The 143853-nt window shown below is 39.6% G+C and overlaps 6 protein-coding genes, 2 long non-coding RNA genes, 1 other non-coding gene and 2 pseudogenes across 15 annotated transcripts; 6 read left to right on the top strand and 5 right to left on the bottom strand.

Annotated features, from left to right (window-relative positions):
* Window positions 1–6699: 6699 nt before the first annotated feature.
* Window positions 6700–9009, bottom strand: LOC143884136 (uncharacterized). Of its 5 annotated transcripts, none has more exons than XR_013252750.1 (3): window positions 8619–8993; window positions 7687–8360; window positions 6700–7287 (listed from the first exon to the last, which is right to left on the bottom strand). It is a non-coding gene; the product is annotated as an uncharacterized LOC143884136 (long non-coding RNA). The 5 variants fall into 5 exon arrangements; XR_013252755.1 differs by having other exon boundaries at window positions 8667–8993; XR_013252749.1 differs by having other exon boundaries at window positions 7687–7841; window positions 8035–8982.
* Window positions 9010–17654: 8645 nt separating this feature from the next.
* LOC143869772 (uncharacterized) lies at window positions 17655–25520 on the top strand. Of its 2 annotated transcripts, none has more exons than XM_077376331.1 (2): window positions 17655–17793; window positions 21666–25520. In XM_077376331.1, exon 2 carries the CDS (start codon window positions 21875–21877, stop codon window positions 24938–24940), a length of 3066 nt encoding a protein of 1021 aa, XP_077232446.1. In that variant the 5' UTR covers window positions 17655–17793; window positions 21666–21874; the 3' UTR covers window positions 24941–25520. The 2 variants fall into 2 exon arrangements, with proteins under 2 accessions (XP_077232446.1, XP_077232451.1); XM_077376336.1 differs by having other exon boundaries at window positions 17680–17793; window positions 21669–25520.
* Window positions 25521–38308: 12788 nt separating this feature from the next.
* LOC143869764 (uncharacterized) lies at window positions 38309–43550 on the top strand. Its single transcript, XM_077376324.1, has 2 exons — window positions 38309–41321; window positions 43278–43550. The coding sequence occupies exons 1-2, from the start codon at window positions 38525–38527 to the stop codon at window positions 43283–43285; spliced, it is 2805 nt and encodes a 934-aa protein (XP_077232439.1). The 5' UTR covers window positions 38309–38524; the 3' UTR covers window positions 43286–43550.
* A 1141-nt stretch (window positions 43551–44691) lies between these two features.
* On the bottom strand, window positions 44692–44763 carry TRNAP-AGG (transfer RNA proline (anticodon AGG)). Its single transcript has one exon. It is a non-coding gene; the product is annotated as a tRNA-Pro (tRNA).
* A 15935-nt stretch (window positions 44764–60698) lies between these two features.
* On the top strand, window positions 60699–62837 carry LOC143869760 (pentatricopeptide repeat-containing protein At2g29760, chloroplastic pseudogene; annotated as a pseudogene).
* A 942-nt stretch (window positions 62838–63779) lies between these two features.
* LOC143890582 (putative 1-deoxy-D-xylulose-5-phosphate synthase, chloroplastic) lies at window positions 63780–66864 on the bottom strand. Its single transcript, XM_077395301.1, has 6 exons — window positions 66595–66864; window positions 66188–66461; window positions 65756–66063; window positions 64834–65115; window positions 64060–64341; window positions 63780–63938 (listed from the first exon to the last, which is right to left on the bottom strand). The coding sequence occupies exons 1-6, from the start codon at window positions 66862–66864 to the stop codon at window positions 63780–63782; spliced, it is 1575 nt and encodes a 524-aa protein (XP_077251416.1).
* An 8270-nt stretch (window positions 66865–75134) lies between these two features.
* LOC143884128 (putative 1-deoxy-D-xylulose-5-phosphate synthase, chloroplastic) lies at window positions 75135–90556 on the bottom strand (annotated as a pseudogene).
* A 6692-nt stretch (window positions 90557–97248) lies between these two features.
* On the bottom strand, window positions 97249–108196 carry LOC143869751 (putative 1-deoxy-D-xylulose-5-phosphate synthase, chloroplastic). 2 transcript variants are annotated; one of them, XM_077376312.1, is made up of 10 exons: window positions 107922–108191; window positions 104223–104348; window positions 103938–104102; window positions 103576–103726; window positions 102048–102319; window positions 101612–101885; window positions 101225–101532; window positions 99023–99304; window positions 98012–98296; window positions 97249–97570 (listed from the first exon to the last, which is right to left on the bottom strand). In XM_077376312.1, the coding sequence occupies exons 1-10, from the start codon at window positions 108057–108059 to the stop codon at window positions 97421–97423; spliced, it is 2151 nt and encodes a 716-aa protein (XP_077232427.1). In that variant the 5' UTR covers window positions 108060–108191; the 3' UTR covers window positions 97249–97420. The 2 variants fall into 2 exon arrangements, with proteins under 2 accessions (XP_077232427.1, XP_077232432.1); XM_077376317.1 differs by lacking the exon at window positions 98012–98296 and having other exon boundaries at window positions 107922–108196.
* A 2572-nt stretch (window positions 108197–110768) lies between these two features.
* On the top strand, window positions 110769–127101 carry SCC3 (sister-chromatid cohesion protein 3). The gene is made up of 23 exons (XM_077376308.1): window positions 110769–110875; window positions 111106–111152; window positions 111911–112142; window positions 114252–114364; window positions 114505–114597; window positions 115028–115191; window positions 115294–115530; window positions 115652–115796; window positions 115901–116079; window positions 116207–116352; window positions 116441–116568; window positions 116735–116908; window positions 119159–119320; window positions 119403–119603; window positions 119680–119817; window positions 119911–120108; window positions 120259–120403; window positions 120567–120673; window positions 122332–122472; window positions 123146–123411; window positions 123507–123631; window positions 125391–125693; window positions 126802–127101. The coding sequence occupies exons 2-22, from the start codon at window positions 111108–111110 to the stop codon at window positions 125684–125686; spliced, it is 3435 nt and encodes a 1144-aa protein (XP_077232423.1). The 5' UTR covers window positions 110769–110875; window positions 111106–111107; the 3' UTR covers window positions 125687–125693; window positions 126802–127101.
* A 4563-nt stretch (window positions 127102–131664) lies between these two features.
* LOC143884122 (uncharacterized) lies at window positions 131665–132529 on the top strand. Its single transcript, XR_013252745.1, has 3 exons — window positions 131665–131748; window positions 131975–132125; window positions 132212–132529. It is a non-coding gene; the product is annotated as an uncharacterized LOC143884122 (long non-coding RNA).
* A 234-nt stretch (window positions 132530–132763) lies between these two features.
* LOC143890571 (uncharacterized) lies at window positions 132764–134871 on the top strand. Its single transcript, XM_077395293.1, has 7 exons — window positions 132764–132850; window positions 132930–133067; window positions 133145–133201; window positions 133297–134153; window positions 134240–134327; window positions 134409–134507; window positions 134590–134871. The coding sequence occupies exons 1-7, from the start codon at window positions 132764–132766 to the stop codon at window positions 134869–134871; spliced, it is 1608 nt and encodes a 535-aa protein (XP_077251408.1).
* The last annotated feature ends 8982 nt before the right edge of the window (window positions 134872–143853 follow it).

The following is a 143853-nucleotide window of genomic DNA, read 5'->3' as shown; positions in this document are numbered from 1 at the left end:
ATACACATTTGCTAGATTCATGTATCTTAAAATCATTTGACACTAGAACCTTGTCAAATCTCTCGTGCCACTGTTTAGGGGCTTGTTTAAGCCCATATGAAGACTTAACTAACTTACATACTTTACACTCTTGACTAGGTATACCAAAACCTTCAGGTTGATCTATTTATATTTCTTCATCAAGTTCACCATTCAAGAATGCTGTTTTAATATCTATTTGATGAATGTGAATGTTGTATATGGATGCAAGAGCAATTATGACTCTAATGGTTGAGATCCTAGCAACTGGGGCATATGGATCAAAGTAATCTATTCCGGCTTTTTGAGTAAAGCCTTTGGCAACCAACCTTGCCTTCAATTTTTCTATGGTTCCATCTACTTTCATCTTCTTCTTGAAGATCCACTTACAACCTATGGGTTTAGACCCAGGTGGTAAGTCAACTAATTTTTTAAGTATTATTACCAATGATTGAATCAATTTCATCATTGATGGCCTCTTTCTAAAAGGCAGCATCTTGAGATTTAATGGCTTCTTCATAGGTCTTTGGATCATGTTCTACTTTTAGATCTATCACAGTAGAAGTAGAGACCTTATCTCTTGATCCTTCTACAAGAAAGACTACAAAATTAGGACCATATGATTTTTCCTTTCTATCTCTTTTACTTCTCCTGATTTCATTAGGTACCTCATTTGTTTCCTCTTGAGGTTTTAATGAAGACTCTATAGGTGAGTTTGAATCCATTAATGTGGAATGGATGAGAACATGTTTTCACAGAAGGTGGCATCCCTAGACTCAATAATGGTATTCATTTCTAAAAAGTCATTAGGTTCTATAACTAAAAACCTATAGGCTTTACTATGATTTGCATATCCAAGGAATATGCATTCAATGATATGCATTCAATGCCTCTTTCACCTAACTTTCTTTTCTTAGGTTTGGGTACTTGAACAATGGCTCTACAACCCCAAACTTTAAGGTAGCTTAAGTTGGATTTTCTCTTTTTCCAAAGTTCATAGGGGGTTACATGGGTTTTCTTATTAGGAATTCTATTTAGGATGTGACAAGCCGTTAATAAGGCTTCACCCCAAAAACCCTTATTTAAACCAGAATTGACTAGCATGGAATTAACTATTTCCATAATAGTCCTATTCTTTCTTTTCACAACACCATTCTATTGTGGTGTATAAGAGGCGGAAAACTCATTTATTATTCCCTCATTTTCACAAAATTCAGGGAATTGGTATTCCCCTCCTCTGTTAGATCTAATACACTTGATCTTAATTTCACATTGGTTTTCTATTTCTGTCTTATGAGTCTTAAACTTATCTAAGACTTCATCTTTATGTCCTAACAGATATACATAGCAATATTTTGAAAAATCATCAATGAATATTACAAAATACTTTTTGCCTCCTCTTGTTGGAGTGCCATGTAAATCACATACATCACTATGTATCAACTGTAATAAAGTAGTAGATCTTTCTACATTAGGAAATAGTTTAGTAGTTATCTTAGTTTGAATGCTTATCTTACATTTATCTACCAGATTTTCATCATATTTAGGAATTAGTTCTAACTTTATCATATCATGCATTTTCCTAAGATTTACATGTCCTAATCTATTATGCCACAAGAAAATAGAGTCAAGCATGTAAATAGAAACATTAACTTTATTAATATTCATATTGAACATGCCCTCATACATATAACCCTTCCCTACAAATGTCCCACCCTTGGATAGTACAAACTTGTTAGATTTGAATACAAGTTTAAAGCCATTCTTATTAAGAAGGCTACCAGAAACTAGATTCTTCCTAACATCTAGACATGGTATACATCAGTAAGAGTTAGGATCTTTCCAGAAGTGAATTCAAGTTCCACTTTGCCTTTTCCCTTGACTTCTGCAGTTGAGGAATTTCCCATGTAGAGAACATTTCCGTCTTCGACTGGAGCATAAGTCAAGAATGAGCTTCTGTCTTTGCAAACATGTTTGATAGCGCCCGAATCGATCCACCAAGCATCTTCTCCTTCGAGAAAATAAACCTCGGACATCATGGCAACAAACTTTTCCTTGTTTCCATCTTTGTTTCCTTGAGTGTTCGACTTTTTAGATCGACACTCCCTCTTGTAGTGGCTAATTTTGCCACACTGGAAACAAGCGCCTTTGCGCTTCTTGTTCTTATCAGAACCCTTGCCATTTTGATGCTTTCTCTTCCAATTACCTTTCCAAGGTTTAGTAGGGGGTTCAAATCTGTTACATTGGCAACTTCCACCATATGGACTTTAGATGATTGATTTGTAACATCATCTTTATTATCTCGAAGCCTTGATTCTTCCTCAATTTGGAGGGTTTGAATCAAATCTTCGAGTGCCATTTTCTCTTTTTTATGTTTAAGATCTTTTCTAAAGTCTTTCCAAGATGGTGGTAATTTGTCAATAATTGAGGGTATGATGACAATGTCATCAAGGTTCACCCCTTGTTGATGAATTTGACTAATGATATGTTGCATCTCATGGACTTGATCAACCACTAACTTATCATTATTCATTTTGTAATTTAAAAAGTGACTTACAACAAACTTTTTAGCGCCGGCATTTTCTGATAAGTACTTTGCCTCCAAAGCTGTCCAAAGTTCTCCCGCCGAACCCATGCTATGGTGGATATCAAACAGTTCATCCGTCATAACATTGAGGATGTGTCATTTGCACAGATAATCGTCTTGTTCCCACTTCCTCCTTCTACGAGCTTAGGCAAGCATCTCGTTTTCAACTTCTGCAGGTTTGGGTGAAGTCAGTACATATACCACTTTGAGAGTGGTGAGAATGAAATGTACTTTCTTCTGCCATCTTTTGAAGTTCCCCTTGTTAAATCGTTCCAACTTGACAAAATCTTGCGTCATTTGCTTCATTGACTGCGCCATGAAGATCTCCAACAGAAGGAATATCGTCCTAAGATTGTTGGAAATAATCCGTGTAGTGGTTGAGAAGAAGATAAGAAGATGCTTCAAGGCGCGTAAATACTCTCCTTAAGACAGTATTCGCCCCCACCAGTAGTGTGCAAAGGGGATCACGAACTCGCCTCTAAGATACAATGAAGCCCGGTTCCAAATCGATTGCTTGACGACGTTCTGCATTTAACGAAATTAAGCCTGAAACACCTTTGAATTTTTCAAGTAATTGAGACCCAAGTGTTCTGTTTCTGCAGAAAACAGAATACTTGAAGAGAACTTCTAAAACAGTAAAAACAGAAACTTTGAAGGGGTTTAGAGAGAGAGAATTGTGTTGGAAATAGCAATTTTGGGTATGACAAAGTAGAAATCCGAATTCTGTATAATATGAGTATTTTCTACTATTTTTATAGAGCTTCTGGTGGCTTTTCCCGTTGGAAAACACCCTTTCTGGACATCCTTTCAGCGGGTTTGAATTCTGACCATTAGATCGTGTCTAATAGCGACTCTACGGATCAGATCAATCCTGGAATGACCGTTGGCTTGTGTAAAAATCCTTCCAACTCCAAACCGCTAGATTGCCCATCCATGGTGCAGATTGCACCCTTTGGGCCTTTGACCATTGAGTAGATGGGACACCATCCAACGGTCATCTTCCACTAGCCGTTACACTACGATCCCACACTTCGGATCGCAACCGCTCACGCACTATCCATTGGAGCCCTTAGGCCTACTGGGCCAACCGTTGGGCCCGAACTCAGGCCCAACCCGACCAAACCATTCTGTCTACCCACTTGACCGATCCAAGTCGATCTTCATCCAACGGTTCGGATCAAATTGGGAAAAATGAAAGGCTCCAATCGCTCCTCGCTATGATGCGGAGTGCGAAGTCCAAAGTGCGCCTAAAAAGCGCCAATAAAGCACCATTATGCGCCCTAGAGCCCATTGCCCACGCCGCGCGCGCGTGCACGTGCGCGTGTGCGAATGGTGCGTTGCACCGTCCCTCGGTTCAACCCAAGGCTAAGACCCATTGTGCATCATAATAAAGTAGAGAAAAGAGTAAAGCTTTATAAGCCAAACTTTTTCTTATTTATGAGTCGGTACGGGACTATCTGTTTCACACTACTTTTGCACTCTTCTCTTTCTCTTGCAAAAAGCAACTTTTTCCAAAGAAAAGTTTTTTCTTTTCCAAAACACACTTAGAAAACATTTTCCAAACACTATCTTTTGACCAAAAATAAGATTTTGAAAATCAAAATCTAACACTATCTCCCTCTATCTGTTTTGGGCGTGGTTTCAACCCAACTCAAACTTGTTTTTTGCCGTGGGTAATTCAGCCACCTTGAGGAGAATCATGTACAAGCTTCACTCGTGCACAAGATTCAATCGTGCAAAGCTTCAACCGAGCACCTCTTTTTGCCTCAATCCTTTTGATCTTTGTGGCCGTATTCTTTTTGGGTCAAGATATTTGTGGTTTGGATCTTAAGGGTTGAATGCTCTTCTTGTAGGCTAAACCAAAATTGGATTTGGCTTTGTTTCGAGTTCTTGGAGCACTCTCAACTTTGGTGCTAAAAGTTGCTGAATTTCACGTTTGGATCTCTTGCCTGATATTTTGGTGGGCGAAATCTTTGGTCTATAAGAATTCTTTGTGGAAGCAAATTCCATTGCCATATTCTATTTTTGGGCACAAAACCCATATCGTATTCTTGGAGTTCGTTTTGGATTCAATTCTTGGAGTTGTCTTGGATTTGTTTCTTGGCGTTCATCTTGGATTCGGTTCTCGCGATTCGCCAACCAGGTGTACTCTTTCTAGTTTTCTTTTCATCTGAAATATTCTACTATAGACAAGAATTCTATTCTGTTTGAGATGGTCAAACTTCAATCCTTTGGAGGATATGAGTTTAATTCTTGGAAGCGAAAGACTCAATTCGGTCTAAAATATCTGAATTATTTTTACACCGTTTTGAGTACCTTTGCTGAGACGAATGGAGAAGTTGATGAATCTCAATGGCTTAAAGATGAGGATTTCTGCAAAGACTATTTGTTAAATTGTCTTTTAGACCATCTTGCAGAAACCTATAGTAAATATAACACTGCTAAACTTAGATGCTCAATCCAAGAAGGAGGAGGAATATTAGGCTGAAACATGCCACGCTGAATTATCTTATAGAACAAGGTTTATCACTTTGGTTGATATGAGATCGAAGGATAATATGGCCGATGCTCTTACGAAGTGACTGAACAAAGATCGAATATTTAAAACTGTAGGGGAGATGGGGTTAAAGACTGTGTAGACATGTCTTAACCTACATCCATGTTATTTTGAATTTTTTCGAATCTCCCTTTCTTGACCAAGATAAGCACTTAATATGTTTCAATGATGTTTACAGTTGTCTTTATATCATTCCACATTTGATGACATGTCCTTCTTGGGAAAGTTGTTTCATTCTAAACTTGATGATACAACTTAACTCAATTTGGATATGATGGCTGTAACATTCCAAATGAAAACATGGAATGATTCTTTGCAAAAGAAACTATGAAGGTCTTGTTCTTATATTGAAACTTGACAATGATGCTTATTGATATTTGTTTTTTCAGCCAATATGAGATGGTACTAAGTTCTTCTGGTAGAACTAGATACTTTTGTATTTTACACAAATGATTGGATTCATTTTCATGAAATTCATATTTGGTAATTTACAGAGAGCTTGCCTCGATCTGGATTTTGATGATGATGACTTACTTGATGAGTGAATCCTTATAGAGCTGTAGGGAACTATTATTTTCTTTTCAGTTGAAGAAATAGTTTACTTACATGTGAAACTGCTTTTGTTTGAGTTTAGATTATTTCTAAAACTCCTGGTTATTCTTAAAAACATTCTTATTTTCAGTTAGATTACAGATTTTTTTTGATATGGTGATATGGATGATTTAATATTTTGTTTGGACATCACATTATCTATCTATTGGATTGTGCTATATGCAGAACATAGGAGGAGATTGTTGGGTATAGAGTATAACCCTATGCATGTTCTAATATAAGTCCAATAAGATAATGGACCGGTGTAGTGGGCCTAATTGGGCTAGAGCCCATTAACTGGTTATAACCCTAGTGTATATATAGGGGCTGGAGGCAACAAACTTGGTATTCCAAACTTGATACCTAGAGTGTAATGCTTCAAGCAACCTTGCTTGACTCTAACATAAATTAATAGATAAAGGGGCTATAATACTATTACAAGTAAATATAATAATACTAGTGGGACTATCTGTTTGAATGTGCGATGCACGTGGTGATAAATAAATTGTAGATAATGCAAAAAATGCATTAAAATTATTCTAAGAAAATGAATAATCCAAAAAAAAATGACATTAAAAGAAACTCTAAGTAAAATCAAACTATTCCAAATTTCAAACAATAGCCCAATGCAATGGAGGGTGGGTAGGACATGGATATATACATAATTGATTTGATAAGGTCATTCCAATCTAACTAAACAAATTCAAACCAACGAATGTTGATAATAAATAAAAATAAAATGCTCTGTTCAACTAACTGCCATAGTTGAGTTCTAGTCAAACTTTGAAATAGACATACTAAAGATAATGCAAGACAAAGATATGATACTTAACATGTACCGTCCTATGTCTACGGCGAAAGCAGTTTCAACCTCTATGTAGACTAAAAGCAGCAATTTGAGTTTATAGCTCTTAAATCTAACATCTGAATGCATGTGGATTAGATAGGCATAGAAGGAGAGAGCCCTTCAAATTTTTAAAAGAAATCGAGAAACTTGGCCCCTGTTGTACATTGAATTTTTTTTTTGTAGTATTGGAGAATAAATTTACACTCATCTTTAATCATGCTTTGAAAACTTGGAGGGTTTTATGTTGGCACTCTAAAAGTTTATTCTATGAAAAAAGTTTATTGAACCCTCTTCAGAGTGGCCTTGACTTTCCCTGTATCAAGTCCCAAAGCTTGTCGGGATATGAATGAAATGGTGCTCCATAAGGGCATCTTCGAAGTTATTTTCAAAGCAATATGAAAGTCTTTGAATGATTCTCAAGGGCTCTAGTTCATCCACCGGCTCAGTAAATCACCAACCGGCTCGACGGTTGGGCTTCAGGTGGAACTCCAAGTTGGCCAACTTTATCACATGCTCGTCTTCCACCATGAAGGTTGGTGCAATGGAAATCCAGTGGATCAGAGGTTCTGGATAGGTGCCTGTTAATGTAGAATATTGTGACATCATCGTCGTTTCCCTCTTCCTTGTGAATTGCAAGACGGAGAAGCAGGTTGTGCTAACATGCGCATCTTGTGAATGGTATGCAATCTGACCCATAAAACACTTATCCATCGAGAAATTAGTTTCCACTTACATGTGCCTATGGCATGTGAAGCTGAAGAGCATGCAAGTAGTTTTTACATGAGAAAGGGAACATAAAACAATAGAAAGCTAGCGAACAATTCCAAAATGAAGTAAACAAAAAAAGATCATGCTAGCCATTTAAAAAAATAAAAAATGGAAAAACTCATGCTAAATCAATCATAGAAAATCTAAAGCCTACGTTCGCTTTCTTCGCATGCAATAAAGAAAAATAGCTAGCTAACTTTGAACTTAGATGCGGCGTGCCCAATTTCACCGTCAAGGAAAGATATTCAATATCAAGAAATACAAAAGAATTTAGAAAAAAAAGTCACCACCATCATCATCATATACGTATATCTTTACCTTGAATAGTCTCTGCATCTAGGTCCAAAGCTTCCATTTATCCAACCCCCTCATCTCCAAATGTTGTATCCAATTAGACGCATCTCTCCACATAATAAACCCATGTGGAAAATGAGGTTTTCTTGATCGAGTCATTCAATCCATTGCCTCCTTCACTAAATGTTTCAATAGTCAAAGAAGTCTGTTAAAAGGGGAGACCGTAGTCGATAATTTTCATACTACAAATAATACTTTATGAAGTGTAAATTAGAAAAATCATTGCTGCAAATAATGAGGCATCTAACACTTATTTCAACATAGCACTTCGTGTGCGCTTTAAACATGTATAGGAAATCAAAGGAACTTTACCTTCTTTGGCATGCTGCAAGGACCATTGAATTTTGTGTAGAGAACAAGTGCAATGGATTGTCTAAAAGGATGGCAATGGGAATTTGAAAAGGTAAAAAACAATAAGGCATTTCATCGTTCACATTGTGTGCACATGAAACATCTATGGGATTCCACTTGCTACAATAAAGAAAAGAAAACAAAGGGGTATACGTGTTTGGAAAGGAGAGATTTGAGAGCGTATGCGCGTTTGGGAAGGAGAGATTTGACGTGTAGGTGCCCTTCTTCGCTGCTTTCACCTCTTCTTCATTTTTCCTTCATCTATTTCTTCTCTCTCAATCCCTACCCTGCAAACCAAAACCTACCCACATATTAGAAGGCAATGAAAAGCAAGATATAGGAGATGATATGGGCAATCTTAGCATCTTAGGAAGTCATGCATAATCGGAGCAACTTATCTTGAATGCTCCAATACAATAAAGGGTATAGCATAAGGGACATAAATATTTAATATACAAATAGGGTGAAAGGTATTGTAAGAATCATTATTTGTTTTAAGTTTGGAGTCTGGCTCTAGAATTCATGTGTATTCTCTCTTCTCTTACTTGTTTTAAGTTTTGATTTCAAGGGTTTCATGTCCTTAGTTGTTATACCCCTTTCCTTTGTCATTGTTCTAAGGATTGGGGAGTGGTATTGTTTCTCTATTGTATCATCTTTCTTTATTTAATATTCTGGTAGGGGTCCACCTAACCCAGCTTACCGATAAAAAAAAAGAATCATTAATTAGTATTTAGAAGTACAGGTAGGAGGGATTAATGTGAAATTGACGGGCAAAAGCAAAGAGGTACGTATGTTTATGTTATGAGTATAGAATGCAGTTAATTTTAAGGCCATGTTTGGCAAACATGATTTTTTTTTTTGGGAATGCTTGTTTGATAGGTGGCGAGAAAGGGGTAGAAGAGTGGGAGAGGGAAAGAATTGAGAGGGCATGTGTAAGGAGATGATGCTAAGGGGCTGAAAGATAGGAAAAACAAAACTTTATCATGAGTATAGTTTTTTTTCCCCTATTTTCAGCCACTTCTCACCCACACTTCACTCAAGCCCTCTCAATTCTCTCCATCTCCCAAAGTAATTAATCCCATATGTCCATCAAAAGTAACTTAAACAAAGGGTAAAAATTGACCAAAGTACTCCTAAAAGAGAAATCACATAATAGACATGAACTCATTTGTAAATTGTCCATTACTTCCTTAGATCATCTTCAAATCATATGATCTTGGGCTTGTTAGATAGGTAATCGAAAAACCTTTCTAATGATACTAAAATCAAGTCAAGCGAAAAAGATATGATGCCTAAAAGTAGGCTACAAACAAGATGATGAAAATAATAGTTGAAGAAGAAGGCACTTCTCCCGTGCTTTGTAGTCAACGACCAATGGCATGTTCTTTGTGGTTTACACCTTCATTATTCTCTCCTAGTTTTTCTTAAAAAAAACTTGTCATCTAGTTTTGAAGTATGGAGGAATCTTCATAAATTGAAACTCTCGAGGATGAAACCCTGCTACTTGATGTCCGCGACAGAAGATAATCTGTCTTGATCTTGAGCAGACTTCAATTTATGAATATCCATTGTAGTCTAGGATCAAATAGAAATAGAATACTATAAATTGTTGAAAAAACTGATTTAATATTTTTTCATTTGCCCATCATCACAATATCCATTGGTCCACCTAATGTGTTATCGGTCATAATTTCATAGTGCACATCAATCATCGCTTTAAGAGATCCGGTGATCACTTTTTTACCATCAAAAGTCAATGACTCATTATACGTACTTTTAGTAATGTTAAATATTCATCATATATTGATGGTGAGTCCCAATTAATAATTTCTGGCTCTAAGTAAAAATAACGTAATTTCAAATCTGGTGTTACCTCTCATTCTTGACATTCAACAACTCTCCTTTGAAGCGATCAAAGATACTCGGTAGCTATCGTGAATCCACGTTAACTTCAAACCCAAACTTATTCTTCAACCCTAGGAAAGAATCTACTATAATACCACCTGATGTAGACCAAAAAACCAAAAGGTCCCTTGTTCCCTAACAACGAAGGCCAAATGATAAAATACATAAGAAAATGAGCTCTTTAACCTCCATCGCAGGAATAGATTGCTTCGATCGCTATTGAAGGGGGTGAGATGTACTTCGATATCGTCTAAGTCGAGTTTCAGAGAGCAAAACTGGAATGCAAAACTAGAAAATACTCCTACACTGATTAATCGTAGCAAACAAAAGTTCTATGAGAACTTAAAAGCTTAATGGCCAAGTTTCATTTAGTCATTTAAAGAAATCCATTACAATTCTTTGATAACATCTATTTATAAGAAAAAGAAACCCTAAAAGCTAACTTAGGATTTAAGCAAGTAATCTCATCCATCGGTCTAAAGTAACTTTAATAAAAAGTAAAATTAACCAAAGTACTCCTACAACAAAATTCCCGCAATAGACTGACTTGTGTCGATAAATCGTCCATAACTTGACAAGTAACTGAAAAACATTTCTATTGACAAAATCAAGTCAAACTAACAGGATTTGATGCCTGAAAAGTAGGCTACAAACAAGATGATAAAAATAGAAGGGTGCTAGCAAAATGGGAATCCCGTTTGTAAAAAAGAAGAAGACGGGAGCTTATCTCATGACACATGTGGAATAAGACAAATGAGGCATGAATCCCAACAAAAGTAAAAAATACTTCGAAATTGACGAAATCACCTGTCAATTTCATCGTGGTCTTTATTTTCTAAATAGGAACCCGTTTTAGAAGTGTTTTCCATGAAAATAATACCTGAAGAAGAAGGAACTTCTTCCAGAGTTTGTAATCAAAGTTGCCTTATTTCCCACGATGGTCGTGGGAAGGCAAGGCAAAGTAGAAATTTCTATTTTCTAGGTTTTAGAAATAACCTAGGTTAAAAATCTCTCCTCATTAAGAGAGGTGCGGAAAAGGAAGAGTGAAGGGGTGTGTCGGCTGCCTCTTGGGGTGTGTATATATATATATATGAGGAAAAGGATTGTACGCTCGAGTGTACCTAACCTTAGGTACGCTCGAGTGCCAAATCACATGGGTCCCACATTTTTTTTGGTCATCTAAACCATTCATTTGCAAGGCCCCATCATAGATAGGGTGCATACCAAAAATCAGCTCCATAGGATCATCCTAACCCATCCATTTGTGGAGGTCAAAATGGACAGACACTGTGTGTCCACAAATCTGCCCATTTTGCCCTCCAGTTTTGGAGGGGTTAGGATGATTCAATGGTGCTGATTTTTGGTACACACCCTATCTATGATGGGGCCTTGCAAATGAATGGTTTAGATGACCAAAAAAATATGGGACCCATGTGATTTGGCACTTGAGCGTACCTAAGGTTAGGTACAATGGACGTGTATAAACCTTCACAAATTAGTCCATTTTTTGCCTCCATAGTTTGAATGGTTGGGATGATCCTATGGATCTGATTTTTTGTGGACACCCTATCTCTGTGAGGACCATTCAAATGAATGGTTTGGATCACCCAAACAATGTGGGCCCCCACTGTATTTTAAGCTAGTGTGTAGGTAACTTACCTACACAAGTGTGTAGGAAATGTTCTCTCTCATATATATATATATATATATATATATATATATATATATATATATAAGGAAAGGATTTTTTGAATTATTTGAAAATTCTATGAGAATTACACATCACTTTTTTTGACTTTTTTTAACAAAGGCACCCATTCAACCCACATATTTTCAATCCTACCCCGTCCTTTATACTTTTTAACAAAGGCACCCATTAAAGCCACACATTTTTAATCTTACCCCCCCTCCTTTATACTTTTTTAATAAAAAATCTATAGGGTGATCTTAACCATCCGATTTAAGAGGAACATCATATTATGGAAACCTGAATAGATTGCAGGGCTAGGATCAGCCTATGGAAATGATTTTTGGGGCACAACCTATTTATGTTGTGTTCCATAACATGGACGGTTTGGATCAACCTATGATGTGGTATGTACAGTTCTTTGTTTGCCCGTGCATCGCACGGGTTTTTTTTACTAGTGTATATATATATATATATATATATATATATATAGAGAGAGAGAGAGAGAGAGAGAGAGGAAAGTGTTTCTGCGTACGTGCGTAGAGAGCTCCCTGTGCACAAGTGGCTTAAAAAGCCAGCGGTTGGTCAGTTTTGTGGACCCCACAGAGGTGGACCCGCCATACCAACCAACCAGTGGCTTTTTAAGCCCCTTGTGCACAGGGAGCTCCCTACGCATGTGTGCGCATGTGCGCAGAAACACTTTTCTCTCTCTCTCTCTCTCACACACACACACACACACACACACATATATATATATATATATATATATATATATATATATATAGAGGAATATGTTCGTGCGCTTGAGCTCTAACATCAAATGGTGCGCTTGAGTGCACCAATCACATGGGTCCCACAATTTCTGTGAGGATCCAAACCATTCATTTGCAAGGCCCTATCATAGATAGGGTGTGTACCAAAAATCTGCTCCATTGAATCATCCTAACCCCTTCAAAAGTGGAGGGCAAAAATGGGCAGATTTGTGGTCTGTCCATTTTGACCTCCACAAATGGATGGGTTAGGATGATCCAATGGAGCTGATTTTTTGTACACACCCTATCTATGTAAGGCCCTTTCTAGTGAATGCTTTGGATCATCCTAACAATGTGGGCCTCATTGGTTTGAGAGCTCAAGCGCACCATAAGGATCCAATGCTCAAGCTCACAATCATTTTCCTCATATATATATATATATATATATATATATATATATATAGAGAGAGAGAGAGAGAGAGGCCTTCTCGGGGTTTTCATATATATATATATATATATATATATATATATATAGAGAGAGAGAGAGAGAGAGAGAGAGAGAGAACGGTTCCCACACACATGTGTAGATAAGTTATCTACACGCTACCTTAAAATACAGTGGGGGCCACATTATTTGGGTGATCCAAACCATTCATTTTTAAGGCCCTCATATAGATAGGGTGTCCACAAAAAATCAGATCCATAGGATCATCCTAACCATTCAAACTGTGGAGGCAAAAAATTGACTAATTTGTGAAGGTTTAAAGACATCCATTTTACCTCCACAAATCGTAGGGTTGGGATGATCCTATGGATCTGATTGTTTGTAGACACCCTATCTATGTGAGGGCCTTTAAAATGGATGGCTTGGATCACCCAAACAATGTGGGCCCCCACTGTATTTTAAGCTAGTGTGTAGAGAGCTCTCTACACATATGTGTAGGAACCGTTCTCTCATATATATATATATATATATAGAGAGAGAGAGAGGCCTTCTCGGGGTTTTCTCTTGGGTTTTTTCTTGGGTTTTCGCTTGTGGGTTTCTCTTAGGTTACTCTTGTATTGTCATGGGTTTGAGAAGCAAGGAAAGGGTGGGTTGTGGGTTTTGGGTTTTCGGGTAAATCCATTGTAATCCTTGTATATTGCTTTTCTCATAGTGAAAGATCGTGTTTCTCGCACGTGGAGTAGGCTTGGCCGAACCACGTAACTATTGGTGTTCATCTTGTGGCTTGATTTATTGCTTTGCTTTTCTGTCTAATTTGTTCACGATCATATTGATTTGCCCGGTGGATTTTCTCAACAAGTGATGTCAGAGCTGTGGTTGGAACGATCGTTGAGGTCGAGTGGAGTGATTGTGGGTGTTGTAGTTGGATCGCGGTTAGAACAGTCTTTGGGAGTGTAAAGATTGTCCATGAAGATTCTTGTTTGAGGTGGAGTGCTACACCGAGAAGGGCGAAGTAATCTGAGATGGCGGTAAAATCAAGTTCTACCCAGTTCAACATCAAAAGATTTGATCGAAAAGGTAGTTTCACCCTATGGAAAATGAGGGTGAAGGACATCCTAGTTCAACAGGGATTGGCTATGGCGTTGAAGGGTAAAGATGGGATGGCGGAGAAGATGACGAATGCTGAGTGAGAAGACATTGATTCGAAGGCGGTCAGCATGATTCGACTATGTCTGGCAGATAGCGTTATGTTTAACGTTATGGAAGAAGATGAAGAGCCAAATATATGGAAGAAGTTGGAAAAGCTTTACATGTCAAAAAGCTTGGCCAACCAGTTGTATCTGAAGCGATAATTGTACGGGCTGAAGATGTAGGAAGGCAAAAATCTTTTAGAACACATTACGGTGTTCAACGGGCTTGTGAATCAACTTCACAAGGTTGGCGAAAAGTTGACGGAAGAAGACAGGGTCCTTTGTCTTCTTACTTCACTTCCTGATTCGTATGACAACCCATGGTGACGACTTTATTGTGTGGGAAGGATATGATAAAGTTGGAGGAAGTCACGACATAACTCTTATCAAATGAGATGTGGAGGAAACCTGTTATTGGTGAAAGTGAAGAGCATGGGTTGGTTGTTCATGGTGGGAATCAAAGAGGAGGGTCGTGTGACAAGGGATCAGGAAAAGGCAAGTCAAGATCCAAGGTCGGCGGAAAGGGTGTGCAATGTTACCGTTGCAAGGAATATGTCCACATCAAGCGGGATTGTTCGAAGCAAGCTGACAAGGCGGACAATGGTTTTACAAGTACGGTGGTGGTTGCAACGGATGAGCAGAGTGAAGTGGTTGGAGACGTTCTCATGATCTCCTTAGGTAATCACACTTCTTATGGTGAGCGGATTCTAGATTCAGGGTGCTCTGTTCATGTATGCTTCAAGAGGGAATATTTTGAAACGTTCAAGGAGACAAGGTCGGGTGTAGTGTCCTTGGGTGATGTGTCTACTTGTGACGTCACCGGAGTTGAGACGGTGAAGATTAAGATGTTCGATAGAGTGGGTCGTACTTTGGGTGGTGTGGCATATGTCCTAGAGATACGAAAGAATCTAGTATCTCATGGCCGGTTGGACTCCAGGGGTTGCAGGCATTCTACTGTTGGTGGAGCCATGAAAATTACACGTGGGTGTATGGTTCTGATGAAAGGAAATAAGTATGGCAAATTATATCGTCTAGTAGGGGACATGGTGACTAGTGTTCATAAGATCTCGATGGCTAGATGGAAACGGAGTGGTAGCGCGTGCATACATCGGGTCTCTTTCGCAGTTGGTGGAGAGACGGGTTTCCAGGTTGCAAACGATATGAGAGGATGACAATACCTGCGTTGGGGAGGATGGATCGAGATCCCTCTCCAGAGTTGACTAGAGTCAAAAAAATGGTAGCTACACACGTGCATTGCCGTGTTGATTGAATCGAGAGGAGTCAGAATCAGGATGATTCGAGGGGTGTGTAGCTGGTACTTCAGAAGGCCAATGGTAGTTTGCGGTGATAGCAGACTGGTGATGACATCAACAGAAAATCTTCAGGTGGCTGGAAAATAAGCCAAGGTGGAGATTGTTGGAAAGTTGCCTTATTTCCCACGGTGGTCGTGGGAAGGCAAGGCAAAATAGAAATCTCTATTTTGTAGGTTTTGGAAATAACCTAGGTTTAAATTCTCTCTTCATCAAGAGAGAGGTGTGGAAGAGCAAGAATAAAGGGGTGTGTCTGTTGCCTCTTGGGGAATAGAAAAATAGAGAAGGGAAGAAAAAAGAGAGAAGGGAAGAAAAAAGAGAGAAAGAGAGAAAGAGAGAAGAAGAAAGAGGACGTGGGTTTCTTCTCGGGGTTTTCTGTTGGGGTTTTTCTTGGGTTTTCTCTTGTGGGTTTCTCTCGGGTTACTCTTGTACGGTCTTGTGTTTGAGAACCAAGGAAAGGGTTTTGGGTTTTGGGTTAAATCCATTGTAATCCTTGCATATTGCTTTTTCTCGTAGTGGAAGATTATGTTTCTCGCCTGTGGAGTAGGCTTGGCCGATCCACGTAAATCTTGGTGTTCGTCTTGCGGCTTGTTTACTTTTATCTTTTCCATTAATTTGTGCACAATTTAATCAAATTTGCCCCGTGGATTTTCTTAACAATGGTCTTTATCTTCTAAATAGGAATCCGTTTTAGAAGTGTTTTCCATAACAATAATACCTGAAGAAGAAGGAGCTTCTTCCACTGTTTGTAGTCAGTGACCTAGAACATGTTCTTCGAGGTTTTTGCTTGCATTACAAAGACCCATCATTTTACTCCCATGCGTTGAGCGGGTTGGGCCCGCCATTCCATACTTAGGTTTTGATACAATAGGGTCCACCGTCTCTACCCAAAACCCATGAGTATAGTTGGCCCACCATTTTACACCCGTTTTAGAAGTGTTTTCCATAAAAAAAATACTTGAAGAAGAAGGAGCTTCTTCCACCACTGTTTGTAGTGAGTGACCTAACATGTTCTTCGAGGTTTTTGCTTGCTAGTAAGACCCATCATTTTACTCCCATGCATTGCATGGGTTGGGCCCACCATTCCACACTCAAAGTTTTGATACGATAGGGTCCACCATCTCTACCCAAACGCATGGGTATAGTGGGCCCACTATTTTACACCCATGAGTGGGCCCACCATCTCCACCTAAATCCATACATAGGGCGGGTCCACACAATTTTGCATCATGTTTTGATAGGGTGGGTCCCATCAACTCCACTAAACCCATGCATTAGGTGGGGCCCAAAATTTTACCTCCTGATTTAGTCTGAAACCTCGTAATTACCATGTCGCGTAGCAACAAAGGCAAAATAAATGAAATAAATAAGAAGAGGGCCCTTCGATCACCATCATAAGGAATAGAATACTTCGATCTCGTTCAAGTCGAGTTTCTCATAGCAAAACTGGAAAATACTCAAAGTTCTTCAAACACTCAAAAGCCTAAAGGCTACATTTCATTAAATAAGTCAAAGAAGTTCATTACAATGTTTTCATAATATCTATTTATAAGAAAAGAAACCCTAAAAGCTAACTTAAGGTCTAAGCAATAAATCTCAACCATCCATCTATCTATCTAAATTAACTTAAATAAAAACTAAAAACTTGACATAAATAACCCTATAATAGAAATCATAATATCTATTTATAAGAAAAGAAACCCTAAAAGCTAACTTAAAGCCTAAGCAATAAATCTCAACAATCAATCTATCTATCTAAATTAACTTAAATAAAAAATAAAAACTTGACCTAAATAACCCTAGAATAGAAATCCCGTAGTAGACCTATACCATGCATGTCAATCGACCATAACTTTGTCAAATCACGTTCAAATCTAGGGCTCTTTAGATAGGTTATCGAAAAACCCTTCCAATAACACCCAAATCAAGCCAAACAAGCAAGATTTGACACCTGAAAAGAGTAAGCTACAAATAAAATGACGAAAATAGAAATTGAAGAATAAGAGGTACTCATTCCCACACCATGCGTTCTTGGTGATTTCCATCCGCATCATCTCCTTTTTTGACTGGGTGAGTCCCAAAATCGGTAAAAGGGTAAAAAGATACTTTTATAATTTCCCAAATTAAATCAAGGTTTTTACCTTGGTTAATTTTTGTCATTTCAAATATAAGGATATTTTAGTCATTTTACCAAAAAAAAAATAAAAAAAATCTACCAGGGGTATTTTGGTCAGAAAAATCAATGACAATATTGTAAATTCACTCAAGTAGGAGCCTTTTTTTTCAAAAACCCCTCTTCTTATTTTGTTCCCGCTGGGTGCAGAGTGCATCTCTCTACTTCTCTCAATTTCTGCCCTTTTCTCTCTCTCTCTCTCAAATCCAAAGAAAAGGACCCCTCAAAGTGCCCAATTTCTCCTCCAGAATCCTCAGAGTAAGTTCTCTCTTGCTTTTTGTATTTTCCTCCCTTACGTTTGCATTTCCTTTCTCCTCTCTAAACCCTTTATTTTTCCATCTAGGGATTGTTATTTTCCTCTTTGAAGTGTTATTTTGCTTTAGGGTTTCTAGGATATTGAAAAACTAAGCATGTTTTGAACATGTAAGCAGATTTTTGTATTTTGTTAGTGTTTTCTCCTTCGTTTCCTTGTTATTATTTCGCTCTTCGGCTTGGAGAGGGGTTTTTGCTTTTGGGGTGTTTTAGTGTGATTTGGGTATTCTAGGGTTTTGTTTTTTGGCGTCTGGTGTTTGATTTTTCTCTTTTTTCGATTTTGATTTTAGGTTTTGTTGTATTTGGAATCCAGGGTTTGAGTTCTAGGGTTTGTGGGTTTTCTCGGATTGGGGTTTGATTAAATAAGTTTTGGAGAACTAGGGTTTCTGGGTTTTAATAGAGTGGGGTTAGATGAAATAAATTTAGGAGAACTAGGGTTTCTAGGTTTTCTAAAAGAGGATTAAAAAAAAGGTTTTCTAAAAGAGGGGCCGTACTTCTGTGGTGCTTTGGTTGAATTTATGTGGTTCTGGGTTGTGCTTTTTTGTCCGGTGGAGTTTGCCTTTGTTTGTTTGCTTTTGATTCTACGCTTTGTTGTATTTGGAATCTAGGGTTTTGGGTCTTTTTTGTCGATGATTGGATGCAATTAATGTTGGGGAACTAGGGTTTCTGGTGTTTCTCTTAGTTTTGACTTGTTTAAATTGGGGCGTGGACAATTTTATTGGTCAAGCAAAGCTTTCCCAGTTGAAGTTCCCACTTATGTTGATTTGGGTTTTTATTTATTATATATATGAGAAAAGTGTTGGACGTTTTCCTCTCTCTCTCTCTCTCTCTCTCTCTCTATATATATATATATATATATATATATATATATATATATATATATATATAGAGAGAGAGAGAGAGAGAGAGAGAGAGAGAGAGGAAAGTGTTGGTGAGCTTAAGCTCACCAAACTTATGGTGAGCTTAAGCGCCCAATCACATTGGGGCCTACTTTGTTAGGATGATCCAAAGCATTCATTTGAAAGGCCCTTACATAGATAGGGTGTGTACCAAAAATTAGCTCCATAGGATCATCCTAACCCATCCATTTGTGGAGGTCAAAATGGACAGACATTATTTGTCCACAAATCTGCCCATTTTTGTTCTCCACAAATGGAGGGGTTAGGATGATCCTATGGAGCTGATTTTTGGTACACACCCTATCTATGATAGGGCCTTGCAAATGAATGGTTTGGATCACCACAGAAAATGTGGGACCCATGTGATTGGGGCGCTTAAGCTCACCAACACTTTCCTCATATATATATATATATATATATATATATATATATATATATATATACTAGTAAAAAACGATGCACGGGCCGACAAAGAACTGTACGGACCACATCATAGGTTGATCCAAACCATCCATGTGATGGAACACAACATCAATATGTTGTGCCCGTAAAATCATTTCCATAGGCTGACCCTAGCCCTTCAATCTATAGAGGTTCCCATAATTAAAAAAGCATAAAGGGAGGGGGGTAGGATTGAAATTATGTGGCTTTAATGGGTGCCTTTGTTAAAAAGCATAAATGAAGGGGTAGGATTGAAAATATGTGGGTTGAATGGGTGCCTTTGTTAAAAAGCATAAATGAAGGGGTAGGATTGAAAATATGTGGGTTGAATGGGTGCCTTTGTTAAAAAAAGTCAAAAAAAGTGATGTGTAATTCTCATACAATTTTGGGAGAAATTCAAATAATTCTCTCATTTTCTCTTTTGCTATATATATATACTAGCAAAAAACCGGGCCGACAAAGAATTGTACATAACACATCATAGGTTGATCTAAACCGTCCATGTGATGGAACACAACATAAATAGGTTGTGCCCGTAAAATAATTTCCATAGGCTGATCCTAGCCCTCCCATCTATAGAGGTTTCGATAATTGTTGTTCCTCTTAAGGTGCCAAGAATTCGTCAATATTTTTACAGGTGTCCTGCATTCGTAATATCAAACTTTCCGTAATTTGACCCGCATATAGTGAATTAGGAAAAGTAGTTCCTGATTTCCAACCCGACTAGGTTCAACCCAACCCAACCCGATTTGCAATTTCCTCAACCCGACCCAACTTGATTTCCAATTCGGGTTGGGTTGGGTCGGGTTGACCCGATTTGATATGGTACCAATTGTTGACCACCTCACCTCATGCCGGGTTGTTTTGGATTTTGAGAACCAATAGTGAGTCACCAATAATAAGTTTTTAACTCACAATCGGTTCTTAAAATCCAAACCAAACAGGGACTAACAATTAACAAAGGAAAATTTTATCCGCACTACTATATTTTGATGATCACACTCCTCACTTTATTAAAGTACGGTATGGCCCGCACCATAGGATTATCCAAACCGTCCATTGTGGATTGTGGAGACTATTTCAGTGTTGAAAAAGAAAAACACATATACAAAACTTCTTCAGATGGAACCCAAATTTGGGTTTCGGGTCGGGTTGGGTTGCCCAACAACCCAACCCGACCTGACCCGACTCGATTTCCAATTCGGGTTGATTTTTCCAACCCAACCCAACCCGATTTGCGAAAAAGCTTAACCCGATCCAACCCAAATTCGGGTTGAACCCGACCCGCATGGGAACATCCAAGTAATAATGATGGTTTCAAATTATATATAGTGCTAATGTCCTCACTACCATATTTTATAATGGTACTACTTACCGTATTTTGATGATTGCACTCCTCACTTTATTAAAATGTATGGTATGGCCCGTACCATAGGATGATCCAAACCGTCCATTAGATGGGCCACTGCCTACATAGGTTGTGCCCCAAAAATAATTTTCATAGGTTGATCTGAACCCTTTGATCTATAGCGGGTTATATGTTGATCCAAACCGTCCATGTGATGGAACACAACATCAATCGGTTGTGCCTGTAAAATCATTTCCATAGGTTGATCGTAGCCCTCCAATCGATATAGGTTGATCCTAGCCCTCCAATCGATAGAGGTTTCCATAATTGTTGTTCCTCTTCAAGTGCCCGGAATCTGTCAATATTTTGCAAGTGTCCTGCATGAGTTTTTTGGTAATTGTCATAGACAGGTACCCTGAGTCGGTACTTTTCGTATGTAGATTACGATTTTACCCTCAAATAATTTCTCATAGAGATAGATGTTAGATATCAGCAAAGGGGTTAATGGGAAAAGAGTAATGCTGATGTGTAAATCTCATAGAAAAAGAAAAGAAATTCCTTTTCTCTCTCTCTCTCTCTCTCTCTCTCTATATATATATATATATATATATATATATATATATATATATATATATATATATATATATATATATATGTCAACTGAATTTTGAATTCTAGATTTCTGTTAGATAGTGAAATTTGTGGGAATATATGTATTTTTTAATCGGTTTTTGCATGCCATGGATAGTGCACTTCTTAATTTATTTTTTCCCTTTCCCCTATGTTTTACCTTTTTTTCCCATATTTTTTAGAGGGTTTTAGATATGGTTGCTAGGAATGTTTTTCGGTTTCGGGTAAATTAGTATTACTTCATCATGAAGGCAATTTTTTATTATAGCTTTTATCTGTCAACATGTGAAATCACAATGCTGGTGTTGTCCTGTTTTTCTTTGTTCTCTTGCTTCTTTGTTTACTTTCATGTTATTCTTATTGTTTTTTTTTTTCTTTATCCGGTGTTGAAATCTTGAAGCCACTTTTTTTTCCCTTGGCTGAATTGGTGTTAGAATTTGATGTAAAATGCGAGAAGATGTGTGCACTGACTTTAAAATCTTGGTTTATTTGAATTGCAGCAGTTGTTATCTTTTGGCGGAGGAGAATTCTTGTGGTACGTTAAGACAGGCAATGCATTGTCTTTGACATGCATTTTGTGAACTCAAGGGAACATGCGAAGAAAAAGTAGGTTTTTTGGTGTTACATACTTCACGTGAGGGAATTTGGGGTCTTGCATACATCACGTGAGGGAATTTGAGTCGGATATTCTTTAAATATTAGATCAGCAATGGAGTGCAACAAGGAGGAGGCTATTAGAGCCAAGGGGATTGCCGAGAAAAAGATGCTAAGTAAGGATTTTTTGGGGGCTCGAAAGATTGTCCTAAAGGCCCAACAGCTCTTTCCGGATCTTGAAAACATCTCTCAGATGCTAACTGTATGTGACGTGCATTGCTCTGCGGAGCTCAAGGGCGGCATGCTTGAGATGGATTGGTACGGGATTCTTCAAGTGGAACACAATGCCGATGAAGTGTCCATAAAAAAACAATACCGAAAGCTCGCTCTACTACTCCATCCTGATAAAAACAAGTTCGCTGGCGCAGAGGCTGCCTTTAAGCTAATCGGGGAAGCACAGAGAGTGCTTTCGGACCCCACCAAACGGTCCCTACATGACATGAAGAGAAAGATTGCCACTAGAAATCCTGTTCCAAGGCAGCCTCCCCAGCCAAAGAGTAATTCTAATGTTATGAGACCACCTGTTCCGAACAATTTTACAGGTCATTTCCCGCCACAGCAGCAGCAAACACAAGCCTCATTTGCCAACGGGTCAACTTTCTGGACAATCTGTCCTTTTTGCGGTATAAAGTATCAATATTACAGGAGTATTTTGGATAGAGCCCTCCGTTGTCAAAGTTGCTTGAAGCCCTTCATTGCACATGATATGAATGTCCAAGGCGCTCCACCGGGGTCGAACTCAGCATTTCCATGGAATCAATTTCCAAATCCTCAACAGAAGGTGAATCGGAGTCAAGATGCTAATAAAGTGGGTCAGCAAAACAGCACTGGGAACTCCTCTGGCGCTCAATTTCAAGGGAATGTTACCAGAGGGGCTCCAGTGCCACCACCCTTCTCAGCTGAAAACAAAGTCAAGGTTGAAGTGGGGAATTCCGAGGGCCCCAACCGGAGATCACAGACAGTGAAACATTCGCAAAATGCTAAACCGAAGAAGAGACGGAAGGTGTCAGTAGAATCTAGTGAAAGTTGCGGTACTGATAGCAAAGAAAATGATCAGAATGCTGAAGCCACTAGTAGCCGCTATACACGAAGGTCAGTGAGGCAAAATCACAATGTTACTTATAATGAAGGTGTAAATGATGACGATGACTTTGCAAACCCTCCAAGTTCCAAAAGGTCAAGGAACTTTGGGTCATTTGGTGTTGCAGGTAAGGATGGTGCCGTTTCAGAAAATGATGCTAGTAAAACAAAAGAAACTCCAGTTTCTGAAGAAAGCTTACCGAATGGAAAAGAAGAGGCTGAGAAATATGAGAAAAATGGATCAGAGCAAGCAGGGGTGGATGAGGAAAAGGAAAGCTCGAAAGATGAAGATGATCTAGAGCCTATTGTCTATCCCGAACCAGAATTCTATGATTTTGACAAGAGTAGAAAAGAAGAGAATTTCGCAGTGGGTCAGATCTGGGCGCTCTATGATAATTCAGGAGGCATGCCAAGATTTTATGCTAGGATTAGCAAGCTGCGGTATTCACCAGAGTTCAAGCTGAAGATCACGTGGCTAGAATTCATTCCCAATTTTAAAGATGAGAACGAGGTTAACTGGGCGGATGCGGATTTGCCTATTGGTTGTGGGAACTTTAAACATGGGGGGAGTGATGATGATTTAGAATGCACTATGTTCTCCCATTTGGTTTCTTGGGAGAAAGGTACCCTTAGACGTACCTACAAGATATATCCTCGAAAGGGTGATATTTGGGCTCTCTTCAAGGGCTGGGATATCAAATGGAGCTCAACCGCAGACAAGCATAAACAATATGAATATGTAATTGTAGAAGTCCTTTCTGAGTATGCTGAGGGGACTGGCGTTAAAGTTTTATATTTGTTTAAGGTGAAAGGATTCACTAGCCTCTTTCAGCGAAGGGTAAATGAGAAAATGTACATACCACAAAATGAAATGTTCAGGTTTTCCCATAAGATACCTTCTTATAAGGTGAGCGGGGAAGAAAGAGATGACATCCCCAAAGGATCCTTTGAACTTGATCCCCTTTCTGTGCCTAATGGCCTGGAAGAGTTTCCGCCTTCCTCACTTTCTGGCAATGTCAAAGTTGATGTTGAAATTATGGATGAACAGACCAATGGTTCAAGTTATAAATATGCAAGCGTAAAGGAGACACCTGAGAAGTGCGATGAGCCAATTGAGAAGAATGTTAGGGAAGAAGAGAAGGTGGATAATGGAGTCTGTTCTCGGATTATGAACGGGGTTTATGAGAAGAAACACAGCCAGGCAAATACAAGTCAATGTCTTGCTAATGAAGGGATCAATTTGGAGAGTGTAAAGGGATGTCTTGATGGCTTTCCTGACAACAAACCTGGTGAACCAAGTGCTGCCAATTGTCGGGTAGATGACACAAAAACCAGCCCTAGTGATGCCATTGAAGGCCATAATTCCATTCCTTCAGCATACGATTGTCCCGATCCCGAGTTTCACAATTTTGAAAGAAATATACATAAGTTTCAGTTGGGTCAGATATGGGCAGTGTATAGTGACGAAGACGGGTTGCCTAAGTACTATGCACGAATAAGGTCAGTCGTATTATCAACTTCTAAAGTGCATGTAACTTGGCTCGAAGCTCGTCCCATGTCAGAAGAAGAGACCCGGTGGTCCCACGACCTACCTGCTGGCTGTGGAACTTTCCGAATTGCTTCTACAAAGAAGAACCTTGAAATTGATTCATTCTCTCACCAAGTAAAAGCAATGCCAGCTTCTGAGAAAAACACGTACGAAATATTTCCAAGGGAAGGTGAGATTTGGGCAATATACAAGAATTGGAGTCGTGGAGAGGCTCTTCCCGATCTGGACAACTGCGAATATGAAATGGTGGAAGTCCTCAAAGATACTAATTCTGGGTTCAAAGTTATTGGTTTGGTAAAGGTCGAAGGTTATAATTCTGTTTTCAAACAAGATGGCGCCACAAAGGAGATATCTCGGGATGAGTTGCTTAAATTCTCCCATCAGGTTCCCGTTTTTCGGCTAACGGAGGAAAAAGGTGGAAAGCTGAGAGGCTATTTCGAACTGGATCCTGCGTCAGTGCCCATTATTTTCTTCTGCGGGCCCACAAACTGAAAACTGGGTGCTATGTTATATCCCATCCGGCATGCCAGACACATTGATGTAATGTATTTGTTGGCTGAAGTTTGGAGAAAATCATATGAAATCAGGCCACTTCACTTGTATTTTTGAGACCCAGAACTTTGGTTCTGTAAGTTCTGGGAGGACTTTCTAATTTGCTCTTGGAAGTACGTAACCTCTTACGAATCTCAGTGAGGTGCTTCTGATGTATAGCCTCAACGATGATCGGTGTGTTTTGTTATGGAGTTTTCAAATAGATGCAGTGAAGGCAGCTGAATGTGGGATTCTAGTCGATTTTCAGCTTGCAAGTGGGTTATCTCATTGGTTGTAAGAGGTAATATGTAGCGTATTGATTTACTAATTTCACTCTTGGTTGTGATCCTTTGCATTTTAGGCGCCTGATGTAAATGTGCACCTTTGGCATTTTGAGAAATTGCTGGAGGGAAGCTTACTTTTTTGCCAACTTGAACAAGGTGAACTTGTGCCCCTTCGCATTTACCTCTCCAATGCTTGTGGTGCATTTAATCTTTTTTGTCTACTTATATTTTCTTATGTAGTGTTTCTTAGTAGTGTATCTAAAGTTCTAAACATTCTACTTTCAACAACTGCATTTTCGTCTCAGATTACTGTGTTTCTCTGATACCTTGAAAGTCTTATGTAGACCTTTTTAAAAAATAAAAAATAAATTAATGCAGTATTTTAACCTTATCTGCTATTGTAGGTTAAAAGCTAGGGTTAGCTTTATATTACATATGTACATAGGGGGAGGGAGAGATGTGTGAGATCCCAAAGGGGGTTTCCAAAAGGGTAAGGCTAAATCAGGAAGGTGGTTGGGGGACTGGTTTGCTCACTCTGCGATTATTGTAACTTCAAATGGCGGAGTAGATGCCAACGTTGTCAACAAAGGAAATCAAAATTGCTCCCTCCAATCGGTACGCCACATGGCAGTTGCCATTTAGAAACATCCGTGGTGGGGGGAGAGCCTAGAAGGAGAGGTAAGGAAGTAACAGGACAGTGGCCTAGGGATTGGAATTGCCCCTCCTGTGATTAGTTTAACTTTAAGTGGCGGGATAAATGCCAATGTTGTCAGCAGGGTAGAAAATCCCCAAATGAAGTGAGTCCCGTTAACCCAACAATTTTACCGGCGAATGATAGTATTGAGGGCGAATGATAGTATTGAGGGCGAACGATGGCCTGATTCCGGGGAGATCTCTTCCAATGTTGAGGGAGGGGTTCCAACATTATTTATCTCGGGTAGGGAGGAGGAAGTGCGAATGGACACCCTAAAGGCATGCTTGATAGGTAGGAAAGAAGATAAAAATGGGACCCTAGATGACATTTGGCTTTGGGCTAAGAGCTTCTGGGATATCCCTTCCCTTTCTTGCCCCTGCATTCTGGCGAAGAACGAAGTCCTCTTTATGTTTGAATCGGAGGAGCTGGCCTCCAAGATCCTGACCAAGGGAGTTGAGGCGTGGGGAGATCAATTGCTCTCTCTTTCTACCTGGAGTAAGGACTTCGTTCAGGTGCGAAAGCCCTTTGGGTTAACTTCTATGGTATTCTACTACACGTATGGGCCACTTCAACGGTGGAAGCTCTAAGGAGCCTTTTTGGTCTGGTTCTGGGGGTGAAGTTGGAAAGGAGTCATAGTCAATGTATGAGTTTTGTGTCGGCCAAAATTATAGCCCCACTTCAACGGTGGAAGCTCTAAGGAGCCTTTTTGGTCTGGTTCTGGAGGTGAAGTTGGAAGGGAGTCATAGACAATGTATGAGTTTTGTGTCGGCCAAAATTTTAGCCCCACGATGGAAGCTACCTGGCTCTTTTGTAAAAATCCAGATTTTGGACCAATACTGCACCATTGGAATCGAAATTCAAGATGTAGTAGGGTCTCATCCTGATTTGCCTAATTGTGAGCCCTCCCATCTGGAAAGTTCACCGGTGTGTTGAGTGCCTCCCGTCTTCTTCTTCGGGGTTTCAGGGCCGGAATTCTAGTGATCCTTTGGGGCCCACTTTTTTGAACATTTTAAATTCCACCAACCAAAAGCAAAATGTGACAACGTACAGGGTGCCCCTCCCAAGAATCCATTGCTGTCGCTTTCCCTAGTGTCTGCTGGATGCGCTTCGGGATCTGTGTGTAAGAGCTTTGGTCAAATATGCCTGCTACCTGCTGGGTCTGGTACCAAGAGGAATGATTTTTCTGCTTCTATAGAATTCCTAGAATGGTGGATCCCCCTCCCAAGCAAAGGTTCTCCGCAGGAAAAATTCCGAAATCTAGGAAAGCTCTGGAAACCTTCAAGTCCATGCCCTCTAGGTTGGGCCCCTTTGGAACAAAATTCAAGACTCGAAAGCTTAACCTTCAAGGAAAATTTCCTAAAAGGAAGCTGGAAAAATCCACAGAATCTTTTCCAGTAGGGGTGAAGGATATAATTTTTGTCTGGATCTCAGATAGTCATAATTTTCCCCTTCCTCTGCCCAGGGCATGTGATGCCTTTGGGTGAGTGATCAGTGTGGTCTCCCTCTAGCTTCTGTCTAAGTTGAAGACTGATGGCCTGGGAGAGCGGGGGTCCTATCTGATATAGTATTCTAAGTGGGGCATCGGAGGATTATTGGTTGGCACTTTTTCAAATGAAGAAGGATATCGGATAAAAGATGCGTTAAGCGTGTAGTAGAAGGATCCTTCTATATCGTTGCTTCTGGGTATTACCGAAATGGCGCTGTACTCAATAAATGTTGTCATTCGTCACTGGGTGGGGAAGAGTAGAGATCTGTCAAGACCAGGAAATGACCCCTCAAGGTTTTTGCTATTTGAGTATATAGTAATTATCATATTTCTATTACCAAGACAAGGGGGGTCGAAAAGGTTTCTTCTCGATTTGGGCTAGAGGGTATGAATATTTCGGCTACATAAATAAATATTTATTTAGAAGGGCTTTCTTCGCATGCTATAGTGGAATAGGGGATAGGTCATTTGTCATTGGCCATAATTTGGCGGTGACCTTTATATAAAGGTTTAGGGAAAACCATTTGGATCCGACAAGATATTTGGAAATAGGTCTACTCTTGAACTTTCACTCTCATCTTGAGGTAGCCAAGAATGGAGCATCGAAGCAACATCTAGAGGAAAAGGAAGTGGTCCATCAAACTTTTGGTGTTGGAAAAAACCCTTTACAGGATGAAGACGATGATTTATGATGAAGATAGGGCTTCTGTAAACGACCTGACCCACAAGGAAGTTACGAAAGACCTCCTCAAGAAGCAATGGAAACTGTTTAAGAAGGAGGCCCAAGATAATGTTGAGGATTTTCATCATCTATCTGGGTCACTTTATGTAAAGGACACTCATTTGCCTCTACACAAACACTCCTTCAATATAATCCCGGCCGACGAGAGGAGCTTGAGGAAGTCTCGATGGGAGGCTAATAAGGCGGTGGGTATTCGTCTGGTCGAAGAAAGGATTACCAATAGAAAGAGACTGGGTTTTAACGAAATGGAACCGGCGGACCCCCTCACAGACATGCTGGACTACCAGATCCAACATTTTTTAGGAGAGCTGGAGAAGTGCTCCTCGTAGGGTTGAAATCCCTTGTGGTGTGGTTTTTGATGAGGAGTTTTTTTGTGAAAGAAGGGTGGTCCTGCTTATTTTCTAAGATCTTCGGCTAAGATAGCAGAAATTTTGGTGGGTCCTTTCATGTTTTATGAATGAGTCTCGACGTAGATAGTGGAGATGGTATTTAGGTTTGCATTGGTTAGTGTAATGGGATAAGAGGAATTTTTGGGAACTCTTCTGTAGTAGGGCTGGAGTTACTTACTAGGCAATTTTATGATGTAGCTTTACGGGACTCCAGGTCCCTTATGTATACGGTATGAATATAAATCCAATTGGTCATCTTTCAGAAAAAAAACATATGTACATAGTCGTGGTTTATCACGATTGCTTGACATATGACTCCATTGTTGTGACCGAAGGATTTAAGTTGTTAGGTTTAAATCTTCGGCTTATAGATTAATTGCTCGTATCTCCATTACAGTCTGGGAACTGTTGATGGCAAAATCTTTAGGCTTATATATTAAACTGAATGCCAATGTTTTCTTTTTAGCTTCTTTTGGTGATATTTGTTTCCATTCCATGGATGGGTTCTATGTCACAAATATCCCCGATATTTTCAAAATATAGTGATTTTATCACGATATTTTAGTTAAATGACAAAATCCCAATATAATCCCGAGCATTTAAAAAGTATAGCGATATTTTCACTTATCGCGATAATATCACGATACTATTTTGATATTTTATGATATTTTTTATTTTGTCATTAATTTATATAGTTTTAAATAATTTTATTTTATCATTTTTCGACTTTATACCTTGCCGAGAAATCCCTGATAACGACATTTGTGACATAGGATGGGTGTAGCTCAAGCATTTATTGTCATTCAACTTCAGTTTAAAAATTAAAAAAAAAACTTCAGTTTAATGTCAATGGTACCGTATAGAATACTCCTCTAATTCTTAATTTGCCTTTTTTTTACCATGTGTTTGCCCTCCCACTGTGTTTGCCCTAAGGAGTATACATATTCTTACGGTGGCCTATGTTTTCTTTTTGACTTGATGCACATATGTATGCACGAATACTTAAACATCGAAAAACACATACAATGGATTTCTGGATTCTGGACTTAATTATGTCTTCATGTTGGATAATTGTACAATATTCACTGGTTGATACTTATTGGAATTTGAGCGGTGTGCTTTGACCATTTATTGAATTTTGTCGAGCAAGAGAGATGTATCAGGGGTGCATTGGCAGAAGTTCTTTATTTATTTATATTAAAATTCAAAAAGGATGATTTAGACCTTGTAAATCTGCGAAAGGGGTACACAAGTAATTGGAAAGAGATTTTTTTTTATGACATATCTTGTTCTTAGGTATTGCCTCACTATTTTCAGTAATTTGATTTATTTTTTTGCTTCACAAACCTAAGATGCTTACAGAAAACACTTGCCCATTGCCATCGTTGTGCGGTCCAAGCACATTGGCTTCAGCCCAACTACATAGGTTTTTGTACGTATGTTGGATAGTCATAGCTGTTTGATTCCCTGGTGTGAAATGCCAATATGCCAAGGTGGTGCCTTGTTTATATAGCTTATAATGGGCTTCATGGTGGGGACGCCTTGTCTCTCCAATAGATCGGTGCAACCTTTTTCTGGGGTTTAATGAATGGGATTGTTACTTTTCGAAAATAAATAAATAATGGGTTTTCATGGCAGCTGCTGTGGGTGTAATATTGTTTTGGCATCCTTCATTTTTTTTTTGAATGGCTTTTGGCATCCTTCATTGTAGCTTACCATTTTACATAGGAGGAAAGGAGATTTTAGGTGTTTTTCTATTACTGACCTTTTGATTTTGTTGGATCCATGGATCTGGATTTGATTTTACACTCAGTAAGCCTGCATTTTGATTTCTTTGTGCTCTGTCAGTATTTGAACTTTGCTCTGTAATAGCTTGTCTACTCAAGATTGATGCTACATATCGGGTTTTAGTCTCCCTGCAAATGACACCCCTTCTTTGCCTATATGTTTATAAGATTGTTTCATCAGCCTTTTGGTTATAGCTCTGTGTTATCTTAATACAATTAAAGGAGAAGGAATTAAAGCTGGGTTAAGAGTTCCAAAGTTAAACCACATTATGAGGGATCTCTTGTTGGAATGAAATAACTCTCTGATGTTCTCAGAGCTGTATTGGCTTTCAAACCCATTACATCTTAGTCGTAGATCTAGGGGTGGCAACGGGGTGGGTCGGGGCCCGATGTTGGGGTCCCCTACCCCTTCCCTCTGCGGGGAATTTCCCCCCTCCCCTTCCCCTCCCCTTCCCCTCCCCTCTACGGGGATGGTGGGGAATCCCCCTCCCCTCCCCGCGGGGAATATCTAATCCCCTTCCCCTCCCCGCATCCTTCGGGGACAAAATCCCCGCCCCGCCCCGCCCCAACATCACCCCCTCTTTAGTCATTGATACACTAATGCTGGGTGTCCTTAATCAACTTGATGCAATTTCAATACATAAAAATGTTATAAACTAACAGTCGATAGGCTAGCTGTTAATTAAATTAGCAAGAGATTGGTATAAGGAGTATGTCTTCTCTTCTTTATATATTGATTGAAATGCTGGGCAGCAACGAACGTCCAGATTTCACTTGTTTGCAGTGTTTTTTTACTTGAAGATTTAATAAGAGAGGGCAGATCCATATTCGGTATTTGTGTGTGGACGATGGATGGATGGACCCATGGACCGACAGTAGCTGTTGTTGGATGATGGGATTTTCGCACATTGCTAATTGGATTTGATCCAACTTCAATTTTAGATCAAGTGGTATCATAGCCTGCCACTTAGAGTACCCAACATCCAAATCCCATTTTGGATCATTAATTTTGGGAAATGTTATGAGTAGGGGTGTTCATTATTCGGTTAAAACCGAATAACCGAACCGAACCGAATTGGTTCGGTCGGTTCGGTTTCAGTTTTTATTTTTGGCAATTTGGTTATTCGGTTTCGGTTCGGTTATCTCCAAAAAAAATTCGGTTAACCGAAATAACCGAATTAATGATAAAAACCATTATTTTTTCAAAAAAAGATGTGATATGGGCACTCCAAAGGATGATCAAAACCGTCCATTTGATTGATCATGACTTAATTAGGCTATGCTCAAAAAATCATTTCGATTGGATCATCCTAGCCCTCCGATCGAAACAAAGATTTTGCTTTTTTTCCCTCTTTTTCTCCCACTATTCGGTTATTCGGTTTATTCGGTTATAACCGAATTTTTAATCGGTTCGGTTTCGGTTCGGTTTTTTAAAATTTCGGTTCGGTTTCGGTTACCAAAATTTGATAACCGAAATTATTTCGGTTATCAAATTTCGGTTATTTCGGTTCGGTTATAACCGAATAACCACCCCTAGTTATGAGCACTACTGTATTCTGATGATCGCACTCCTGACTTTATTAAAATTAAGGTATGGCCTGCACCATAGGATGATCCAAACCGTCCATTAGATGGTGCACACCCTAAATAGGTTGCGCCCAAAAAATCATTTCCTTTGGTTGATCCTAACCCTCCGATCTGTAGAGGTACTGAATGATCCTATTCCTCTATAGATCGGAGGGTTAGGATCAACCTATGGAAATGATTTTTGGGGCACAACCTATTTAGGGTGTGCCCCATCTAATGGATGGTTTGGGTCATCGTATGGTGCGGGCCATACCATACTTTTAATAATAAAATGCAATTTATTTTGGCTACCGATGTTGGCACTACGATTTTTTGATAATTGCATACACTCACTCACTTAGCTTGTCTTTATTATTTCAACATCTGTCAAAAGGTTATTATAGTTCCTAAAATGCTCTTAGAAGCTAATTAAAAAGAAAAGACAAGCTAAGTCTATGTTTGGGGGAATCTTTTAGCCGATCCACAGAGTTTCTAGTAGTTTTCCTAAAAAAAAAACACTTAAAAATATACAAAAAATGGCATTGATTAACGGGGCGAGGCGGGGCGGGTCGGGGAGGGGACAACTCCATCCCCTTTCCCTTCCCCTCCCCGCACCGGGGAATTTTTAAAATCCCCTTCCCCTTCCCCTCTCAAATCGGGGAATCCCCTCCCCAAACGGGGCGGGGCGGATCCCCGCTTTTTCGGGTGAAATTGCCAGTCCTACGTAGATCTTTCATAAGAATCTCAGAATGATGGATCATCTATGTTTCATTTCTCTCCACCTCATGGATATGCAACCAGGAGACGTAATCACATATGCCTGTTAGCTTTTACTACTACTTATGCAGATGTGGCTTTACAACTTCCTTACAAAGTTTGAACTTACATGAGTTAAGCTAGCCCCATACATGTAAGAGCATTTATGGGTTAATATACTAATTAGGCTCCATTACTTGTAGCACTTTAAAGAAGCCTCCTAGTAGCCCTTATTAGGTTAGGATGCTGAAAAATCCTTTAAATGCCGTACTAATAATGGCAAATAGGGGTGCAAGGGTTTTTCAACTGGCCCCGAGAGCCTTCCAACATGGATATGTAGGCTCACAGAGTAGTGGAACAAGTAGTCAACATGGAGGAGACAAGCATTGGATTTGCCTAGAATTACTTCGGAGAATAGTGGTAAGTAGTGCTCAATTGTGCGGCACATACTCGGAGGATAGTGGAATAAGACAAGCATTGGATTTGCCTGGAATTACCTCAGAGAATAGTGGTAAGTAGTGGTAAGTAGCATTTGGTTGCACGGCATGGACTCGGAGAGTAGGGGAATAAGTAAGGGTTGTCATATATATATATATATATATATATATATATATATATATATATATATATATATATATATATAGAGAGAGAGAGAGAGAGAGAGAGAGAGAGAGAGAGAGAGCAAAATTTTACCATTTCTCCAGATTTTCACTTGGATGTTATGGAGAGAGAGAGAGAGAGACTATTCCCAAGAACTTTCAAGCAAAATTTTACATTTTTTGTGGATATTCACTTGGATATCATGGGAGGGACAATAATGCCACAGGCTGAGGCATCCTAAGAGTTTCGAAGGAGTTCAATAATATATTGGCAACCAATGGGGAATTTTGCTGGTGTGACACTTGAATGCCAAGAAAAATCCCTAGGACTCCCTGGCTTTCGCTGTCTCTCTCTTCACTCCCTATATTGGTAATGACACCCCCTACCACTATGTACTAACAACCAAACACTACATATCACTATTCTATGAGGTAAGTTCTACACTACATATCACTATTCTATGATGTAAGTTCCAGGGATCACTGAGAATCATCTCCTTGTTGACTACTACTCTGCAAGGTAACTATGCAGTCAAACTGTCTTAATTAAAGTTATAGTATGTAGAGATATCAAATATTTTATGGCATCATATATAGTAGGGTTGCAACTTGGGTCGGGTTTTTAATGTTTAGCTTACTCAAGGTTTTGAATTTTGGTTTCGGGGGTAATTTTGCTCCACACCGAAACCGAAATTTTAGCTGAAATCCTGAAATTTCGGCCGAAATTCGATAGAAGCGCTCGGAATGTTGTTTTTTTGGGCCAAAATTGTGGTAATTTCGGCTGAAATTCTGTAAAGGAATAAAAATTAACAGGAATGCTAGACTCACAGGAGCCCTTGCAAAAAAACAGGGAAAGGGCGCCCTCATTGGTCAAAACTACTTTATTGCAGTTATGACCGTGATTTTCTGCACATCCTAAATTGGTTTTGACCAATGAGGGTGCCCTTTTTTTTTTTTTTTTTTTTTTTTTTTTTTTTTTTTTTTTTTTTTTTTTTTTTTTGCAAGGGCTCCTGTGAGTCTAGCATTCCTCAAAAATTGATATTTTTATTAAAAAAATTGGCTTAAATTTCCGTAATTTCTGAAAATTCAACCAAAATTTGGTAAATTTCGGCAATTTCGGTTTCGGAACATTTTGGTTTCGGTCCTGACCAAAATCCGCTGAAATTTAAAACCTTTAGCTTACTATAGTGGTTTATTTCAAAGATTGTAGAAATCAATTAGTCTTCACACCAAAACTCTCTAAATTTAAGTTGTCAAGTGCATAAATTCAAGAAGGAAACTACTTTGTCATATCTCAACAGTGAAAAAGACTCATGTTTTATCAATTTCTATAGCATTTGTGTAGCCACACTGGAATCAAGACTGGAATTGTCCAAAGCTGCCCAAGATCACTGGAGAGAGCATTGTTTCACCAAACTGGCCAAAATCGGACCGTTCCGCATTGAAACTTGCTTTGAAGTCGTAGATGAGTGAAATCGATCTCTGAATTTTGATGCCCTGGTCGGATTCTAGAGTCCTGTGAGCCCCTTGTATGTCCAAAACAACTTAAATAAAGGCAATTTTGAGAGAGAGAGGCTGGCAACGGGTCGGGTCTTGGCTGGATGTTGGGGTCCCCGACCCCTTCCCTACTGCAGGGAATTTCCCCCCTCTCCGCCCCCTCCCAACTGCGGGGATGGTGGGGAATCCCCCTCCCCTCCCCGCGGGGAATATCTAATCCCCATCCCGCACCTTCCCCGCCCCGCATCCTTCGGGGACAAAATCCCCCCGCCCCCAACAAGAGCCCCTCTTTAGTCACTGATACACTACTGCTGGGTGTCCCTAATCAAAAGGGGCGGATATATCACTTCCCTTAGACACTGCTGCTGGGTGTCCTTAATCCATGGATGTTTCTCTCCCTAATCCAACAAATGAAATTTAAGTGAAAACATAACCATGAGATGCATGAACATCAATGATACAAAAGGAAAGTTTCCAATATAGCAAAAAAAGTTTTGAAAATAATGCAATGCCGCATATTAAGCAAGTGACCAAGCTAACATTCTATAGCACAAAGTACTGACTCCCAAGAGCTAAAATGTAAAAACCCAATCCCTTGTTATTTGTTAGCTATAAAACTTAAAAGGTAAAGTTAAAAGGCCCTAAGATGATGTTCGCACTCCCATGTTTTGATATCTTCCTCTAACTCATCTTGTCTAATTGTCTGTTAAGTTTTAATTTTTAATCAGACTTTGTTTGTGCAATTATCAAAATATGGTGGTTCCAAAATCACTTACGTAAAAGAAAAAAATGAATATGTGAAAATGAAATGTTTAATATTATATTCCCAAGAAAGTTCTAACCAAAAAACAAAAAAAAAAAACACTTAAAAAATACTAAATTAAATAATATTAATTAAGGGGGCCGGGGACAACTACATCCCCTACCCGTCCCCGCACCGGAGAATTTTTTAAACCCACGTCCCCGTCCCATTCCCCGCTCAAATCGTGGAATCCCCGTCCCAAGCGGAGCGGGGCGGGGCGAATCCCTGCTTTCTCGGGTGAAATTGCCAGCCCTGAGTGAGTGAGAGAGAGAGAGAGAGACCATTTCTGTACATTACCATGTGTGCCTACCATGCGTGCCAAATAGCTTCAATAGCTTTTCCCAGAAAGGTAGTTGCAAGATACAAAGAAGCTTTATATAACCTTATAAACACTAAAATCCCACTAGTTGTGGTGGAGTCTCCTTAGTATAAAAATAAGAGGTTAGATGTTGAGAGAAACATTTCTTAAGATGAAGACCCTAAAGTAGAACGAAGGAAGCATTCAGTAATCTCCAATATAAAAAACATTTTATTAAAAAATAGGAATAAGGGAAAATGAAAATACATCAATAAGCATCGAGCAATGTAAAGAAGATATTTGTTAGATATGAAACTATAGAAATAAAAAGACTAAGAAAAGCAATACCATCAACAGCAAAATGAAGTAGAAACCAATTCAAGAAAAAGAAAGAGATGAACCTTTTCACAGAGCTATTTGCTTTGTAAATTCATTATTCTCAAAGGTTATGAAGGGTTAGCATCATTCTAGGAGGGTCGTGGGTTAAAAGGTATAGTCTCTCTTGGTTACATCTATTTGGTCCAAGCCACCAACATATTCCAACCTACGTTACCCAGACACCATTTATCTGGGTGGATTTTCACAGTGCCTTAAATGTATTGAGTACCAATACATCTAAGATAATGTGTTGAAACCTGCAGTGCAAAAAATTAAAATTTGTACCAGTACATCTAAGACGATGTATTGAGTACTAATTTGTTGCAACTTGCAGTGCGAAATTAAAATTTAAGACCCCCTGGATCACAGTAAACATGGCTTCACCTCAATATGGGGTCTTGTTATAGGAATCTCGTGTGTCCCAAGCCTCATCAATTGCACAAATCCAACTCGTGTATTTCTTTTCTCCTACTTGTTTTGAGTTTGTCTTCAAGGGTATCATGACCCTAGTTGTTCTGCCCTTTTCCTCGACATTGTTCCAAGGATTGGGTAGTAGTCTTGTTCGTGCTATTGTATCATTTTTCTTTATTTAATATACTGGTAGGGGTCCACCTAACCCATCTTGCCCGTAAAAAAAAAATGTGTTGAAACCTTAGCATACCAAGAAAGATGCCCTTTCTCTTTTCACTTATTAGCACCAGATTCTTCATTGACAATTTGACTCTTAGGCCTATATACATTCAAGTAATTCCTAATTAACTTTTTATCCTATGGCAAGCAAGCACAAAGATTGAGCCCTTGATCTCAATGTCATACACTTGCGACCATCGCACCAGGGAAAAGCCGCAACTTCAGAGCATAGGCTTTTAAAGTACCACACATGAAGTCTGGGGTTTAGGCCCTGTGCGTTTGAGATTGTAGTAACTGATTGCCACCGATTGTTATTGGACTCAAAATTAATGTAATTGTTGCAACCGATTGTTATAATTTCGAGTCCAATAATCGGATTGGGGTCACAATCAGTTGTCAGAATCTCAAACGAACAGGGCCTTATAATCAAATGTTCATAATAATCCTTTAATCAAATGTTCAAGAATAATTTTGAGTCCAACAATCGGATTGGGGATGGCAATATGTCATAATCCCAAAACAAACAGGGCATTAGAATCAAATGTTGATGATAATCCATTAATTCGTTCGAGCTTTAGGCCCTGTTTGTTTGAGATTGTGGCAACCGATTGTGGCCCTCCAATCTGATTATTGGACTCAAAATTAATGTAGTTGTTGCATAATTCTGAGTCCAATAATTGGATTAGGGTCACAATCGGTTGTCATAATCTCAAACGAACAGAGCCTTAGAATCAAATGTTCAAGAATAATTTTGAGTCCAATAATCGGATTGGGGTGGCAATCGCTTGTCATAATCCCAAACAAACAGGGCATTAGAATCAAATGTTCATGATAATCCATTAATTCGTTCGAGGTTTAGGCCCTGGTTTTTTGAGATTGTGACCCCGCAGTCCGATTATTGGACTCAAAATTATAACAATTGTTGCAACCGGTTTTCATAATTTTGAGTCACAATCGGCTGTCATAATCTCAAACGAACAGGGCCTTAGAATCAAATGTTCAAGATAATGCTGTAATCAAATGTTCAAGAAAAACCCAATAACACTAGAAGCAATAGAATACCAAAAGACATAATGCTTCTCATATAGTCACCCAACAAAGCATCCCTCGTAAGTCGTAAGACATCATCTACCTCATAAAGAGAAACTCTATTTGACTACTGGGAATGGTAACAGGCACATGGGAAGGTAAAAAGTCTTTCTACCACATTCAATATTTAGGTGGTTTATTGGCCAATGGGAAGAGATTTTCTATGTAACTTTTTTTTTTTTGGGTAGGTAAATGGGGTTAGGCAAGAAGGTAAAAGACTTTTTTTTTTTTTTTTGTTCTATGTAACTGTTTTGTAACTCTCTCATTGTATTCCTTTTGTGTTTTCTATGTAACTTTTGAAGAAGGTAAAAGACGTTTGGGAATGGTTTAAAAGGAGCGAGGGGTGTGTCAATATAAAAACAGCTGGCCCCAATAACTTTACAGTACGCTCAGTGACTAGCCATCGAGAAAACAAAAGGTGAGAACTGAGGTAATATGTACTGTCAGTGTGAGAAAAGAGAGATTTGAGGGGTGAGATAGAGCTTTGATTTTTCTTCTTCAAAGTTCAAACCCTAAGCTGGTAGAGAGAGCTTTGATTTTTCATAACAATGAAGGATCTGAGGAAGGGTGTCAATATCAAAACAGTGAAAGAGGTTTCTTCCTCCAGGCTCTCTATAACACAAGCTTTAGAAGAAAACCAACAACCAAACATTGAAATCCAAAAACCCTGTTTGGTTGATGGAGAGCTAAACATCAGATTTGACCCAGAAAGGATTCAATCTAGCCTTCACAAGTGGAAAAATTCTCTCATAGGTAAAATTTCTTCCACTCAAATCCCCTGTTTAGCATCTATTAAAGAAAAAATCTTACTTTTGTGGAATCCTAGAGGTAGTTTATCAATAAAATTTATGGGAAATGACTTTATTTTATTCATGTTTGAAAGAGAGGATGATCTTTTAGATGCCCTAAACACGGGGCCTTGTTATATTTCTCCTTTTCAAATTCTTGTTTTACAGAGATGGGATCCTGAATTCAATCCCCTTTTGGATAAAATTCGTAAAATCCCGATATGGGTTCGATTCCCTGGATTGCCAATGCACATGTGGGAAGAGTATTATGTGTTCTCTTTGGCTGCGAGTATAGGAAAACCTCTTAAAATGGGTGAGAATTTGATAGAAAATGGTGAGGCTAGGGTTTGTGTGGAAGTAGATTGTTCGAACCCGGCACCTGACGGTATTTGGATTGGCCCAAAAGAGACTGGAATATGGCAGCAATTTAAGTATGAAATGTTGCCGAAATTTTGCTCGGTTTGCGACCAATTTGGACATGATGTGGGGAATTCAGTGTGCCCTGGTATGGAGAAAAGCACACCGAAAACTAATCGCGGTCGTGAGACTAATAAGCTAAAGAACCATGGTACTTCCGTTGAACTTGGATGTGAGACTAATAAGAGAAAGAACCATGGTACTTCTGTTGAACTTGGATGTGAGACTAATAAGCGAAAGAACCATGGTACTTATGTTGAACTTGGACGCAAGACTAGTAAGCGAAAGAACCATGGTACTTACGGTGAACTTGGATGCAAGACTAGTAAGCGAAAGAACCATGGTACTCATATTGAACTTGGATGTGAGACTAACAAGCGAAAGAACCATGGTACTCATATTGAACTTGGATCTGACAACGATGATGATAATGGATTTGGTATCACTCCAAGTTGCAAAACGTCAAAGAGGGATGGATCATCACAGGGTGAAGGCAGTCATAGTAACAAAGAATTTCCAAAAGTAGATAGATATGTAAGCAATGGGGCTTTGGGTTTTGAGGATAACAAAGAAGACAAGGTGAAACAAAGCTTAAGGGATGGAAAAGAAGATGCGGGAAAGTATAAGACAAATGGAAAAGAAACACTTGTGGATTTGAAGCCACGGAATGGATTAAATCCGTTGTGCATTTCCTACCCTGAATCTGAATTCTACGACTTTAACAAGAACAGAGAAGAAAGCAATTTTGCAGTTGATCAAGTCTGGACTATATTTGATGATATAGATGGAATGCCAAGATACCATGCATATATTAATAAGGTCTTCTCACCCGGGTTCAAAGTGCGTATCACATGGTTGTATCCCAATCCCAATCCGAAAAACACTAATGAGATTGATTGGTTGGAGAAGAAATTGCCTATTTCTTGTGGGAATTTCAAACTCAACATCACTGAAGATACTGAAGAACATCTAATGTTCTCCCATTTGGCTTCTTGCAAGATGGACAAAGCTAGAAAAACTTGCAAGATATATCCAAGATCGGGTGAAATTTGGGCTCTCTTCAAGGACTGGGATTTTAAATGGAGTTCTGAACCAGAAAGGCATATGCAATATGAATATGAATATGTCGAAGTCCTTTCTAATTACATCGAGGGGACTGGCATTAAGATCGTGCCCTTGGTTAAGGTGGAAAGCTTCGTGAGCCTGTTTAAGCGCACGGTGAATGAAGAGATGGAGTCAGTTCAAATATTGCCAACTGAATTATTCAGGTTCTCCCACAGGATTCCTTCGTATAGAATGACTGGACGGGAAAGAGAAGAAATCCCAGATGGGTCTTTTGAACTTGACCCGGCTTCTCTGCCTCTTTGCATAGAAGAGAGGCATTTAGATGTTGGGAAGACTAGTTCTAATGACGTCGCTGCAAGCCATAATTCCTCCCTTAAAAAATTTTCCAAGGAAATCGAAAATTATCCCAGGCCTGAATTTTACAAATTTGAAGCAGATACAGCCAAAGATAAGTTCCAACCGGGTCAGATATGGGCTCTATATAGCAACATTGATGGCCTACCTAAGTACTATGCTCAGATAAGGAAAGTTGGTTTGGCAGATTCTAAAATGCAGGTAACATGGCTTGATCCTTGTCCTGTATCAGAAGATGAGAAACGGTGGTTCAAGGAGGATGTGCCCATTTGCTGTGGAACTTTTCAGCTTCAAAAAGGTAAAAGCAAGACTTTTTCAGTTCAGACATTCTCGCATATGGTACGAGCCGAACCCATTTCTGATAAGAGTACATGTGAAATCTACCCGAGGGAAGGTCAGGTTTGGGCAGTATACAAGAATTGGAGGCCTGGTGGGGCCCTTCCTGAACTGGATAGATGTGAATATGAAATGGTGGAAATCCTCAAAGAGACTGGTCCTGGTTTGAGAGTTCTGGTTTTGGGAAAGGTGGATGGTTATAAGTCTGTTTTCGAAGGAATTGGCTTGGAAAAGGACATTCCACGGAATGAGTTGCTTAGATTCTCCCATTGGGTTTCTGCTTTCCGGCTAACAAAGGAATGTGGGGGGAAGCTCAGAGGCTATTTGGAACTCGATCCCGCATCAGTGCCAACTGTTTTCTTTCGCAAAACCTTGAACTGCAGTGGTAATCACTAACTTTAATCTTATCTGACATGCCGAAATCACTGATGCTATGCCTTTATAAATTTAAGTTTTTTTTTTTGGAGCTTTAGACTAGAGTACTCCATGTAAAAATAGAATGCATGAGGAGAATCCAAACAAGGTGTACCTGCTTATTTTACGTGACTGAATGTCTTTTACCCTCATTTTGATGTGGATTTCATCAACTTGGCTTTTGAATTATGGCTTTAACCAAGATCTTTATGGTCTGATTTTGAGGTTTCAAATAGGAGTAGTGAAAGGCGTCCGACTGTGGGATATCAATCCTTTTGCTATTGGGTTCGCTCTCTGAATTTGTGACAGAACATTGTAGACCTTCAATAGTGAGGTTAACGTGTAGATTTCTAATGAATATTCCCTTTCTTTTGGGGTTCTGATCCCTATTGTTTGAGACTCCTGATGTAAATGTGCACTTTTTGGTATTTTTGGGCACATACTAATTGGGAGTCTGGCATATTTTCCTACTTGCCAAGATCTCCTCCTCACTAACCTCTTATGTTTTTTGTGTTGTCTGTAATCATGACTGTAGTTTTCTTATTGGAACAGAGTTCCCTGGGAGTGTATCCAAGCATTTTATTTTCGACATATATTGCTTTTCAGAATGTTTCAGGTTATAATGCTATGTGATTTTATTTTTTTCGTTAATGGATTGACCCTGAATCATTTTACAAGCTGTGATAAGGTATTGGATTCAAGTCTTATCGGATTCAGTCAGACTATTTTCATTTATCAGCTGCTTTGTGAATTTAAAAATTTCTGATGATATATGCTTGAAATAATTGCCTTAGAAGCCTCTTTGCATATTTAGTCATGGTTCTGTTTGGTGTTGAAACGTGAACTGCTTGATTCAGGCTTGTTGATCATGCAGTACTAAGAATGAAAGGTTCCATCCATCGATCATTCTTTGGTTCATTAAGGCCGTGTTTGGCAGCCATGAAAGTTTTTTCTGTTGAATATTAGTTTACCAAGTGGTGGGAGAGGGGCAATGAGGGTGGGGAGAGGTAGGGGAGAGAGAGGGCACGAGTGAGGAGGGTGAGAATTGGCTGAAAAACAGGGAAACGAAAAACTCTACTCAAAATAGAGTTTTCGTGTTCCTTATTTTTCGGCCACTTCGCATCATTTCCTCATTCATGCCCTCTCAGTTCTCCACCTCTCCCACTCTGTTGAGAAAATCCGCCGGGATGAAAAACCGATCCAATCGTGCACAAATTAAACCGAAAGATAAAATAAACAAACAAGCAAGCCACAAGATGAACACCTAGATTTTACGTGGTTCGGCCAAGCCTACTCCATGGGCGAGAAACACAATCTTCCACTATGAGAAAACAATATACAAGGATTACAATGGATTAATCTCAAACCCACAGACCCGCAACCCTTTCCTTGCTTCTCAAACCCAAGACTAACCCACAAGAGAAAACCCAAGAGAAAGCCCCGAGAAGGAACCCCAAGAAGAATCCCAAGTCCTCTTCTTCTTCGCTCTCCTTTCTCTATTTTCTTCTCTTTCTCTTTTCTCTATTCCCAAAGAGGCAGCTGACACACCTCTTTACTCACTTTTTCCGCAACCCGAGAGAACAATACTTATCTTTTTATAGTTTAGTTTTCCCCAAAAGCTAAAATAGAATTTCTATTTTTGCCGTTGCCTTCCCACCCAAGCAACCACCATGGGTGGGAAATTAGGCAAATTTCCCAACACACTCTCCCTACCCTTCTCTCAACACTTGGTAAGCTAATATTCCATGATGTTTTTTTCATGGTTGCCAAACATGACCTAGTTGTTACTTTTTTTCTTGAACACAATTATAGATTGTTTGCTCTAGCATTCCAGTGTCCCCAAGTTTTGCATCCATTTAGTTGGAATTTTTTATACAAAGTGATTATTTAGAACTGACTGATTAAATCTACTACTTGTTTGTCACAGCCATCTAAAACTAGTCAAATGTGGTGCCCAACTGATGCAGCAAAACATAAATTCCAGCAACACAATGAACTCCAATGGGCAGTAGCAATTTTCCTCACAAAATTAAAATGTCCTGCAATATTTTTTGAATATAATCAGTCTATAGGATTTGATGTATTTTGGGGTTTTACTGCAGCTAGATTTACAAGGTGAGTTTTTGCTTCCCTGCATTAACATCTCTAGTGTTTGTGAGGTGTATCTAATCATTTCAGTGTCTAAGTTTTTTCTTTGGAATTTCATGACTCCTTTATGAGAATGTTGCATGTTTTTTTTTTTTGAAATAGCGATTTGTATAAAATGAAAAGGGGGCACCCAAGATGGGGCAACCGAGAACAAAAACAAGAAAGATACAGTAAAGAAGGAGAAAAAACACCAAAAATAAAAAAATAAAAAAAATAAATTGTGTGATCTTTATTTCTGAGTAGTAGAAAGAGTAGTAGAAAATACACTAGAGGGGGTGGCCCAGGGAAGAAAAGACTAGGGCGAATATTTCACTCCCCTTGTTATTAAGAAAGTTAAAGATTACATGTGCACACCTAGAGTAAGGAAGTCCCCTCATTATAGAGAACACTATAGTCCCATATCTGGCCAAACGCTCAGCTAGATCATTGGTGCTTATAGAGAAGTGAAAGCTCTATCCGAACTCAGATCTTTAGTCTGCTTAATAAACATACAAATTAAAGTATTGATTAATGACAATGGTAACCAAAAGGGTGAAAATGTTCCCTCTTGTACTATTCCTTCTCCCCTTGAGGACATTGTACTCAATGACTCCTTAGGAGTCTGATACGTCAAATTGTAATTTTTTTATTATTATTTAATTTCTGCTTCGGGTCCTGATAAACCCCTTCTTACCCATAAAAAAAAGCCTTGTTTTTTAGTGTCAACCATGGCTTGTAATCATGGTTTAAAATTTCGGTTTCAGTAACCGTTTCGGACCCCACCGAAAACCAAAATTTCGGCAGGTCCGAAATTTGGTAATTTGGTTCAAAATTCCGGACCGAAATTCCGAAATTTTGTAACACTTTCTAATATAAATAAATAATGGCATTTAAATGAAATTTCGGAAATTTTGTAAATGGCGAAAAATGAAATTTCGTAAAATTTCGGTTTCGGTCTAAATTTAAAACCATGCTTGTAATTAGTTTTTTTGTTGTCACTCCTTTTGCCAATGTATGTACCAATTCATTTGTTGATCTTGCATCTGCCAATGAGATAACATTTGAGGAGTCTCTCATAGTTAGCAAACCTCTGTTTTAAAATGGCGTTAAGTGTGCTAAGATGCTTCATTCGAGTCTCATGTCCCATAAGGCAGGAATAGAGATTGTCCCAACCCTATTTGCTAAAAAAGGGAAAAAATTGCAAAAAATGCAGTGGGGCATTCCGAGAATTGAACTCGGGACCTCTTGCACCCTAAGCAAGAATCATACCACTAGACCAAATGCCCTTTGATGTGTTCTTGTTGGAATTAAATTTTATTAATAAAAATGATCTTGCTTTAACAACAACAATAAAAAAATAAAGGTACCATTTTTAACACCACTAACCTATTTGGGTTGCAGGAATTTCCTGGAAAAAGTTTGGAAAGGAAAAATATTTCTAAAAATTTCACCAGCTCCTGCTCATTCAACTGTAGAAAATAATTAGAAACTCACCAAAGCAACAGGGATCCTCACAATATTTTCTCTAGAAAAGTTCATGCATGAAGTTAATGTATGTTGTTTTTGTTGGGTATATAATATAACCCTATTATATTCTAATATAAGCCCAATAAGATAATGGACCGGTGTAGTGGGCCTGTTTGGGCTAGAGCCCATTAGCCTATTAAAATCCTAGAGTATCCCTATATGTAGAGGCTGGAGGCAACAAAATTGGCATTCCAAATTAGATACCTTGGGTGTAATACTTCAAGCAACCTCTTGCTTGACCTAATTCCTCTAACAGTTTTTCTGTTTAACAATGGATTAGGACTAATATAATGGTGGGCCACGTACCACCTTCATTCATGCTCCTAAGCATACTATAACTTGATGTTTGGACATGTTTTTGGATTCCGGGCTCATACATATGGGTTGTTATATGATGCATCATGCGTGTGAATACTTATCTGTGAGACCATAGAGTTCCCATTTTTAAATGACAAACAACACTAGGTCCCAGTTTGAGAGAAATGAATACAAAAATAATCAGTTTAAGAGGCTTGACGGATCAAGGGCCTAGAATCATCCAATCAAGATGTTCTAAATGTGATTTGGCAGGACTTATTGTTGCTGCTTGGATCAATGGATCTGATCACATAAATGAGTCAAAATCGGGCCCAAATAACCTTATAATATGAAGATAGGATAATCCCCTACTGTATGAAATATAAAAAATAGAACACCATTATAATAAACTCAGTTGTTTTAAAAGTAGTCTGAAAAAATGGTGGTTGATAGTTTTATTCCGAAGGGTCTTTTTTTGAGTTAAATGTGTGCCATCTGGACTTGATCCACACTGTCAATCTGACTGGTCTAAACATTAACACAAGTTCAGCTCGCTGTCATTGGCCAACTGCACACTCAATCCTAGACCCTTGATCTATTAGACCTCATTTGGGTTCCTACAAGAAAACCCATAATGTGAATCTTTGGATCAAGGGATTAAGCAAATCTATCTGCTCATAGTGGAACCGGTACCAAATGGGCTGGGCTATGTTGGGTATATAATATAACCCATGTATGTTCTAATATAAGCCCAATAAGATAATGGAGTGGGCCTACATGGGCTAAAGTCCATTAACCAGTCATTAACCCTAATGTATCTCTCGATATAGGGGCTGGAGGCAATAAACTTGGTATTCCAAACTAGATACCTTGGGAATAATGTTTCAAGCAACCTCTTGCTTGACTTAATTACCTCTAACAAGCTGTAGACCTCATAAGATGTAGTCATGCTGCTACAACAAGCTTAATGATTTCTACACTGCAAGATCTTAGAACATGGCCAACAAGGTTTGGATCTTCATAACAAAGTTGGAAGCAGATATAATCCAGGAAATAGCAAATCTAATTTAGCAGCGATATACATTTCCAAAGGACTAAGATAAAATAGTCATAGCTGGGACTATAAATATATACAGCAAGGGAGATCTCTATGGCCATGTTTGGCAACTGCATATTATGGAAACCTCTATAGATCGGAGGGTTGCAATCATCTTATGGACAATGATTTTGGGGGCACAACCTATTTACATTGTGGCCCATCAAATGAATTTTAAGGTAAAAGTTCAACCCCAATTCCAAAAAATCGACCCGAGTTGCACGGCAACCAAAGTTCAAACACATGTAGCAAAAAGTACACTGTCCCACCTAATTGGATGTCCTAAACTTTTTTATTTACTCTGGACAGCCCTCTCTAATGTATTTATGACGACTTTTACACCAAAGGGAGCTGTCCCAAGCAAAAAAGGGGCAAACATTATATCGTAGGTAGAGAGGGAGTGATATATTTGCCCCTTTTTTACTCGGGACAGCCCCCTCTAGTATATTTAGGGCGATGAATTTTTTTCACCCCATCGGATTATGCGGCCCACTTTTCACGCTTCAAAAATTCACCTGGAGGGGCGTATAATCCTCGAAAAAATCATCTTCCTATATTTATGAGTATGACTAGTCTTTTACACTAGAGGAGGCTGTCCCAAGTAAGAAAAGGTATGAATATCATTTCCCTTACCTAAAGAAGAGAGTGTAATGTCACGAATAGGCGTGTTTCTTTCATTTATTATTTTGCCAAACAATGGAGGAAAAGATTTACTCAAAATTTTATCTTAAATTTGATGACCAAAAAAAAAAAAGAAATATATTCATTAATGATGAGGGATTTTTTTTCCATACAAGCTCAAAACTCATACGCTCAAATGAGTCTATAAATATTAGACCTCTAACATGCAAAATTATCCAAAAAATCAAGAAAGAGAAGATGGGAGGACCTCGATATCCACCTTGTTCAAGCGAGTATCCCTGCGACTGTAAGTATAAATTTCATCATCTTTCTATTTTATCTTCTTGTTATGAGAATCAAGAAAATGGTTGCCGAATTCATTATGAGGCACATCTCATGCTTATGTATTACAGAGAATTTATATGATGGGTGGCCGTGAAAACACGTGAAGTCTAAAAAAAAGTAGGTACGGCCCACTTTTATTTTATGATCCAAACCGTTCATCTGTTTCGGCACAATGTAAATAGGTTGTGGCAAAAAAATAATTTCCATAGGATGATCGTAACCCTCCGATATGTAGAAGATTCCATAGATGATTTTTGGAAATCTCCATATGGAAATGATTTTTTGGGCACAACCTATTTACGTTGTGCCCAAACAGATGAACGGTTTGGATCATAAAAAAAAGTGGGCCGTGACTTCACGGCCACCTATCATATAAATTCTCTGTATTATATATATGAGAAAACGGTTCCTACACATATGTCTAGAGAGTTCTCTACACACTAGCTTAAAATACAGTGGGGGCCCACATTGTTTGGGTGATCCAAGCCATCCATTTTAAAGGCCCTCACATAGATAGGTTGTCTACAAAAAATCAGATCTATAGGATCATCCCAACCCTATGATTTGTTGAGGTAAAATGGATGTCTTTAAACCTTCACAAATTTGTTCATTTTTTGCCTCCAAAGTTCGAATGGTTAGGATGATCCTATGGATCTGATTTTTTGTGGACACCCTATCTATGTGAGGGCCTTAAAAATGAATGGTTTGGATCACCCAAATAAGGTGGCCTCCACTGTATTTTAAGCTAGTGTGTAGATAGCTTATCTACACATATGTGTAGGAACCGTTCTCTCTCTCTCTCTCTCTCTCTCTCTCTCTCTCTCTATATATATATATATATATATATATATATATATATATATATATATATATATATATGAGAAAACGGTTCCTACACATATGTGTAGAGAGTTCTCTACACACTAGCTTAAAATACAATGGGGGCCCACATTGTTTGGGTGATCCAAGCCATCCATTTTAAAGGCCCTCACATAGATAGGTTGTCTACAAAAAATCAGATCCATAGGATCATCCCAACCCTACGATTTGTGGAGGTAAAATGGATGTCTTTAATCCTTCACAAATTAGTCCATTTCTCTCTCTCTCTCTCTCTCTCTCTCTCTCTCTCTCTCTCTCCCTATATATATATATATATATATATATATATATATATATATATATATAGGATCATCCCAACCCTACGATTTGTGGAGGTAAAATAGATGTCTTTAAACCTTCACAAATTAGTCCATTTTTTGCCTCCACAGTTCGAATGGTTAGGATGATCCTATGGATCTGATTTTTTGTGGACACCCTATCTATGTGAGGGCCTTAAAAATGAATGGTTTGGATCACCCAAACAATGTGGGCCCCCACTGTATTTTAAGCTAGTGTGTAGAGAACTCTCTACACATATGTGTAGGAACCGTTTTCTCTCTCTCTCTCTCTCTCTCTCTCTATATATATATATATATATATATATATATATATATATATATATATATATATATGCTGTGTGCATGTGAAGTCCGGTGTTTCTCAAAAAGTACACAGGCTTCAAGTCATAGGATGATCTAAACCATTCATTTGTTCACCACAATGTAAATAGGTTGTACCCTGTAAATCATCTCCATTGAATGATCTTAACCCCTAAGTTCTATATAGGTTGTACCCCGTAAATCATTTCCATAGGATCATCCTATGGAGATGATTTATGGGCTACGGCCTATTTACGTTCCGACACAACAAATGAACGGTTTAGATCAATTTGAAAAACACTGGACATCACACGGATAGAATATATAAAATCTAAATGTTATTACGGGATTTGCTAGGGACCATCGCACAAGGCATTTCACGCCTGGGCTATTGCATGTGAGAGCAGCCACCTCAGATGAATTAAATGAAAGAGACAAAATCTGAGCATGTGTGGCTTCTCTCACAAGCAACAGCCCAGGCACAAAATGCCTTATGGGATGGTCCCTAGCAAATCCTTATTATTACATAAATATATGCTATTTCTTTAGAGTTACTAAATTTAATCTAAGGGCCGTTTGGATACGCGGATTTTAGAATCCAGGTTTTAGTTTCAAAACAGTATAAGAGAGGGTTCATGATCAAGCTACTGTAGGCTGTCTTGACAGCGTTTCTTGGATTTTAAGTAAGAAATCCAGATTTTAGAAGTCTCTCCCCCATCCTGAGATTTCTAAAACCTGGAAACATGTGATGATCTCCCGCTTTCTTACTGTCGGAAAGAAGGGCGAGAAATTAGAAAACGACGGATGCTCTCTTTCTTCTCTTGTATCCCATCTACAATTTTGAGGAAATCCAAGATTCTAAACTCTCAGTATCCAAATGGCCCCAAAGAGAAATGTACTGACGGGGTGTTCAATTTGCAGGGCCAAAAATGGCATGGCCTGAATTGGTAGGGAAACCAGGCGACGATAGAGAGTGAGAACGATGCAGTGGCTGCGATTCTCATGCCCCCACACCTACTCCCCCTCGGGGATTATTGCTGCAACCGTTGCTTGGTTTATGTTGATAAGCTTCCCAACGGAATTGTCATTAAAGTCCCAAAAATTGGATAAGAAAGATTTGTAGTAAACAAGCGTGCGTATTATATGATAATGATATAATCTGATATGATTTAATAAAATAAAACAAGCTTATTCACTTCATACAACATGTCCAAATCTCCCTCTCTCTCTCAATGTATGTATCTCATGGTAAAGGGAATATCATTTCCATTGTGAAGTATTTTGCTCTTCTCGGTATTATGGATGCTTCTCACCCTACTACATTTAAACACAATGGAGCAGCTCATAGAGTTGCTAGTCATTGTATGATAGTGCATCAACCTCATTACCAAAAAACTAATAAAGCAGAACAAAATAATATGTATTATTAATCATAGATTAAAATTTCGGCCGAAACATGTCGGTTTTGCTTTGGACCAAAACAAAATTCCCGTCGGTTAATTTCGTTTTCTTGAGGATTTCACTGAAATTTAAGTGAAACCGAAATATTGTCACGAATTTTACATGATTTAGGCCGAAATTTGCACCGAAACTGAAATATTTCGATTTCCATGATGGCCGAAACTGAAATTGAAACCGAAATTTAAAACCATGTTGTTAATATCTTAGAAAAAGAACGGAAATCTCATGAAGTCGTCTGTCAAGCATCACAATAGTCTCAATAGTACCTGGATTCGATATAGGGAAAAAACCTGTCAAAATTTAACGTTGGGACACATCAATTGATGAATGTTTAAGATCGCCCAATTATATTGCAGGACCAACAGCAATGAGCTTGACTTGTACACTTACCATAAAAAAATTTCAGTAAAAATTTTTGATAGAAAAAGTTTTACAATAAAATGTTTCTATGTAGGGAATTGCTAGCGTCCATCGCAAAAGGGCTTTCACGGCTGGTCTGTCGCACATCAGACCAGCCACCTCACTAACGAAGACAACAAATTTTGTCACCATTCACAAGGTGGCAGGTCTGACATGCAACAGACAGCCGCAAAAAGCCTTTTGCAATGGAGCCTAGTAAATCCCTTCTACGAAAACAAATGACAAAGGAAAGAACCACATTTATGAGTTTTTATATGGTGTTTGCCCTATAGTCCCGTATTTTTCAAAAAGTACTGTAGGCACTACACTATAAAATGATCCAAACTGTCCATGCGATGGGCCATAATGTAAATAGGTAGTGCCAAAAAAATCATTTCTACATGATGATCCCAAGCCTCCGATCTATAGAGGAACTGCATATTAGGGAATCCTATGAAAATGATTTTTGGGCCACAACCTATTTATATTGTGTTCCATCACATGGACGGTTTGGATCATCATATGAGATCATCATATGATGTACTCTTAGAAAAATACTGGACTATAAGGGCTTACACGGTTACACCATATAAAATCTCCACATTTAGTATATACTAATCAAAATGCACGTGCAACAACCTAAATATCAGCTCAAGTAGTGCAACATGAAGTGGCAATCTAATATTGGACTGGATTAAAAGGAACAACTGGCTAGGATCTATTGATATATGATAGGGAAAACAGTATTACTTTATCCAACTATTACTTCAAATAGTGTAAAATGAGGTGGTAATCTAATATTGTACTAAAATTTCAAAATGGCTTAATTGGAGCTTTGCATTTGTCATGCGTGCAATCAACTTCCCGTCAGAATAATCACAAATTAAGTTCTATAAGGCTCGTTTGGATGGCGAAAGGTTTGTTTTTTGGCATGAAATGGCCCACATAATGTGATTATTGAACTTCATAGAAGCAAATCAAGCAGAATGCAAATATAATCCAAAGGAATTCTCACATCATACATTGCATATTTCAGACTAAGAATATAACAAACAATGCTTTAAGAAATGAAAAAAAAAAAAAACAGATTTTCAATCAATCAAAATAGGAATAAAAGTAGTCAAGCATCCATCTATATAATTAGATGGACATTTACTCTGGATGGTCAGCCAAAACCTAAATCCATGAAAGCCAACAAAAAGAAAACACTATATCCAAAGATACCCAGAAAAGAGAAAAAAAAAATCATACGTTGCGGGCATATCCATGATTGCTCACCATCCTTGAATCTTGAAATGATGTCCCTCGAATAATGATCTGACATAAGATTGTTGAAAAAACTCTTCTTGTAGAGATCTGAAACATGAAAAATCATATAAAAGAAATCAGGAGAAGGAAAAAGCTAAAAAAAATCATAAGAACGTCAGCAAGATATTTGGAGGAATTACGTATAGAAAACTTAAAGTGCCCTTAAGCATGGTCAAAATATAACTTTTAGAGTAAATAAGCAATAGTTCAAAGAGAAAATGAAAGTTGATTTTAAAAAAGGAAAAAAAAGCTATAATACATGAAAAATAGAGCGAGGTGGCGGTGAAAGTAAATAGGCTAAATATATCAATAATTGCTTTCAAAAGCTCTAAACATTTGTCAATCAAACATAATATTGCATTAAAAAATAATAATTGCATTAATCCTTGAAAGACATCCTCTTAAGAAAGTAATATGGAATACACCCCATAGCCTATATACCCCATAGCCTAAAGGTAAAAGAAAAATTATTAATACATGAACATTGATAAAGAAGCGCTAAAACAACGAAGTTTTTGTAATAGCACTACTCACCATATTTTGATGATCGCACTCCTCACTTTATTAAAATGTACGGTATGGCCCGTACCATAGGATGATTTAAACCGTCCATTAGATGGGCCACTGCCTACATAGGTGGTGCCCCAAAAATAATTTTCATTTGTTGATCCGAACCCTTCGATCTATAGAGGGTTATAGGTTGATCCAAACTGTCCATGTGATAGAACACAACATCAATCGGTTGTGCCCATAAAATCATTATCATTTCCATAGGTTGATCCTAGCCCTCCAATCGATAGAGGTTTCCATAATTGTTGTTCCGCTTAAGGTGCCCGGAATCCGTCAATATTTTGCAAGTGTCCTGAATGAGTAATATCAAGTAGTTCTTAAGTAATTGTCATAGACAGGTACCCTCTGTCTGTCGGTACTTTTCGTATGTAGATTAGGATTTTACCCTCAAAAAAGAAGGTAATATCATAACGTCTTATGCAAGAGAATAAGCATAATACACTTGGGATATAGATGGATTTTTTGCCAAAGGGTGGAAGAAAATAACCCAAGATTTTGCCTTTTATATCTACATGTAGATGTGGATTACGATTTTACCCGAAAGAAAGTAGGTAATATCATAACATCTTATTGAAGAGAATAGGCCCGATAGAAATTATATATCACCCTTGATATTTAATCCAACAGCATCATCTTAAAAAATCCGCAGCTCTTGGATCAAATATCAAGGGTGGTACCGTTTTGAAGGTATTGGAGGGTCGGAGACCATATAAAAACTCCGATGGATAGATAGATAGAGAAATATGCCGGGAAATTAATGATGTCACCCCTCCCTTGTTTGGATAATGACACTCCCCACCTATTTAAATATTTTCTTAATGGCATGCTGATAGCCTTTCGAGAATGGTGACAGCCTTTAAGAGCTAAATTAGAAGTGTAAAATTATAAAATAAGTAGAGGGGTGCTACTACTAAAACAAGGGAATGAATACATAATCTCTATTTTACAAAATACAATGCAAACCCCCGAGATAGCATGCTATTTTTTAACCTTACCAGAGACAGCATTGAGCATTGAGCATTGAATGTCACGAACAGGCCTGCCTTCTTTCATTACTTATTTTTCTAATTAAAGATGAGAGTAAAAGATTTACTCAAAATTCTATTTAAGATTTGATGACAAAAAAAGAAAGAAAATAGAAGACAAATATTATTCATGAATGAAGGGATTTTTTTTCTATATATATAAGCTCAAAACTGATACTGTACGCTGAAATAGCTCTATAAATATTAGCCCTCTAACACGCAAAATTATCCAAACTATCAACAAAGAGAAAAATGGGAGAAATACCTCGATTTCCACCTTGTTTCAGCAGTGTTCCTTGTGGCTGTAAGCACAAATTCCTCATGTTTGTATTTTATATATGTTCTTGTTATGTTATATATGAATGTTTCCCAAAAGGGTTTTTTTTTTAAACAACTATTTACTATAGAAATTGGCTATTTTAAAGCTACACAAACCTTTTTTATGTTAAATTGTGGTTTTAATAAAATAAAATAAAAATGATACAGCTAGCTCAGTACCAGATAATCCATTTTTTTGTTGTAGCCAAACATCATTCTCCTCTAAAAATAGAAAAATTGATTCTTGGACGCGGGTTTGCCCAACGATCTTGTTGCCAGTAACACTATAAAAATGCATTCTAATTCTAAATTCCAGAATGAAGATCAAGAAAACGGTCACATTGCAGAAGGCATTATGCGGCTGGGCTGTTGCATGAGAGAGCAGCCACACGTACAGGCTCAGATTTTGTCTTATACATTTAGTTCATTTGAGGTGGATGCTCTCTCATGCAACAACCGTTTAGCGAAATGCCTTCTGCAATGATATATATATATATATATATATATATATATATATATAGAGAGAGAGAGAGAGAGAGAGAGGAATAGGATTGTGAGCTTGAAGCTCATATAGCTTATATGAGCTTGAGGGCCCAAACACATATGGGCCCACATTGTTAGGATGATCCAAAGCATTCATTTGAAAGGCCCTTACAAAGATAGGGTGTGTACAAAAAATCAGCTCCATAGGATCCTCCTAACCCATCCAAAAGTAGAGGGCAAAATGGACAGACACCGTTTGCCACAAATCTGCCCAGTTTTGCCCTCCGCTTTTGAAGGGGTTAGGATGATCCAATGGAGCTGATTTTTGGTACACACCCTATCTATGATGGGGCCTTGCAAATGAATGGTTTGGATCACCACAAAAATGTGGGACCGTTTGGGCCCTCAAGCTCATATAAGCTATATGAGCTTCAAGCTCACAATCCTTTTCCTCATTTATATATATATATATATAGAGAGAGAGAGAGAGAGAGAGAGAAAAGAGAAGGTACTCCCTGAGTAGATAACTTATCTGCTCCCTACTTTAAAATAACAGTTTGGGCCACATTGTTTGGGTGATCCAAAGCATTCATTTGATGCACCCTCACATAGATAGGGTGTGCCCAAAAAATCAGCTCGATAGGATCATCCTAACCCTATGAACTGTGGGGACAAAAAATGGACAGAATTGTGCAGGTTTATACACGTCCATTTTTGCCTCCACAATTCATAGGGCTAGGATGATCTTATAGAGCTGATTTTTTGGGCACACCCTATCTATGTGAGGGCCCATCAAATGAATGCTTTGGATCACCCAAACAATGTGGCCCCAACTGTTATTTTAAGGTAGGGAGTAGATAAGTTATCTACTCCAAGGAGTACCTTCTATTTTCTCATATATATATATATATATATATATATATATATATATATATATGTGTGTGTGTTGTTAAAGTTCATATAAGAGAAATGTATTGAGGAGGTATTTAATTTGCAGGGAACAAAATGGAATGGCCTGAGCTGGTAGGAAAACCAGGGGACGTGGCAAAGGCGACGATAGAGAATGAGAACCATTCAGTGGGCGTGGTTGTCATACATCCAGATGAAGTCCCCCTCGGGGATTATTGCTGCAACCGCTGCTTTGTTTTCGTGGATAATCTTCAAAACGGCATCGTCACTGAAGTCCCAAAAATTGGATGAGAAAGATTTGTGGTGAACAAATATAATTATATCATAATGATATAATATAATGTGATTTAATGAAATAAAACAAATTTATTCACTTCATACATCCTATTACTTGATAACATGTGGTGCAACTCTCTCTCTCTCTCTCTCTCTCTCTCTCTCTCTCTCTCTCTCTCTCTCTCTCTCTCTCTCTCCAAAAAGGAAAATGTATGCAACTCATGCTAAAGGGATTAGTTTACAATCTTGACAACCTCATACACATTATTGTTGGTGGATGTAAAACATCGCTTGGGCCGGGAAGATTTCGGTAACCCCGGTGTACCCTCAAGGACTGAGAAAATCCCTCAAGGAAGATCTTGTAGTTCCCACATTGGTCCCGCTTGGAGGGGTGCGATTGTCCACATTGCTTCCGCATGGAGGGGGGATTGTTGGGTTTCCAAGCAAAAGTAAAGATCCCACATCTGAAAGTGAATGGATGTGGATATATGGGCTTACAAGGACTTGGGCAACCTCCCCTTAACGGCTAGCTTTTAAGGGTGAGTTCTACCGGGCTGCCCACATTTTTTAGGTTGATTTACATGATCTTTAGCCATTAAAAAAACACAGCTATAATGGAAAATTAATCTGTTGTACCATTTAGCCACAAATTTTCTGTTTTCCTATCCTACGATACTTTTTACCTTGTTCTTTGCTTTTTATGTAGGGGTACAACTTGGGCCGGGTTGGGTTGAGCATTTGCTAAATCAACCCGTGCCTGGGCCCCATTTTATAGTAAAAGCTTAACCTGAATTCCAAAAAAAAAAAAATTTGGCCCAAGAATTATATCTGAATTCCCAAAAAATTGACCTAAGAATTGCATCCCTACTTCTATCTCCTGAGCTCTGAGTGTGCTCAACATTGCCCTTGGCCTTCTCTCCCCTTGCACCAGCTCGAACAAGTGGCTTTCCTGCTCCTTCTCCACATTGCCCTTTGCTTTTTCGGGGATTATCGTTGCAACCGCTACAACGTTTATGGGAATAACAGTGGCATCGTCACTAGAGTCCCGAAAATTGGATAAGAAAGATTTGTAGTAAACATGTATAATTATATCATTATATGATATAATATAATATGATCGAATGAAATAAAACAAGTTTATTCACTTCATACCCCTTTTTACTTGCAAAATGTGCCTAGGCAAAAAATGCAAAATATAATTCTAAACTTCATGGTAAAATAGGACAATCACTTCCCAATAAGTCTACGTGATGATGGTTGTATTATGTGCCTATAATATTTTCATCCTTATTTCTCAACTCGACTAAATGTTAGGTACCTTACCAATACGCCAAAAGCTCCAGAGCTGATGGAACGCGTTAGGCAAGGTCCTTTAAACATGTCACATACCAAGCTCGGTCGAAATTTCGGTAAAATATTAAATTAATATTAAAAAAAACAGTTTTTTTGCTCAAATTTGGGAAAAAAATTTCGGCCGAAATAAATGACCATTTCGGTTTTGGTCGATTTCGGTGTCGGTCTCCACCGAAATTTTGGATTTCAGTCGAAATTTAAACCCATGATTAGGTGTAGTGTTAAAACCAATTTTTAACAATTAGCAATTATAAGTTCAATTAGAATTTTGAAATCACAAGTTTAAATCTAACCATTGTTCAAATAATTATAAACATAAAGAAATGTTAGAAATTACCAATCACCCAAAGGAGGCAAGAAGGAGAGCAAGGAGACCACACAAAGATTTATAGTGGTTCGGTCACAAACGGACCTACTCCACTACCCAAGTACTTGGTCTTTCCTTGGGATTTTCCTTCACTATGATGGACATCTTTAAACGCCAAGTCCCAAAGGGAACAAACCATATTTGCAAACCGCTTCCAAGGAACAATCCCTCTTCGCAAAACCGCCTCCAAGGAAATCACTCATCTTGGCAAACCGCCTCCAAGGTAGTGATCTCTCTTTGCAAATACCTCAAAGGGAAAAGCTCCTATTCGCGCCGGATTCACCTTTGTTGCTGGGCCGAATCGTAGACCTCGATTACAATGAGAATGGAAGAAAATAAAGCTCACTTAATGCCTCTTGATAGGCTAATACAAACACTCAAAAGCTCACAATCTCTCCAAAAGAATAGCAAAGTAAAAGCTTATGGAGATCCTCTTGATAAATGAAAATGCACAAATCAAAGCATAAAGAGGATAAAACTAAAGAACCTTAGATTTGCAAGTTTAGGCTCAAAGGATTTGAAAATGATTTGCCAAAAGGTTGCTGGGTTGGTCTAGGATAGGGTTTAAACAACCCATGGAAAGATATGACCGTTTGGGGGATAAAATCGTAAAAACCAGGTTGAAAAATTCAACCTGCGCAAGCCCCAACGGCTCTTTTGCTAGACCAGCGCGGTCGACCGGGCTACGGCGGTTGTCCGCCCCTATCGGGCAAACCTTTTTAAATTTCAGATTTCTATCGTCGGGTCTGCCAGCCCATGGCGGTCGCCCGGCGAGGGCTACCTGGACCTTTTTATTTTTTGGCCAGGTTCCTATCCGCGGTCGCCCAGCCCTATGGCGGTCGACCGGCCCGACCATGATGGGGTGTTTCTGGATTTCCAGGACCACCTCCGCGGTCACCCAGGAAGCCTCGGTCGACCAGCCCGCTATGTTTCGATAAGTGCTGAATTTCTAGCCACCTTGCCTCGGTCGCCCGACCTTGTTTGAAAATCCTTTTTAACTTATAAAAATCAAGAGCTTTGGGCCATGGTCTTTGGGCTTTTGTCCAAGGTTTTCAAACATGTTTTGAGGAGTGTGAATGGTTTTCAAAGATGTTAAAATTAATTATGAAAATCATTTTGAAAACCAGTGAAAGTGCAAATACATAAAACAAGAGGACTCCAATACGATCTAAAAGTGTAAACCTTGAGTCTTCTTGATGTCTTGGCTCCTTTGCACTTTCTTGGACATCTTCCACTTGTGAGTGAACTCTTCAACATTCTTCGGTGCTTGTGACTTCCTCCATTCCTTGAGCATGTTGAGTGGTCTATGAGGTGTCACAAATGCTTGTTCAACTCCAAGCTTCTACTAGCACATTGCTAGGCATGCTTGTGGGATCTTCAACTTGAACTCTTTGACTTGAACATCTTCCGAGGATAATGTCTCCCATGTGTGTGCAAGCTCTTTGGTTCATTTGTGCATGTTGATCCGCAAGCCATTTGTTGAGTTGTGTTGTGTTGTGTAATGGCGATATGACCTGTCAGGTTCCTATCTAAGGCACAACACTACAAAGCAATACATTAGTCCATAAAGACTAATCAATTTAGGTTTGCTAACATCAAAATAAGAAGGTAATGGTGAATGGTTGAACCCATGGGAACCCTTGGGCTTACAGAAACTGATATTGTACTCTCAAATAGCTCTATAAATTGTAGCCCTCTAATATGCAGGATAAACCAAACGATCAACAGGGGGCGTTTGGATACGCGGATTTTAGAGTCCAGGATTTCTTCAAAATTGTAGCTAAGAGACAAGAGTGACTCGTTTTTTTACTTCTCGCCCTTCTTTCCGTCAGCAAAAGAGTAGCAGATCTTCGCATATTTCCAGATTTTAGAAATCTCATGATGCGGGAGAGATTTTTAAAACCTGAATTTCTCACTTAAAATCCAAGAAACGATGTCAAGACAGCATGATCATGAACCCTCTTTTACACTATTTTTAAACTAAAAACCCGGATTCCCGCGTATCCAAACGGCCCCTAATGTATTTATCAAACACTTTTTTTATCAAACACTATTTGCTTCAAATAATTACTTTCTTTTAATCAAACACTATTTTCTTCCTTAGACCACACCTCTAATGTATTTTCATAAAACACTTTTCTTTGTCCTTTTTAGAAAAATCAGAGGGATGAGATTAAAAAACCAAGTACATTTCTACAGAAACTTTGACAAAAATCAGCTCAAGAACCATGAGATTCCTTTAAGATATTTCTAAAAAATGACAAAAAATAAAAAGAAAAGTCAGTAGTAAAGAATCTTACTTAGATTTCAGCTGTGATTTCGTACCCAAATTGTTTTTGTAATTTTTCAATATTTCTGCCGAAATTTCATACCGGAACTGAAATCGAAATTTAAAACCTTGACGATCGACACTCAGTGAGAATTCTCCACAAATCAGGGGGGTGTGATTGTTCTACGGGCAGATGAGTGGTTTGGATCATAAAATAGGTGGGCCTCAATTTTCTCCGCAAGTAAAGTTCCAAGAAATATAAGCTCGCCACCATATAAAATCTGTGCTAACAAAGTATGTATAAAATCCACTTTTATTATGTTACTGTTGAGAAATCCGTTGATCAAAATCTGATCCATAACATCCGTTCATGCACAGATAAACAGCCAAGATTTTACGCGGTTCGGCCTAGATGCCTACATCCATAGGTGAGAATTTGATCTTCAATTATGAGAAAACAAAATACAAAGATTATATTTGGATTAATCCACAAACTAACTATAGTATTTTTCCTCACCCTCTCAACTAAGGCCGTACACGAGCAATCCGGGAAACAACCCAAGAGATTTTACACAAAAGTAACCCAAGAAGAAATTGAGCCGCAAAATGGCTTTTCGCCTAATTGCCCAGCAAAGCTCCTAGGGAATTGTGTGGAAAGGCATTTCGCAGCCAACTTTTGCATGAGAGAACAGCCACCTCAGATGAATTAAATGAATAAGACAAAATCTGCTGAAAAGTGAGCTCTTATGCAAAAGTCAGCCATAAAATTCTTTAGCTAATCCCTTATAAGGGTTTGCTAACGAGTGCCCTTATGGCACTTGTTATGTTAAGCATCATTTAATTGCCTTTGGAAACTTGAATTTACACATACTTTGGGGGGGAAATCTCAAAACATGTGTAAAAGTCTAAAATTAAGTATAAATTAGAGTTCCCAGAGGCAATTAAATGATGCTTAACAAGTGCCCTAACCTTAGCAAAAACCCTTTTTCAATAAGTACCGTACGGCCCACCCTATAGGATGATCCAAACCGTCCATTAGATGGGCCACAACCTAAATAGGTTGTGCCCCAAAAATCATTTCCATAGTTTGATCCTAACCATCCGATCTATAGAGCGTTGACGTCCCCACTTCACCTCCTACGTAAAAGTGTGCAAAAAAGTACTAACGGTCAATCAAAATTCGAATTTCCTTCCCTCCCGTTAAAGCAAAAAAAACAAAAAACAAATGTTTCCCTTTTGTTTGCAAGATTGATGTTAAATCAATGCATCATCTTCCACCCAAATACATCTCATCAATTTCATTCCAACGCCATAAACATAACATCATCAATCTCTTGCAATCTCCCTCCACATCAACCAAACAACTTAAACAAATTCATGCCCAATTCCTCCTCCAAAACCCATCACAATCATCTCTCTTTTTCTTCAATTCCATGCTCTTTGCTTATGCCAACTCATCGATGCCCACCCACGCATTCGATTTCTTTGCAATCCATATGAGCTACATAACCCCAAATAATTTCACATTCCAATTCCTCTTAAAGGCTTCTTCTAAATCAAAATCCCTGATCCAGACTACCCAAATCCATTCTACAACGTTAAAACTTGGATTTAGTTGTTATACTTTCCTACAAAATGCCACTCTTCGTTGCTATGCTCTGTGTGGCAAGTTAACGGATGCACGCCAAGTGTTTGATGAATTGTCCCAACGAGACGTGGTCTCGTTTAATTCTATGATTAGCGGGTATTCAGAGTCAGGAGATATGGATACTGCATTTAGGATTTTTATGCAAATTCCCTCTCCGAATGTTGTCAGTTGGACTGCCATGGTTGTTGGGTATTCAGTTAAGGGCGACATCTTGGCAGCTAGAGAGTTATTTGACCAGATGCCCGATAGAGATTTAGTTTCTTGGAATGCCATGATCTCGGGCTATCTGCAAAACAGGCATCCTGTCGAAGCCTTGCATTTATTTTGTCGGATGCAGACCGAGAATTTCAAACCAAATCCAGTCACTATTGTCACTGCACTATCAGCTTGTGCTAGTTTGGGGGCTTTGGATTGTGGGAAATGGATCCATGTCTTCCTTAACAAGAACCGTTTTCGATTGGACCCATTTTTGGGTTCTGCTTTGATTGATATGTACTCAAAGTGCGGGGTCGTGGAACTAGCTTTGGAAGTTTTTGGGATTTTACAAGAGAAGAATACATGCACTTGGAATGCGATGATAAATGGCCTAGCCATGAATGGCCACGCCAAACAAGCATTGGACTTGTTTAGCAAAATGAGGGCAGATAGAAGTGTTAGACCTGACGAAGTCACGTTTGTTGGGGTTCTCTTGGCTTGTAGCCATGGTGGATTTGTAGAAGAAGGAAAGAGGCATTTTTACGTCACTATGAAAGAGTACGACGTTAGCCTTCTAGTGGAGCATTATGCGTGTATGGTTGATCTTTTTGGACGGTGGGGATTATTAAAGGACGCTGAAGAGATTATAAAACGTATGAAGATTTCACCTGATGTTGTTGTTTGGAGGGCTTTGCTTGGAGGTTGTAGACTTCATAAAAATGTCGAACTGGCAGAGCGGATTGTTTTAGAAATGGAAGCTCGGGGTAGTGGGGACTATGTGCTTTTATCGAACTTATATGCCTCTGTTGGAAGATGGCATGATGTTGAGAATGTACGAAAGGTAATGAAGGAGAGTGGGATTAAGAAAAGCCCGGGATGCAGTTCAATTGTGGTCAATAACACCATCCATGAGTTTATTTCAGGAGAGAAGTCTCATCCTAGATATGCAGAGATTTATGAAAAGTTGGAGGAGTTGGGGAGAAAGATGAACAGTGATGGTTATTTGGCACAGACCGCCTCAGTGTTGTACGATATAGATGATGAAGAGAAAGAGCAGGCACTTGGGCATCATAGTGAAAAGTTAGCGATTGGGTTTGGTCTCATAAGCACGGCTCCTGGCACTACGCTTAGAATCGTGAAGAATCTTCGTGTTTGTAATGACTGCCATAATGTGACAAAGTTGATATCAAAGATCTGCAATCGGGAAATTGTGGTCCGTGATCGGATCAGGTTCCATCATTTCAAAGATGGGATTTGTTCTTGTAAGGACTACTGGTAAGAAATAACCCGGCATTACTCTCAACATAATTTTGTAGATGGTGAAAGTTATACTTGATAAATTTTTACTGTTGATTTTTCTCTGATATTTTTTCCCTTCTTCAAAGTTGATTAATAATATTTCTGTTAAGGAATTATATGATTGTGTACTTTTGGATGCCCACATACTTTTTGTAACATGGAAATACTTAGACTAAAATCATAAATCAATCGTCACTGATTAAAAAAAGGGTGATGATCCCCCCCCCCCCTCTCTCTAGGATAATGCGCCCCCTTTTAACGTGATTTGACATCAAAAAACATTAAAGTCTGCCCACTAGGGCTGTTCATTATTCGGGTTTAACCGAAATAACCGACCGAACCGAATTCGTTCGGTTATTTCGGTTCGGTTGGAAGATCAATCGGTTCGGTTTCGGTTTTCATGGATGCCAAATTTCGGTTTTCGGTTTCGGTTATCTCAAAAAACAATTCGGTTAACCGAAATAATGATAAAAAACATTATTTTTTCAAAAAAAAGTGTGATACGGGCACTCCAAAGGATGATCAAAACCGTCCATTTGATTGATCACAACTTAATTAGGTTGTGCTCCAAAAATCATTTCGATTGGATGATCCTAGCCCTCCGATCGAAACCAAGATTTTGCATTTTTCCCTCTTTTTTTCCCACTATTCGGTTATTCGGTTTATTCGGTTATAACCGAATAACCGAATTTTTAATCGGTTCGGTTTCGGTTCGGTTTTGAAAATTTTCGATTCGGTTTCGGTTATTTCAGTTCGGTTATAACCGAATAACCACCCCTACTGCCCACAATTCACATTAAAAGGGGGGCGCATTATCGAAAAAATCATCTCCCAAAAAAAAACAACTACAATTTCGCTGTGAAGCTGAACCAGACAATTCACAATCCACAACAAACAACCAATCTCAACCTTTAGGGAACTGAATATCTATTAATCAGCCAGATTTGAATGCGAAGTAGGCAAAAGGCCATTTAAGTACTTCTCTTGTGCTTAGACCAGCGTAGCACATGCCATTAAAATTGTGTTATGCAATTGTGGGAAAATCTTCTCCATCTCATTTATATTCCTACTGGCATTACCTCTAGAGCCCTTCTGGTTTGCCCGAGGATTTTGAACACTGATCCTGCAATATGAGATGGAGTAAGACCAGCCTTCGCCAACTGGTCGTCTTGTGATCCGTGGTCAATATATTGATCTGGAAAAACCATGGGCCTCCACTGCACGAGGGTTTATAGTGCACAAAGTGAGCATTTCTACAACGGAGTTCTGTTTACTGAAAATGACACACACATTTGTTCTTTACTATTATATTTTGTAAATTTTGATATAGTGTCTTACCTTAGTGTCATCAAGAAGGTCGTCGAGGGCCATGAACTGAGCGACATGAGAGCCGAACCCTCCAATGGATCCCTCTTCAACGGTGATCAGGACATCGTGTGATTTAGCGAGACTTCGAACAAGAGCTCGATCCAATGGCTTGCAGAAGCGTGCATCTGCAACTGTTATTTGTAAACCGTGCTGTTTAACTAGAGATGCTGCAGCCAGGCAGTTTTGAACTGCTGCTCCATAGCCCAATAGTGCCACTCTCTCACCCTCGATCAAAACTCGGCCTTTTCCAACCTGTTGGAAATATTTTAGGGAGATGATTGTTAACATTCTGAGTCCAGAAGTTCTTGAGATTACTTACCCAATGTGAAACAACCAATTACTCCAAAAGCTTAAGGCCCTGTTCATTTGAGATTGTGGCAACCGATTGTCACCCTCCAATCAGATTGTTGCACTCCGATAATCGGATTGGGTGTGGCAATCGGTTGTCTTAATCCCAAACGAACAGAGCATAAGCTGTTAGAGATGATCTTATTTAATCATTTATCCTTCAACACTCTCCCACAAGTGTGACCCCTCTTTTGGGTTGGCCATAGACTTGGATTTTTAATATGAAGGAGTTGATGAGTTTTGAAACCAGGACCTGCGGTGGGGCAACCGCTCTGATACCATGTGAAACAACCAATTACTCCAAAAGCTTAAGTTGTTAGAGTTGGTGTTATTTAATCATTTACACTTCAACACCCAATAAAAAAATTGAGAAGATTCGAGGAGTTTTTTGTCTACCTCGAGAGGGAGGCCCTTGTTCCCAGCAGGCAGCTTAACACCAATCCCTACGCCTCTAGGATGTCGGATGCAGGTGGGTCGGTCATCAATGGCAACAGCAGTAGCAACCATGTGAAAAAGCTCCGCCTCATCAGAAGGGGCCATGACAACCATGTTTGGCAAACATGCCATAAATGTCACGTCGAATGCACCGGAATGAGTAGGCCCATCAGGTCCAACCAGCCCTCCTCTGTCCAATGAGAACCTCACTGGCAGTTTCTGCACATCCACATCATGTATGACCTGCAACAGAAAGCGCATACCTGAGCTAGACATCATAAACTAGAAATTTTCAGATCAGTGACTGAAAATATCCCAAAATGGCATGAGCTACTCATCATAAACCAAATTAATATGCATTGCCTGAGACCCATGTTAGATGGATTCTTCTAAATGGACGAAGAATCCGTTTCGGACACATCTCGGATTCGAATACTTCAGGATTCTCTAAGACACTTCTAGATCTCTTTTAGTTTATCTGTTTTTCCTGCATACCACTAACACAACTTTACAATTACCTCATGTTTTGAGTTTTACCCATCCTACTAGTCAGTTTTGTAAATAGAAATAAATTTTATATCTACTTAACCGATTAAATTTTCAATATGTTTCTTGTTATAACCTTATTATTATGTAAGAAAACAAAATTTGAAAATTGATTAAAATATTTTGGCGAATCAGCGAATTGTTCTTTTTGAGGTTTGCTGAATCCGACACGGGTATCAAGCGTCGGATTCCGACACTCGTATCCGTACTGATGCAACATAGCCTGAGACCAACAAACATTTGGTCTGAAGTTTGTCGTTGACTCCTGTAACTATAATCTAACATTTATATTCAGCTGAGTGGAAGATGATGATGGTGAAAAAAGGCATTGGCTTGCCTGGTCGTAAGCCCGCTGCAAAAAAGTTGACTGAATTGAGCAGAAAGGCTTAAGGCCTTCACAGGCTAGGCCAGCAGCGAAGGTGACGGCGTGCTGCTCTGCAATTCCAACGTCAAAGCAACGAGTGGGGAAGTGACGGAGAAAGAGATTGAGGCCTGTTGCTCCTCCCATTGCTGCATGGATTGCAACAATGTCTTCATCCACTTTTGCTTCAGCTATCAAAGCCTCTGCATAGTATGTATGGTACGGTTTTGTCTTCATGTTATGTTTGAATTGCTGTCCTGTGGCTAGGTCGAACTTCCCGACAACTGAGGACAGAAACCCAAAAGAACCCATGTCAAAGTCTGCCAGAGTTTATCACAGCTTATCATTGAAATGCCACTAAAGTGAATTTTCATTGTCAGTTTTTTTTTTTTGGCATCCTGGTCTTACCATGATACTTGTCAGCTGCTCTCTCTGCATATGGAAATCCCCGGCCTTTCTCTGTCATGACATGGATGAGGAGAGGACCTGTTTGTTTGGTGTTCTTCGCCTCTCCGAGAATGGCAATGAGATCCTCCATGTTGTGGCCATCAATGGGGCCTACGTAATGGAGTCCGAGCTCCTCGAACAGGGTTGAACTGGATGCACTGACCATCTCATGAGCATTTTCATCAGCCTTTGCAGGTAAGTTGTGCATTGGCCCGTTGATCTTTTTTCTACCTTCCTGCAACACTTTCAAACATCATTTCAGAGCATTCCTGAGACATTTTTAGCTGAAAATAAACTGTTGAAACTTGCTAAAAAAAATAATAAGTTTATAAGTAAAACAAACTGGTTTGGGGTGCTTTATATGGTACCTTGGCAACCTCTCTCAGTTCCTTGACAGGCTTTCTAGACCGCAGCCGACAGAGAGCACTGCTCAAAGCTCCAACCGGTGGTATGGGGCCATCAAGATCTGCAGTGGGCAAAGAAACCTGCTTGTTGTCATTAAGGATAATGATCATGTCCGATTCTAGATACCCAGCATTATTCATGGCTTCATAAGCCTGCCCAGCAGTCATTGCTCCGTCACCTATGACAGCCACCACATGGTTCGTCCGCCCCTTTAGATCCCTCCCCTTAGCCATTCCTGTTAATTGGAAACATTCCAAAGATAAAAAAACTGGAAGATTGAATTGAAATTCCGACGTGGTTAGAGATTTTTGTTTGGTCTCTTTTGCTAGAGAAGGTATGGTGAACACAGACCAAACAAAATAATGTCACTCTTGGATCGAATTTGATGACTACACTAAGGACTGATGCTCCCATTTCCTGTCAAAGTTGTACCCATCACATTTAAATATTTCTATTGGCACTCAATCCATGTCAACTTGTAGTGAAGGAAGTAAAATTGTCATTGATAGAAAACAAAACAAAAAGAAAGTGATAAAAATGCAGCTAAACTGTAGAAGAATAAGGTCCTGATATCCGCACGAGTTTACAAAGACAGAAAGGCAAGAAGAGTGCAACTCTTATTCAAACTCCGTGTTCTTTCCTCATTACAGAAACTCACTTTCCTGTCATACAAAAGTAGCAAAATTATAGACAGGAACATGGACCAGAATAGAATAGTACCCAAGGCTGATGAGATACTGGTTGAACTATGACCAGCACCAAAGCAATCATATTCACTTTCAGCACGTCTAGTGAATCCAGATATGCCATTTGTTTGTCTCATTGTTGGCATCTTCTCTCTTCTCCCTGTCAGCATTTTGTGTGGATATGACTGCAAAACCCATACTATGTTAGGTACTTTTCATCATCTTCTTCTGTGTTTGCTTGTAAACAAAGATGAGAGCAGATGAGAAAAGACATGATCTACATAGGAAGCAAACCTTCTCTACGCATTCATGTTAGCGACTTAATTTATTTTTAATACAATTGTAAAGTTGAAGGGGAGTAAAAAAATGAAAGAGCGTACCTGATGGCTAACATCCCATATTATCTTGTCTTGTGGGGCATCAAAGACATAATGGAGAGCGACTGTTAGCTCGATTACACCGAGGTTTCCACCTAAATGACCTCCAGTTTTAGAAATATTGAATATGAGGTCAGAACGAAGCTCGCCCGCAAGCTGTTTTAGCTCCTGCATGGAAGGGAAGAATCTGATTATATTGATGGAATATATTGCTTTGTTTTTGCTGAATGTAGCTTCTAATTGTTCAAATAACCAAGAGAACAGATTATCTATGTATATTTACTTACATTAATGGAGAGATGTTTCATGTGAAGGGGATACTTTATGGTGTCCAGAAGAGGAGTTGGCTGTCTTTCTGAATGATATTCCCCCTTCTCTGAGAGTGATGCACAAACAAATGACATTTCCCTGTCCTGAAGATTAGAAACAAAACAACCCATTTAATATTTAGGTTTGAAAGTAGTTGAAATCTTAAAATCCTTGACAGGTAGTCCCCCTTCTCTGGGATGATCCTATGGAGCTGATTTTTTGGGCACACCCTATCTACATGAGGGCCTATCAAATGAATGCTTTGGATCATCCAAACAATGTGGGCCCCCTTATGTTTGTGAGCTCTAGCTCATATAAGCTTATATGAGCTCTAGCTCACAAACACTCTTCCCTCTCTCTCTCTCTCTCTCTCTCTCTCTCTCTCTCTCTCTATATATATATATATATATATATATATATATATATATATATATATATATATATACTGTAAATGAGCGAGTAGAGCTCATTTACGCTAAATGAGGTAGAGTGCCAAAACACATGGGTCCCACATTTTTTGTGGTGATCCAAGCCATTCATTTGCAAGGCCAAATCATAGATAGGGCGGTTACCAAAAATGGGCACATTCGTCCCCTATAGTGTCTGTCCATTTTCCCCTCCATTTTTTGATGGGTTAGGATTATCCTATGGACCTTATTTTTGGTACACACCCTATCTATGTAAAGTCCTTCCAAATGAATGCTTTGGATCACCTCAAAAAATGTGGAACCCATCTTTTTGTGTGACTTTACCTCATTTAGCGTAAATGAGCTCTACCTCATTTACCGTTTTCCCTTATATATATATATATATATATATATATATATTCAGCCTGTATATCCCGAATTAGTTCCAATATCATTAGCTTACAACTAAAAAGCTTTTTGTTCTTACTCTTTTTTAAACTATAGACTAGTTTAAAATGTTAATTAGTGTCCACCCATTATATTTTGTCCTGTATGATGGTAATATTATTGGTTCCAAGTAGAATAATCTATACTCTATATACGGCCCCTCTCCTACTTTTTATGGATTAATTAAGGGAAATGATATCACCACTACCGTATTTTGATGATCCTCTCATTATTAAAAAGTACGGTATGGCCCACACCATAGGATCATCCAAATCGTCCATTAAATGGGCCACAGCCTGAATAGGTTGTGCCCCAAAAATCATTTCCATAGGTTGATCCTAACCCTCTGATCTATAGAGGGTTAGGATCAACCCTCTAATATTCAGTCCCTCTATAGATCAGAGGGTCGGGATCAACCTATGGAAATGATTTTTGGGGCACAACCTATTTAGGTTGTGGCCCATCTAATGGACTGTTTGGATCATCCTATGGTGCTGGCCACACCGTACTTTTTTAATAATGTGAGGACTGTGATCATCAAAATTCGATAGTGGTGATATCATTTCCCTTAATTAAAATCTATTTCCTAAGTTTGGGGTGGACTGACCAACCCTCCCACCATTATATTCTCGCAGTTATTATTATTATTATTATTATTATTACTACTACTACGATGCTAATGTTATTCACTCCAAGTAGAATAATCCATATTATATATAAGCTAAGCCCCCTTTCAATATTTTAGAGGGCTAACTAAAATTGATATCCTAAGTTGGCACTCCTCACTTTACACTTACTTCATGGGCTAATACAATTCCCCATAAGCTATCAACAACCAAAACAAGGGAGTGTGGATACAACTTATAGTTTTCAATTGCATGGTTTTTTCCTAATCACAATATCTTGATAGATCAATCCATAGGGGTGTAGCTCTTCGGCTTAAAGTCATGGCTATGCTCCCAGTAATGGGAGTTCGAATCCCCCCCTTATATATCTCATAAATTGGGTGGGGACACACTTATCTCATAAAAAAAAAATCTTGATAGATCAAGCATAATAATCGATGATTATTTGAGGCCATATATTTTATAAGAGGAAGACTAAACTAAAGGGTGCCCTTGCAAAAAAGAGGTGAAAGGGCTCTCCTATTGGCTACATATCACCATCATGCATTAATAACAGCTGAAAAGTGGGGGAGCCCTTTCACCTCCCTTCAGTCTAGAATTCCTCATTTTATAATAAGTCTTATACTAGTGGCCAATCAATAGACCCAACATGGTCTCGATGTTATCAAACATTTATTTCCAGACCGAAGGAAAGCCGCATCCAAGATTCTAAGCTGAAAAGCTTTAGGAGGAAAAATGAGTATTTTCCTTTTCAGACAGAAAGATCTTTCTATTTTGAAAAGCCTTTTCTTGTGCAACCAAACAAAGTAAAGTGATAAAAGTTCAATACTTTTCTAGCACTTTCCTGTCAGCTGAACATTGATCCAACAATAGTGGATTTAATAGAATAAAATAAAACTCAAGCATAATTTGATAAATTTGAATTGTCAAAATTTATAAGAATAAATTCAAATAGATGCATGTTTTTACCACAAAATAAACATTAGTTATGCAATGTAACAGAGTAAATTTCGATAATGTCAAGATTAAATGTTACTAAATGGGTGTTTAGAAACAAAAGAAGGCTCTCACCAAGGCCCTGTTAGGATTGCAAGAAAAATACTTTCCACGATTTAGAGGGAAACAATTTGATTATGGTTAATTTAGAGAGATATTATCATTAATGGAAGGTCCCTCTGAGTAAAAATTGAACATGGTTGGTTCAATTTATCTTCTGTCGTGTGTTAAAAAAGTAAGAAATTTTGGAAATATTTTTCCAAACTTTTCCAAAAATCTCCTACAATCTAACCAGGGCCCAAATGAAGACATATAAGCTCTGAAAGCACATAAACATATAGAAACATAGATTGGTAGATTTATAGATAAATTGCAAACCTTATTGAGATGGTGATGAAATGGATATCTTCCAAACAAGTTGAAAGAAAAAGAAGTGTTCGTTTTGTGATGGTTTGTAGCTACAACACCACGTAAATGGCAAGGAAAGTAGAATTGGGAAAGAGCCATGAGAGATGAAACAAAGTGCAAGAGCTTGGAACTGGAATAGAAAGGGGTGGTAGAAACTAAAATCAAGGGAGAGTTTGAGAGGTTTCTCAGTTCAAAATGCAGCTGAAAGACATGAAGAACATAATGTGTATATATAACTGACTTCATGTCTCATTACTGTTGGAGTTTTTTATTCACTTAAAGCTTTAAAAGCTTTTTGGCATGTGTGAAAATTCGAAAGCTACTATTAATAGGATACTGATATTGGCACTACCATATTTTTGTAATTGCTCTATCTCAATTTGTCTTTTTCTTTTTTTTAATTAGCTTCTGAGAGCTCTTTTGGGAAACAGGATAACATTTGACATTTGTTTAAGTAGTAAAAGACAAAGTGAGTGAGTGCAACATTCAAAGCATGGCAGTGCCAATATCAGTTGCCTATTAATAATATGTTTCTATTTATTTATTTTTAATTCCTCTAGACTTAGTCTTCAATTGGTGCACATTTTCATCCATTTTTTTAACCTTTTGAATCTTAATGACACAGAATTTTTTATTTTTAAATTTCTCATGAAAACTTCCACATCTAATGGTGGTGTAAATGAGACATTTCTCCTTATGCTACGTTTCTTTCGACGTAAAATGGGCGTAAAACAAATTTTTCGCCCATTTTCAAGTGGAAAAAGCTGGGCTGTTTCTTGTGAGAGCATCCACAGGCTCACATTTTGTCTTTTCTATTAAGCTTCATTCAATCTTTTTTTGGTTGCACAAAAACTGAGTTTTTTTGGGCTTTACTTGGGTTTTGGGTGCCACATCATCAAAATCCTTCAGTTTCCATTAGAAGAATGAAACCCGAGAAGACCCCAGAGATCTCTGCTCTACTAAGGTCCTGTTCGTTTCAGATTATGACAACTGATAGTCAGCCCTAAACCTATTATTGGACTCAAATTTAAATGTAATTTTGAACCCAATAATAGGTTTGGGGCTCACAATCGGTTGTCATAATCTCAAACAAATTACTTATGCCTTGTTCGTTTGAGATTATGACAACCGATGGTGAGCCCCTAAACCGATTGTTGGAGACTTGGAGTCAAAATTAATGTAAATTGAGTCCAATAATCAGTCTGGGGCTCACCATCGGTTGTCATAATCTCAAACAAAATGGGCCTAAACCAAACTGTCCATTAATAAAGCAACTGATATTTGCACTATCATGTTTTGATAATGACACAAACTTGCCTTGTCTCTCATCAATTATTCAGCTGTCAAAAGCTGTTACAATTCGCAAAAAAACTCTCAGCATTCCATTAAAAACCAAAAGACAAGGTGAGATTCTGTCAATATCAAAAACCGAGCTTCTCTCCCCATAATGGCTAGAAATACCTCTTTGGCATGATATGGAGCCTCCTATTGTCAATTTTGTAAGATGTAGGAGGGATTTAGTGGGGATTCTTATTTGCCCTTCTAGGCATTTTAGACAAGCAATATGTGTGTTCGATCCAAAGCTCTCTCTCTCTCCCATAAAAAGAACGTCATCTTTGGGGCAAAGGATACACTTATTAGCAATTCTGTTATTCTGTCTATTCAATCTTTGCATATGACCCAAATTTGATTTGTGTGATAATGCATTGATGAAAATGAGACTGACCCAGATGGAATTCAAACAATACAACTTGAATTGAACAGCAGGTGGGAAACAGTTCGAATTCTTATTGTCATTTTTATTGTGGTGTTAATAAGTTCGAATTCTTATTGTACTGGTTTAGAAAACCCGAATGGGTTCACAAGTGATTGATCTTATTAAAGGGAAGATCAGCCTCTTGAACCACTTCGAGGGAAGGGAAGGGTCGGTCCTCCTATATTTGCAAAAACACAATTTTTGGGATAAATTTCTTCATTGAATTACAGAGAATCTAATGAGTGTTTATATAAAACACTCAAGGGATAAACATAGAAAGATCTTGTAATAAGAATGGAAATAGCTAAATAAAGATTAACTTAATCTTAACTAGTATCTAAATCAATCCAGGTTGCCTAATCTATGCTACTTGCTTAGTCTGCCGTACAAGTAATACAATGATCAGATCTTAGAAGGTCTGATATATATATTCCACTATAGTGGGACCCATCTAGGCACGTAACAAGCGGTCATGAATCGGAGAGTCAAAGGAGTTTTGATTGACTTTATAGGCAAAACACAGACTCGGATAAGAATGCGGCCAAGGTAAAAAGTAGTGGACTCAGGGGAGTCCACAATGACGTGGGGGAGTTTTGATACTACGCAAAAAAACACTGGGATGGAACAGGCAAGAGTTGTTTTGGGAATCAAATGATATATCCTATGCATGAAATACAAGTCCCCAGGTCTATTTTGTTGAAATGATGGTGGAGGTGGCTGCTCCTGTCTCTAGACATTGTCTTTATAGTTATAGTATTCTCCCCATCTCCTATTACAGGTTTGAAAGGTCTACTATGTATTTGATTATGTCTAAATTCAGAAAAGGTGATTCCATGACATTATCTCTGGATCTCAAGGAGAAATATGCTATACCCTTTTAAACTTACAAATACGATTATGCTAGAACTTTGGCATTAGGAGCTGATGGTTGCCTTTGTCTGTCATGCATATGTATAACTTGTTAAATAATCCTGAAATTCCAGTTTCATATTACCCTTTCACCTTTACCATTGCTAAGACCTGGATATCTTACCCCGTTTCATATTTATTGTGTTCTGTAAATTGTTTATTTCCATGATATTGTTGATATAAAATTTATGATGATTCCACTCTGACCAACATTTCTGGTTGAGAGTTGAACTAATCCAGTGACAATGAGGGCGCGTAAAAACCACCTTATTTAGACAACAACAAAAGCCTTTCATTGGTAAAGTGGAGATCCAATTTTCACTTGCTACTCTTACTGGCCAGGTATCTAAATGTCAATGCTGATGTGCTTGCATTGGCTGTGTGTGCAATTGTAGACAGTAGTTCTAGAAGTTTACCTGCTACTAATCGAATACCTGGCCAATTCTTCTTGAGACTAACCTCATGCCCCTTTGGAGCACCGGGTATATGGAATTGGCATTATTGATGCTTTTACTTCCAAGAAATCAACCTACATTGCCTTTGATCAGTGTATTACACTGCATTAAAATTGTGATATGCAATAGTAGATCTCCAAAGAAGTCAATTTATGGCTCGTATCAATCTGTTTGGATGTTGAAAGTTCATGTTTTATTTAATATTTAGTGCTCATAATCCAGTATGGCGTGAGGGACTAAAACAGTTTGTATGGGAACCTGGATGTGCTTTCCACTGTCATTGAATATGAAAACCCTTCATTTTATATGATCCATGAGTTATATAATTCTTTTGCAGTCTTATTGTGTCTGCATATTTTGGATTTGTGTATCACAATTAGGCCTATAATAATTTATTTTCCATAAATTTACAATCTCTTGTATCTTATTGCTCAGAACATGAACTAGTATCGTTCCAATGCTCATAATTTATACTCTATAAGATAGAAGAGAGTTCTTTATTAGGAAACATTGTTCAAAGTACATACAAGTAAATATTAATGTTTTTTTGAAGTACATTTGGTATGTAATAATGTAAGTACATAATGTATGTAGGTACATAGGAAACGTTCTTCAGTATCTTTAGTGGAATCCATTGCGGTGGTCGCAGTAGCCATGGACTCTGGCATAGCAGTGGCAGCGGCACCAATGGAAGATGCAGACATGGAGACTCCCGCCTAGCAACGGCAGTAGGTCGTCGGCTTTTCTTCTTTCCAACATGCATAAAACATGGTGCACCATAAACGTGGCAGGGCAAGGACAAAGAGTTGGACGAAGGAAGTGTCATATAGCTACCGGTAAGGGGCGGGGTGATGGACGACACCTATCTGATAATTAATACTCTCTAATACCTTATATAAAATGCATCCACCAGAAATATTAATTTTTAGAGCCCTATCTGTATATATAGTTCAATGAAGCTGATTTTTTCAAAAAAAAAAGTCGCAAATTTATTAATGAAACTTGCAAAGCAGAATATATTAACGGGGACATCTCTTTTTCTTCTTTTAGACTAGGACTAGACCTGGCTAGCTGCAACCAGAATATGATTGAGAAGATACTTTACTTTCTACAAATCACTTACTCGCACATGAGAGGATTTATTCACCTGATATACATGAAATAATTGCATCTTGCAGGCTGAGTTTTTACCTTGTATGGGAAATGCCTCACCCTGACTTATCTAATGTTGTGGGAAATCTCCATCTCATTTATTTTCCTACTGACATTACCTCTAGAGCCCTTCTGGTTTGTCCAGTGATGTAGAACACTGTTCCTGCAATACGAGACGGCGAAAGACCAGCCTTGGCCAATTGGTCGGCTTGTGATCCTTGGTCAATATATTGGTCTGGAATAACCATCGGCCTCCACTGCATGAGGGTTTTCAGTGTACAAAGTGAGTATTTATGCAGCCAGGTTCTAATAACTGAATATGATCTACATCTTTATTCTTTGCTATTATATTTTGCACATTTGTATGTAGTGTCTTACCTTAGTGTCATCAAGTAGGCCGTCGAGGGCCATGAACTGAGCGACATGAGATCCAAACCCTCCAATGGATCCCTCTTCAATGGTGATCAGGACATCGTGTGATTTAGAGAGGCTGCGAACAAGAGCTCGGTCCAATGGCTTGCAGAAGCGTGCATCTGCAACTGTTATTTGTAAACCATGCTGTTTAACTAGAGAAGCCGCAGCCAGGCAACTTTGAACTGCTGCTCCATAGCCCAATAGTGCCACTCTCTCACCCTCTATCAAAATTCAGCCTTTTCCAACCTGTTGGAAAAATATCCCATGGAAATTATTGTTAATCAGAACTCGTCCAGAAGTTCTTGAGGTGTGCATACCCAATGTGAAAATTGAGGAAAAGCTATGATTTGTGGATGTGGACACGAGTGTCGTGTGTCGACACGGACACGGAGATTCAAACACGGCAAACTCCCAAAATTTAGAAATGGGGACGTGGTTAAAATAGAACGTACATATGATCATGATTTGTGGACATGGATTCGTGTGCCGAGTTTTGACTCGGATACGAGGTATCTGACATGACAACCCCTAAACATCTAGAAATAGTGGCACACTCATACCGTCATACGCGTACATACATATAAAGTTACTTACACGTCTAACAGTGCATTTAAAAGTGTCGAAAGGAGGGTCGGAATGTGTGAACACGGGTGTCGTGTCGGATACGACACAACACATGTGTCATCAATAAATTCAAAGTGTCTGCTAAATCATAGAGGAAAATATTCAGTTTTTAACCTCGAGAGGGATGCCCTTGTTCCCTGCAGGTAGCTGAGCACCAATCCCACCTCCTATGGGATATCGGAAGCAGCTGGGTCGGTCGTCAATGGCAGCCGCAGTAGCAACCATGTGAAAAAGCTCTGCCTCATTGGAAGGGGCCATGACAACCATGTTTGGCAGGCATGCCATAAATGTTACATCAAACGCACCAGAATGACTAGGCCCGTCAGGTCCAACTAACCCTCCTCTGTCCAGTGAGAACCTCACTGGCAGTTTCTGTAAATCCACATCATGTATGACCTGAAACACAACACATATCTTACACTCTGAATTCTAAGCTACAAATTTTCTTATCACTGACCGAAATTACCCCAAAATGGCATGAGTTAGACATTATAACCCGAAATTTATATGCATTACCTTGGATCAACTAACGTCTGGTCTGAAGTTTGCGTTTTACTCCTGCAAACTATAATCTAACATATATATATATATATATATATATATATATATATATATATATATATATATATATATGAGGAAAGTGTAGCTACACATAGGTGTAGCTAACTTAGCTACACCGACGGCTTAAAATACAGTGGGCCCACATTGTTTGGGTGATCCAAACCATTCATTTGATAGGCCCTCACATTGATAGGGTGTGCTAAAAAAATCAGCTCCATTGGATATTCCCAACCCTTCAAACTGTGGAGGCAAAAATGGACAGATTTGTGAAGGTTTTTACACGTCCATTTTTGCCTCCACAAATCGTAGGGTTGGGATGATCCTATGGAGCTGATTTTTTGGGCACACTCTATCTATGTGAGGGCCCGTCAAATGAATGGTTTGCATCACCTAAACAATGTGGGGCCCACTGTATTTTAAGTCGTCGGTGTAGCTAAGTTAGCTACACGTATGTGTAGCTACACTTTTCTCTCTCTCTCTCTCTCTCTCTCTCTCTCTCTCTCTCTCTCTCTCTCTCTCTATATATATATATATATATATATATATATATATATGAATCCAAAGTGGAAGAAAATAATGGTTAAAAAAGGTATTTGCTTGCCTGATCATAAGCCCACTGCAAAAAAGTCGACTGAATTGAGCAGAAAGGCTTGAGGCCTTCACAGGCTAGGCCAGCAGAGAAGGTAACAGCGTGTTGCTCTGCAATTCCAACATCAAAGCAACGGGTGGGGAAGTGGCGGAGAAAGTGATTTAGGCCTGTTGCAGCTCCCATTGCCGCATGGATTGCAACAATGTCTTCATCCACTTTTGCCTCAGCTATCAAAGCCTCTGCATAATAGGTTTGGTATTGTTTTATCGCCATTTTGGGTTTGAATTGCTTTCCCGTGGCTATGTCAAACTTTCCTACAACTGCCCATAAAAAAAGAATGTCAAAGTCCTCTAGAGGTTATCACAACTTATCGTTGAAGTGTTACTGTAGTGAACTTACTATGATACTTGTCAGCAGCTCTCTCTGCATATGGACATCCCCGGCCTTTCTCAGTCACAACATGGATAAGGAGAGGACCTGTATGTTTGGTGTTCTTTGCCTCTCCGAGAATGCCAATGAGATCCTCCACATTGTGGCCATCAACAAGGCCTATGTAATGGAGACCGAGCTCCTCGAACAGGGTTGAACTGGATCCGCTGACTGTCTCATGAGCATTTTCATCAACCTTTGCAGGTGAGTTGTGCGTCAGCCCATTGATCTGTTTTCTATGTTCCTGTGACACTTGACATCATTTCAGAGCATTCTTTAGACACCTTTAGCAGAAAGTGGAATTCCTGAAACTTGCTAAAAGATTAAAATTTTAAAAACTAAACCAAGATGGTTTTGCCTTCTTCATAGGGAATGCAACAGGTTATATTGTGCTAGTATGAAACAAAATGTGTAGATATTTTTCAATCACTTATGAAAGTTATAGAGTTTCAATATTCTGGAGCTAAAGCATCAGGATTATTGATTTCGTGCTAGATTGGGTGTTTGAGATGACAGTAGGTGAATATTAACTGAGGAGGTTCCAGATGAATCTGCTGAATCCAGCATTAGTAGCAATATTAACGACCAAGTACTTAACCTCAGTCTATCATATCTATTGATCCTTGTTAAAATTATCAAAAATTCCAATTAACGAAGGTCCCTTATTGCGGTTTGATTTGTTTAGGAGCTCTTGAAACAGGTTTCAGGATCAATGGGTCTTTTTCATTAGGTGCAGCACTTACCTTGGCAACCTCTCTCAGTTCCTTGAGAGGCTTTCTAGACCGCAACCTACCGAGAGCACTGCTCAAAGCTCCAACAGGTGGTATGGGGCCGTCAAGGTCTGCGGTGGGCAAAGAAACCTGCTTGTTGTCATTAAGGATAATGATCATGTCCGATTCTAGATAGCCAGCATTGTTCATGGCTTCATAAGCCTGCCCAGCAGTCATTGCACCATCACCTATGACAGCTACCACGTGGTTCTTTCGACCTTTTAGATCCCTCCCCTTGGCCATTCCTGTTCACAAGTTACATTCCGGAGATCATAAACCTTGAAGATAGAATTGAAATTCCGAACCAGATAAAAATTCTGTTTTGTTGTTTTGCTACAAAAGGTTTGGTGAACACAAACCAAACAAAACATGTAACTCTTGATCGAATCCGATGACTACATTAAGGAATGTGATGTCTCCCATTTCCTGTCAAAGTTGTACCCAATACTTTTAAATATCAGATCAATGAAATTGGATGATGGGTCTGATCTATTATATATGATCCACAAAACAATCCTGTTGGTGTTTTAGCCCTGTTGAACTTAGAAAATTAAGCCAGTGCATTTTGATCAGAACCCAACTCCATGTCAACTTGTAATGAATTATAACTCTCATTGTTTGAAAAAAGGGTTGAAAACACAGTTAAACTTTACATGAATCTGGTCCTGATATCAGCAAGGATGTACATAAACAACCAACATAAAGATAAAGAGTGCAACTTTGGGTGTTCATACCATGCCTTGGACTTTCCTCTTTACAGAAACTTCCAAGCATACAAAAGCAGCAAAATTATAGACAAGGAGATGAACTAGGATAGAAAAATACCCAAGGCAGCTGAGATACTGGTCGAACTATGACCAGCACCAAAGCAGTCATATTCACTTTCGGCACGTCTAGTGAATCCGGCTATACCGTTTGTTTGTTTTATCGTTGGCATCTTGTCTCTTCTCCCTGTCAGCATTTTGTGTGGATATGACTGCAAAACCCATACTTTGTTAACAAGCTCATCCAGTTTTCTTCTTCATATTTTTCACAATCTTCTTCTGCGTTTGCTTTGTAAAAGAGATGATAACACATGAGAAAAGACGTGTTCTGTATGTGAAACAACCAATTATTTCAAAAGCTGTAGCTGTTAAGAGTGTGTATTATTTAATCATTTAAACTTCAACAACCCCCCTCACGTGTGACCTATGTCACAAATATCGTTCTCAGGACTTTCTCGGCAAGGGAAAATCTCGGAATATATTAATTTTTATTTTATTTTTTGGGTTTATATCGAGAAAAGAACGGTAAAATAAAATTATTTAAAAAATATATAAATTAAGAAAAAATTAAAAATATATCATAAAATATCGTGATATTATTGTGATATTAGCATGATAAATGAAAATATCGCTCAACTCAACTTAACTCAACTAAGCCTTTGTCCCAAACCAGTTGGGGTCGGCTAATGAATCCTTTAGAAAATTTTCATGATGAAGGTGAAAGAATCTACCCGGCTCAAAATGATTGTCTAATCCTGACACTAGTTGGGTTCATTTACACGGATCATTTTCTTTCATTGTCTCCTATCCAAGGTCATGTTCTGTTCTTAGCTATCAAGTCTTTCCTCACTGTTTCTACCCAAGTTGTTTTCAGTCTACCCCTACCTCTTTTTACTCAATCAATATCACTATATTTTTTTTAAATTCTCAAGATTATATCGGGATTTTATCGTTTTATCAAAATATCGCAATAAAATCCCTATATTTTAAAAATATTGAAGATATTTGTACCATAGCGTGTGGCCTCTCTTTTTTGGGTTGGCCACACACGTCGCACATGTAGCCTCTCTTTTGGGTTGGCCATATACATGGATTTTAAATATCAAGGAGTTGTTGGGGTTTGAACCCAGGACCAACGGTGAGGCAATAGCTCTGATACCATGTGAAACAACCAATTACTCCAAAAGCTTTGGCTGTTAAGATTTGGTGTTATTTAATCATTTATACTTCAACACTGTATAGGAAGCAAACCTTCTCTACGCGTTCTTGTTAGATACTTCATTATTGTAAACTGGAGAAGAGTAAAAAAATTGAAGGAGAGTACCTGATGACTAACATCCCATATTATCCTGTCTTGTGGAGCATCAAAGACATAATGGAGAGCGACTGTCAGCTCTATTACACCGAGGTTTGCACCAAAGTGACCCCCAGTTTTAGAAATATTGAAGATGAGGTCAGAACGAAACTCGCCTGCAAGCTGATTTAGCTCTTGCATGGAAGGGAAGAAACATATTATCTTGATGGTGATGACTGCTGTTAAGCCTAAAATCGGTAACAGGTACAGCAGTGACGTGAGAGCTGAGCTGGATGACTAGGGGAGCTGAGTCCTGAGGGACCGGAGTGAACGGGGAGTGAGGTGGTCGAGAACGAGTCCTGCTATGAGGGCTGAGTCCTGCACAAGGCAAGCGAGGTCAGAAGACCAGACCGGGTTTTACTCCGGACAGGCCCTTCGACACTCAAGTCAGTATGAGCAGGAGTGAAGGGGAGATGTCTAAGAGTTTTTAGGGAGAGAAGGGATTTTTCGCATTACCCATTGGTCTGAGCTTTGATCCTCTATTTATAGGAAAATCTGGTGAGGTGTCCTGGACAGGTGTCCAAGACAGGTGGCGGCCTGTGAGAGGCTGCAGCTCACCTACTCTGGGACAGGTGGCGGCCTGTGAGAGGCTGCAGCTCACCTACTCTGGGACAGGTGGCGGCCTGTGAGAGGCTGCAGCTCACCCACTCTGGGACAGGTGGCGGCCTGTGAGAGGCTGGTGTTTTCACACCCCATCAGTTGCCCCCCAGTTTCCCAAGTCATTGAGAGACTTGGGAAAGTGTGATCAATCGATTCTCTTAACGGGTAGGCATTGTCTAGGAATGAGTCAGAAAACTAAGTTCAGAGATCCAGTCCGGAGTCTGGCTGGAAGTGGAGTCCGGAGATCCAGTCCGGAGTCCGGCTGGAAGTAGAGTCCGGAGGTCCAGTCCGGAGTCCGGCTGGAAGTGGAGTCTGGAGATCCAGTCCGTTGTCCGGCTGGAAATGGAGTCCGGAGGTCCAGTCCGGAGTCCGGCTGGAAGTGGAGTCCGGAGATCCAGTCCGGAGTCCGGCTGGAAGTTGAGTCCGGAGATCCAGTCCGGAGTTCGGCTGGAAGTGGAGTCTGGAGATCCAGTCCGGAGTCCGGCTGGAAGTTGAGTCCGGAGATCCAGTCCGGAGTCCGGCTGGAAGTGGAGTCCGGAGGTCCAGTCCGGAGTCCGGCTGGAAGTGGAGTCTGGAGGTCCAGTCCGGAGTCCGGGTGGAAATGGAGTCTGGAGATCCAGTCCGGAGTCCGGGTGGAAGTGGAGTCCGGAGGTCCAGTCCGGAGTCCGGCTGGAAGTGGAGTCCGGAGGTCCAGTCCGGAGTCCGGCTGGAAATGGAGTCTGGAGGTCCAGTCCGGAGTCCGGAGTCCGGCTGGAAATGGAGTCCGGAGGTCCAGTCCGGAGTCCGGCTGGAAGTTGAGTCCGGAGATCCAGTCCGGAGTCCGGCTGGAAGTTGAGCCCGGAGATCCAGTCCGGAGATCCAGTCGGAAGTTGAGTCCGGAGATCCAGTCCGGAGTCCGGCTGGAAGTTGAGTCCGGAGATCCAGTCCGGAGTCCGGCTGGAAGTGGAGTCCGGAGATCCAGTCCGGAGTCCGGCTGGAAGTTGAGTCCGGAGATCCAGTCCGGAGTCCGGCTGGAAGTTGAGTCCGGAGATCCAGTCCGGAGTCCGGCTGGAAGTTGAGCCCGGAGATCCAGTCCGGAGTCCGGCTGGAAGAGGAGTCCGGAGATCCAGTCCGGAGTCCGGCTGGAAGTGGAGTCCGGAGATCTAGTCCGGAGTCCGGCTGGAAGGTGAGTCCGGAGTCCGGCTGGAAGTTGAGCCCGGAGATCCAGTCCGAAGTCCGGCTGGAAGTTGAGTCCGGAGATCCAGTCCGGAGTCCGGCTGGAAGTTGAGTCCGGAGATCCAGTCCGGAGTCCGGCTGGAAGTTGAGTTCGGAGATCCAGTCCGGAGTCCGGCTGGAAGTTGAGTCCGGAGATCCAGTCCGGAGTCCGGCTGGAAGTTGAGTCCGGAGATCCAGTCCGGAGTTCGACTGGAGTTGAGTCCGGAAATCCAGTCCGGAGTCCGGCTAGTGTTGAGTCCGGAAGTCCAGTCCGGAGTTCGTCAGTCCGGCTGGAGATGAACTGGATTTTGTCCTGTAGCGCTATCCAGTTCGGCTTGAGATGAACTGGATTTTGTCCTGTAGCGCTTTGCGCTATATCCAGTTCGGCTTGAGATGAACTGGATTTTGTCCTGTAGCGCTATCCAGTTCGGCTTGAGATGAACTGGATTTTGTCCTGTAGCGCTTTGCGCTATATCCAGTTCGGCTTGAGATGAACTGGATTTTGTCCTGTAGCGCTTTGCGCTATATCCAGTTCGGCTTGAGATGAACTGGATTTTGTCCTGTAGCGCTTTGCGCCATATCCAGTTCGGCTTGAGATGAACTGGATTTTGTCCTGTAGCGCTTTGCGCCATATCCAGTTCGGCTTGAGATGAACTGGATTTTGTCCTGTAGCGCTTTGCGCTATATCCAGTTCGGATTGAGATGAACTGAATATAGCGCAATCAGCTAAAAGACGAAATTGAATTTTGTCTTGTAGCGAATCTCACCGAGTCCTGGTCGGCTTGATATGAACTGGATTTTGTCCTGTAGCGCTATCCAGTTCGGCTTGAGATGAACTGGATTTTGTCATGTAGCGCTTTGCGCTATATCCAGTTCGGCAGTCCGGTTGGAAATGAGTCCGGAGATCCAGTCCGGAGTTTGAGCCAGTCCGGCTGGAAATGAGTCCGGAGTTCGTCAGTTCGGCTTTTGGAGTAGTCCGGAGCTTATCAGTCCGGATTTTGTCAGTTCGGAGCTTGGAGCAGTCCGGATTTTGTTAGTCCGAAGCTTGGAGCAGTCCGGATTTTGGGGCAGTCCGGAGCTTATCAGTCCGGATTTTGTCAGTCCGGAGCTTGGAGCAGTCCGGATTTTGTCAGTCCGGAGCTTGGAGCAGTTCGGAGTTCGGCTTCTACCGGACTGATTCTGACGTTTTGTAGGACGCGTCGTATTCAGTCCGGAGTTCGGAGTACGGAGTTCGGAGTCCGGAGTTCGGCTTCGACCGGACTGATTCTGACGTTTTGTAGGACGCGTCGTATTCAGTCCGGAGTTCGGAGTACGGAGTTCGGCTTCGACCGGACTGATTCTGACGTTTCGTAGGACGCGTCGTATTCAGTCCGGAGTTCGGAGTACGGAGTTCGGAGTCCGGAGTTCGGCTTCGACCTGACTGATTCTGACGTTTTGTAGGACGCGTCGTATTCAGTCCGGAATTCGGAGTACGGCTTGCACATGACTGATTTTTTGTCGTCTTGCGCCCAGTCCGGTTCGGACCGGACTGCTTTTTGTCGTTTTGCTGAAACGCGTTATATCCAGTCCGGCTGGGGCCGGACTGATTTTTGTCGTCTTGCGCCCAGTCCGGTTCGGACCGGACTGCTTTTTGTCGTTTTGCTGAAACGCGTTATATCCAGTCCGGCTAGGGCCGGACTGAATTTTGTCCTGTAGCGAGACTCGTCATATCCAGTTCGGCCTGAGATGTTCTGAACGGCTTAGGATGACCAAGTTTTATTGAACTTGGGTTTCCGGGCAGCGAGTACCCTAGTTTTAGCGAACTGGGTTTCCAAGTAGCGAGTACCCTAGTTTTAGCGAACTGGGTTTCCAGAGTACCCGAGTTTTAGTGAACTGGGTTTCCAAGCGGCGTTGGTTTTTGCGTCCGGGCTGGTTCCGGACCAGGAGTGAGCTCCCAATCTTTGCGGAGACGAGCCGTGGCGATCCAAGCAGCGAGTACCCAGTTTTAGCGAACTGGGTTTCCAGAGTACCCGAGTTTTATTGAACTGGGTTTCCAAAGTACCCAAGTTTTAGTGAACTGGGTTTCCAGGCGGCGATGGTTTTTGCATCCGGGCTGGTTCCGGACCAGGAGTGAGCTCCCGATCTTTGCGGAGACGAGCCGTGGCGAACCAAGCAGCGAGTACCCCGTTTTAGCGAACTGGGTTTCCAAAGTACCCGAGTTTTATTGAACTGGGTTTCCAAAGAGTACCCAAGTTTTATGAACTGGGTTTCCAAAGAGTACCCAAGTTTTATGAACTGGGTTTCCAGAGGGTACCCAAGTTTTATGAACTGGGTTTCCAGAGAGTACCCAAATTTTATGAACCGGGTTTCCAGAGAGTACCCAAGTTTTATGAACTGGGTTTCCAGATACAAGAGGGAGACTGAGTCTGCAAAAAGATTATATTATTCATATTAACATAAATTTAATTTACAAAATCACCTTTCATGCAGGACGATTTGACTTAGTGAGTTGGTGCTGAGTGCTGCTGCTGAAAGAGGAGCCGATCAGAGCGACTTTCTCACTATCTTCTGGGCATAGCGGGATGGAGAGGAGGTCTTCAGTGGGTTGAGTCCCCCTGAGCTCGTCCCTTACATCAAGCAGTTCGATTGGCAGTGATTCCACTGCATTTTTACCTTTGAGTGCCATCGCGTAGCACTCCCTGGATTGAGGTTGATCTCCTCGAACTTCTCCCACGCCGTTGGGGGTTATGAACTTCATCTTTTGGTGATAAGCCGAAGGCACTGCACGAATCAGGTTCTGGCCAGGCCGTCCTAAGATAGCATTATAGACCGGAGTGGCCCTTACTACCAGAAAGTTGACCATGGCGAAAGCTTGATAAGGTGGGTCTCCGACAAGAACAGGGAGCTCGATCTGCCCCACCACTTTCACGACCTCTCCGGAGAAGCCAAATAAATCTGAGTTCGCCGGCTTCAGACGGTCGTCGCCTATCATCATTTTCTCAAAGGCGTGGTAGTATAGAATGTCCGCTGAACTCCCATTGTCTACGAGGATTTTCTTCACCTCCTAGTTGGCAACGAGCATGGTTAGAACCAGTGCATCGTCGTGGGGCAAGATAAGATTATCCAGATCTTCATCTGAGAATGAGATCTCATTCTCCGTTCTCGTCTTTTTGCTGGTTGTGTGCACGGCGTTAACTCGCCGTGCATATGCTTGCGAGCGGTAGAGGAGGTGCCCCAGCGGCAGGCCCACCCATAATTGTACCGATGACCCCCCTTGGCTGAGATCGGGGTGCCTTAGGCTGCGCATTGGCCAGCTGAGGGGTGTTGTCCCGAGCAGGGGGCTGCTGTGATCTTCGAGGGCTGCGGCCCTGGGGTCTCTTTCCTCTGCGCTCTTGGTTGCGGCTGTCAGTTCGGATATACTTTTTCAAATAGCCCCGGCTGATGAGTTGCTCAATTTCCTGCTTGAGTTGCCAACAATCATCTGTGTCGTGGCCGTGGTCCTTGTGGAACCGACAGTACTTTGAAGGATCTCTCATGTTTCCCTTGGAGATCATTCTAGCAGGCCACTTCACGAACTCTTCTTCGCTGATCGCCGCCAGTATGTGCTTTCTGGAGGTGTTGAGAGGCGTGAAGTTTTCTTCTCTTCTCTGAGGAGGCGGAGACTTCTCTCTCCTGGGAGGTTTATCCTCCCTACGCTGCTTAGGGAGATTCTTCTCTTCAGAGGATAGATTTGAATTAAGAGCTGCCAGTGTTTCTTCCACCGTTATGTACTCTTCTGCCCCGGCCATAAGATCCGCTAGTGAGTGCGGATTTTGTCGAGCCACCGCTCGACGGAATTCATTAGACCTGGCGCCTGCGAGGAGCGCATTCATTGCTGCTGAGGGATCTAGATTTGGCACTTGAAGTGCCTCCCTGTTGAATCGGCGGACGAACACCTTCAGAGGCTCGTTGTCGTCCTGTCGCAAGGCCATCAGGGAAGCTGTTGTTTTCCTTGGCCTGCGGCTGCTCATGAAGTGGCGGACAAGATCCTCTCCAAAATCATCAAAATTGTTGATAGAGTTCGGTTTGATCCTGGAATACCAGTCTCTTGCCGCGCCAGTCAGCGTCGTTGGAAACGCTCTGCAAAGAAAGCCATCGGAAGCTCCGTGGAGGAGCATAATTGTTCTGAACGTTTCCAAGTGGTCCACGGGGTCTGTAGTGCCGTCATACTGAGGGACGGCGGGCATTTTAAACCCTCTGGGTGCTGGGGCACCCAGAACATCATCAGTGAATGGCGTCCTGCTTGAGAACGCCTTGGAGACGGGCCGGCTCTGGTCCTTCGCCAGTTCCTCTATCCGATGATCCATCTCCTCCATTCTCTGTAGCAGCGGATCCGTCCTGTGGTCCAAGGACCTGATCCTTTCCACAGACTGGCTCGCCGCGGAGCCGGATTGGCTCTCCCGACTCATACGACGAGGTCGGCGCTTCGCTGGTGGCGCACGATCTTCATGAGCTCGGCGCCTCTGTGCGGAGGGGGAACGCGACCTTTCACGGTGATGAGGCTCTGTTTGGGCATGCCTCGTCGCGGGGTGAGGGACTTGTCTGGTGGAATGATGAGTTCGGCCCTCACCATGGTGTGATGACTCTCCCCTGTGGACGTCTGACCTTCCTTGGACAGATCGCGGAGCCTCTGGGGGAGGTTGAGGGGGTACTTGAAGTAGTTGCTGGTACTGCCCAACGAGGGCTGTCATCTGCTGAAATAGAGCTTGAACCTGCTCCGGGGTGGGCAAGGGATTCAGATGTTCTGAGCGAGCCGGGCTCTGGTCTGCTGTAGCAGAAGCTGCTACTACTAGTGATGCAATTCGCTCGCTCCGGGTCCTGCGGGGTAGCGCGGTTTGGGTAGTCCGCGCCCGCGCAGTAGGCATCCGCGTACTCTTGCGTCCTGCCATTTTTGTGAGTGGGATGTGTAAAGACAGCTTTTAGTTCTGGGGTCCCACGGATGGCGCCAATCTGTTAAGCCTAAAATCGGTAACAGGTACAGCAGTGACGTGAGAGCTGAGCTGGATGACTAGGGGAGCTGAGTCCTGAGGGACCGGAGTGAACGGGGAGTGAGGTGGTCGAGAACGAGTCCTGCTATGAGGGCTGAGTCCTGCACAAGGCAAGCGAGGTCAGAAGACCAGACCGGGTTTTACTCCGGACAGGCCCTTCGACACTCAAGTCAGTATGAGCAGGAGTGAAGGGGAGATGTCTAAGAGTTTTTAGGGAGAGAAGGGATTTTTCGCATTACCCATTGGTCTGAGCTTTGATCCTCTATTTATAGGAAAATCTGGTGAGGTGTCCTGGACAGGTGTCCAGGACAGGTGGCGGCCTGTGAGAGGCTGCAGCTCACCTACTCTGGGACAGGTGGCGGCCTGTGAGAGGCTGCAGCTCACCTACTCTGGGACAGGTGGCGGCCTGTGAGAGGCTGCAGCTCACCCACTCTGGGACAGGTGGCGGCCTGTGAGAGGCTGGTGTTTTCACACCCCATCAACTGCTTTGTTTTTGTTGAATATAGCTTCAACTGTATCAAATGACAAAGTGAACTAGTTTTCTGTGTATATTTACTTACATTAATGGAGAGATGTTTCATGTGAAGAGGGTAGTTGATAGTGTCCAAGAGAGGAGTGGGTTGTCTCTCTGAATGATATACTCCATTCTCTGACAGTGATGCACAAACAAGTGACCTTTCCCTGTCCTGAAGATCAGAAACAAAACAACCCTTTTTTTTCACTGGTTTTCTGCATATTTTAGCTTGAAATAATTGAAATGTGAAAATCCTAGGCAGATAGTCCAATTACCAAATTTACAATTACATTATTTAAAAGATAACCAAAATTACATGATCAAAGAAAATAAAACTTGGTAAAAAAATTCAATAGCAGACTAATTAACCAAACCAACTTTAATGGATCAATTTTACAAACAAGAGCTTATATAGTTATATCAACAGTCCCTTGTTTTATGGCAATGTCTAGACAATTGCACAGGAAGTTATTTCGCGTCTCCTCTTCTTCAAGAGAGTCACCTCATAGCTGGATTTGTCTGTTCATTTAATTAATATGAAGTGGCACTTCTCTCTTGAAAAAGAGATCCTGCAAAATTGCTTTGGCAGAATTGCCTAGACAATCCCTATGCATATAATTGTCCCATGTTGGTATTTTGCATATGAACATGAGTTAAGAAAAAAAAAGAGAGCTGTTATGAAGAGAGGAACCCCGTTTGGGAAACGTGTTCAAAAAGACAGAATAATGAAACAAAATACCCCTTTCTCTGAAGTAATTTTTCCAAGGGAAATGATATCAGCACAAGCACGATTTAATAATTGCAAAAACATATCTTGTCTTTTCCTTTTTAATTGGTTTGTAAGAGCTTTTTGGGAACTGTAATAACCCTTGACAGCTCTTTATACAATAAAAGTCAAGATAGTTCAGTGCAATTATCAAAACATGGTTGTGCTGATATCATTTCCCTTGTTTAGATGTTTGGCTCCATTTCTTTCTACGTAAAATAGGTGTAAAACAAATTTTTACACTCATTTTTTCTCTTAAAAATGGGGGTAAATTTTGTTCTACAAACTAGTTAGTTGCACGTGATCAACTGACCGATATCATCACCAACCACACGTGATTGGGCAGTTGGTGTATGCTAATAATGGGAACAAACCGACAAAAAAAAAATGGGAACAAAATCCTTCCATATAAGACAAAATAAGCGGTTGGAAATGAGGGTAAAGGGGGTGAAAATATCATTTCCCTCCTAATAATTGTATGTATATTTGAAGATCAGATTACGTAGCCTGATACAATCTGTCCCATGTATAATAATGACTGACATCATGTGTATACTGATAAGTGATCTGCTTGTGGGGCTAGGATGGAGAATCAACACACAAAAACAATAGGGTTTGAGTTGTATACTAAAATCAATGATCTTCTAGTAGGGCTAAGATGGAGGCCTTGATTGCCATAAAACTAATGAGGCCCAGATAAATTATCTGGTCGGTCCGTCGACCAGAAATAGAGTGGCCCCGCGTTGTTTGGGTGATGCATCATGCAAACAACTTAGGCCCACCTTATTTCTAGTCGGCCGACTAGAAACACTTTTCTACACACATAGGGTCTTCGAAGAGGGCCTAAATAGCCTAAAAAGTAATAGACCCCACAAGTATACTTCAATCATTGGATCTACTAGTACGGCTAATATAGAGGGCCGAAATTTTGGGATCTGTATGTATACTGGTTACTGATCTGTTAACGGAGCTAAGATGGAGGGCCCATCGGGCTCACATTTACCGTAATAAGTCATATATTAAAGGCCAAAAATCAATGGACCCCACATGCCTAGATGTTGAACCCATAAGCCTCATCCAAGATTTTTAGTTGAAAAGCTTTTCTTTGTAGACAAAACATGTCATTCTAACCTAGAAAGTCTTTTCTTTTGAAGAACATTGAACCCATAAAAGTGGATTTAATATCAAAAAATTAAGATTGAAAAACTCTTTTCTTAAGCCATACTTGGATGAAGTTGAATTGTAAAAATTTATTAGAATAATTTCAATTCTAACCACATGCTTTATCCTTAATCACTTGTGTGACCTCCGTTAATTCCTTTGTTTCATTCTGGGAAACATACTCCCAAGGCGGGATACTTAACGCTCTAGCTACACAACTACACAGGCCGATAGCCTAGAATGGATGTTGTTATCACTGTACAAACATTGGTTGCGTAATGTAAGATGGATAATGTCAAGATTATCAGTTGATGGCCATTAAATGTACATTTAGAAACAAAAGAAGGTCCTCAGTCTACTCACCAATTGATCGATTAAGCTCTCAAAGTGAATAGAAAAACAGAAAAATGGATTGGTAGATGGATAGATAAATTGCAAACCTTGTTGAGATTATGATGAAATGGGTATCCTCCAACCAAGTTGGAAGAGAAAGAAATGTTGTTTTTTAGAGTGTTTGGAGCTACAAAACTAAGTAAATTGCAAGGGAAGGAGAATGTCGCAGAAGCCATGAGAGAAGAAACAAAATGCAAGAGCTTGGAAATGGCTTAGAAAAGGTGGCAGAAAACTAAAAGGAAGGGAGACTTTGGGAGGTTTCTCAGTTCAAAATGAAGTTGGAAAACATGAAGAAAGTCTGTTATTTATAGATGGTAAGATGAAAAGATCGGGTGGCTAAAATTGATAGGTTAAATTGGAAAACAAGATGAGATGATCTAGTGGCTGACATTGATCGACCATGTCTCATTAGTTCGTATTGATTTTTGGCTTCCTTCTTTGCTCCTTCACATTGGGTTCAATGCATGTGCTTTTGGGTGGAAGTGCTTTTCTTATTGGTCCACTTATGAACAAAACTAATAAAGGAAGACTATGACTCTTCTCTGCACTCTTTGGCTCTCTTGAAATCATATGATGCAATAATGTAGAGATAAAATTGAGAGGTGATATGTTCTTTATATGTTCTTTCATTGTTGTGGTAACTTTGAGGGTATCTCGAGGATTGGTAAGTATGGTTTTGTGAAATGATAATGGCACTATTTTAATAATGACACTCTTTTTTCATTTTGGCTTCGTTTCTCTCAACGTAAAATGAGCATAATACAAGTTTGAAAGCACATTTTACCACCCGGTGATAGGGGCATCATGGCTTTAGTGGCGGTGGCATTTGATTTAAAATTCAACCCTTAAACAAGGGCATTTTTGCTTTTTAGGCATCATTTAATTGGTGTTTTATTTTAAAGGGGAATTTTAGATGATAAATCTCATATTATCTTCAAGATACATAAATAATATTTAGTTAGTCATGTGGTGAAACTAGGAATTCTAATACTAATCCAGTTAACTATATAAATGTCTATCTCTTCGTGATGGGAGGAAAGAGAGATAGGTTAAGAGATAAAGAATTCCATCTAAAGGGGTCCCTAGTCTGAGAAGGAAAATGATGCATGGCATTCCACTCTCCTTTCAGTGTTCATGGAGTGCACGGGGAGATGAATGCAATTATAGGGCGGAATCCCAGAATTTTCAGCATCATGATCTAATCACCATGGCTAGAGGTACGCTTCCGCAAACCACTATGTCATTATATAGTTTAGAGAGATGATTTTTTCGCCTCCATTATAGGATTATGCACCCCCTTTTAACGGAACGAAACTTGGCTCAGGTCGGGTCTGAGGAACTTTCCTCAGACCCCTTGCTAATAGTCTAATAGCAAGGGGTGTGGAAATATCAATTACGCCTGAAAATAAAAAGTAAGCATGGAATTGACATTTCCACACCCCACACTCTAAGTTCCTCAGACCCCTTGCTAATAGTCTAATAGCAAGGGGTGTGGAAATATCAATTACGTCTGAAAATAAAAAGTAAGCATGGAATTGACATTTCCACACCCCAGCCCGCAGGGGTACAGGTACCAATTTCAATGCCCGCACCCAACCCCTACCAGTGACCCGCGGGTGGGTCTGGGTCGGGCGTTGGTGCCCGCGGGTTACCCGCCATTCGGTTTTTAACTTTTTATTCTTAAGGCCTAAACACTAAACACTAAACACTAAAAAATAGACTATATGGGTGGGCCAACAAAACAAGTCAAAGCAATCAGACCATGTAACTGGTATCTTTGGTTGTACCAAAACAAACATTTATTAAAGTAGATGAAAATTTGTATGATGAATGGGTGTATAAACATGTACTCATCATTCCATCCTTGATATTTGATCCAACAGCAGCTGACTTGTTAAGAAGCTACTGTTGGATTAAATATCAAGGCTTGTACATCCATCGTACCACATTTATATGTTCATACACCCATTCATCATATAATTTCTTTTCGTATATATATATATATATAATTTCTTCTTTAAATTTGCCGGGTTACCCACGGGTATACCCGTACCCGCGCCGGTATTTCTTACCCGTACCTGCCCGGGTTACCCGTTTGCCGGGTCTACTCAGACCCCAACCTGAGCCAAGTTTTGTTCTGACTTGTGGGTTTTTTACTCCAAATCACCTTAAAAGGGGGTTGCATAATTCTACAGGGGATGATGAAAAAATCATCACCCTATAGTTTAACCTCATTTTCTTTTCCAACATGGAGTTCCATTTTGGATGGGTTCTCCAACAAAAAAACGTGAAAAAAATTCTCATTCTTCCTCGTTAAAAAACCCCAAAATTGATATTGAACTCACGAAGGAATCTCGATGGGTACAGACTACTCTAAAGCCATAGCCTTCCAGTGGAGTACTCCAACGCCCCGTGATTTGCTACTTGGTGTCTACTAATAATAGAAACAGTGAAATTCAGGACAGAAATGGTGCAAAACGAGTGATAGATAACATACTAATATTAAAATAGAAGTACACACAACTACATGGTTAAAACCATAGTTAGCAAAACTCCATTTTAAACTCCGTTTTTTTTTTTTTAGGCAAACGTTTTAAACTGTTTAAACAAGCGTTTTTTTTTTTTTTTTTTTGTTGCCAACTTTCAAATTTTACCCCCACCGTATTTTCTAAGTGACAAAATTCTAAACTCATTTTCTTGTGTTTCTGTATTTTTTACTATGTTTTTTTAACCAGTAACGTGTTTTTTTGAACCAGTAATGTATTAAACTCGGATTTTTGCCGTCCCATTTTTTTGCCGAATCACGTTTTGCTGACAATGGTCCAAACAATACGTCTTGATCTATTTTTCGGATCATGATATTCAGACACCCAAACCCAATCGACATGTCATTTTGGCCTTCGGCCAATATGATGTTTGATCTTGGTATTTTGAACCATGTATATCACTAATCCCTTTATTTACACTTCTCAAAAAAGCTTTCAAAGGTCTTTATAATGCCCAAAGAGTCAATCAAGAAAGTGTTCAATTAGCAATACGAAAGAGTATAAACATCACTCCCCTTCAAAAAACATAGGACCAGCAGCTATTTACATAAGTTTATACGAGTGTCAATATAGGTTGATGCATGGTAAATTTGTAATACAATGAGGCACACTCATTATTACATAGATGGCCCCGCCTTTAGTAGATCTAGACAGGTGAATGTTGCATTTCCCATGGTAAAAAATCACTCCATTATGAAGCACAATAATTCTAAAGGGCACCCATGTGGTCTTGGTCCCATGGCAAAAGGACAGACTATATCATGGACCCATGATCGTCGGATCAAGGTGTTCTTAATGGCAATAGTCCTTACTTTTGGTTGCCCATCTAATCAATAGACCCGTTCATGCACAAAGAGACATGGGCTCAAAAGGTGCCTCAGTAACTACCCACTAAAAAAAAACAAGTGTCTCAGTAACTTTTTGTCATTTTCCATTTTAAAGGTGGGAAATGATATCCACACTCCTTGTTTTGATAATGGCACTCCACACTTATTCTACGCCTCACGCTCTGCATCATTTTGGTCTCCATCATAAGTATTCAAAAATAAATTAGACTTGTTTAGTCTGTGGATAGATTGGTAGAGGTGTTTGGAGAGATAAAAATGAGATTTAGAATAGGGTTTTGTTGTTTAGGTTAGGGGTGCAATTTGGGCTGATATTTGGAAATCTTGGTTGAGCTTTCACCATAAAATTGTGTCAGTGTTCGGATTCATTCCAATTCATTTTTTAGAAAAAGATTAGCATGACCTTACCCAAATTGCACCCCTATCTTATGTAAAAATAGAACTGTTGTGCAAATGTCTTGTATTCTGAAATTATACAGGACCCTGGTGGACTAATGTGCGTGACGTTTTTTTTTTTGTTTTTTTGTTTTTTCCCACTAAAGGGTGTCTCGGTAAATTTCTCAATGTAGTAGCGTTGATATATAACATGTTAGGGTTACGGGATTGTGGTTTTCTTTGTATTTCTTGGCTAAGAAGAAGAGAGTTTGTAACCCTAGATAGAAATAGTGAAAATCTTCCTCCCGTGGACGTAGGCAATGCCAAACCACGTAAAATCTTGTGTTTCTTGTGTGATTGTATTCTTCGCATCGTTTCTTGATGTTGTTGTTGAACATTGTGTTCGATCCATATTGAGAAGATATTTCTCGGATTCTCTACAAGAACAATCTAATCCTACCTTTTCTTTCCTTTTTCGCTCCGCCCTTCTCCTCTCAGCCCTATCTAGGATTAAATAATTCCCAGGTCGAACCGCTCCAGCCTTCTACTGTCGACCCTATCCTGGGGTAAAATAATCCTCCCGCCAAACATGGGGCATTAGGACAGTGTTAAGAATTAGAGTGGCATTATTGAAACAAGGGATTGTGGATTGCAGTTCCCTCTAAAAATAGGCGAAAAAACTAGTACAAGGATTCTACTAACTCTGCAATCTCTGCTCGTCCAATTTACCAACTACCAAAATAATGGTAGTTGGAATCTTACCGTATATTCATAACTCTAACTCATATATCATTTTCAAAGATATTTTATTTAATGAGAGGGAAATGAAAATGTCCCCAGTTTTACCCTCTTCTGTTTGCTTAAGGCTTTCTTTCTTTCGACTTAAACAGCCGTAAAACAAAATTTTACACCCTTTTTAAGTGGAAAAATGGGTCCACCTTTCACATGGTTTAGTGAAAGGGAAATGATATTTTCAGTCCTTTCATTTTCTTGATTTCTATAGATATCTGCAATTTTTACTCTTTCGTTAGCTTAGGCTCTGTTTCTTTCGACGTAAAATGATTGTAAAACAAATTTTACGCCCATTTTCAAGTGGAAAATGGGTACACCGTTCACGTGGTTTGGTTGCTCACTTTTTTCTATGGAATTTCATTTAATTTAATATTTCATTATTTGATAATCTTAGAACATAAAGACAACTTCAGTAATATCTTGATAAAAGAAGGAAGATGATACAAAGGCATGCTTGTGTCAAGGAAGATAATAGTACATTTATCATTTTATTAGAAGGATAAAAGTACAGTTAGGGCTCTATTGATTCATATAGTTATAATCTCTTATATCTTATTGCATAAACCGAGGACCAACATTGTTGCTGATAATTTATAATCTCTTATTTTTAGTACTCAATGCAAAACTTTAGTGATATAAGATATAAGAGAGTACCATCTTAGGAAACGTTGTTCAAAGGTACATACATTTGAACAATAATGTTGTTCAATATGTTATATGTAAGTACATAGAAACATTATTTAATCTCTTCAGTGGAATTTATTGTGGTGGTCGCAACAGCTATGGACTCTGGCATGGCAGTGGCAACTGGCAACGAATCATTGGCGGACTCGAGCAAGGGCAGCAGTATCAAACTCCCACCTCCCACCTGACAGTGGTAGTAGGAGGTCACCGATTTTTTTTTCTTACCCAATAGGTGAGTAGTAAACCTTGTGCACCAGAGACTGTATTTCTTACCATATGGATAGACATTTTGTTTTAAATATGATATATGCTTTGACACACGGTACACTCAGGGTTTTTAGGGAGATCCCCACAATTTTGTGTCTCCCTTGAAGTTCTAAAATGCTGGCCGCATATCCCTAACATTTGTTATTGAGATCCTCATGGGCCAAGAGCTTTTTACGGCCCCATTGTACACAAAAAATCACACTAATCAAAGAATTGTAGACAATAATACAATATATTGGCTATCGACAAGGGTGCAAGGTGCCACCACAAGCCAATGCCTGCACCATCGAGTTACGAGTATGACTTCATACCAGATTGTTTTTTGGTCTTGCAAAGGATACCAAATATCAGATCCTTCTGCCCTTTTTAAATACAAATAAACAAAGAAATTTGAGGAATTGTTTTTTTATTTAGGCTCATAATGGTTAGGTATTTTACTATACTTATGTTCCATCAATGACAAGCAAATAACTAAGCCAACCTTAGCAGTTAGGCTGCAACCTCACTTGTGAAAAAGGCTAACATCATTATCTTTATAAATAAAAAAACTAAAATAAAAACTAATCTAACTTAAACTAACAACTCGGTTTCTTTCTGTTTTAATTGGATCATAGAATGTAATAATACTTTTTCTTCTACTCAATGTGTAGCAGTATAGCACTCTTACTCATTATATACGCATAATATATAAAAGAGAAGAGACATTATGGGGCCATTTGGATACGCGGATTTTAGAATCCAAGTTTTAGTTTGAAACAATGTAAAAGAGGGTTCATGATCAAGCTGTTGTTTGTTGTCCTGAAAGCGTTTCTTGGATTTTAAGTAAGAAATCAAGGTATTAGAAATCTTTCCCCCGTCCTGAGATTTCTAAAACCTGAAAACATAGGATGATCTTCTGCTCTCTTGCTGTCAGAAAGAAGAGCGAGAAATTAGAGAACAACGGCTGGCCTCTTTCATCTCTCGTCTCCCATGTACAATTTTGAGGAAATCTAAGATTCTAAAATTCGCGTATCCAAACGGCTCCTATATGTCTGTATTCCTAATCCAACTAGAAATCCTAATCTCTTACAGTTGTAGGTTCCCTCCCAACAAATCCAACCACTCTCCAAGTCAAATTAGAAGACTACTGAGTGTTATAAAAGATTAAATAACGCCTTCCCCAATGGCTTAAGCTTTTGGAATAATTGGTAGTTTCACATGGTATCAGAGATTCAAAGCAGAGCACATTGCCTGGTTTCAAACCTCTTTGATAGTAAAAATCCATTTGAAATGGCTAATCCAAAAGTGGGGCCACATGTGCCACGTGTAGGCCAACCCTAAAAACGAGGGGGCCCTCGTGAAGGGGAGCGAAGTGAAAATAACGCCTTCTCCAATAGCTTAAGCTTTTGGAGTAATTGGTGGTTTCCCAGAGAGAACCCCACGTGCCTTGGAAAACAAGAAAAAGCCCAACAATCTCCACCTTGGTTTATTTCACAACCATCTCGAAGATTTCTCGTCGCCATCTTCATCTATCAACTGGAAACAGAAACTTCTATTAGTCTTAAGAAGCACCAGTTCTTATCGATTTTACACTGTTGAGGGAAAACAGCTCCCTTTCTTTTTTCTGTATTTTTCTATGACATGATCTCAAGAGCCTCTCTGGTTTGTCCAAGGATGTTGAACACAGTTGCCGCAATGTGAGAAGGTGTCAAGCCAGCCTCATTCATCTGATCTTCTGGTGATCCATGATCAATATATCGATCTGGAAGAACCAACGGCCTCCACTGCACAGAGGTTTTCACACAGAAAGTATTACTCTATGTCACAAATATCTCCGATATTTTCAAAATATAGCAATTTATCGTGATATTTTGATTAAATGACAAAATCCCGAAATAATCCCGAGAATTTAAAAAATATAGCAATATTTTCATTTTACGACAATAATATTGCGATAATATCACGATATTTTTACGGTATTTTAATGATATTTTTTATTTTATAACTTTCTTAATTTATATTTTTTAATTATTTTATTTTTATCATTTTTTCCTGATATAAACCCCGAAAAAATAAAACAAATTTAATATATCCCGAGATTTTCTTTTGCTGAGGGTAGGTCTCTGATTTCCATAATAATTCAGCATTGAAAATTTATCCATCCAGAGACACAACTAATGAAACCACCTTTTTTATTTAATGACACATTGGCATAGAGTCTTTACCTTTGTAGTTCCATCAAGAAGGCCATCAAGGGCCATGAACTGAGCAACATGAGAGCCGAAGCCTCCAATGGATCCTTCTTCAACTGTGATCAGAACCTCGTGTGATTTGGCGAGGCTGCGGACAAGTGCTTGATCCAATGGTTTACAGAAACGTGCATCGGCAACTGTTACTTGCAAACCATGCTGTCCAAGTATAGAAGCCGCAGCCAAGCAGCTTTGAACTGCTGTTCCATAGCCTAAAAGAGCCACTCTCTCACCCTCAAACAAAATCCGGCCTTTTCCAACCTGTTGAAAATTTTCAAGGGAGGTAATTATTAACATTAACTTGGTCCAAACTATGATTTAGCCGACATTTTGAATTTATTGCTAACACACGTGTCATGCTGTGTCCCGACACGACACGCGTGTCCACACGTTTCGACACTTTTAATTGTACTGCTAGAAGTGTCATACTTAATAGGCGTGTTAGCACTTCTTTAACTAATATTTGACGTTATATCACCTCCCCTAAACGTAAAACCCATATCCTATTGGTCTCTCTCTCTTTCTTGTTGCATATTGGAGACTAAAGAGAATGGATTAACTTGATGAATGCGTTGGTACTGTTTATCCCATGTTTGTTTTAGATTATAGTTGATTAATCCTAAGATTTATTAGTTTGCTAAATGAATATCGTATTTTTATTGTTGCACATTATGATAGTAATAAGTAATTTTATATGTATGCACGGGTATGAGCGTGTCGCCATTTTTAGATTTTTAGGAGTTGCCATGTCAGACATCTCGTATCCATGTTGAAACTCGACACACGAATCCATGTCTACAAATCATGGTTATATACTTTCTGTTTTAGTCGTGTCCCTATTTCTAGATTTTGGGGTTTGTCATGTCTAACACTTTGTGCCGTGTCGACATGCAACACTTTTGTCCGTGTCCACAAACCATAGGGTCCAAAACTTCCTGAAATGTGTTATAATAAATGAGAAAGAAGTAAATTTAAGGATGTTTTCACCTCAAGAGGGACACCCTTGTTCCCTGCGGGCAGCTGAACACCAACCCCATTCCCTCTCGGATACCGAAAGCAACTGGGTCGGTCATCAATGGCAGCGGCAGTCGCAACCATGTGAAAAAGCTCTGCTTCATCTGAAGGAGCCATGACCACCATGTTTGGAAGGCATGCCATATAAGTGACATCGAATGAGCCTGAATGCGTGGGTCCATCTGCTCCAACCAGCCCTGCTCTGTCCAATGCAAATCTCACAGGCAGTTTCTGCAGATCGACATCGTGTATGACCTGCAATTTTTAAAAAAATCTCAAATTGGAATATAATCTGAAAATTTTCAGATTTGCAGTGATGAAATTACGGTAAAACGGTATAAGTTGCAAGAACAGAATGGACCAAATTTGTGTGCAGATAAACTGACAAGCTCTGCGGAGTTTGAGATTAATCATACAAACTATGACCTGAGCCTTTATGTTCAATAGTATGAAGCTATCTCACAAACATCGTCCTCGGGAATTTCTCAGCAAGAGAAAATATCAAGATATATTAATTTTTTATTTTTTAGGGTTTATATCGGGAAATTGATAAGATAAAATTATATAATATACATATAAATTAAGAATTATTTGCAGATGACATAGTATTAATTGACGAAACCAAAGTACGAGTTAATGCTAAGTTAGAATTATGGAGAACTACTTTGGAATCCAAGGTTTTAGGCTGTGCAAGGCTAAGATAGAGTGTATGGAGTGCAACTTTAGTAATGTAAGGAGGCGGGGCGAGGATGTAGTAAATATGATTGGACAGGAGATACCTAAGAGGGATATCTTTCACTATCTTGGCTTAATCCTACATAAGGAAGGAGAGATTGAAGAGGATGTTAACCACAGAATAAGAGCAGGTTGGTTGAAGTGGAAGCATGCTTCAGGAGTTCTGTGCGACCGTAAAATACCTACCAAGTTGAAGGGTAAGTTTATAAGACAATTGTGAGGCCAGTCATGCTGTACGGCTCAAAATGTTGGGCCACCAAGAAGTAGCATGTGCATAAGATGAGTGTAGCGGAGATGCAAATGCTTAGATGGATGTGCGGCCACACAAGGTTAGATCGAATTAAAAATGAAGACATCCCTAAAAAGGTGGGGGTGGCACCAATTGAGGAGAAGATGAGAGAGCTCCGCTTAAGATGGTTTGGGCATATCCAACGTAGGCCTTTGGATGCGCCAGTGAGAAGAAGTGACTCGTGCCAAGTTGATGGAGTAAAAAGAGGTAGGAGCAGACCGAAAACAACTTGGGTAGAAACAGTGAGGAAAGACTTGAGGGCTAGGAACATAACAGAGAACATGACCTTGGATAGGATAGAATGGAAGAAAATGATCCATGTAGACGAACCCAACTAGTGTCAGGATTGGACTTAGTCAATTTGAGCTGGGTAGATCCTTTCACCGTCTTCATGAAATGATTCATTAGCTGGCCCCAACTAGTTTGGGACAAAGGCTTAGTTGAGTTGAGTAGTTGAGTATACATAAAAATCAAGAAGAAAATTAAAAAAATATCGTGATATTATCGCGATAAATGAAAATATCGCTTTATTTTTTAATTCTCGAAAATATCGGAAATATTTGTGACATAAGTATGAAGCCACTAAGCGGATGGTAATGAAGAAGATGGCAAGGAGAATGATGATAACAGTGAAAATATCAGGATATATTAAGTTTTTTTTTTATTTTTTCGGGGTTATATCGGGAAAAACGATAAAATAAAATTACTTTAAAATATATAAATTAAGAAAAAATAAAAAATATTGTGATATTATCGCAATAAATGAAAATAAAGCTTTATTTTAAAATTCTTGGGATTATATTGGGATTTTGTTGTTTTATCAAATATTACAATAAAATCGCTATATTTTGAAAATATTGAAGATATTTGTGACATATGTATGAAGCCACTGAGAAGATGGTAATGAAGATGACAAGGAGAATTGTTAGCCAGGTTCCTAAGGGTTCAACTAATCAACTATGTTTTGATGATTAACAAACCCAAATTGATAAGTTTTATGGACTACTCAACAACAATCAGGATTACGATTAAGATCAAGGTTTAGGAGGGGTTAAAAATTTGTAATAGCCAACCAATCCCCTCTCCTTGGTTGCCGTACTTGGGATTCAAGAATGATGATAACAGTGATGTTGACAGTGACATTATCTTGCCTGATCATAAGCCCGCTGCAAGAAAGATGAGTAGATTGCACAGAAAGGCTTAATGCCTTCACAAGCTAGGCCAGCGGCAAAGGTGACAGCATGCTGCTCTGCGATTCCAACGTCAAAGCAACGTGTTGGGAAACGCCGAAGGAAGAGATTGAGGCCTGTTCCTCCTCCCATTGCCGCATGAATTGCAACAACGTTTTTGTCAATCTCTGCCTCAGCTATCAAAGCCTCAGCAAAGTAAGAAGTATAAGATTGAGTTGGTGTTTTCGATTTGAATTGCATTCCAGTTGCTGGATCAAACTTTGCGACACCTGCAAGCAAGACAAACCCACTTGATAATATAAAATAATTCATATCGACCAATTTTTCAAAGTGTAGCTCTGCATTTACCATGATACTTGTCGGCAGCTTTCTCTGCATACGGGTAGCCCCGGCCTTTCTCAGTCACAACATGAATGAGGACCGGACCGGTTGTCTTGGTGCTCTTAACCTCTTTGAGAATAGCTATGAGATCATCCATGTTGTGGCCATCAACAGGACCAATGTAGTAAAGGCCAAGCTCTTCGAACAGGGTTGAACCAGATCCACTGATCATCCCACGAGCATATTCATCAACTTTGGCAGCTAAGTTGTGCATTGGCCCACCAATTTGTTTTGTAAATCCCTGAAACAATTTCATTAAAACTAATTTTGAATGTTCTTCTGACATTTAGGTTAAGCTGAAATGAGGGTGTTATTTAGAAAATTGTTACATTCGCAATAAATTTAATTAGTTTAATCAGTTTTGAGATCCAATGAGGGTGTTATTTAGATGTCATATACTGACCTTGGCAACCTCCCTGAGTTCTCGGAGAGGCCTACTTGACTGCAACCTACTAAGGGCACTGCTCAAAGCTCCAACAGGAGGGATGGGGCCATCAAGAGTTGCAGTGGGCAAAGAGACCTGCTTGTTGTCATTGAGGATAACAATCATGTCCGAGTCCAGATACCCAGCATTGTTCATGGCTTCATATGCCTGCCCAGCAGTCATTGCACCATCACCTATGACAGCAACCACATTGTTCTTCCTACCCTGGAGATCCCTACCCACCGCCATTCCTGATAGCCAGAATTTTCCAGAGATTAGAAAATGGAAAAATAAATTGAAATTTGAACCTTTTTTTTCTTTGAAAAGATGACATAAATTTTATTGAAATAAAAAACTAGGAGCTAACAAAAGGATATTGCCCAACTGGTCACACAAGTCTATGTAATCTTTGGCTAACAAGTCTGTAAACTCAGCTTCTGAACTAGATAAAGGTATGGGAAATTTTAAGGTCATGACATTGGCTTCACTAGCAAAACACTCTTAACCACTTTGAATTCTTTCTTCCTTTTTTGTGTTTAGGAACCGTTCTCTAGGCTTCGATGGAAACACAAACAGAAAGAGATTTATGAAGTTCATCATGTTGTGTGAGTACATCCACGTGAGAAGGTGATAAAAGAACTTGCACTATAGGTGAAGATTAGTAAATACTGAATACAAGATACCCAAAAAGTATATGACCAAGGACTTATATAGAATCACAGCCTTATTCACAGTAGAAAATTTACAACCAAATACATAAAGTGCATGGTTTTTACATGATGGAAACATGGTTTCTACATGATGGAAATGCCCCTATTTTGTGCTTCGGGGCTGCTGCCCCTGGTCCCCTGCCCACCCCATTCCCACATTATCCCCCCCCCCCCCCCCCCCTCTTCTCAAAACACACACAATCTCAGGCTGCCGAATAAAGTTTGCCTGCCCCAAAGTTCAGGCCCCTGAATGAAGCCTGCCAGAGAGAGGGGGAGGGTGGCAGCATAGGAATATTATCGATGGGATAGAATTTAAGATATAAACATAGCATTTTGTTTTGGCGAAAGCTACTGTGAATGCAGACGAAAAAAGAAACAGGTGAATCTGGGATACAATCCACTACGTATTAGGATCACTAGGCATTTGCTATCAAAGGTATCTGTTTCTGCACCAAATGCATGTAAATCTGGGATCAACAAAATCAGCTGTTTGGTGTGGCTCAGCACCAAATCCTAGTATATTTATGGTTAACAAAACAATCCAGCAAGTAGCCCATGTATTTTGATCAATGAATTACACTGATTCCTGCTCGTATAAACTTCTAGAAAAAGGAGAAAGTATTGAGGCATTTGGTTTAGATATCGGAAACCTAGAGTGTAGATAAGACTGGCAAAGAACAGATCAGAAAAAAAAATAAGGAGAAGTTGATAGACTCCTTGACATTCTCGACATAAAACACTTCCCACAAATAAGAAAAAACACAGAAATAGATGGAGTGGGATAGAAAGATACCCACCCAAGGCTGCTGAGATACTGGTTGAACTGTGGCCTGTACCAAAGCAATCATATTCACTTTCTGATCGCTTGGTGAATCCAGCTAAACCGTTTGTCTGTCTTATCGTTGGCATTCTATCTCTTCTCCCAGTCAATATTTTGTGTGGGTAAGACTGAAAAGCCAATAATGGTGTTAGCAACGTAAGCCAATTTTCATCTCTATTGTCCACAAACTTCTTGTTTGCATGGTATGCAGAGATGGGAACACATGACAAAAATAAATGGCATGGGTAACAAGCATGTATTCTCTAGAAATAAATGCTAGCTATTTCATTTATTTTACATAAAATTGTAAACAGAGAGTTAAAAAGCAAAAGAAGGGACCTGATGGCCAACATCCCACAGTATCTTGTCTTTTGGAGTGTTGAAGACATAATGGAGAGCCACCGTTAGCTCGACAACGCCAAGGCTTGAACCAAGGTGGCCTCCAGTTTTAGAAACATTGAAGATGACATCAGAACGAAGCTCGTCTGCGAGCTGTTTTAGTTCCTGCATGAAAGAGAATAAGAAGCAGAGGATTTTGATAGTTTAGATTGCTTTTTTTCCTACATGACATCAAATTTATAGAAAAAAAAAAGGACCAGTTTTTGTGTGCATCTATTTACTCACTTGGATGGAGAGATTTTTCATGTGAATGGGATAGTTGATGGTGTCCAGGAGAGGAGTGGGCGGTCTCTGTGAGTGATACTCCTCCCTGTCCGATAGTGATGCACAAATACATTGTCTTTTCCTGCCCTACAAATCCGAACAAAGTGATCAATTTCTTTCGTTGCTTTTGTAAAGAGATGCTTGAAAGTAACTTAAAATTGAAAAGCTTTTGTGGGTTGATCCAAATCTAGATTATTGTGATAAATATTAGTAATTTTAGGATCATCAATATTACATGACAGAAGAAAAGAAACAAAAAAAAACAAGAAGAATCAACAAAAACAAACCCAACTTCAATAGTCAATTATTTTACAATTGGTACTTCAATACCAACTGTAAAATTAGAAGAAGATTTCACTAATATTGGATGAATTACAAAGATGCTACAGAGTGTTTATATAGAACACTCAAAAGATAAACATGGATAGATGAAGAGTAACTATGGCAAGAGATAAAGAAAGAAATCCTAACCAAGGAAGGAGATAAAGATAGAAATCCTACAATGAAATCCTACCCGTACTAAATCTAGCTGCCACACACCCAAATCAACGGTCAATCTCACATATTCTAGCATGCCCCCTCAAACGTATATAGATTGGATTACAATAAATATCACCAATATGAAAAATAAAATCTTCCACTTGAAATTCCCATAAGAAAATAGAATCCTTTGATTTGAAGCGCACTACCAAAAATTTGATGATGAATATCCTCCAAGGAAGCACAGGTACTCTCCCGAGCCCCTGCACCCGTGTCGGGTGCGGGTGCGACTCGGGTGCGTAACCCTTCTATTTTTTTCAAAAAAAAAAAAAAAAAAAGTGGGTCTGGGTGCATGTCGGGTGCACTGGGGTGCGTGCACCCGACACGTTTTAAACCATTTTTTTAAAGAAAAAAACAAAAAAAAGGGGGGTGGGTTTTTAAAATATGGGGGGTAGTTTAAAAAGTAAAAACAACTAAGAAGACCGTTAGGTCTTAATGGTCTTTTCCCCCCCCAAATCTCCCTCCTCTCCCTCGACCTCTCTCCCCAACCCATTCTCCAATTGTTTTTTATTTTATTTTATAAATATATAATAAGATATTAAAATATATTATATTCGGTGTACCCACAACATACTCGCACCCTATTTTTTTGGGAAATCACGTACCCGTGTCGTGTAGTACCTGCACCCCATACCCGTACCCGTGCTTCTTAGATATCCTCCGATGTTGTTGCCATGGTTTGAAATTTTAGTTTTGGCATATATTTCGGTCCTGGCCGAAATCCCGAAATTTCGGCCGAAATTAGGTAAAGACTCTCGAAATGTCGTTTTTTTGGGCCGAAATTTCGGTAATTTCGGCTGAAATTTTGTAAAGGAATAAAATTAATATTTTTTATGAAATTTCGCCGAAATTACCAAAATTTCGTAAGTTTCGGTAATTTCGGATTTCGGTCATTTCAGTGTCGATGTTGACCGAAATCCAAAATTTCAATCCGAAATTTCGGTCAAAATTTAAAACCATGGTTGTTGCCCAAATTTCAACTAATAATGGATATTGATTGCCGAAAAAGACATCGCTTTTAGATGTGCCATGAAGAGAGGGATCATAGCCTCAATGTGCTAGTCTAGACTCAAGCCTTGATGGGCGAGTAGAAATGGGTCACTATGGACCAATGCCGAAATGGGCAAGAAATTGGTCACTATGGACCAATGCCGGAATGGGCAAGAAATGGGTCAAAATAGACCAATGTCGGAATGGGCAAGAAATAGATCAAAATGGATCAAGAAGACAACAAGCGGCTAGAATTTTGATAGAAAATATCAGCAGGTGCAATAACTCATGGTGGATAATGGAAGATTTTTTATTTTTTTTGAAAAAAAAGTGCAGATATCAAATTTGAGGGTATATATGTTGTTAACAAGAAGATAAAAGAGAGGTGCATGATAAAATATAGGGTTTTTTAAAGAGCAAGATGGGGTTTCTAGAATGCAAGGAGCCGATCTCAACTGGGGGTGGTATTTTGCTTAAGAAACAAGAAAATGGGTGTCTTAGAGTGAAATAATGGAGCACTATTTGACTAAAGTTGGAAGAGAAGGTGTAAAGAGCACAACGAAATATGGGTTGTAAAGTTAATGTCCTGGAACTGGTGCCTTATTTATGAGACTTTGAGTGAAGCCAACAGCTTCTATCTTGCTAATTTGTCCATCACGAGTGCATCCAGGCAGTATCTTTGACCTCCACGTGTTCATGTAAGAAAGAGCAATAACTCACCTTTTATTTCTTCTTCAAAATAGATGCGGCAAAGTGGGACAGAACAGAGAGGGCCGTGATACTTGAGTGGGCGATGACGGCTAGAAGAAGAAGGCAGCAAGGGCTATGAGTTGCAGCAGAATTGCAGATTGTTGGAGGCCCGGCGGATGGATAGATTAGCCGTCCGCCGGAGGACGGAAAGACGAGTGTTTTGATCAAGCCGAGGTAAAATCGACCCGCTCTGATACCATGTAAAATTAGAAGAAGATTTCACTAATATTGGATGAATTACAAAGATGCTAAGGAGTGTTTATATATAACACTCAAAAGATAAACAGAGAAAGATGAAGAGTAACTATGGCAAGAGCTAAAGAAAGAAATCCTAACCAAGGAAAGAGATAAAGATAGAAATCCTACAATGAAATCCTACCTATACTAAATCTAGCTTAGTTACCAATCTAACCAAACTGCCTATTCTGCCACACAACCAAATCAACAGTGAATCTCACATATTCTAACACCAACAACACGGTTACTAGTTTTTTTTCTCTGAATGGGTTTGTTCTGCTCTATCTGCCTTATCCCACCCAATCTACCAAAACAACTAAAAGGGTTTTTCCTGCTCTATTTGCCCGATCCAAGCCAATCTATCAAAACAGCTGATAATATTTCTTGCTGTTAGGGTAAAGAAAGCGAAAATTCAAAAGAAACAATCAAATGGGTGCTAAAAATAAGGAGGAGAATCAACAAACAAATAAAAAATGAGAAGTAAATGAAAAAGAGAGGGAGAAGAATTTAAAAAAAAAAACTTCCAAAGAGGGAGGACCAAAACCCAACTACAAGAGTCAATTATTTTACAATCGGTACCTCAATACTAACAACAGGGTTACTAGTTTACTTCCCTAAATGGGTTTGTTCTGCTCTATTTGCCTGATCCCAACCAATCTACCAAAACAATTGAAAGGTTTTTTCTGTTCTATTTGCCTAATCCAAGCCAATCAACCAAATCAACATATAATATTTCTAGCTGTTAGGGTAAATAAAAAATCACCTCTAGCAAAAATTCAAAAGAAACACTCAAATGGGTGCTAAAAATAAATAGAGGAGAATAAAAAAAAATGACAATGAAAAACAACTGAGAAGAATCAACAAAAACTTCCAAAGAGAGAGAGGACCAAAGTCCAACTTCAAAAGTCAATTATTTTACAATTGATACCTCAATACTAACAAAAGGGTTACTAGTTTTCTTCCCTAAATGGGTTTGTTCTGCTCTATTTTCATGATCCCAAGCCAATCAACCAAATCAGCTGATAATATTTCTAGGCGCTCACCTCTACCAAAAATTCAAAAGAAACACTCAAATGGGTGCTAAAAAATAAATAGAAACCAGACAAACAGTCGAACAAAGTAGATAGATAGATAGATGCAAACCTTAAGGAGTTTATGATGAATTGGGTATTGTAAACATGCTCCAAACAATTCAGAAGATAGAGAACTGTTTCTGATGGGTTGTTCTGAAGCTACTACTCCAAGCAAATTGCAAGGGAATGAGAATATGGCAATAGCCATAAGAGACCCAACAAATACAAGAGCTTGAAAGAACCCAAAACAATAAAAGGGTAGTGACAGATAAGGTAGAGTGGCTTTATAACCCAACAAGCAAAAGAAGACAAGCTGAAACTGTGTATAGCTGATGTTTTCTTTTTGTAAATGGGCCAAACAATTAGACAACCAATGGTGTTTGATTTCTGATCTCTCCATCCTTCCCTTTTGTAGATTGATTGAACATGTGGGACACACTGTAATTTCACCAAGGACCAAACTACATGCAGAATTAGAGGGAGGTTTTTCCTATTGGGCCACGTCATTGAAGAAATCTCAAAAGGATAGCCTACAAATAAATGCTAGGATAAAGAGGGATGCATACCATTTCCCTTGTCTAATAAATGATACATGCACTCCTTTTGTCTTGCCAATGACCCTCCTCTTTTTGTTTGACACTTTTTCTAACTAGCTATAAAAAGGGTGTTACAATGGGGAAATGATTTCAGCCCTCCAATGTTTTGATAAACATGAGCTGTTAAAAGGCTATTAGAGGAATATTATGGTTCTCAAAAAGCTCTTAAAGCCCTTTAAACGCTGCACTACAAACATGAGAGCGCATGTTTATCAAAACATTGGAGCGCTGAAATCATTTCCCTTCCGAAAAAAAAAAAAAAAACTATTAGTATCAAAAGAGTGCATATAGAGCTTGACCTAGGGGTGTAGATATCAAATAACACTTTTCAAAAAGTATTGTAGGGCCAACTTTACAAGATGATCCGAGGGCCACAACGTAAGTAGGTTATAGTACTCCGTAGATGATCACTGTGTAACAATTCTAACCCTCCGATTATAACCGTCCCAGGCCCCGATAATACTTTTTTGAAAAATATAGGACTTCATGCGCACACCATATAAAATCTCCTATGATTCAGGCATGGATTGGCATATGTGCTTGGTGATCGAGATCATTGATTTGATGAGTAATCACAGAGTGACCCAATGGGTCTGAGTCGGATGTCAAATGAAGATGTCATTTCCTAAGATTGAAGCATTCAGAGATGAACGATTTAAAAGACATATTTAAGACATTTTCATCATGCTTGATCAATGATCTATAATCATCTGGAGGGACATTAGGCCGGATTTGTGTTGGCCAAAAATATTCACAGGCACAATCAAGCTCCAAGCAGTGCATGATTGCTTTCTCTAACTAAAACAATGCTCATCTTGAAAGGTATTTCCTTAATTATATATGGAAATGACATGAAGATGTGCTTGTTTAATGATTGTCCCAAATTGTCACATGTGACAGGATAAGGGCATGCCTGTCTTTTTATAAGCAAAATGGGGTATTCTGGTCATGAAAAATAAAGGTTGCTAAATTTCGGTTTAGGCCGAAATCCCGAAATTTTGCCCGTAAATAAAGAAAATATTATTTTATTCTTTCTGAACGGCCGAAATTCCGGATTTCACAAAATTTCAGTTTCGGTCCCAACCTTTGGATTTCGGACGAAATTTAAAACCATGGTCGCAAAAGAGACTACTCTTGGAGACCCATCTTAAACAAATGTGTCTTCCTACTAAGAATGATCTACTGTAACTCATCACTTAGGCCCTATCGAGAATTTCTAGCCTAATAATCGGCAGGAGCTCACAATCTGTTGTCACAGTCTAAAACCAATTAGGCCTCAGCAAGACATTGGATACTAATCCATATGGAGGACTTTCACCACGAGCAAGCCGGGGTTTATTTTATCCTTCTCCTCCTTCCAAATTTTTTAACATTATTTCTATTTTATGTTTGAGGAATGCTAGAATGACAGGCACCCTTCCAACACAATGGGGCAAAGGGCATTAATGGATTCTGACCCATTTTTTTCAAGGGTGCCTGTCATTCTAGCATTCCTCGTTTATGTTTGTCTTATTCTTCTAGTTTACTCACATTGACTACCATGTTTTGATAATTTCACTAACTAATTTTGCATTTTATTATTTATTATAAACAGCTATCAAAAGTCATTACAGTTCTCAAAAAGCTCTTAGAAGCTGATTAAAAAGGAACAGACAAACAAAATTTATGCAATTATCAAAAGTTATTACAGTTCCCAAAAAACTCTTTAGAAGCCAATTAAAAATGAAAGGACAAACGAAATTTATGCAATTATCAAAATATGGTAGTACCAGTTAGGACTGCAAATGAACCGAGCCGGCTCGCGAACATGTTTGGGTTCGGCTCGTTAAAAGCTCGGCTCGGGCTCTTCGTTTACTAAACGAGCCGAACTCGAGCCCAAAAATTAGGCTCGCCAAAATAAACGATCCGAACTTGAGCTTTGTATAGTTCGGCTCGGAAAAGCTCGTGAGCTTTTTAGGCTCAGTTCATAAAAGCTTTAAAGCTTGGATTATTTTTGTTTTTTATATATAAAATAAAAGAATGTGTGTTGTTTATTACAAATGAAGGTTTGGCCTGGTGGTTAAGGCACTTGATTTAGGGGGGGTCTTGGGTTCAAATCCTCGAAAACTAAACGAGCCGAGCCGAGCCCGAACACCCCAAAGCTCGGCTCGGCTCGGCTTATTTGCAGCCCTACAGTACCACGTACCAGAGTAAAAGGACTGAAATGCCCCTGTTCGGGACCAAGACCATTTTTCTAATTTTCTGTCTTTATCTTTCAATTTCATTTTTTTTATCTGTCTTTTATATTCCTTGCAGAAAGTGCCTTTCTCCGGACCATTTATCTCCTCCGGTTGTGCTGTATAAAAGAAGCTTTGGCGGGGTATTTCCCCCCTTCTTTCTGTTCCACCCACACGCGCGTTAACTCTCTCTCAAGAAAAAAAAAAACAAGGTACTCTCTCTCCCTCTCTCTCTCTCTGTTAGGGCAATTTCATTTGCAAAGAGCATTCTATAGATTCTCAGATCCCTCAAAAACTCTACTCTAATGTGATCTTCACACAGAAATACTAAAACGCAGAGAAAAGAGAGACAAAAAAATCTCTATATGATCTTTCATATCTTATCTCATTTCTCTATATAATCTATTCCTAAATAAGATATACTTCTGATCTATGATTTCAGCCATGGAAAATGCTGCTGCAACTTCAGAGGCGTCGGTTCGCCGTCCGGTTAGTCTCCGATCGAATCCCTAAGTTTTTATTTTTCATTTTTTAGTTATTTTCTTCCTTTTTTCTGTTCTTGATTTCATACATTTCCGACCTAATTTTGCTCTCTTTTTTATTTCATACATTTTTTACCTAATTCTGCTCTCTCTCTTTTTTCCTGTGCTTGATTTCATACATTTTTTACCTAATTCTGCTCTCTTCTTTTTCTGTGCTTGATTTCATACATTTCTGACCTAATTCTGCTCTTTTGTTTTCTGTTCTTGCTTTCATACATCTCTGACCTAATTCTGCTCTTTTGTTTTCTGTTCTGTTTTCATACATTTCTGACGTAATTTTGCTCTTTCTTTTTTCTGTACTTGATTTCATACATTTCTGACCTAATTCTGCTCTCCTGTACTTGATTTCATACATTTCTGACCTAATTTTGCTCTCTTGTACTTGATTTCATACGTTTCTGACCTAATTTTGCTCTCTTGTACTTGATTTCATACATTTCTGACCTAATTTTGCTCTCTTGTACTTCATTTCATGCATTTCTGACCTAATTTTGCTCTTTTTTTCTGTACTTGCTTTCATACATTTTGACCTAATTTTGCTCTTTTGTTTTCTGTACTTGATTTCTTACATTTCTGACCTAATTTTGCTCTTTTTTCTGTACTTGATTTCACACATTACTGACCTAATTTTGCTCTTTTGTTTTCTGTACTTTATTTCACACATTTATGACCTAATTTTGCTATGGAAAATCTCTGCGTGTGTAGAAAAGAGGTAGGGTTTTGGAAGCATCAGATGCTGGTCCTAGCAAAACGAACGGTTCGATTGGAGAAAAGCAAGATCAGACAAGTGTTGTTAGCGAGCAGAGTCCGAATGACTTGGATCAAGGGTCCGGAGAAGGATCGTTTGATGACCTAGATTTCGAGGTCGGTCCGAAACCAAAGAGAAACAGGACTACAGAAGCCGCGGCACGCAAAGTTGCCGATCAGAGCTTGATCGGTAAGTTTTTTTGTTTTTGTTGAAAATTCTATGGAAAATATGCGTGAAATGTTTTGAATAACTTGATTTGTAGATCTTGAGAAGGAAAAACTACATCTGATATAATTAGTTCATCAAAATATTGCACACAACAATCGCGTGGCAAGTACTCACATGCTTTTTTAATTTAAAGTGTCACATTCCCGGTACATATTGTATTTTTTTTTGTTACCATTGTTTCAAAATGCGTATGCGGGTCAAAACGCGGCCAAAAAAATCCTAGTCAACTTGGCACGACACGGTCGAGTACTCGGTTGATGCGGCTGAGTACTTGATTGACACTGTCATAACTCGAGAAAGTCAAAGGAGTTTTGATTGACTTTGTAGCGTAAAATGCAGACTCGGACAAGTATGCGGCCAATGTAAAAGAAAGTCGACTCAAGGTAGTCCGCAATGAAGCGGGGGAGTTTTGAAATTATGTATCACATTATACATCCAATTCGTTGTTCATATCGTCCAATTGGGAGAACAATGTGCATTGGGCAATATGTCTTAGTACAGCCATTACTGTAATCTATGCGAATGAGTAAGGTCTGATGGAGGTATTTGTTGGTTTTGTCACCATGCACCAAAAAAATAAATCTATTATGTCCATGATATTAGATTATCGGAAAATATAGGAGCGTGTTGCTGTTGATGCGAGTTGCTAACGGTTGAGGTGATAGAATGCTCTAGTTTATTACGCCGTGCAATTGTCAGTTTATATACTTGACCTTGAAATTCCTTGATGGCGTTCATGTTATTGGTTTTTCTTTTTGTTTCTAGATCCTTAGCAATTGAAACTTTTAGTTAGCACTGGAGTTTGTAATGGAAATAGTCATACAAAATTATTTTAGTATAGAATAACACATTTGGAACAAATAATTATCACATGCCAGTGGGTATAATTGTAGTGTGGATATGGGAAATAGGTAACATGCTACTATCCTATAAGAAACCGAGTAGCTTCTCCTACAAGTAGCCCGAGTTCGAAACTAACCAGGTTCATCAATCATATAATCTGTTTCCCTGGCAATTCTACAGATAGTGTGAAAGTTGGGTCCCGCTGGGTTAAGCTTTTGCTACCAATGAATTGAACTCTTCGTGAATCTGACTTGATCAAAATCTAAAAGATCGACATAATGGACATGAAAACCCGAAAATGCAGAGTCCTCTGTGAAGTTTATTGGATGATATAGTTTAATGGCATGATATACAAAGGATCAGTAAGCGTAGTTGGATGATGTTTCAACTGAATTAATGCTAACAGTGAATAACATTATGATTTGGCTTATGCCGCTCATTTGGTGCCTGGGTTTGGATTGTTTGAGAGGTTTTTTATTTTCTTTCCAGTAATCTTGTTTGCGTGGAACAGTTGTGATTGCAAAGAAATCATGATCCTTGCCTACACCGTGGAACAGCTATCTACATCTTATTTTCAACCTCTATTAAATTCTATGAAATGCTTGGCATGTTGTCCTCACGTGTTTTCTTGATCTTTTAGGGCTCACAGATAATTGTGAGGTTAAGGGGCAGCCTATGAGGACCTTTTTCCTGTACAGTATCTTTTCAAAGATCAACTCTTTCTTGCCTTCTTCCCCACACCCATCGAATGAAAAAGTGAAGAAACCACCACAAATACACCTACCCACCCACTAGACTCTTTCAAGCAATTATTCAGAATTTTTTTCACATACCATATTCTTCATACATATATTTAGAGTAAGTGATTAGGTAGTTATTGTCTCATTGGGATTTATTCATATTAGAAGCCTAAATTGCTGCCGCCCATGTTCTTTGAATTCATTCTTGTTTATTCATGCATCCTTCAAGTTTTTCAAGCCTTTTGATGAACGTGTCCTATGTGCTTGCACTGCCTTTCTTTTGTACGAAAGATGTCTTTTACCCTCTGAACCCAAATAGTTTAAGCTATAAACTTGAATTTATTACCGTAATTGTTTTGTCCGACATGTGGTTTTCTTTGTTTGATGCATTTTCCATTTTTCTTGTTCTTTCACGTCGATAACTGGAAATTTGTGTAATCATTCAAAAAAAAAACTCGGAATTTATGTTATGCATTTCCTTCTGCAGAAGTTATCAGTAGTAATGGGAAGCTCATTTCCCATGCTGTTAAACACTGGGTTGACCAGTATGAGAAAGATACAAAAGCTGCACTCGTTGAACTCCTGATGATGCTTTTTGAGGTAATCTGGCCACATTTAACTTTTTAACATTAACTTTAGCATTTTTCCTTTTTAAAAAAAAAAAAAAAAAAAAAACTTTTTAACATTGCCATTGCAGTTATGTAGTCTTCTGGATGATGAAACTGCTCATGATTGCACAGGCATGTGGAGCTAAATATCAGCTCAATGTTGATTCGCTGGATGAAACTGATGTGGATGATGTAGTGGTCTCTCTGGTGAATCTTGCGAAGGATGTATCCTCCTGATATTGTTAGTTAATGTTATTGTTGGAATAGTTTTTGTGTTGTTCATTGTTCATATTTCGTCTATGACATATTGTTATCATATTCATGCGCCTTGGATAAAAATTTAGGGCCGTTTTGGATACTTACAAAAATTATTTGCATATAACATTATATGCAAATGGTTTTGAAGTTTAATATGATCGTTTATGAAGTGTTTATAATATTAGAAATGGTTTTTGAAGTTTAATATGATCATTTACAAATGGTTTTGAGTTAATGGATTCGAAATAGCCTTAATGTCCCATTTGCAAATAAGATTAAATTAAAAGAATCTTATCTGCAAATAAGGACCAAGTTTGGTGGAATCCAAAGAGGATCTTAGTTTCTGCATCCACCCTTATTGTCTGTAGTTTGGTCTTAATTCTGTTTGGCAACTCAGGGAAAAGTAGAAGATTACTATAATTCCAAACGTAAGGAGTTCAAAAATTTCAAGGAAAACCTTGTGTCTTTCTGGGACAATTTGGTCATTGAATGTCAAAACGGGCCACTGTTCGATCAGGTTTTATTTGAAAAGTGCATGGATTATGTTATTGCATTGTCATGGTGAGTTGGTTACTGGTTATCATTTTGCAGTGGATTGAAGAAGTTTTGTTATGTAAATTTGCTCTATTTGTTCTAAATCTCTTGTTCTCTAATGTTCTTCAGCACTCCTCCCAGAGTTTATCGTCAAGTGGCTTCGCTTGTGGGTCTGCAGCTAGTTACATCTTTTATAACTGTCGCTAAAACACTTGGAGGACAGCGTGAAACATTTCAGAGACAGTTGACTGTTGAAAAGAAGAAATCGAGTGATGGTCCACGTGTGGTGTCACTTAATAAGAGGTTGTCTACGACTCATGAGAAGATAACTATGACAGAGGAGATGATGCGCAAAATATTTACAGGGTATGCAATACTTAGGTTATGAAAGCTAGATCTTTTCTTGTGCACGATATCATAGTCCAATTGAAATGCTGTATTTTTTATTAGACATTTTGCTAAGCTGATCAAACTGATAACTTTGAAGGTTATTTATGCATCGGTACCGGGATGTTGATCCCGATATTCGAATGTCATGCATCAAATCTCTCGGTATATGGATTGTGTCATATCCGTCACTATTCTTGCAAGATTTATACTTAAAATACCTTGGCTGGACACTGAATGACAAAGTGAGTTTCTTTCATTCAAGTGAATTCTGCTGCCTGCCTATTCTCTCATTGCCGTCCATGTTCTATCTATCTAACCGGGTTTTTTCTTCTAATTGTATCTGAAGAGCGCTGGTGTCAGAAAAACTTCTGTCCTAGCATTGCAAAATCTTTATCTGGCGGATGATAATATCCCGTCACTTGGTCTTTTCACTGAAAGATTTTCTAATCGGATGATTGAGCTTGCGGATGACATTGATGTTTCTGTGGCTGTGTCCTCCATAGGACTTCTAAAACAACTTTTAAGGTAGTTATCTCTTACATTCTGAACTAGGTTTCACATTTGGTTAGTCATATAGTTCTGTATGTATTGATAATTGTCCTTTATGCAACCATTAAAAAAAAAGATAATTGTCCTTTATGTTACTTTGCAGGCATCAGCTCCTATCTGATGATGAATTAGGTCCTCTATATGATTTGCTCATTGATGAACCGCCAGCAATCAGACGTGCTATTGGTGAATTAGTGTATGATCACTTGATTTCTCAAAAATTTAGCGGCTCCCAATCAGGGTCTAGAGGTATTTATTCAGAATTGGTGTTACTGTTTATTATATTGATTTAGCCATGTATCTATTATAATCTTTGGCATGCCAAAATTGTTTCCAGGGGGAGACGATGAATCATCTGAGGTTCATTTGGGAAGGATGTTGCAAATATTAAGAGAATTTTCAACGGATCAGATTCTAAGTGCCTATGTCATCGATGATGTTTGGGATGACATGAAGGCCATGAAAGTATGTTGACTTACGGTCTCTCACTAATCTTATTATATCTTTCTTTTACAAATTTGAGACACCAGGATCTTATGGTGTGTTTTTTTTTGGTTTCTGCCATCAGAATCCCTAGGCTTCTTTAGTGTGATTATTGCTCCGTATTTACTGATTCACATCTATCTTGCAGGATTGGAAGTGTATTATATCTATGCTACTAGATGAGAATCCGCTGATTGAGCTTACTGATGTTGATGCGACAAGCTTGGTTCGACTTCTTTATGCATCTGTCAGGAAGTCCGTCGGAGAAAAGATTGTCCCTGCAATGGATAACCGAAAGCAATATACTAGTAAAGCTCAAAAGGTATGGAAACCATGGTCTTATTCGCTTTATTTCAGCTAAGATATACTTGTCTACAGAAATTTTGATATACTTTTCTTTTCAAGTATATTGCTTCTGCCTATGGATTCTACTATAGGGCGTAACTGTATAGCCATTCCAAATTAGAATAATTTCTATCTTCCATCCATATTGGTCGTACTAGGCATAGTTTACCGAAGTTGTATAACGTCCTGTCAAATCCTACTGTGAATCAATTTGCTCAAGTTGATTAATGAATTGTTGCTTATGAAGGTGATTCCTCTTGATTCCATCGCACATGTATCAAATTGTGACCTTGCAATGACACTCAAAACAGTAAACTGTAGTACTGTGGAGAGTTGTCCGATCCTTTGGTTGTCTATGACCCCAATCCAAAGCTACAAGGCTGAAAGAAAACTAATGGTCAGATTTTACCCAGGAAGTAGATGTGTCTCCCTCGGTCTCTGGTCAAGAGGTCCAAGATAAGAAGTGGAGAAGCCGGGAGGGCCGAAATCAGTCTCAACTAGAAAAGGATGGGACCCGAGTGAAAATATAGGAGTGTATTACGCCCATGCAACACCCGATCAACAAGGGAATACTGCAAAGAAACTTGATTAGGGAGAAAATCTGAGGTATAATTCCCCTAACCAGCAGATAAATCACGAGAGGAGAAGGGGACATAGGAAGAAAACAAAGGGGAATAGGGGAGGACTGTTGGGTACATCCGATGGCTAAAGGGGCTAGTCAACAATCCCAAAATAGTAGGGACTGCCAGAAATCAAATCGGGCATATGGGGAGTGTGGTGGGAAAGTAGAAGAGGGAGAAAAGGCAAAGAGGTTGTCAGAAAAGGGAAGGACTAGCAGGTGGGGAAAGAGGACATAACTGGGCCGAAAGTGGTTGCAAACCAGCCATATAACAGTCCTAGAATAGGAAAACTGAGGAAAAATGGGAGTGATAGAAGAGAGAAATGGAAGAGAAAGGAAAGGAGAAGAGAAGAAAGGGGGAGAAAAGAAGTAGAAGAAGAGGGGATAGAAGAGGCAGAGAAGGAGATGAATAGATGGGGAAGATAGGAGAGGAGAAAACCAACCCTACCTTGGCATAGTGTTTCTTCTTCTTGTAGTTTCTTGCATCAAAACGCAAAGGGGGCTGCTTTAACGTTTTTCTTCAATAATTCCCTAATTAGGGTTGTAAAATGATATTTATAGGTAATTTCTGCCTTAAGTGAGTGGGCCCTATCAATAACCACTAAGATATAAGATTTTTAAGCATAAGCCATTGATGAATGACTTAAATACCATTTGTCACAACTAAACACTACTCACTTAGAGTTAGAGCTAATATAATCCAAGTGTGCAATGAAGTTAGATGTTAGGTGCTGTGGACTCTAGGTAATGTAGACAACGCCTACTTCTAGGTTCCAACATAGCAAAATACTAAAATAAAAAGTCCTAGATACAAAATAGCAACTAAACTAATATAAAGTCTCTAATAGTAACATGTAATCATGGCAGGATCACATCATCCATGAACTAGGACAAGATTGCAATCTCGTAGCAGGTTCTGGTTTCTAAATTACGTTAAATCCATTTTGTTTCTTCTACAAGGCTAAAAGTTCTAGGAAACATTGATGGAAGGAAAGTTTACATATTGGAGATTGTGACACAAGGGATAGTGAATCATATCGCAATCAATAGAATTCTTTTGTTTGTTGTTCACTATTACTTTATACATATAAACATACTTTGCTTCTCTTGACCTCAAAAATGTCGCTTCAATCGAAGGATTAAAGGTAACTGTATATCACCTGCCAACAAAGCCCCAACAGAGTCGACTGGTTTTGCTCATTATTACTCGACTGAGCGAATGTGATTTTGTGTTGAAAAGTTGAGAAGAATATAAGATTTAGTAAAAAATATATGAATTAAATAAGTGTTACTTTGCTTCATTTTGGTTCACCGTCATACTAAACTTTAAAAGTTATATTAGTTGGAAGCTAAAAATTTTCAATTATGTACTTTCGTTCTTCAAATGTTTTCTAACTTTTGGTATCAAATACCGAAATTTGCTTGGATTCGTTCAGCATGTAGACATGCTTTCCTGCGGTTGTGTTTTAGTTGGTGCCTTCTTTGATATAATTACCCAAAACAACAGGCGGACTTGGATAGAAGGTGTAACATAGAGATTTTCTCCTATGCATGTTCTTCATGATGTTTTCCTTTTGTTGCAATATTGTTTTTGGTGGCAATTGTCAGGAAGCACTTGAAAATAACAGACGCGAGATTACTACTGTTATGATGAAGCGCTACCCTCAACTTCTGCGCAAATTCCTGGCTGACAAAGCAAAGGTGTCATCATTGGTTGACATGATTCGATATCTGAAACTTGAGCTTTATTCAATGAAGAGACAGGAACAGGTGGGTATTGGAACTTTCTAACATATTTATATATCTATGTTTTCAAAATACTAAGGAGAATGCCCTCTGGCTTGTCTTTCAGAATTTCAAAAGCGTTCTTCAACTCATAAAGGATGCATTTTTCAAACACGGGGAGAAGGAAACATTGAGGTCTTGTGTGAAGGCTATCAGCTTTTGTGCCACTGAGAGTCAAGCTGACCTGCAAGATTTTGCCCAAAATAAATTAAAGGATCTTGAAAATGAGCTTATAGTTAAGCTTAAATCTGCCATTAAAGAAACAAAGGTACATCTCTTTGCCTAACTTTTCTCTGAATTACTCAAGAAAATCAGAAAAAAAAAATAACATGTTTAGGCTGCAGCTAGGTGATGATGAATACTCCCTCCTTGTTAATTTGAAACGGTTGTTTGAGCTTCAATTGGAAAAAGGTGTTTCCAGTGAAAGCTTATATGAAGATATGGTTGGCTTCCTTCAGAGTATAAAAAATATTGACGACGAGGTTTGTTGAAACCTGCATAGGAATGGGTGTTAAAGAATTAGTTTCCCTTCTTTTCTTACTAAAATTTGCTTATGATATTGTTTACACTTCCAGGTTGTGGGTTTTTTGCTTCTGAACATGTACTTGCATGTAGCGTGGTGTCTGCTGTCTATTGATCAAGAAAATCCCTCTGAAGCCTCTATTGATTCCCTTTTGTCCAAGAGAACTGCTTTGTTTGAGCAACTAGAGTACTATCTCCACACTCTTTTTGAAGCTGGGGAGAGGAGAAACAGAGGCCTTCTTGCTTCTCGAGTAAGTATTCATTTAAACTGATACTGGATTTCAGATGTCGTACTGGATTTCAGATCTCATATAGCCATGAAGTATTCTATCTTGATGGCTTCTTTTAAGTGTTCCAAAATGCTTGACTTTTTGTCTCGTGAATCCCCTGTTCTGTTCAAGGTCTGCACCATACTTGCGGATGTGTGGTGCTTGTTCAGAAAGTCAAGGTTTCTTTCAACAAATTTGGAAAGGTTAGGCTTTTGTCCAGACACATCTAGTCTTCAAAAGTTTTGGAAGCTTTGTGAACTTCGACTCAATATTTCAGGTAGGTTTTTCCAGTCTGCATTTATGTGCTATTAAGTATAGATTTGCATATTATTATGCGTTCTGGCTCCCATGCAGCCTTATACTTAACAGCACCAATAACTTATCTAGTGAGTATCTTGGAAGAATTTGAGCTCACATTTGAATCTACAATGATCTCATAGATGAGACAGAAGACGAAGACGTGAATGAAGAATACATTGAAGAGATAAATCGAGATTCAGTCATGATTGCTGCAGCAAAACTGGTGGCTACAGATACAGTTCCTAAGGTAAAGGATTCATTTTTTTAATGTATTAAACATATCCATTGCCCTAAGATTGTCAATTTGATTGATCTGGCAGCCCTACACTAGAAGGGTTGGACTCTTTACCAGCTTATCTTAAAAAATTCTATGGTTGCACATGAAATTTCGTACTTTTGATGCATAGTATGTAGCTCTAGATTTTGGCATTTAGTTTTATCTTCAACGGCCTCATTTAAATGATGTGTATACATGCTTTATATTTTGGCATTCAGTTTTATGGTACTTTCTAGATTTTGCCATTTACTTTTGATGCATAGTATGTACCTGAGGATTTCATCATCTCCCACCCTGCCAACTCCTCCGTATTTTTATCTTTTGGATGATGAACTTAGCACATCAGTGAGAACTTTTTTGGATCTTGGCTAAGGTTTTCTGTCTTTCCCGTATGAAGTTCTCCAAATCTGACGTACTTTTGATGCATAGTATGTACCTCTAGATTTTGGTATTTAGTTTTATCTTCAACGGCCTCATTTAAATCGGCCTCATTTAAATGATGTGTATACATACTTTATATTTTGGCATTTAGTTTTATAATACTTTCTAGATTTTGCCATTTACTTTTGATGCATAGTATGCACCTGAGGATTTCATCATCTCCCACCCTGCCAACTCCTCCATATTTTTGTCTCTTGGATGATGAATTTAGCACTTCAGTGAGAACTTTTTGGATCTTGGCTAAACTTTTCTGTCTCTACTCTCTCCCGTATGAAGTTCTCCAAATCTGCCGAGATTCGTTGAGGGCTAATTTTTCCCCTCTTTAGTGAAGGATTTTATCTGATGCAGTACTGAGAAGCGGCAGTGACATTTTGAATCATATCATTCTCTGATTCCAGATTTTAGTGTCACATGGAAACCAAATGCATTTGTTTTATCTTTTCACTCATGGAAATGTCCATTGAAAGTATTGTATTACCTTGCATAAATAGTTGATTCTGAGAGGGAGATCCATTTAGCAAATTCACTCCACTTTCAAGAATTATATTTGTCAGTTTAGCCTATTCCTGCTGCAACTTTCATTGCTTTTTTTAAATGGTATTTTGTTGCTAAGAGTAAGAAAAAGATACCTCCCACTATTTTTTTTCCTGTCTCTTTTGCTGTAATCTTCATTACTAGTTTTATTCCGTCATACCTTCTCATCCTCGTTCTACACATTGATTGGAAAATTTCTTTCCTCTGTGCTGAAATTAGTGAGTAGTGTTATTTCTTTTACTTTGGTTTTTGATGTTCACCAACAACACACAGCTCAGTCCTATCAACAACTCTGTTCTCTGCGCAATTGATGGCTTTTGACTTTCTAATTGCTTTAATTATTTTAGAAAAATAACTATATTCATAATAAAAGATTAAGATTACAAGTTGACAGCAGTGGGAAGAGAGGACCCGTAATAAACGGAGTCCCTCAATTTCTATATTTAGTAATTATTTTCTGTATGCTGAGGGTGCAGAGAGCTCATGGAAACCTTATATGTTCTTGTTGTTATCTAAATGTTCAGCCTTTGTGGTTACTGCCCGTCACACTGCAACTGGACAAGAAATGTCGCTGCTTAAAAGTTAAAACCACACAAAAGCCTTCATTGACCACCTCTTCTTTGAATCTTATTTAGTGATAAATATTCCTGCAGGACTATCTTGGTCCAGAGATCATTTCTCATTTGGTCATGCACGGAACAAATGTGGCAGAGATAGTCAAACATCTAATTGCTGTTCTAAAGAAAAACTCAAATGATGACATCCCAGATATGTTATTGGAAGCATTGAAAAGGGTATGAATCTGAACTTTTTAGCACATCTTGCATTCGTTGAGAAAATATATTGCTGAGCATGACAGCGATCTTACTCAAAACCTTATTCGGCACAGGTTTGAAAATTGGTTTTTTTTTACCGAAATTTCAGTTTCTGCTATGCCCAAAATCACAAGTGAAACCGAAATTTTAAACCTCGTGCACTGATTAACCAGATGCTTATGAGTTGTCGTTTTTAACCCGTCTGTTGTGGCAGTCAGGATTGGCTCAGTGCTTAGCTTCTTGTATTCTCTTTCTCCCCGTTGAAAGGGCCTTTTTCAGTGTAACTATTTGCCCTTTCCACTAATGGTTACCAACCCTCATTACTTTTTTATGTTTTTCATTTATATCACATGTTAAACAGAAATTATAATGTATGAAAATATAAATAATTTATGGAAACAACACTAAAGCAACAGGTAGTAGTGAAAGCTAAGGGGATCTAAGTGAACAGTTGGCCCAAACATACAAATTGAGCTGAGACGTCCTAGTACGGGAGTCACATTTGTAAGACATAGTGGTTAATTTTTTGAACCAACTACCACAAAATCAATTAATAAATATATTGCTGTAATGGCTTTTGGTGGCATAGAAAATACTGTGTTATCTTTTTAATGCATGTTTGAATTCTCTTTTGTTTTGTGGCTTGAGTCAGGCCTACCAACGACATGCGGTCGAAATTTCAAAAAGTGATGATGAGCCCTTGACAAGCAAATCCTTCCTGGAGTGTAAGGATTTGGCCGCTAGGCTCTCTGGAACATTTGTTGGTGCAGCTCGCAACAAGCATAGATCACACATTTTAAAAATTGTCAAGGATGGTGTCTCATTTGCCTTTGTGGATGCTCCAAAGCAGTTGCCTTTTCTGGAGGGAGTTGTACTTCACTTTGTATCCAAACTTCCAACTTCAGATGTCCTAGAAATGTAAGATACAGTTTTTCTTTTGATTAATATCCCTTCTATTCATTTAAGTTATATTCTGGATGGCATGCTTTGATTCCTAATTGTTTTGTGAGTAGTCTAAAAGATGTTCAGAAAAGATCAGAGAATGTAAACACAGACGAAGATCCCAGTGGGTGGCGTCCTTATTACACATTCGTTGATCACTTGCGTGAAAAGTGTGCAAAGAATGAGGGTTTCCAAGGTATTTTACGTCGACATTCCAGTTTTAGTTGCTAAACTATGTTATCCTCTCTTTTCAATTATAGGTTTTTCTAGTACAGTTGATTTTATTTTATTTTTGAATGATTGACCCTTGATTGTTCTTCTAGTACCCTTGATTGTTTTTTCTTCAAATGATTTCATTTCCATTTTTCAAAAGTTGACGATTTTGAGAAAATGTGGTTGGTTAGATGTCAAAAAATGGCCTCTAGTTAATTCTTCTTCTTTTTTTCTGACTGGTGGCCTATGGGTAATTCTTATGAATTATTTATATTGGATTGCCACTATAACTTAGATATATATGTCTGCCTCAATTCTGTTTGTGGAACTTGGATGTAGATACAACTTCTCAAAATTTCAATGTGGAGTCCAATATGTGGTGTATGAAAAAAAATGTGTATGTGGTGTATGAAGATCGAATCAATGATTTTAATTTTATCATGCTAGCTAGCATCCCTGATTTGGAGTACCCTGATCCTCGTCTAGTTCAATGTGTATTTTTGGTGGGTAAGCTGGAATTGAACGGGCATGGCCTAAATTTTGACATTTGGATTATAACCACTGGGGCGGAGGCTCATCCCCTTCGTTCTAATTGTGTATCTTCTTTTGCATCTCCTGCTGCTTTTCCTTTTGCATATTTACCTGCTTTTTGAAATTAGGCTCAAAATATTCAAGAACCTTGACACTTGTTAATGCCTTCAGATATGCCTGGATCCATTTGTGAATCTCTTGATTTTGTCTTATTGTCCTCAACTGAATTTGAGGCTGGACTGATGCTGTCAGCAACTGTTGGTTTATTATTCAAATTGATTTGGTTCCCATGGTTGACTATTCATAATTAAACTTGATTCCTTTGACAAAATCCGTATGCCCATTGTATGGTTCACTCAGACATAGATAGGCATCAGTTTATATGGTTTTCAATAATGAAGTTACTTTTGCCTGTTTGACTGAGGTAGATGAAGTTGAATTCAGTTCCATATTAACACGGAGCTCTTTATCATCTGAATGTTCTTGGTACTCGATATGAGTCTGTATTTTTCATTATCACATTAATAATGAGATTTTATGCCCAAAATTCAATGTAGAATGTTACAATATAATTGCTGTTTTAAATACCTTGCATTTTTTTAATATTTTGGAGACCTCTTAAAAATCCTTTTAAGATGTGTCTGATCAATTTGATTCATGCCTCAAAAAAAAATTGCCTGAATTTAACCTTTGGCGGGAGTGAGAAATCCTATGGTTAACAGTTCTGGTGCACCAGAAACGCTCTTCTTAGATGTTAGTAGCATTTTGCTGTTATGTTGTTGGCTTGATCAGCTTCTTCGGTCTCTCTTGTGTTTGTTTTTCTCTGAATCAACATTATTTGCTGCTATACAAAAAAAAAAAAAAAAAAAAGAAAAGAAAAAGAAGTGTCTTGTAATTAGACTTGCAAGATGTGGTCCTACACTTGCATAGCCTGCTCGTTAGGAACTACATCCATGTACGCCACTTAACTCCCAATACCAGCAGTGCACTAAAAATTTAATCTTTTCTATTATAAATGTATATTAGTGTGAGGGTGTCGAGAAATGAGAGTTTATGTTGAAATTTCAATCAGATTCTAAACATTTTGGGCATTCTCTGCTGAATCTTCCTGGGAAGTGAATAATTATAAACTTGTTCATCTGGTCATTTCATTAGTTAGGTTAAATCATTTTTTACATAATTGGGGATTAATATTAGTTGTTTAATTGCAGATGAGAAAGAAGGGAATTCTGCAAAACGCCGAGGGCGTCCACGGAAGGCAAGGAATTTACAGGGAAAGAAACTTTTTGATGGGCAAGGTTCAAGCGAAGATGATGATTCAATTAGCGCTTCAGACCAGGAGGATGTTGAAGAAGAAGAGGAAGAGGACGAACGTCCTCTTATACATTCATTTAGGACTGCATCCTCTAAGTTGAGGTCAATGAGAGTTTCACGGCAGGAAAGCAAAGGTCAAGCAGAGACAGCTGGTTCTGTGGGAGCTCCTTCAAAAAGTTTGCGGACTTCTTGAACAACAGGTATGGTTTTCACACTCAGTACTACTACATTGGCCAGAAATTTCTGTAAGTTTAGGCCCTGTTTGGATTGCAGTAATTTCTGGAAAAGTTTGGGAAGGAAAAATATTTTTAAAACCTCGTACTTTTTTACACATGGAAAATGATAACTTGAATCAACCCTACTCAATTTTTACTTAAGAGGGTCCTTCAATTTATGATACTATCCCGCTAAATTAACCATAATCATATCATAAAATGATTACTTGAATCAACCCTACTCAATTTTTACTTAAGAGGGTCCTTCAATTTATGATACTATCCTGCTAAATTAACCATAATCATATCATATTCCTACTAGTTATGAAAAGAAAAAATTTCCCAAGACAATTTTCCATCAAAAAATATTTTTCTTACAATCCAAAACAGGTCCTAGAGTGTTGGGCATTTATCAGAAAACCTGGGCTTGTGACCTGACTTTCTGGGTATATATGCCAACATAGTCAACTTGAAAATGCGTCTCATTTGCTGATGTCGGTGCTCCAATCCCGTTAAGGAATGATACTAGCGAAAAGCCAATTTTGGGGCTACATTATTTCTCTTTGTTCTGACAAGCAATTTTGCTTGCTAACCCCACAATGAGAGCCACTCTTAGTTAAAAGATTAGAAGGGATCCCGAGGAGAGTCTGTTCTAGACCTTATTGCTTCTTGCTCCAAGAAAACTATCAAAAAACCCAACATCAGTAACCAGGTGTGACTTTTTTTTTCTCTCTCATCTTACTTTTTCTTTTAGTATCGATATGCCTTGGTTGTGGAAGCAACTGGTCAAGTATATATACAATAGTAATCACAGTATTGTTCTCTTCTACCTATACTTGCACGTCAGCGGTCGCCCAAACCTTGTCCATGCATATTTATGTTCATGTCAATACAAGTAACACCAGTATTCTCTTGGATAAATGATCCTTTGTATAAATTCATCAAAACTGGTTTGCAACATGGGCAACTATTAGATGGTAGGATGGCTCAAATGCTCAATCGTTGACACAAGACCACTTCTCTTTGTTCTAGTGTGGTTTGTTATGTAACGTTTGTAGGCCGATTTCTTATGCTCAACTGTTTGATTGTGCAGTGCTCACTGAATGGTTTGGGGAATTGTTTGCTTAGCGGATGAGCATTATTCATGCACAGAGGCACCGCAAAGTAGAACACCAATCAGCGTACAATTTCATGTAGCATGCTGTGCATCCTTAATAGTGTACCTAACAATCAGAAAGCTATGCTTCTGCAAGTGGTTCTGTATCTCTCTCTGAACATGTAATGTAAGTAAAACAACTTTTATTGTTCATAACCTTAAAAAGTAGAAAGTTATAGGGTTTCCTGTACGAAACACGTCGAGTTTTTAGCTTTTACTTTGTTTTTATTTTTGCCATCGCAATCCATTAACTGGAATCAGAAATCTGTTGTTGAGAAGAGAACGAGTAGGCAGAAAGTCACCTTTTACAATGAATGGTAAAAGACAATTTTTGGGTTTTAGGTGGAGGGATCAACGGCCTAGGATCATGCGATCCTAGCAGCAATTGGTTGGACATATGGTTACCATTCTGATCATGTAAACGAGGCAAATGTCGGTCCCAATAATTTAAGCATTTTTCTATTGAGAACTACAGCATCAGACACTGATAGGAATTTCTTTATTTTCGATGCATGGCAAGAGCTAAAGCACTCGAGCCTGTTTGTTTGTTCAAAATAGAGGAAGAATGGTTGTTTGACATACATTTTCCATCCCAAAACATGTATGAAAGCACCTTCCATCTTATTTCATTCTGTTCGCAATCTCTTCTCAAATCTATTAAGAGCCTCTTTTGAAGTTCAATACAATTTTCTGCAAACAATGGCTGTAACAGTGCTTAGTAAATTGCTTTCAAAGAGGCCTCAATATCTCAATTCAAATAAGACTAACTTCAAATAATTTTATTTTTGAGAAATTTAATGATCTTTTGGATTTCCATCAATGCCATGTAAATGATTTTCTATCCTTTAAATCCATTTTCAAATGTTGATAGAAGAACTTTTGAAGAGACCATCAAAACATAGGGAAGAATTGGTGCCAAGAATCAAAGTTTACTACTTTCCAAATTCAAATTTTTACCCATTATCTCCATATCTAAAGCTATGGAGCAGAAAACTGTGACACGATGAAAAGAGGGACCAAAGGAACACAATCATTACGTTTTTAGTATAAAATAGAAGAAATACTACGCAGAAATCCATAGGAGCGCGGTTTGAAATCTCTAGATCAAGCTCAAAATAGACCACCGTTACTATTAACAAAAGGAAATTAGACATAAGGGAGCCAAATAAAAGGCATAATATCAGAGGGGTCAAGGGTTTGTTGGAAATGACAGAAGGGGGTCAAAATTTGGATTTCGAAATTTCGAATGACGAGAATGCCCCTCTGGCAGAAACAGTGAAATAACTTAGAAAAATAAAATAAAAAACATTTACGTTTTCCCTCCTCTCTCTTTCCTCTTCTCTCCTCTCGTCTCTGTTAAATTTATTTCGTCCTCTCCTCCCTCCGACGATCTCTACGGCAATCACTCCGGCGATCTCGACGGCGATCTCGACCAAAGTGAAGTACGTATCAAACCTCGCATTTGAAGGAAACCCTACATGGTACGTCGTTTCCTTCCCTTCCTTTATTCAATCTCATTTTTATTTATTTTTGAAGAGGAAAATCAGGTTGAGAGAGATGCAAAAGGGGGGGGGGGAATCCTTTTTCATGCTATATGTTTTTTATTTTTTTCAGTTCATATACATGTCAGTTACTGCATTTCCTCCTACAGAGTAAAATAGTTGTAAATGCTTTTAAATGTTGTTTGTTGCTGCTAGGGTTTTATGTTTTACATTAATTTGTGAAATGGAGAAACGTTCTGCTGTTTATTTATTGTAGGGTTTTATTTTGTACATTAATTTGTGAAATGGAGAGATGGGATTTCATTTCATACATGCGTATCCACCTACAGAGTAAAATAGAGTTGCATGCTACGGTATTTGTTGATGCTAGGGTTTAATTTTTGACGTTAATTTGTGGAATGGAGAAATGCGATTTTGTTTCATTTACATATGTTAATGCTAGGCTTTTAATTTTACAATTTGTGGAGTGGAGAAATGGGATTTCAAAATCACCTTCTTGAAAACCATGTAGAGCTCCCCTATATTGGCCTTGAAAACCCTCTTTTGGTACTAGTAGCTGGAAACCCTTTTCTGTGAACTTGGGGACCATGTTAGGCAGTTGATGGCCCCTCTATGGCGACTTCTTCTAGGTACTAATAACCCATTTTTTGTAGCTGAAAACCCATGACTTTCAACTTCAGGACTTTCTTCTGGATTTGATGGACCCTCCAAGGGTACTTCTTCTACCCCATTTGAGTGCCTATAATCCCTTCTCTAATACCATGCATAGCTCCCCTCGGTTGCCCTTGAGAAGCCCCCCTTAGGTACTAATAACCCATTCTTTGTAGCTGAAAACCCATGCCTTTCACCTTGAGGACCTTCTTCTGGATTTGATGGACCCTCTGAGGGTACTTCTCCTACCCCATTTGAGTGACCATAATCCCTTCTCTAATACCATCCATAGGTCCCCTCTATTGCCCTTGAGAAGCCCCCCTTACGTACTAATAACCCCTTTTTTGTAGCTGAAAACCCATGACTTTCATGGACCCTCCAAGGGTACTTCTTCTACCCCATTTGAGGGCTCATAATCCCTTCTCTAATACCATGCATAGCTCCCCTCGGTTGCCCTTGAGAAGCTCCCCTTAGGTACTAATAACCCCTTCTTTGTAGCTGAAAACCCATGACTTTGAACTTCAGGACCATCTTTTGGATTTGATGGACCCTCCAAGGGTACTTCTTCTACCCCATTTGAGGGCGCATAATCCCTTCTCTAATACCATCCATAGGTCCCCTCTATTGCCCTTGAGAAGCCCCCCTTAGGTACTAATAACCCCTTCTTTGTAGCTGAAAACCCATGCCTTTGAACTTCATGACCTTCTTCTGGATTTGATGGACCCTCCGAGGGTACTTCTTCTACCCCATTTGAGGGCCCATAATCCCTTCTCTAATACCATGCATAGCTCCCCTCTATTGCCCTTGAGAAGCCCCCCTTACGTACTAATAACCCCTTTTTTGTAGCTGAAAACCCATGACTTTCAACTTCAGGACTATCTTCTGGATTTGATGGACCCTCCAAGGGTACTTCTTCTACCTCATTTGAGTGCCCATAATCCCTTCTCTAATACCATGCATAGCTCCCCTCGGTTGCCCTTGAGAAGCCCCCCTTAGGTACTAATAACCCCTTCTTTGTAACTGAAAACCCATGCCTTTCAACTTGAGCACCATCTTTGGATTTGCTGCACCCTCCAAGGGTACTTCTCCTACCCCATTTGAGGGCCCATAATCCCTTCTCTAATACCATCCATAGGTCCCCTCTGTTGCCGTTGAGAAGCCCCCCTTAGGTACTAATAACCCCTTCTTTGTAGCTGAAAACCCATGCCTTTCAACTTGAGCACCATCTTTGGATTTGCTGCACCCTCCAAGGGTACTTCTCCTACCCCATTTGAGTGCCCATAATCCCTTCTCTAATACCATCCATAGGTCCCCTTTGTTGGCCTTGAGAAGCCCCCCTTAGGTACTAATAACCCCTTCTTTGTAGCTGAAAACCCATGCCTTTCACCTTGAGGACCTTCTTCTGGATTTGATGGACCCTCCGAGGGTACTTCTCCTACCCCATTTGAGGGCCCATAATCCTTTCTCTAATACCATCCATAGGTCCCCTCTATTGCCCTTCAGAAGCCCCCCTTAGGTACTAATAACCCCTTCTTTGTAGCTGAAAACCCATGCCTTTGAACTTCAGGACCTTCTTCTGGATTTGATGGACCCTCCGAGGGTACTTCTTCTACCCCATTTGAGGGCCCATAATCCCTTCTCTAATACCATGCATAGCTCCCCACTGTTGCCCTTGAGAAGCCTCCCTTAGGTACTAATAACCCCTTTTTTGTAGCTGAAAACCCATGCCTTTGAACTTCAGGTCCTTCTTCTGGATTTGATGGACCCTCCGAGGGTACTTCTTCTACCCCATTTGAGGGCCCATAATCCCTTCTCTAATACCATCCATAGCTCCCCTCGGTTGCCCTTGAGAAGCCCCCCTTAGGTACTAATAACCCCTTTTTTGTAGCTGAAAACCCATGACTTTCAACTTCAGGACTTTCTTCTGGATTTGGTGGACCCTCCAAGGGTACTTCTTCTACCCCATTTGAGTGCCCATAATCCCTTCTCTAATATCATGCATAGCTCCCCTTGGTTGCCCTTGAGAAGCCCCCCTTACGTACTAATAACCCCTTTTTTGTAGCTAAAATAGAGTTGATTTTCAACTTCAGGACCTTCTTCTGCATTTATGCTAGGTTTTATTTTTTACGTTAATTTTTGGGATGGAGAAATGCGATTTCATTTCATGTACATATCAGGTACCACATTTCCACCTACGGAGTCAAATAAATGCAAATGGTCGTCTGCTATTTGTTTATGCTAGGCTTTTATTTTTACAATATGTGGAGTGGAGAAATGGGTTTTCAAAAACACCTTCTTCAATACCATGTAGAGGGCACAGTTTATAGTTGATGGGCCTTCTTTAATACCATGTGGAGACCCATGTTCATTGTTGAAGCAGTCATGGTTCACTTGTTTTATCTTCGATTTCATTTATTAAATTATTGGTCCAATGGTGGTCATTGAATTCCAATACCTAGTGCTTATCTGCTTTGTTTCTCAAAAGGTCTGATGCTATAAGTTTTTTTTTAAATGCATGTGAGCTAATACTCGCCTGATGCCCATGTGGATGAGAATTTTAACAGACCTCCTAATCTGTTTTGGGGGTTTGTCCTTGTTGTTGTGCTTTCAGAAAATTCATATAGAACATTGATGGTTGCACTTGTTGGTTAGCTCTTTTATTTCTTCTTTGCTTTGCTTCATATCTAAGAAGCCAGACCTTAGAGGTTACAGACATGATACATATTTTCAGGTAAGTATGAGAATTGTAATAATTGTTGGTTTGCTTGGTAGCTTTTCTTCATAATAGTACTGATTGGGAATATGAGTTTATGCTATGGGTTGGATTTTATTGATTTTCTTGGTAATTTATTTTAGAGATGATGAGGACGAGATTTTTAATGATTGTCAATATAACTGAGTTTTTGGGTTATGAATTGATCTCGGTGATTTTGATTTGGTTGTTCATTGTTATACAGTTTTTATCCGGTCAGGAGCCATTCAAAGCCTTGAAAGATGGTGATGCGAAAAAGTGATAGAGTGAAAGTAACAAAGCCTCCAAGAAGGACAGAAAGGAGTTTAGAAGGGGAGGAGACGAAAACTGCAGCTGTGAAGAAGAGAGGAACAGATGTAAGTGTGTATGTTGTTAATTGTATCAATGATAGTAAGTTAATTTATTTACGACATATATTTTGGCGATGTAATTTGTTTTGCAGGCTCCATACGTCCCAGCACGATGTTCTCCAGCTTCTTTCAAATCGGCAATGGACAGGATAAATTTCAAGCCAGTCCATTTTCATGCCATAGAAAAGACTTCTTTCCGACATCTGTTTGGCATGGAGGACATTATCATGCACAAGCCTCTCATAAGAGCTATCCACGATAAGTGGACTCCCGGCACTAACACGTTCACGTTAGGGAGTATAAATGTCCCCTTCCTTCCAAGAGATGTGGCATTGGCATTAGGACTGCCACTTACTGGAGAGCGAATGGACGTGGTGAGGGTTCTGTCATTCGACAGGACAAAACCGCAACCTAAAGTGCCTGGCTAGCCATTTCCAGAGGCCAACGTCAAGGCATCGGTTATTGAGAATGAAATTACAGCATTAGTTAGAGAACGCAATAAAGTTTCGATAGAGAAGACAGTGAAATATGTTCTCCTGCATCTTTTTGCCTCTGTCCTTTTCCCAAAAAGCGCACATCGAGCCGACGAGCTTTTCTGGCCCTACATCGACGACATAGGAAACATTTGCAACTATAACTGGGCGATGGCAGTGTATGACTGGCACGTAGATTACCTAGACAGAGTCAGCAAGGGTGGCAGGTACCTTGGTGGCTGCTCGTTGGTAATTCAGGTAATTTGGACTCATGACATTTAATATTCTAACCGTGCTGTTTATAGTTTGATTAACATGGTGTTTCGTATGTATGCAGGTATGGTTATACGAGCATACCACATTTTGGATTCCCACCAATCCAACTGCTCGTCCACGTGTCCTTAAATGGGACTGGAAAGCAAACGAATCAAAGACATATCGATTAGTGGAGCAGAAGCAGATAAAGAAATCGGAGGTGAGATATGAAAAATTTGTTAACGTATATATCAATACTAGTATCTTGATAACTGACTATGTTTTCCAAAAATTCAGGTGGTGGTGACATTGAAAGTATCTCTGTTAGAGAAGTCACAGTACCTACAGGATGAGGTAATGCAGTCAAGCATGACTATGTTGCGTACGTTATTTTATTTTACTTATTGATTTTTTAAATTTGATCATTGACTGTCATGTTTAAACATTAGGATGTTGATGAGACAATGGAAGTCGATAAGGAACAGTTGGAATCCGAGGGGATAGTTTTGGGAGTAGAAAGTGAAATGGAGAAAGGAAGTAGTGAAGATGAGTCGAAGCATATAAAATTTTTGGCGAGAGAGGGAGATGTAATTGATAGACAGTGGCAGATGATTACAGCAGCATGGGAAGAAATAAGAAAAAGAGAGGAAGATGTTGGAAAAAGAGAGGAAGATGTCAGAAAGAAAGAGGAGGATTTGAAAAAAGGATGGGAGCGTATGCGGAGAACAAATGAAGGGACTGGGGGAAGAATGGAGGGGGTTGCGGTGGAGGGGGTTGAGGAGGAGAGGAAGGGCGAAAATGCATCTCAAGGTGCACGATTCTCTTCGCAGCTGTGCGAGGATTGGACGGATTTAGCTGACCTTGGATGTGACATGGATGCAGCCGCCACCCTAATAGATGTATCGGCTCAGAACCCCAAGTCACATGAAGAAATATTCGGCACCACAGACGGGGTGATCCTTAACCCTTTACAACGATTATTCGAAATGGAGGTGACCAAGGAAGATGCACCATCTACTGAAGTTGAGATGAAAGTGAGTGGTGTAAGGGATGAGATGGTGGATTCCGAATTATGGAGCATTGTGAGGGGTGTGAAGATGGATGGAAGGAGTAGGAAACCTGGGAGAGCCAGAAAAAGCCCCTACTATTCAGGGAAGACCCGAAAGAGGAGGCAGAAGGAAGGGAAGAAACAGGGGGAGGACCCCAACATACCTAAACCACCGCCCAAGAAGAAAGGGGATGACGGGAAGATGCGTAAGGGAAGGAGAACAGCTCTGATAGAGAGACTTCTAAAGCATGATAAAAGGCAAGTAGATGTGAATTATATTATACCATGATTTAAGTTGATCAGAATTGAAAATTATTAACTAACAATTTAATACAATTTTGCAGTGATATCCTCATGGAAACGGATGATGTACACCTAATAGCTGAAGACCTACAACATCTATGGAATGTCAGACAATACCTGACTGGCACTGTAAGTGTCATTTTTTATCATTAATTTCTACATTACTGTAGGGAATAATGTACATCTGACATTTACTTCTCTTCCTTGAAGATTGTCGATATATATGGGAAGCACGTGCAGTCCTCCAACGACGATGGGTTAGCAGATCCTACAATGGGGGGAATTGTCTTCGTTCCATCGGTGGTACATGTAAGTGTTATTTCTATCATCCCACATTGAGGTTTACATAAGATTTTATCTGTAGTATCCCATTGAATTCCTTTTTTTATAGGGAACTCTTACTGCAGTAGGGACCGAAGTCACTGAGGTCTTGAGGGTAGAAAAGTGGAGGACAGCGAAGGACGCTCTGCACAGTAGACTTATAAACCACCACCTCGAAGCAGTAAAAATGGTACTATTACCATTATGTGAAGACAACCATTGGGTTCTCCTCATTGTCGATATGGTCAACAAAATCTTCCACGAATGCAATTCCTGTAAAGGAATAGAGTTTCAGGAAAGAGCAGGATTGACCGTAAGTGGGTTAGCATCTTTAATGTTTTCCTACTTATAAATCTATACGTATAACACTTATGTTTCCTAAACCTGTCAATGTTAACCGCTTGCAGGTTGTGTTGTTGAAGGAGTACTTAAAGGAAAGGGGCTGTGATATAGACCACTTTCAATATGCGCAGATGGAAAATTTCCCACAACAGGCCAATGGGTCAGTATATTAGTATATTTAAATGTTTATTTTTTTAGGCTATGATTTTGATTCGCTCAATACAACTGTTGTTATGCAGGTTCGACTGTGGTTTGTTCGTGCTTAAAGCGATCGACCATCTGTATGCAAATGATCCATTTACTTTCAGCAAGTCTGACATTCCCGCTTATCGGCTGCAGCTCTGCGAAAGATTCTTGCGCGGAGAGTTTGGGGACTGTGGTGATTTCCTTAAGGGGGATATATGACTGAAAAATGAAGAACCTCTCTTCAAGTTCTGATGGATGTTGTAAACATGGTGGACATTGATGGTCTTTCCAGTGAAGTTTTCTGTGTATTTGTAAGCAAAATGGGGTAAAATGGGCTACATTTATTTGTTGGGCGCATATGTGTAGGACAGAAAGCAGGGTGTAGAGACACAGAGGGAGGGTTTGTTTGTATCTCAGCATACTGACAACTATGTATTTGTAATGAAAAATCAAGTTCTGTGAAGTGATGGTGGTTGTGGCATTGGGTTCATTGCGAAATATGGTAAAGGTCTTTGAAAATCATCAAATATTTGTTCATAAAGTTTTGGGGGAATTTATATTTCTATTGGATGGAAATATGATTTATTTGTAATTGTGGTTATTCTCTCTACTTTATATTTTCATCGTCATAGTTGGCAATGGGACCCCTGTTTTTTGTGCTTTTCCGGTTTTGTTTGGTTGGTTGAACTGTTGGGAAGAAAAAAATTCTTCCTCAAAGTTGTTCATAAATTGCACACTTAATTTCTTACAACACCCACCCTCTTCTTTCCAAATGGACTTTCCACCCCACACCATAGGATGATCCATAACGTCCATTTGATGGGCCACAATTTCAATAGTTTGTGTAGCAAAAGACAATTCATACAAAATAAAAATATAAAATAAATGGGTTAGCAGATCCTAAAGTGGAACCTCCAAGGATTCTCGGAACTCCGAGATTCGGTCCAGTATAATGTGAAAACAACCGTCTATTCTCGGAGCTCCAAGAAATTTTCTCGGAACTCCGAGATTCGTACCAGTAGCCTAAAAAAAACCTGTATATTCTCGGAGCTCCGAGAAATTTTCTCAGAACTCTGAGATTCGTTCCAGTAGCCTAAAAAAAAAACCTGTATATTCTCGGAGCTCCGAGAAAATTTCTCGGAACTCCGAGATTCGTTCCAGTAGCCTAAAAAAAAACCTGTATATTCTCGGAGCTCCGAGAACATTTCTCGGAAGTCCGAGATTCGTTCCACTAGCATATACAAAAAACCGGAAATTGTCGGAACTCCGAGATTCGGGCAATGGAAAAAAAAAAATTTCCTTTTGTTCTCGAAACTCCGACACAGTGTCTCGGAACTCCGAGAATCGGCCCAGGAGCTTCATAACCCTGGACCCGGTTCCTTTTTTTTACTTTACTTTTCTTCTCTTCTTTCCCTATACCTAAACCACTTCTCTTGAAACCGTAAGTCCACTTTTTCTTTCGTTCCGTCATTTTCTCCCTACATCTTCCTCCAAAACCCTCTTCTCCCTTCCAAATCCCTCTCTTCTTCCTAAAACCCTAGCATTTCACCCCTTTTTCGTTTTTTCTTTCTTCCCTTCTCTATTTCTCTTTTTGGCCTCCATTTTAGGGCTATTTCTCTTCTACTTTACATATCACTTTTGTCTCCATCAATATTTCCTGTCACCATGCCTCCTAAAACCAAAAATCTCAACATCGGAGGCTCCTCCCAAGTTGAAGACCCCGAATACGTTCGTGAAGAAGTTCCCGACGAAGAAGGGCCTTCACGGAAGAAGTCCAAGGCCAAGGCTGTGGCTGCCGAGGTTGTGGCCAAGTCCTATTTCACTGGGGATAAGGCGAAGAAACTCTGGGACGACGTCGGCACTAGGCGCGTCCTCACCGGTAGGTACATTGATCCCCCTGTCCTTGAAAATTTTGATTTAAAGGCCAAATTTGATGCTCTTCATTGGACACCCATCCTTCACATTAACGAACCCGTTTACCCTCGATTGGTGCGTCTCTTCTATGCCAATCTCACAATTTCCCCTTCCTTCTTCAAAATCGAATCTAAGGTGAAGAAAACTGTCATCAAACTCACCTATCAGACTTTTGCCACAGTATTTGGGATTAGCCATGACGGCCTCTTACACTATTTTTGGCCGGACGATGGGACGCATGAACTTGATGATATTGATCATGACACTGTCTATGGGCGGATAACACGGCGCTACCACCCTAATATGCCTGTACAATCTGCCGACCTCATTCCGGTTGCGCGCGTGCTCCATAACTTCATGTACCACATCTTCATACCTCGTGGTGGGATGCGTGAAGCCGTAAGACCCTTAGAGGCATATATTATCTACAGCATCCTAAAGGGCCGCCAGCTTTGTCTGCCATATATCATGTTTCGCTTCATGTTTCAGACCCCTGAACGCTACCGATCTTCCTTGCCATATGGCATGATTCTCACCCGTGTCTTCCGGCACTTCGGCATCACCTTGGATGGAGAGATGACCATGACTCCTACTGCCCCGTTTGATGTTCCGACATTTAACCGCATGGCTCTTAATGAAGCAGCGATTGACATCGATGTTCACGATGGAGGAGGCTATGAAGCCGAGGACCAGCCTGCACCGGCACCTCAGCCTTCAGAAGATACATCTCAGTTCTGCACTCGCCAGGATTTGGCTCACATGCAGGAGGCCATTGAGCGATCCATGGCCTCTCAGTTTCAGCAGTTGTCTACCCATGTCGACTCTGCGATTTCGACTCGCTTCCACACCATGACTTCCCACTTTGATGACCAGTGGGCCGCCTATTATCGCTACATCTCCAGTGGTCAGTGGGGCCAGGCGCCGGGCAGTTCTTCTCATCACCCACCGCCTCCTTCGGAACAGTAGATAGCTCTAGTTCTCTGATGATGGATCCTGTGTTGTTCAGATTTCTTTTTATATTAGCCTTATCTATATGTTTCTATAGTGTTTGGATTATCAGTTGGTTGTATGGATCATATTTAGGTAGTTGCTTGGATAGTAAGTTGGATCTTTTTGGGATGTATTCCGTTTTATATAATTCTGTCACTGTTATGATGTGTCGTGGATGCTATGTCCTTTGAGTGGTTGTACGCACTTTCATTGGCTCACACCTACTCTCTTTCCTTTTGTTCCACCTTTTTTGGTGATGACAAAAGGGGGAGAATATTTGAGCTCCAAGTCATAATAATATGCATATATTAAGGGGGAGTAAAGCTCTATGCTCCATTTTTTTGGGACATCAATGCCCATGAAACGAACAAAAAGGTCAATAAATAAAGGTTGCAAAATGACAAACTTTATTGCGCCCTTTCTTACCAGCAGGGAAAAGCTTTTTGCAAACTTTTTTGCAAAATGACAAACTTTTTGCAAAATGAACAAAAAGGTCATATATATACAACCAATTTAATTTTCCAGTTCTTGAATTTTCTTACCAGTAGGGAAAAGCTTATTTTAACAATGCTTGCAAGGTAGAACTCATTCGAGCTTCAGAAAACTGGGCAGCCTTCAACTATGACAACCCATTCCACCTTAAGAAAACAGGGTTTCCCTCCAAAAAGTACAGTATACCAGTAATTACAGTATACCATTAATTACAGTATAACAAAGAATACAGTATTCCACCTTCAAAAAATTGGATTTTCCTCATAAAACTGGGCAGCCTTCAACTATGCACACCACTAATTACAGTATACCATTAATTACAGTATAACAAAAAATTGAGTATTCCACCTTCAGAAAATTGGGTTTCCCTCATAAAACTGGGCAGCCTTCAACTATGCACACCACTAATTACAGTATACCATTAATTACAGTAGGGTCCAAAAAATAGAATATTCCACCTTCAAAAAATTGGGTTCTCCTCAGAAAACTTGCCAGCCTTCAACTATGCACACTACTATACCTCAAAAAATTATTATATACAGCAACTAATTACTGTGCACACTTTCAATTAATCCACTTCTCCTCCTTCATCCAACTGGAGCCTCCAATGCATTCTCCGCGGAATAATTACGTGAAAAAAAGGAGCTGCACAAGGTACACCCGACCTACAACACCACCACCACACCGAATAAGTATGGAATCGGGGATGTTCTATACTACTTATTGACCTAAATATATTACGTATCATGTACCTATTGAAAACGGGGGCAGAGGGTCCAATGGAAGATTCATCAGGGAGTTGTCTCTCCATGGGAGGTTCTCTGCACGTCCTTTTGTTGTGGCCTAGTTTTCCACAGATCGTACATTTGCGATGCACTCCACTCTGCAATTCGCGGTCAGATCTTCTCGTTCGCGGCCGTCCAGGTGGTCTTTTCGCTATTGGAGGTAATACAGTCTGCAGAGGTTCTGGAGGCAGTTCCCATTGAGTGCGATCTACTGTAGGGTGAAGCACCTCACAGTACGTTTCCCGATACATCTGTATACGAAACCATTTATGGCAATAATCGTACTCATCAAAATCTGTGATGGCAATGGCTGCCATGGCATGTCCGCACGGAAGCCCAAGCGTTTGGAACTCACGACATGTACAGGTTTGTTGCAGCAAGTTTACGACATCATGATGATCACGGGACCTTACTTCAAATTCGTGCACACCTACTCGATAAGCAGTATATCCGCGACCCTGTTCCCTGGTGTGGAACCAGATCCGGGACGGGCGTGGAGGACGGGCCCCCGCGCGAGTCTCTCTAGATCGTCCACGTGAAGGAGAGCCCCGCCAAGGAACTCTCGAAAGAGTGCCCCTCACAGCATGAGCGGCGATGTGAAGTGAGATACCTCTCGATTCGGGGACTAGCCCAGATTCGAGACGCACCTTAAACAAAGAAAGAGTCGCCATCCAAGGAAGTGGGCCCTGGATCCCATGCTGTGCTCTGTCGCAACAGATAACCAGAGATATAAAAGGTCCGTGCCTGATGACGAATGGGGAAGGGATTAGGCGCCCCCGATTCGCCCAAGTGCGAGCACCTGGTCTCTTATGCCATTTATTATTAACTTTGAAGAGTTTTGGGTAAAAATCATGTGAAATGGGAACGAATATCTCCGAGATAACGTCTAGCTAATCATGCATATCTCGGAGATGAATAAGAAGCACATACAAAAAGAAATGAAAGATATGACACCTAAGAATAGCTAGGTTATGAGTGTCATGCCTAATTGGTGTCTATGTTCTGGTGGACAAACACATGCATGCTACAACTAAAAGTATAGGATCTGTACATGAAAGTAAGAAGACACAGCAAAACATACAATATGACAAACCCTAGACTCTAATGCGATAATTGACTCGGACCAAGATGGCCATCCATCTTAGCTGCACTATGTATCCCGGCCTCGGGAAGAATCAGAGCCAACGTAGTTCGGCGACCTATGCTAAACTACAATGCCTAACCTTCTAGGACCGCTATCCTAGACTCGATCAACTAGACCTGACTAGTTTTTAAAGCTTCTTGCGCCATTACTTAAGTTCAAGTGAATGGTAATTTTTAGGACTCCCTATATGCCCTAACTAATGCAGGTGGACCTACACCCTAAGTGTGACTAGGCTGCGTGTCCTAAGGAAAACCATGGGCTATCTAAGCGTATTCTAGTCTAGTCATCGGCTCGACTAAGTGTCTAACCGACCACGACTCGAGGCCTCCTAACTCTAGGGACACTCACACGACCAGACACACAAAGCAACACAGTCAGGACAGACTCCTCACTCTATGACACCCCAAACGCCTAGGACAGCCTCCTAACTCTATGGGAAGATCTTTTGAAAATTGTTTGCAAGGTTATTTTGAAGGATTTTTGTATTTTGAGAAGACTTGAAAGGTCTTGAAGCTTATGGAAGTTTTTGAAATTTGTGAAAGTCAAGGAATTGTGGAAATTGTGACTGAACTCAGGATGCCAGCTGCACGCCTGAGCTGCCTACGTACCCCTCAGCTAGGGATCAAGCCATCCGTAGTTCGGAAGGAAATGTGAGAAATAATGGTAAAGTGGTATAAAAAAGAGTGACTGAACTCAGGGTGCCAGCAGCACGCCTGAGCTGCCTACGTACCCCTCAGCTAGGGATCAAGCCATCCGTAGTTCGGACCAGATTTTCCTAACTACACTCTAATGACTCGGGATTTTTGAGATTTTTGATGTTTAGATGTTTTTGATGTTTTTTTCACACAAGAGGACGGAATCCTATCATCACAAGGGGAGGACAGACTCCTGATATCCCGCAAAGGTTGGACAGCATCCTATGCTTTGCGGGGGGGGATGAACAGAATAACAACTCTGCAAGGGTTGGACAGCATCCTATACCTTGCAGGAGCGGATAAAAATTTACGCGACTTGATGAGAGGATGGACAGAATCCTAACCCCTATGATGATAGGACAGACTCCTGAAAGACTGAAGGACTGACTCCTACGCTGAAAACGGACTCTGGAAGATGGAAAGGCGGAATCCCAAACTTTATGAAGGGATAGGACAGAATCCTAAACTCTACAAGGGTAGGACAGGCTCCTAAACCCTAGGACGGTAGGACAGACCTCTAAACTCTCTACGACTGACTCTATAGAGAAAGGAATCCCTTAACCTGCGAAGACTCTAAAAACGAAAGGAAACTCTAGAAGACGAAACCCAAGCATCAACACAAACCCCAAAAGAATGAGTGAAAAGGGAAGGGCAGGCTCCGAGATTCCTACGATTCAATTAGAAGTACACAAAGAAAGCCCAATTAGCAGGGAGAAGAAAAATGGTCTTAGGGCCTCACCACACAACCGGCTAGTCAGACAAAATGACCAAGAATTACCGATGCCCTGAGTGAATATATCAATATTGGCCAAGAGCATCTGAAGGGAAGAATACCCCATAGGCCAACTGGATGGCCGAATCTATTGGGAATCACAAGCCTGATATCATTAACAGGTGGCAAGGGTAATCAAAAGTAATACAACTAAATTCGATTTGTAAGCACAGAGGTATCCAAAAAAACAAGTTAGAATTGCAGAGTGCATTAAAAAACCCAGACCAACTTGCGAGGACCGAGCAGTCCCAAATTAGTTTGTAATCAAAGTATAATACAACTGAAGTTTATTTGCAAACCCCAATCATAGCCCATTCCATCTGCAATTTCAGGGCATTCAAATACATATATCAAAGCCACAACTAAAGAGGACCGACGATCACAATCATTACACGATGCTCAGGGCCAAAATAGATGCAATAGACACCATTCAATCGAAAGAAACGAAGCAAGGATAAACATCTAGTGCGATCAATATTAGCAATAAATGGAAATGTTACCCGAGCTGTTAGAGGAGGAGGAATGACATACCTGAAGATCGCTACGAACCCAGGTCTGATGGCGGGATGCCAAAACGGGATGATCGGTGGAAATGGGTGCGATTGGCGGACGGGCAGAGGCCGGCTGGAGGAGACGAAGTTGGGGGTCGAGCTCCCCCTCCTCTCTCTCTCTCTCTCTCTCTCTCTCTCTCTCTCTCTCTTTTTCTTTCGCGACAGATATCGCAAAATCCGAGAGGGAGGTGCGGAGAAGACTTGGAAAAAGAAAAAAAAAAAAAAGGGTTTGGAGAGCTCCCTCTCTCTCTCTTTCTTTCTCTCTCTTTCTCTCTCTCTTTCTCTCTCTCTTTCTTTCTCTCTCTCTTTTTTTTATTATTTTGCGATAAATATCGCCAACAACAGAGAGGGAGGTGCGGCGGCTGTGGGGGAGGTAGAAGAAATTTGGGTTTTTGAAATGGGTTGGGGAAAAGGGCAGAGGGTGGCCGGTGGTGACGGCGGCCGATGGGGATGAGGGAGGAGAGGAGGGCCGGTGGGTCGGATTCTTGGGTTTGGGGTTTTTTTTTTTAAAAAAAATAAAGAAAATAAAAATGGTGGTGGTGGTGCCGAGGGTGGTGGAAGAGAAGAAACGGGGAGGGTTGCGGTGGTGGCTGATGGAGACAAAGGGGGGAGGCACGGCCGGAGTGGGTCTTCTTCTTCTTCTTCTTTTTTTTTTCTCTCCTCTGTTTCTCGGTTTTTTTTTTTGGGTTTTGGGTAAAAGAGGGGGTGGCGGTGGAGAAGCTTGGTGGGGGTGGTGGTTTAATGGAGGTTGGGCATGGTGGAGGATTTTCGAAGGGTTTGGGTGGCTATTGGTGGTGTGGGTGGTGGCGGTTGTTGATTTTTTTTCCGAAATGGGTTTGGGTTGTTGGTTTTTCGAAAATGGGTTTCGGGTTTTGTGAGGGATGTAATGGAGGTTAGGGGTTGGAGAAGGAGAAGAAGGTGGAGGGTTAGGGAAGAAAGTGGGTGGCTATGGAGGAGGCTCGGCTGGAGGTGGAAGAAGATGGGCTACTGTTTTTTTTTTGTTTTTTGTTTAAATGGGTTTTGGTGGTGGCTCGGGTTTGCAGAGGTGGAGGTGGCTAGAATCGGTGGGCGGCTGGAGGTGGAGAGGGGCCGGAGTAGGGAGGAGGTGGAGGGTGGCCGGAGTAGGGAGGAGACAGAAGAAGGTGGGTGCCGACGGTAGGCTTGCCGGATTCCGGCAAGCTTACCGGAGAAGATGGTGTTGGCTGTGGTTTTTTTTGTTTTTTTAGGTGTTGAGAAGAGGGTAAGAAGAGGAAGGTGGGGGCCGACGGTAGGCTTGCCGGATTCCGGCAAGCTTGCCGGAGAAGATGGTGTTGGCTGCCCCCTTCTTTTTTTAAAAAAAAAATTGGTTTTGCTGATGGAGGCTAGGTGGAGGAGATGGAATGGCCGGTGGAGGAGGGTTCGATGGTGGCTGGTTGTGGTGGGTTCGGGCAGAATGGGTTTTGGGGAAGAGGCTAGGTGGTGGC

This window comes from Tasmannia lanceolata, unplaced genomic scaffold, assembly GCF_043159265.1.
Source record: "Tasmannia lanceolata isolate RefF3 unplaced genomic scaffold, GAP_Taslan_0.1 ptg000002l, whole genome shotgun sequence".
NCBI classification, from domain to species: Eukaryota; Viridiplantae; Streptophyta; class Magnoliopsida; order Canellales; family Winteraceae; genus Tasmannia; species Tasmannia lanceolata.
The sequence above is the reverse complement of the archived record's forward strand: the minus strand, read 5'-3'. Positions and strand labels throughout refer to the sequence as shown.

Bases quoted from the DNA above. Each gene is read 5' to 3' on its own strand.
- LOC143869751 (XM_077376312.1), bottom strand. From the start codon at position 108,059: ATGGCTATTGCCATATTCTCATTCCCTTGCAATTTGCTTGGAGTAGTA. The intron at 101,886-102,047 runs GTCAGTATATGA...AAATTGTTTCAG, and splicing joins AACTCAGGGAGGTTGCCAAG to GGATTTACAAAACAAATTGG. The intron at 101,533-101,611 runs GTAAATGCAGAG...TCTTGCTTGCAG, and splicing joins AGCTGCCGACAAGTATCATG to GTGTCGCAAAGTTTGATCCA.
- LOC143890571 (XM_077395293.1), top strand. From the start codon at position 132,764: ATGGCAGTGTATGACTGGCACGTAGATTACCTAGACAGAGTCAGCAAG. The intron at 132,851-132,929 runs GTAATTTGGACT...GTATGTATGCAG, and splicing joins GCTGCTCGTTGGTAATTCAG to GTATGGTTATACGAGCATAC. The intron at 133,068-133,144 runs GTGAGATATGAA...CCAAAAATTCAG, and splicing joins AGCAGATAAAGAAATCGGAG to GTGGTGGTGACATTGAAAGT.
- LOC143890582 (XM_077395301.1), bottom strand. From the start codon at position 66,864: ATGGCTAAGGGGAGGGATCTAAAGGGGCGGACGAACCATGTGGTGGCT. The intron at 66,064-66,187 runs GTAAGACCAGGA...TTCTGTCCTCAG, and splicing joins AGCAGCTGACAAGTATCATG to TTGTCGGGAAGTTCGACCTA. The intron at 64,342-64,833 runs GTAGACAAAAAA...TATTTCCAACAG, and splicing joins ACAAGGGCCTCCCTCTCGAG to GTTGGAAAAGGCCGAGTTTT.
- LOC143869764 (XM_077376324.1), top strand. From the start codon at position 38,525: ATGAAGGATCTGAGGAAGGGTGTCAATATCAAAACAGTGAAAGAGGTT.
- LOC143869772 (XM_077376331.1), top strand. From the start codon at position 21,875: ATGGAGTGCAACAAGGAGGAGGCTATTAGAGCCAAGGGGATTGCCGAG.
- SCC3 (XM_077376308.1), top strand. From the start codon at position 111,108: ATGGAAAATGCTGCTGCAACTTCAGAGGCGTCGGTTCGCCGTCCG. The intron at 114,365-114,504 runs GTAATCTGGCCA...ATGATTGCACAG, and splicing joins TCCTGATGATGCTTTTTGAG to GCATGTGGAGCTAAATATCA. The intron at 116,353-116,440 runs GTATTTATTCAG...AATTGTTTCCAG, and splicing joins CTCCCAATCAGGGTCTAGAG to GGGGAGACGATGAATCATCT.